This window comes from Lepisma saccharinum, chromosome 6, assembly GCF_977018435.1.
Source record: "Lepisma saccharinum chromosome 6, izLepSacc3.1, whole genome shotgun sequence".
In the NCBI taxonomy this organism is placed as follows: Eukaryota; Metazoa; Arthropoda; class Insecta; order Zygentoma; family Lepismatidae; genus Lepisma; species Lepisma saccharinum.
The window spans coordinates 56,030,236-56,174,414 of record NC_139234.1 but is presented as its reverse complement, the minus strand read 5'-3'; the positions used below and the strand labels follow the sequence as shown (position 1 = coordinate 56,174,414).

The 144,179-nt window shown below is 37.8% G+C and overlaps 1 protein-coding gene across 1 annotated transcript; it reads left to right on the top strand.

Moving 5' to 3' along the window:
- Positions 1-75,957: 75,957 nt before the first annotated feature.
- dsf (nuclear receptor dissatisfaction) lies at positions 75,958-140,152 on the top strand (the record flags this gene model as incomplete). Its single annotated transcript, XM_083124745.1, has 8 exons — positions 75,958-76,045; positions 77,584-77,745; positions 115,380-115,603; positions 128,403-128,510; positions 134,648-134,731; positions 136,245-136,400; positions 137,018-137,099; positions 139,126-140,152. Coding segments are annotated over 8 exons (1,155 nt in total), but the record flags the coding sequence as incomplete, so codon positions are not given.
- Positions 140,153-144,179: the final 4,027 nt, after the last annotated feature.

The following is a 144,179-nucleotide window of genomic DNA, read 5'->3' as shown; positions in this document are numbered from 1 at the left end:
AATGGATGTATGTGTGTGTGTGTAACTTGGTACACGTATCACTTACAATGTAGAAAGAAATACTGTAAGGGTAAGACACCCCTGGCACACATAGAGGTGGGGGTAGGAAGGGGTGACATGTAATAATAATCGAAAACGACCGATATTAAATTCCGCACAAATCAGCCGTGACTCTATGGATCCCGCACAACGATAGTGTTTCTCGGGTTGTCTAACATTCAGGATGATATGAGTTTGTGTTGCGAAAATGACCAATATTAGTGTGGAATCCATAGTTTTCGGGGTTGCTACTTGCTAAGATGAATAGTGACACTCCCAATGCCGTTCAACTAAAAGTTCATCACCTATCGGCATGGGGGCTGAGAGGGGGTGAAAAATGACCTACATTAGTGTCCAATCCATAGTCGCTAAGCTAATTGGTGACATTCAGGATGAAATAAAATTACTTACATTTTACACTATAGTTAGAATTCATAATTTTCCTGTCTAATAGAAAATTGGGATAAATAAATACCCGTGCAACGCCGGGCAATCAGCTAGTTCCTAAATAATAATAATAATAATAATAAAAGTTTATTTTAAGTGTTGAGCACAGTATGAAACCTAATACAGCACTAAGTCAAATACAAAAGTACAAAGTTACACGAATAAAATACATAAGCTGCAGAATAACATAACATAACAAGTTAGCATATTTACACTTCAAGTTACAGTTTTCAATGAGATCTATTATATCTCTGATACTAATAATTGTTTATTGTCATATAATATTGTGCAATTAACTGTGTATTGTTCTAATAATAATAATGATCATATTTATTGAAGTGATGATAACGATTAAACAACCACTATGTTATACAAAATTAAAAAATTGAATACATAATTATAAAATAAAACAGTAGATCCTACAATTTTATACATCAACATAAATTCAAATTGTAGGTTTCAACAAGATCTGCTACTAAACCTCTTGCCTTGTTTAGGCATGTGAGAATTGAGATATACCTATGTGAATATCTGGGAATTTTATAAGCTATATTATTCAAAAAGTATTCACTGTCAACTTGGAATATCTTCTCTACAAAATTTAACCTTTTCATTTTTCTTCTTTCTTCTAAGGAAAACATATTCAACTGTGATAACCATTCAGAGTAATGTTGGTCATAGTAATTTTTTTAAAACTTTGTGCATAATAACCTGATAAAAAGTTTTTGAACTGATTCAACTTTTTGAAGGTGACTGGTTGCAGTCAGAAACCATAATTCATTTGCATATTCAAGAATAGGACGAACTATTGTTTTATACAGGAATATTAAGGTATCTTCCTTTTTAAAAACTTTCCATGAGAAAAATATATAACCAAGCATTCTCTTTGCTCTTTTGCAAATTTCTGAAATGTGCTCATCAAATATGAGAGAGGAGTCTATTACTATTCCTAAGTCTTTATGACTGTCGCACACTTGGATTTTATTTTCATAAATAAAATAGTTGGAGACTATATAATGAACTTTCTTAGTACATCTTAAAACTTTACACTTTTTCAAGTTAATTTCCATTTCATTAATCTTGCACCAATATGTCATTCTATCGAGATCAGCCTGAAGTTGAGCGACATCATTATTTGTTAAAATACTCTTAAAAAGTTTTATATCATCTGCATATAATAAACATGTGCTAGATTTAAAACATAATGTAACATCATTGATAAAAACAGCGAACAGAATTGGGCCGAGTGGCGACCCTTGAGGTACTCCACAAAGTATTTCTTTTTTAGAAGAATTTGTTTCACCAATCTTAACAGAGAAACTTCTATTTACTAAAAAGTTGGAAAACTATTTCAGAAATCGTGGTGATAATCCCATTTGGTCGATATAATAATAATAATAATAGCAATTATTAGGGATGAGCCGATACTGGTGTATGCTGAGCGACACTTTCGCGGAGTCTAACTTTCCTGAACGTTTTGTAAAATTCGAGTTTTCATTGGTTTTCTACCATGTACAAAAACTGTATTTTAATATTCTGATGTAATCTCTGATAAATTGATGCCTTAATTGGAGTGGAATACTCTCCTACTAATATGAATCAATAATTTAAACAACTTTTAATTATTACAATTTTCAAACATCGGCATCGGTATCTCTCGAAATTGGTATCGGCTAAGCCTTAATAATTATATATGTAACTCATCCTCTGGAAATGAAATTTTGGTCCTTTCACTGCAAATTGTGTACAAAATTCCATCATTCGGGCCTTTTTTCTCCCTAAAATTTGGAGCATTCTGGCCACCCTGTCCTCCAGCGTGAGCCGGTGGTTGGGGCAACATCTGTTAGCGTTTGTCGCGTGTTCCGGTGGCGTGACCGTGGAATCGCGAGCGCTTAGTGATCGAACCCTGTCATTAATTTCAGCGGTGCCAAGTGAAATAACTAACGGCTTGTCGATAACCGGATGTAGTCCTTTAATGCGAACCGCGCGTGTCAAATGTTTCTCCACGGGTGTGAAGGGCGCGCAAACCGCACATGCGCGTAACACGACCTCCCCCCGACGAAGATAATGTGTTTCGTGTATCTTTAACAAGAGGATTGTGAGTAGGCGGGGAGGCTAGGTGCAAATTAAGTTTGGTAGCTGTTACGGTGTAAAGGCATGGAGAGGTTTGTCCAGCTGGGAATGTTGCTGGTCCAGTCACTAAGGGGGTCGGACTGCAGGGTGGGAGACTTGGGTTCGAATCCCGCAGTTAGTAGATTTTAATGGCGTGAATCCCCGATGACACAGTGGTAGCGTCGTCGCCTTGTGATCAAGGGGTCCCGGGTTCGTTACCCGGTGGAGGCACATAATGGTTCGGATCCCACTTTAAACTGTAGGCCCAGTCCCGATTAGCCTTTCTGTGCATAAAGTGGACTTAAAACACCAATTAATCAATCAATCATTAACGGCCATAGGCGTAGCTAGAACTTTATATTTGGGTGTGCACAATGAAAAAAAATGAGGTCTTGTACCTTTTTAATAGCATATTTTGCAACACAATCACTTGGCTCTTTAACTGCACTGATGTTTGTAAAGGAATATAAATTCACTAAATGACAGTGTTGAAAATTTCTGAATATATGTAGTAGAAAAAAATCAAATTGCATAGAAATTACACACACACACAAAATGTTCATAAATGTTAGAAAACAAAATCATCAAAATACACGTCATCTATAACAAGAGACGTCTGTCAAAAGGTACAATGTCCTTAAACTCATCAATAACTTCATTTTCATCAATAGACTAAGCTTTTTCCTGTTCCACAAATAGCAAGAGCAGGGCTTCCAATCTATCCTGCTTCTGAGTTGCTCTTAATTTAGTTTTAACTTAAGTAAGCTTGGAGAAAGCTCTCTCTCACACGTGCAGCTTGTGACAAGTATAGAAGAAAGGCGCTGTAGTACAGAGTAGAATGCAGTAAATATCTTCTTTCTCCAATGACATTAAAAAATCGAAAATCTATAGACACCCGTTTCATCAGCGATAATGCACACGTTTGTACCAAGTAATGACATTTTCAACTTCTTACAAACTGCCGCTGATTTTCTCTCTTATTGAAATATCTGTCTTTAATTCTCTTTGATAAAGCAGCCCATTAGTGTGTGCCTAGGCACACCCGGCACACCCCGTAGCTACGCCTATGTTAACGGCGTGAAGAGATCGCAGGTCCACCAAGCTTGTCGTGGTGTAATACAATGTTAAACTGTGTAACCTTCCTTTTGTGTGTGTATGTATATAATCATGATTCAGTTATACGTATGCTTATGTGTCAATTATCATTACATGCACCACACTATAAATGGGCAATTTGCATGTAGTGTTTAAGTTTTTAAATAAAAAAAACCTATGGGGCAAAGGTGGTCCGAGCGTGGTGCTGACCGTCTCATCTTCACGTAAATGCATCAGTTGAATCTAGAAATGAATAAAAGTTTAAGTGCAATATCGAGAAACAGTTGTCATGGGGGTTCTTCAACTCCCTCCGCAACATAGGCACGCCAAAGTTCAGACTTTTTCTTTCTTCATTTCTTCACAGGTTTTTAATCTTTATGGAGAGCACAAGACTTATCACGGTCTTCATGCTGCATTCCAAAATATGCAAGATATGTTTCCTTTACAAAGTAAGTGATGTTTTTCTTCGTTTATGGAGAGAATATTTACAATAAATGTAGCAGAATGCATCAGGATCATTTCGCAGCCTCTTCGTGAAGAACGCATGTTTTATTTCCCGCAAACAATAGAAATAAAACAAATAAGAAAAACTAACATTTAATAAAAATATGGACTAGAGAAATATTTTACATTCTAAAGGCATACCCTTTTCCATGTCAACACTTACAGCTCTTATTGAGATAAACTTAAAATCAAAGGAAATCAAATACGTATCTCAAGAACTTGGCAAAACTGTTGTTCATTTTAGATTCAGCACAACCAAAATACTCTAAATTCGTTAAAAAATCCTTGGCAACTATTTTCTTTGTAGACCTGTGTTATCCATTAGACTTGTCAATCATATCTGATAATTTTATTTTTATTTCCAACTTCCTGACACTGCACTATATTAATTTTCCGGAATGTGCGGAGTAAGAGAACGCGAACGCGTCCTTAGCGCACGTTGCGGCTGTGTGCCTTGTCCAATGAACGCGCGGAGGGGCGACTCGACTGGTCCAGTAGTTCTGTAGTAAACATGACAGCTCGCAAGCCTACTAAGGGAATTCTGCATTCTGCACCCTTCCCCACCTACTCTGGCCCCGCCTACAAGCTTTCGCCTCTGCGCGTAGCTACTCCGGACATTCCGGAAAAGAAATATAGTTTCTAGTGTCGTTAGCGAAAAGGACAGGGGAGGACACGCCCCCTCACAAAATTATAGAAAGATGTATTGTGCATATATAAGATGTTTCTGTATTATACAGCATGTCACCCCTAATAATTAAATGAAAACAATTCATATGATTTCTAGGTAAATTACTCCATAATACTCATGGGTCTTAAGACTGTGCGGCACAAATTATTTTTACAAAATCCAAAACAATGTAATTTTGTGAAAAATCATTACAAATATGTACAAATCGATTGAAATGTGCAAGAATAAAATTAAAATTGATGTGGCCGACCTCCGTGGTGGAGTGGTTAGCACAGCACGCTACGACGCCAGTGGTACTGGGTTCGAATCCCTACCTGGGCATGGGCGATTTTTGTGTGATCACCCATTCTCATCTTCGTGATTTACCAAAAGTGCCAGAAAAGCGAGAGTAAAATAAACCAAATCAATCAGAAATTGATATGACATACATTATATCGTATAATTTGTCGATAATTTTGGTTTAACGACTAACTGATTGATGAAGGGTGTATTTTATTTCGAATTTCTGCGATTTTGGCTAATCGCGAAGATGAAGATGAGTGGTGAGAAGATGAGATGGATGAAGGGACAATCACAAAAACAAGGAAGACACAACACGAACCACACGAAGGATTATACTGGCTGCGAGTCTAGTCTTCAAAATGTAGTGCAGGGTGTACTATACGTAGAAGGCAAGTTGACATTTGGGTGTTTTAGAAAATACATCCTTACAGCCTAAAAAGGCTTGAATAGAATCGGTCTCTGCTGCTAAGATACGAATTTTACAACGCTTTTCCACCTCTTTCGGTTAATCTCGACGATAAGGATGAATAATGTTTAGATAGGATGAGCATTCAAGAACGGGACTCGAACTCAGACCCTTAGGTATAGCTATCGAGCACTCAACAACTACGACCCCCAAGCATCACTTGTATGATGGAAAATAAAGTTTCCAAAACAAAATGACTGCACACGCGTTCGTACGACCCAGAGGACTATTTCATAAAAAGTTTTAAAAGCGCCGAGTTGGCAACAATGACTCACATGCGTATATTTTTAAAATGTCTTTTTCTTTGGTGCCTTTGGGCTAGGTACTCTTGAGAAGCGGATGGGAATCGCCGAGGGAGGGGAAGGGGGTCATGAGAGACGTGCATGTGGGAAGAGAGGGAGCTCAAGTTTTAGATTAAAAATTACAAACATCATTTCAGAAAATAGAACCGAGATACACTATACACAAAAGGACCGAGGAAGACAGACATGTCGAGTGGAGGCTGTTCATTAGCTCGGGGGCAGGAGACCGAGTGTAATGGCGGGAATTAATCAGACCGGAACCCCCTGGCCCCCCTGGTCCCCCCCGCATCGCGACTCTCAACTGTTATGTTTCAAAATAGTCTTCCTCCCAGCTTGTCCCACCTCTCTCTCTCTCTCTCCTGGTCCATTTCTCCGCACGGTACCTTTCACCCCCCCCATCGGGAACATTTTCTTTCCCCCACCTCCCCCCAACCGGCATCGTCAAGAACGACTCGGCGAGGATGACACTACAATCCCGGAGAGAGAATAATGTCCCGCTTCACCGCGAGATGGTGCGCACATCGCTAGAATCCATTAGGCGGAATATATATGGCAGCCCGGCGCCACTTCGTTTTTGCGGCTTCACATTATCAAAAACCTTTTTATCCCAGAAAAGAATGGAAGATCAGGTCGCGGCCTTTGTCAATAAATTTTTGATATTCAATAATGGGCTTTCCGGAGCGCTGTGTAAATAGAATCTGATCTTCCTCTCCCCTTTCCACTCTTTTTTTATGGCCTATGTCTTCTCCTCCCCTGATGTGTTGACAGGTTTTCCGGAGATGAGAATAACGGAAGGTGTTTTATGTGTGTGACAATGCATTCTTACTTCGGAAAACAAACTTTTGCCCCACCACACACGCACCAACCCCCCTGTCTTCCCGCGCCACCGTCATCGTCCCTGGGATGCAAAAGGAAGGAGGCGGGGCCATATCACTTTTCCACCAATCACGAGCCACCGTTTCCAAGATGCGATGGGGAGGGAAACCCCAAGACTGGTCGTTTGACTGAATACTAAAAAGAGCGTCGCAGATTTTTTTGTCATTTCTACGTCGGCGAGATTTCAAGAGACAAGAGACGACATGGAAGCTACAATCTCTGCACTTTAAAATCTTTCCAAAAACTTGTCTAATTTTTATAATAAAAAAATGTTCCAAGGAGCACCAATGCCCGACTATTGCCTGAAAATGAATATTATTTTATGTCAGTGGTGTGTGTACAATAATAATCTTGCTACCTTAATAAACTCATCGTAACGATAACGATAAATTATGATTAGATGACAAACATGAAAGTCAAAACTCGAAGACGAGATCTTAAGCCGAACACTCAATGCACTCGATCACCGAAAAGAAGTATGCACATATATACGAGGTACTACCAAACGTTCCCGAAGTTCACCCGCAGAACGCATTCAAATCAAGTGTTCCAATTGGAACTCCAGTCACCCTCGATGTACTGTTCCTCAGCACAGATACTTCCTCCAGTAACCTTGCCATTGTTACAAGCACTTCTACACGCATCTCTCTGGTATGAAATAGATACCAACTTCGATGCCAGAGGCTCACTTTTGACAGTAACAGCTGAAACACTGCATGTGCAAGATCAGGCTAGTAAGGAGGCTGCGAGCCAGCGGGAATTTTTTCTATCGTAAAATCTTGATCTTTCATCTCTGCTTGAGATGAGGCATTCTCATTCTCGCGGTAGCTCATCGAGTCCCGAGATCGAATCCCGGCCTGGAAATGTGTTCTTTGTGAGTGTTACTTCATCAATTTCATCACTCATCCTCATTTTCGCAAATTAGCGAAAAGTTGCACAAAGCGAAGTAAAATAATCCAAATTAATCAATCATTTCCGCGGTTCGGATATACCACCCCATCCAATTTAGAACGATATAGCGCAAGATTATTCCGAGTATCATCCGGTGAAGCATGAGCGCCATTGTCTCTTCTTGTACTACCGCTACCATTCCGAGAAATTTTTGATAATACGTAAAAACAATGATTGCTCATTAATTGATCACAAGCCTTTTCCTCTTACTATACATGTGATTCGAGTGAGAACAGGAAATTTTGGGCTCAGTAATTTCATTGAGTTTTGAAATAAAACAAAGGAAACACTTTTCCATCAACTCTTGAGCCTAATTCAAGGGCATCCTCTTGTAATCTAGTTGTCTTGCGCAGATACATTTAACTCCGTACAAATTTACCAAGTGATGCGAAGGAAGAATTAAGGGGAGAGCCATCGCTTTTGTGTTTTGCTTTTCGGCTAATGGATGGCGCTGTCGTCAGGAGTTGACAATTCAGAAGCAGCTGAAAGCTTAATATAAGAGATAGCTGTGCAGGTTGGCGGGCATTGACAAATGACCTGTATTGTGGGGAGGTAACGGCTTATCCGGGAATCTGGTTTCCCCAAAATCTATGTCGCGAAATCCATTAAATTGTTTTCATCTTCCTCCTCCACTTTCTTCTTTGAGTAACTTGTCTTGCTCCTTTCTCGTAGCTAAACAATCTGTGAGAGAGTAAGTGTTAAAATGTGAACTAGAAGCGCTTTGCTAATGTGTCCTTGAATATGTTTTAGTCTCTCTGACGCGGTGTCATTAAAACGCTCGACGATTACAGGAAAAAGCATAAAGATTTTGTAGCAGAAATATTCATACTTCAGTACACACAGATGTGTAAACGCATTATTTAACTCAAAAGTGTATCAAATTGTAGCCTCAAATAAAAGTTAAAATGCATCATATATTGAATATTCACTATATTGTTTATGTTATATTATACTACAGTGCGTTCATTTTGATTCTGGGCCGAGATAGCGCGTGCCTGCAGATGGCGCGGCATGTCGCGGATGCCGGCATTTTCGACCCGTGAGGCGTGACATCCCCCTATTTTCACGCACATATCTTTAGCATGCAGGCAATTATATTTATATTGCATGACGAGTTCTAACCTGTGTCATAAGAGTTGTTCAAAGTGATGACCAACTGTATTCACACATTCCCGGCATCTTTTGATGAAATTTCCATTGACACTCAAACGTTCCTCTTCCGTAATTGTTGGAAGTTCTGTTCGTATATTGTCTTTCAGTTCATCTAGAGTGGGGATTGTTTCTATAGACTCTATTTTTTAGGGTTATTAAACACACACAAAGACACACTGGAATCTCACAGAAAAAAAACGAACACAAAAATGCTCGCAAACACAAGCACTGAAATTAGAGAGACATTACACTGGACGCTAAAACGAACAGAACTGTACTGATAAGCAAGAACATTTACGCCTGCGGCGTGAGTTTCAGAACCCTTCCGAGTGTCGAGACCTTGAATCGGCTGTCAGTTTGTGGAGCCGTAGAAACACTGCCTGGGTAAATTTCAGCTAACGCGCGATCATACGTGAAAGTTTGGTATTCCAACATGTTCTTTTTTTCTAATTTTTATCAATTGTGTGTTTCAATTCAAATGTTCAAAATTAAAATTATATTAATCAATTAAATATATCACAAATTACATGTTTTGAAACAATTAACATTCGTACTTAACCCTTAACCAGGGGCACCTCTTTCACCACCTTAAGTAGGCTCGTGGGGGTAAATTTGACCCCCAAATATAAAATATTATTTATAATCAAGTAAGATACATATGCACCAAAAAATACTTTTATACGATTAAGTTGACTATTTTCAAGAACTTAAAGTAGTTTTTGAATATATAAAAGAGGTGCAATTAATTTTAAAAAATAATATGGGCAGACATTGCATTTTTAACAATTCAAAACCCCTTCCTTGCAATAATTAATTCAAATGATAATGATGAGGAAAGTGTGGAATAAGCTATACAAAAAATATTTTCTTGTAGGGTATACACTTCAAATATTTGTGTAAATTTAGCAATACACATTTTTTAAAGAAATACAAATATATATTTCTAGTACGTTTTCCCTTGAAAAAAAATGAAGTTCCAATACATATCAATTTTCAAAATCTCAATTGTTTTACGCAACTAACAAAACGGGACCATTGTATTATTTTTTTTGATCATATATTATGTCGAATAAACTTGTCTCGTTTTTACAACTTCATCTTCATCGGCAAATTTGACATTTCCTTCCCTTACAGAATATCCCCGTATAATTTCTTCGTACGTTTTGGTATTTTCCACATTGATTCTCACAGTAGTGTCATCTATGAAAAGAGAAAATCCTCGATAGCAGATTTGCCATTTTTTGCAGTTGCAAGTGATCCAGGAAGACGTAAAACAATGTTCATACTTCTTTTGTGAACATTCGAACATGAGCAAGGAGCTTCTTTCCATCGAGTCATTTTGTCTTTTCCCAGGAAATAAGTTTCATCTGCATCCGGGATATCATTGTCATCATCATGTTTTGTCTTAGAATTAGTATAATGTTCTCACTCAGTAGCATGATAGTCTACATTATGATCTGATTTGGAGTCAATTATTCATCTTGAAGCACTTCAGACAGGGACGTCGTTAAGGGGGGGGCCCGCGGGGGCACCGGCCCCCCGAAACATTCATGTGGCCCCGGCAAAGTATTCTACATTTGCTGAAAATTTTACTTTGATGACAAATATTGCAAAATAGTATTTTGGTAAATTTTGCTTTCAGTTTGAAACACTATTCTTGAATTTGATTTTCAGGAACCCCCAAGCAATACATTTCTTTCGAAACACGGTTTGATCTTGGGTCCCCTTTTCCAAGTGCCATGCTTTGTGATTGGCCCACTCAAGGTTACCCCCCTCTCCTGTCTTTTTTACCTGCTACTGTGACATAAATAGGGACTGAAAATGTTTTAATATTAATGAAATGAAAGCTCAATTGGTCACGGTAAATAGAGATAAACCTGCGATACGCAATAAATTGCATGAAATTTTGATTGAATGATTGATTGATTCGCTTTATTTTACTTCGCTCTTTGTGCCAGTTTTGGCTAATTTGCGAAACTTGGATGAGTGATGATAGCATGAAATTGATGAATGGACACACACAAACATCCATGCCCAGGCCGGGATTCAAACCCGGGACCCCTGACGTCGCAGCGCGATATGTTAACCACTCCGCCACGGGGCCGGCAAATTGCATTAAATTAAATACCATCTTTCAAAGGTTGGAAGCACGTTGCTCCATAGATCGGCAAAAAAAAAGTTAAGTGCCCCTCTTTTACGAATATAAAAAGATTAATAGAGACCCATACATTTTAACTGTATCTCCATTTTTAGTTATTCGACGTTCCTTTCCTACCACTTTGGCTAATGGCGACGAAGTGGTTGAGTGATGATTAGTTGTAATTGATGAAGAGAGACACAAAGGATACTTGGACCTGTGGCATCGTAGCACGTGCTAACCACTCCGCCACGGAAATATACATTATTCTCGTAATCACCACCATAATGGCACCATTAGTATAAGACCCATATGTGCCACAGAAGAATGTGCAACTTTTAAACCAATTTATGGTATTCTCAGGTGGAATACTAGTTTTATTTATTTACACAACAAGACTTATACCACATGAAATATTTAAATGAAGAGTAAAAATATTAATTTCAATACTACTCGTATTAGCAACACTGCATGTATTTGTACAGCCATTGTTAATTCCATCCAAATAGAATTATTTACAGTAATTATTTTATTTGTTACATTTTTATGTTTCGTTTCAAACTCCGTGGAGGAATGGTTTAGCGCAGAGCACCACAACGCCAGGAATCCCGGGTTCGAATCCGGGCAAGGGCATTAATGTTCTTGGTGAGTGTCCCTACATCAATTTCGTATCATCAATCGTCCTCATCTTCGCGATTAGCCGAAGGTGGCAGAAAAGCGAAGTAAAATAAACCAAATCATTCAACCACTATTATTACTCGATTCGCTCGCACCACATGCAATATATTGTACTAACTATTTTTACGTGAACAATTTTACTTCTACAATGTGATAGGTGGGATTATAACATGACACTCAATTAAGAAGCTGCTTATATTTAAGTGGGAGCGGGGGGGGAGCGGAGTTGGGCGATCACATTTTACTCTTAAGCTAATTGCTACTTTTAGTTTTAGGCATGTTGGAAAGAAGTGTCGAATTTATGCAAATGCAAAGAAGGAGTAAGGGGGTTCCAAGACTTTCATTCTGCATATTTTAATTTTTTCTTGAAAGTTTATTCACACGAAATTACACAAATATTCGAAACTAATGACAAGCCAATCTTCACTACCAATATCACTGGACATTTTATCTAAAAGAAAATAGTGTAACACGGCCACTATTGCCGCTCAACTGAAAGAATTGGCAGACAGAGCGGTTTGTGCTGGGGGAGGGAGATGCCTCAAAGTGTGACCATCTGTTCATTGGATCCCAAAAATGTTTATGAGTGTATCAACCGGTAGCAACACCGCTTTTCCCCCCTTGAACTGGAGATGGAAAGTCTGGGCTTCCTCAACTCCATTCTGGCCGGGCCGACTTTACTTGCTTGTTGAACACAAACATAGTCTATGTATTAGTAGGAAATGCCATTAATGATTTTATGACCCGGCCCTTTCAGAAAAGTCTGAGACCTTTTGAAAACACACTTTCCCTTCCTGCACACCAGGGGCCTTAGCCAGGTTAACCCCTCCCCCTCCCACAAACATCTTTCTGCTTGCGACATCTTCTCTTCATTTGGCTCCGTACTGGCCCCATTCCGCCGTGCCGAAACAGCACAAACAGGGAGATTTAGCTGCAGGTGGCTAGGACTTTCTGGGTTAATTATTTTATGGTGCTAGAAGGACATCCCCATGCTTTTCAAATTGCAAGAGACAAAATTCTACTGATTGTTCCTTTTCTGGTGCAGGGACTAATGACAAAGATGCTGCCAGTCCCCAGGCGGTTCCTCCACACAACCCTTGTGCCGATGACCTGCAGGAAAGACCTTTCTCTGAAAATGTAGAGAATAGGTCGGTCCACCCGCAAGTGCAAACGCTGCCGCAGCTGCTTAGGTGGCAAAGTTGAATAGGCAAACAAATAAAATTAATCCGAAGTTATATAGCGAATAATAGTTACTTACATAATATAATCATGAGATATGGAGACCCAAATTACTTTTCAAGCATTTTCTGTTATTTCCCTATTCTAGTGAGAGTGAAAATTTTCTATCCGTGAGTGATGAACACGGTTCCTGCAAATTCAAGATGGCATTTTCTAATTTTCATTACTATTTGGGCCGACATCTTCATTGTGGAGTGGTTAGCAGGTTGCGCTACAACACCAGGTGTCCCGGGTTCGAATCTTGGCCTTTGTGATGATCCTTTCATCGATGTAATATTATCATATGCCGACCTCCGTGGAGGAGTTGTTAGCACATCGCGCTACAACGCCTGGAGTCCAGGGTTCGAATCCCGACCTGGACATGGATATTTGTCAGTGTCCTTTCATCAATTTCATTATAGCATCATCATACCCATCATCGCGATTAGATAAAAATTGCAGAAAAATTAAGAAAAATAAGTCAAATCAATCAATCAAACAATATTATCATAACTCCTCCTCATCTTCACGATTAGCCAAAAAGTGCCAGAATAGTGAAGTAAAATAAATGAAATCAATCAATCATTTCTATTTGGTTATTTTACGCCTCATTTCTACCTCTTGGGTTAAAAGCGATGATGAGATTGAATGAAGACCCGATGAAATTGCGATGGGACAGACATGATGCAACAATACCTGTCCAAGGTTCGAACCTGGAGCCTCTGGTTTCGTAACCGTTTATGATCACGCCACGGATCCCGGTTAGAATCCCGGCCTGGACATGGGTATTTGTAAGTGTCCTTTCATCAATTTCATCATATCACCACTCATCCCCATCTTCGCAATTAGTCAACACTGCATAAAAGCGAAATAAAATAAACCAACTCAATCAATCAATGCAGGAGAAAATAATGTAACCTTCCAACAATATATATGTATATATAAACACCCCCCCACACACACACACCTAAATGGAACATTATATTAATAACTTGTTAATTGTTAATGGTTTGATAGAAAAGTAATCTTACGTTTTGGTTTTGGGCCCCCCCAAACTGATCAACTTAGCTACGTCCCTGACTTCAGATGAACTAAGTTCGAAATGTGCTCCAACAGCCACAGCCACTGTCTTTCATATTAGGAGCTTTTGAACGATTTCTTAGAAAAATTAGACATTCACTTTAAAACACGGTCACACAACACAGATCAAGTAAAAACTATTAAAATATTTCACTCACGAAGCATAGTAAGCCAAAGTTCTAGAAAAATGAACAAGAAAAAATCACATACGTAACTAGGCGCGTGGGGGTAAATTTAACCCCCATCAACTTTGGAACAGCTTCACCTTGCTGCAATTACACACACAATGAAGGAAATTACCTTGACAGTTGAATCAGACTGTTTTAGGAAGGCACTATATAAGCTAGCACCGAGGGCAACCAACATGTGTTTGGGCGTTAAGAAATACCTACCTGGGGGTCAAATTTACCCCCGCGCGCCAAGTTAAGGGTTAAGTCATTTTTGTTTTTGGCATTTTTCACCCAGCGTGCGTCCTTACGTTATGGCAGAAAACGCTCCTCTCATCGCATTTTCTTTCTAAAGTTTTCTCAACTTTACCTTTGCGTAATGAAATAAAAATGTTCAAACAATAAAATTAGGTTAGCCCAATTCGTTGAAAATATTATTATTTACATGCTTTGAAACAATTAAAATTTGGACTTCAGAAGCAATTTTCTTCTGGGTATTTTTTTTTAGCCAGCGTGCGTCCTGCCGGCAAGAAATCAACTTACAAACAGAACAAATATGTCAATCAAAATTTCATCAAAAGATGCCGGAAATGTGTGAATGCAGTTGGTCACCACTTTGAACAACTCTTATAACACAGGTTAGTACTCGATATGCAATACAAATATAATTGTCTGCATGGCCGCGGTGGCTCAGTCGGTGTCGAATTCCGTGGCGAAGTGGTTAGCAGAGCGCGCTACAACGCTAGGGGTTCCGGGTTCGAGTCCCGGGTAAGGCATGGGTATTTGTGATTATCTGTCCTGAAAAAGTCCTGAAATAGAAATGTGAATGAAATGATATGAGTGAATGTGATGGGGGAAGCTTCCGCTTAGGGGGCTTTCCTTTTAAATAATAATTAAAAAAAAAAAGTCGGTAACGCGTCTGACTACCATGCTAAAGGTCCCGGGTTCGATCCCCGGCCGGTTCAAATCCGGGAACTTTTCTAACGTTGGAAGCGGCCCCGGCGCCCACCCAGCGTCGAATAACATGGGTACCTGGGGGAAACCCTGGGGGGTAAAGGCGGTCAGGGGCGTGATGCTGATCACATCACCCCCACTCACGACCGGATCAAGAAAGTCTGGGACGTTACCCCCACACCCCCTATACGCCTTCATGGCGTGGTGCTATGCACAGGGGAACATTTTACCTTTTTTTTACCTTTGCATTCTAAAGATATGTGCGTAAAAATAAGCGGGACGTTACGGGTCAAAAATGCCGGCATCCGCGCCATGCCGCGCCGTGTGCAAGCATGCGCTATCTCGGCCCATAGCCAAAATGAACGGACGGTATATCAAAATTTACTCGACTATGATAAAATATATAAAAGATTTCATAAATTCAGTTCCTGATAAAACTAAATTATATTCAATTCTTAAACCCTTGTCTGTGCTTAAACCTAATTAGTTTGTCCTGATGTTTAGAATAGTATTTCTTTTTTTAATGTTAGTTGTCTTGAACTTGACGTTTGAGAAGATTATTTTGTAGATTTTTATTAACACTTTAGCATAAAAAATCATGGAAAATAAACCAGTCATCTGAAATAATGTTTCTATGAGAACCATACATTCAAGAAAGTGCATTAAATTCTTGTCCAAGTACAAAGAAGCATTCCAGTGTCTCTCTTAATTTGTCGTAACACTTCATCGTAAACAACATCTATATCATTATAAAAAGCCGCGGTGGTCTAGTCTGTATGGGGTGGGTGATCTAAGGTCCGAATTTTTCCCCAAATAAAGCGGCTCTGGGGCTCACTCAACCTCAAATCAATGAGTATCTGTGGACAACCCTGGAGGTAAAGGCGGCGTTTTGTTGACCACATCGAGATCGAGAATACGTGGGCCCTACTCCCACATCCCCTAAATGCGCCTTCATGGCACGGTGCAATATGCACTTGGAACTTTACCTTACCATACCTTCATATCATTGTATATTTTACTTTCGTAAATTTCCTTTCTGTGCGTAGCAGTGATTGAAAGACGTGAAGATTAAATACGGAAAATGGTAGTTTGTAAAACTTCCAGCCCGAAACACTTTTGATAAAAAAAAAAAAACAAGTTTGTACTACCAATGTTTCCAGCTTATACGATAAGTCTTTAGAATGGTGCTCATTCTTCCATAAAGGACAATATTTAATATTTTTACAGCCATCAAATGTTCCACGAGCCAGGTTGATTGCAAACAACAGACACGGTACAATTCAGCAATTCAATTACACAAAAAATGAGATTTCGGTGCTGTCAGTCATTGGTTTGGAGAAACTAAACGTTCATGTATGGCGTCTCAAATTGAGTTGTTGTTTTAAGTTCACTTTATGCACAGATAGGCTAATTGGGACTGGACCCACAGTTTAACATGGGATCCGAACTACCATGTGCCTCCATCGGGTATCGAACCCGGAAGCCGTTGATTGCAAGGCGACAATGCCATCGGCGAGGCACAGGTTGTTGTTGTCCACTTTATGCACAGTAAGGCTAATCGGGACTGGACCTACAGTTTAAAGTGGATTCCAAACCATTATGTGCCTCCACCGGGTATCGAACCCGGAACCGCGAGGCACAGGTGTATGTTGTCTCAACTATAAATAGGAAATAATATAAATTAATAGGCGAGACTTTAAAATGAAGAAAAGAAAAAACAGTTTGAAAATGCATCGTGGTTTCATATTACTGACGATCATATATAGAGTGATACGACATTTGAATCCATCTGTGTGCTACTTGTGGACGTATGCGTGAGCCACTAGACAAAATATCCTACTAATGGAGATTTACAGTTGTGTACGATAGAAAACGTTTGATTTAGTCAGTTATTTGCATAATTTTAAACCAAATTTTAGAAGAATCAAGTTGAACATTGAGCAAATTTTAATTTTGTGTGTTCAAACTGTGCCTTTTCTCTACTTAATAATAAAAAAAATATGAAAAAAATATTAGTGGCGGAAATAAGCAAAACTATCAACAATAAACTTGAAACTTTTAAGAACATGAAATTTTAAAAAAATAAACTGATACAACAAAATAGTAAAAAGTATTTAAGTCTATAATAATGCATTGTTATAACGATTTTGTATGACAATTCTTCAGTAAGGAAAACATCTTCACTAACGAGACAGTATGCTATGTCCGTCAGTACTAGTAGAGCCAAATATCCTTAAAAAGCCTACACCATCAAAATGTTACATGTTATAATACCCATCTGTCATATTGTAGGTCGAAATATTGATTTAACTTCACGGACAGACTCTGCCACAACTCAAATTTACTCGAAATTTTCTGTTTTGGTAATGGTCGATCTTCCAACTCCGGACATGTGTACACAAGTTAAAGTTTGGAATTACCGAATTATACGTGGGACAATATATATTTACATTACGTTTTGGATAATGACGAAGCATTTGATGTATGTTTCATTCCCATTTGTTCATGTTGGAAATAGGATTGTACTATCACTGACGTTTATGCAAAGATTTAATTTAAAAAGGTCTTGAAAAAAAACATTTTCGTTTATAGATATTCATTTGTACGTTAGACGTATAACATACTATAGCTCACATGACATTTATATGTATTTTTGGATACAATAAAAATCCACCACTTTCTTGTACATCTCTGCTAATAAACAAAAAAATTCCTCAATTGCATTTCTATTCATAATATTTATGTTTTGATCATGTAGATTTTTTCGTAACAATTCCTCCGATTTTACGCCATGATTTAACGTCCTGAATAGAAAAGATATTCAAAATTTGGTTTCAATGAAAACTTGCATTTTAATTATTTTAAAATTTACTTATGTATTTTTTGCATTCTTGAAGCATAAAAAGATACATATACAATGAATTCATGTGATAATAAAATTCAACATCTGAAGACTAATGTATGATCATTTTATGACTTTTGTTAGTATTATTATGAACAATGTATAATTTATTATTGTGGCCATCTGTTATCAAAAAATTCAAATTCTTCTCTTGCCTAGATCTGCTATCACACCAATCTTGCAAACAATATCAAGCAGAGATAAACTCAAGATAACACTATTGTTTGTGAACAATTCCTTTCCAGAAGATTGGACGCTTAGACGAGATTTGAGAGCTTTGCTTTAGTACACAATGTAAAAAGAGGTGGATGAAAATTCTGATGTAGTAATAATTACCTGGACGTGGAAGGGAATTTAATATCACAACACACAGAGCTGTAGGCATTGGCAATTGTGTTAAGAGAAGCATAACGAGTATAGGTAACCTAAGGTGCGTTGGAAGCTTGTTTGCATCTGTTCAAGGATGAAATTGCATATAAAATTCGAATTATGGGACTTGCTAGTCTTGAAAATGTTCATAACAGAACAAAAAAACTGATATTTGTAAGGATATAAATAAAGCAAAAATAATATGAAAAATTTATAATAGTATAATTCTCTCTCAATCCTTCTAATAACTTCTCTGATTACCATAGGGAAGGGATTATAACTTAAAATGACTTAAAAGTTGCTAAAAATGACATATAAAATGCATTTATTACGTTAAAATAGGTGCCTCGCCGATGGCGCAGTTATCGCGTCGTCGCCTTGTGATCAAGGGGTCTCGGGTTCGATACCGGTGGATTCACATAGTGGTTCGGATCCCACTTTAAACTGTAGGTCCAGTCCCGATTAGCCTTAATGTGCATAAAGTGAACGTAAAACACCAAATCAACCAACATGACGTCAAAATAGTAAAAAATGACCTAAGTTTTTATAAAATGCTTAATAATTTTTAAAAACCTTTCGCTATTATTACTTCCTTAACAAATAGTGATCAATTTAATGTATGACAGTGCAAAATGTTTAAATTAATATAACTAGTTCGAGAGGGGGACAATGCATAAGGCATAATCTGCAAACGGATATTTACAGCACTTTCAAATACATGCCATTTAAAATCATTTTACAAAAAATAATTTTATCCTGTATTATTTATGAGAACACATATTGCAGTGGCTTTTCGCAATATATCTGAATTAAAATTAACAACAAACACTTGGCGGAGATTTTCAAATAAAAATGATTGTCTATTGTCTACTGTCTGCTAGTCAAAATTTGTTAATGAATTCTCCGTGGTAAAGTGCACTACAAACAGGTTCAAATACACAGAAAAGTATAGAGAACTTCCTAAAATATTGTCATGCCAATTTGCTATCTTCAATAGTTAATGGTCAAACATTGGTCTCACCAATGTGTAAAGTTCTCTTAATGAGATTTAAAAAACGTTCACGTGGTAAATTTATTTATTTATTTATTAACCAATCGCCTATAACAGAGCGAATGCTCCAATTACAATAGGCATTACAATTTGAGTTGCTATATACAATATCATTTACATAAATACATAATACGTGATACAAACACATAGTAATTATTACACAAAACCTTAGATAAATACGAATACAAAAAGTTTACAAATACTGGGAGGCTCAAAAAGTCACTTAACACCCCCGGCACAAGGCCACTGCAGCGCGCAACGTGGAAATGGCGACTACCAATCGTTGCCAGGACAAGGGGGAACCACATTGACGCCACCTGAGCGGTCGGCGGCCATCTTGATGTCAGCCATCTTGAATTCAACTTCAGAATTTTAAATGGGAAGTAGGTGATATAATATATAAAATCAGGCTAGAATATTACGAGAAGTGTAATGGTGAAGGTTTTTTCGACCTATCTTTAACCAGTAAAAAGTTATGGCTTTAAATTTGTTTAGCGCATTGGTAAAGCATCGAGATGAAAGTGACGTCTTGGAAGAAAAGATCGCTTGCCATTGCACACGATTTTAATCGGATACATCCACTAAGAGCTGCGTATTATGAATGGTTGTGGCGAACAATTACAATGTCACACTTCCATTGAATGAAATGTCATTCACAGTGACAAGGTTAATGTTTATGTTCATAAGAAAGTTCATAAACAAAATATGCGACCCATGTCATCCGATAACTAACTTTGGACAGAAACTGCTTTACAACGTTCCTATAGCCTAGTGTTCTGGTGTTCCTCCCTACTGAAAAAAGAAACTCTGTAAAAAGTACCTTCTTCCGTAAGCAAGGATGAAAAACCTGTTCATTTATCAAATCCAAGTAGCCCTAAGCATTTCAGGTTCCGTCGATGGAAAATGGACTAACCAATCGTGTTCCACACAGCACGCCACAACATTAACCATTCAGCTTTGATCTGTCCAAAATGGGTTATCAGATAAAAAAGCATCGAAAATTCTGTTTATGAACTTCCTTATGAACATAAACATTAGCCTTGTCACTGTGAATGACATTTCACTCAATGGAAGTGTCACATTGCAATTGTTCGCGACAACCATTCATAATACGCAGCTCTTCGTGGATGTATCCGATTAAAATCGTGTGCAATGGCATGCGATCTCTTCTTCCAAGACGTCACTTTCATCTCGATGCGTTACCGATGCGCTAAACAAATTTAAAGACATTTTTCTAACACCTCAAAAAGGAGCAAATTGTACAAAAATTCAGTCATAACTTTTTACTGGTTAAAGATAGGTCGAAAAACCTTCACCATTACACTTCTCGTAAAATTCTAGCCTGATTTTATATATTATATCACCTACTTCCCATTTAAAATTCTGAAGTTGAATTCAAGATGGCGGACATCAAGATGGCCGCCGACCGCGCAGGTGGCGTCAATGTGGTTCCCCCTTGTCCTGGCAACGATTGGTCGTCGCCATTTCCACGTTGCGCGTTGCAGTGGTCTTGTACCGGGGGTGTTAAGTGACTTTTTGAGCCACCCTGTACAAAAGTTACACTAATACAAAAATTACATAGGTATATATATTACAAATTTTGAACAGAGGAGAAAACTAAAGGACAGAAGAAACAAAAAATAAAAAGTAACAAACAATAAAAGCTTGAGAATAATAATGAAATTATACAAATGCCAGTATTTAAATAAGAAACAACAATATAATCAATACAAAGCAAAGTTCAAATTCGCCCGACCCTGTGGCCGAGTGGTTAGCACATCGCGCTGCGACGCCAAGGGTCCCGGGTTCGAATCGCGGTCGGGCTTGGTTGTTTGTGAATGTCCATTCATCAATTTCATCATTTCATCACTCATCCCCATCTTCGCAAATTAGCCAAGAGGCACAAAACGCGAAGTAAAATAAACTAAATCAACCAATCAATCAATCAACAAAGCAAAGTTCAAATTCGAATTCATTTATATGTATACAAAATGTAATTCTAGATATATGAGATAAAACCTATAAATTATATTTGAGAATATAAATACTGTATATCACTCTAGAATTGGATCTGTTTTATTTGTATATTATATCTAATATGTTATTTAAACTATATAGAAACTTCTTAATATTATAAGCAAAATCCAAATCAATTCCATTCGAGACAATATTATTATGTTTACTTAATAATCTAATGATTGGAGAATTTTATGGAATTTTGTGTTTGGTTTATTGCAGTAAAATGGTTGTCTTACTCTTAATACCTTATAATTGACGTTAAAGTTTATCAACTGTAAAATATTTTCACACTCAAGTATACCATTAATAAGTTTGTATAGTAATATATGGTCAGCCGTTTCACGTCTTCGTTGGTGTATCACATGAGAATTCATTTAGTAATTTAACATAGGAGATGCGATCTGAATATGAAGATCTCTTATATTTTTTGTAGTAAATATGTCACAAAACTTTATTCTGAACTTTTTCAATTTTATTGATATGGCATGACATATATGGGTTCCATATCGTACTCCCGTATTCTAATTTGTTCGTACAAGATTATTAAATAAATATAGTAAAGAGTTAAATTAATCTTTGCTGTTTCTTAAAACAAAGCCAAGTATTTTATAAGAGTCGTTAACTACTTTTTCAATATGAGTATCAAAGGTGAGTTTGTTGTTTAACCATATTCCTAAACACTTGGAAATGCTTTTTCTACTTAGAGAATTACTCTTAATTATATATTTGTGACTGTATCTTATATGTCGTCGAGCAAAGGAAAGTACAAAGCATTTATTGGCATTAAAATAAAGCTTATTTGTTTGTGACCAAACGTAACAATTATTTAAATTGGATTGGAGAGCTAGGCAGTCAGTCTCATGATTTACTCTCTTCTATATTTTTACATCATCGGCAAACAATAAGCACTTGGAGTATTTAATTTTTCGTGGTAAGTCATTAATATATAATAGAAAAAATAATTGTTTAAGTTGAAGCTGAAAATGAAATGAGTTGTTTAAAATAAAATTAACGCTGAATATCTTCGATAATATTTTAACAAATTGCTGAATATGTATAATGTGTTATAACAACATTTGTACTTGTTTTGCACCTAAGGATAGGCCACTATAATGCTGATAGTTGCAATTAATTGCTTAAGGCTGTCATTAGATTGAGACTGAGAATAAATATAGTTTTATTAAAACCTGGTATTTCTTTCAGAATGCAAAATTTTAGCTTTGTACGTATCAAGCAGCCAACACCCATATCAAGATCATTTATTACTTGTTTGAGATTTCTTTAAAGTTCACTTTACGCACAGAATGGCTAACTGGGTTTGGAACTACAGTTTAAAGTGGTATCCGATCCACTATGTGCCTTCACCGGGTCTCGAACCCGGGATACTTTGATTACAAATCGACGACGTTACCAGTGCGCCATCGAGGCGGCACTAGAGATCCTTTATATCGTGTTAGGTTGCTTCAGTCCACCAAATGTTGTTTCTGTTTTTAGTAGTTTTGAGTAATTAATATGTATCGATTTGTTGCAATTATTATCTAAAACAAGATCAAGAAATGGCAAATAAGCAATTTATATATCTATTCAAGTCGATAATTTGCAGGTAATTTGCATTTAGCAAATTTCACATTTGTAGCTAAAATGGTTTCAGTGAAATACCAACGTGTTGTCTTTCGATTTGTTTGACTCCATAGACAGACAGATCGTAAAATCGATCTATTTTACATAGCGTTAAACTATTATGTACTAGGTTCAGATCTTAATGATCTTGATGATCAGCGGGCAAAAAGTCAAGGTTTCCAACATCAAAACCTTTTCAGTACAGTGGGAAAGTTAAGAGAATATCCTAAGAATAGGTTAAGCTTTTTTCAAAATTGCCGACACTGTTATACATTTTCAAAACGTGTGGAAAACTGCATCTACCCATCTGAAAAGACAGCTTGTGGTCAAAACATTAACAGAACAAATACAAGAGATATGACAGCTGATACAACATAGCATATTGATTGCCTTGTATTGGCTGCATCGAACGCGCTTTACCCCGAAGGCACTCAAACAGATCTCTCGTTCAGAGTTCATGTATTGAATGCACATGTATATTATGAAATATATATACATACACGCGCACAAACAAAAAAACAATTATAAAGTACGCATATATTCGGAGCACATTTGAAAAAATAAGTCAATCAATGTGATTAACAGGACAAATTAAATAGCCAATATACTTCAAGGTAATTTCAATTAATTTTTTCAATTTATTTTCTCCGAGGAGGGAAAATTTATTTTGCTACCCGTGAACAAAAACCCCAACAGAGCATTTGCATTTCTTTATTTCCCTTTCGAACTAGCAGTGATAATCGAACTATGAAAATAATGTGAGTGGCCAAGCAAATTCTTTACTGGAATTATCTATGAATTCAACTTGTTAGGGATTGAATAATCTCTTATCATTAACGGTTGAAGATTTGCACTGTTTTTACGTAGCTACTACGTAAAGGAAAGGTGATCATTTGATAATGTCATATGGAATATTTTGCCTTTGTTACTGCTTCTTCATTACAACGATTTTCTGTGCCATATAATCAACGTTTTGCTTATTACATGACTTTTAATGAACCTCTTTTTTCATCAATGTTGAAATTGTTAAATATTATTTGAGTGTATTTCTATATCGCGTTTTTCTAAATAGTGTTTAATGTGTTTGAAATGTAATAATAAGTAAATATTTTCCCGTATTTTCCATAAAAATAAGTAAATATTGGATTCATGCTTATATAACATGTATTCTGAGCATTATTTATTTAAATATGAGCCTAAACAGTTGATGTGCGCCATATTGGAAGGAATCTCCTTGTCTGAGGCAATTGCGCTCAAGATAAAAAGTCGCCGCTGGAGAAATCAGAAACATGATCAGAAGCCGAAGTCTGTATATGCGAAGAGTTACGGTGAAAAGATGTGCCTGGGTTTTCTTCAATACTCTTATCCTGGTAGCTCCTACACCCGCAACACTTATGGGTCAAGTTGGTTGTATAAAAACTAGGGGCAAACGTGGCTATTTGTAATGGAGATATTTACTCCAGGCTTTTCCAAAGGAGGTGGTGTGCCCAAAGAAAATTTTGTTCATGGGTTGTCATTTGTTTACATTAAAATGCGAAGCCCAGTCTCATGGAAGAGATCAGACTTTTAAATATAAATAGATGATTGTGATAACATAGCTAGACATAGCACATATTTCGGAAATTTTTCATCCTTGCGAAGTTATGGATCAAGAAATTAAGTCTCGATGGACACATGCAGGATTTTGAAGCAGCGAGCTTGCACCTGCGGCTAGCTGTACACATGCTTTTACGGAAACATGTATACGGGTGGAGAAATCTCACTCACTCCATAAGAGCACATGTAAAGTCAGACGCAAATTCGGATTCGCAGAGAACTCGCCGAGACAAAATCCCACGCGTGTGTATCGGGGCTACAGCGTAACTACAGAATATATGGTGACGGAATCAAATAGCCTGGGTTTTGCACGGAATAAGATGCCACTTTGTTTATCCAAAGCTGTTACAATAAAATAGTCTGACTCTGCCGTAAGTTCTCCCTATGTTTCAACAGAAATACAAAATGAAATTCTTCGCTTGTACTTTTCTTCTCTTCATGTTCTTCAGCAATCTCAAAAGTGCGTCCTTAAAGGATTACAAGACGAAAAATGAAAGCTAAAATACCATGTGTAAATATACTTTTCAGAAATGCATAAATCAAACAAAGCAATATCTTCTTTCTAATGGAAAACAAATACCACAGAACATTTCGTTCAGATTTCTACTAGACAAATATGGAAGTTCAGTATCAACAAGTGAGGCATCTTCAGAAACAACATTTATGGACTACAAGAATTATCAAAATAAAAGCATAGACGTGATGGAATTTTATGCTTTGATATAATGATATGAAGATATGTATAGTGGCATATCTTGTAGGGACAAGGCTCCCTCTACCACCCCAAAATACCTAAAGAAGTTCATACGCACACAATGCTCTTTGTGAAGGAACGTTCCCGTGCTATCCATTAGCCACTTTGCTATTTTGATACCAGGGATGTTGATGTAAAATTAATCAAAAGAGCTACTGAAAAAATACTGCTGTATATTCGTACATATTTATATGTACTTTTTTCGTTAATACAAACTATTATTATTTTTTTAATCTCATCTATGATATGTGTGAAAAAGAAACAACTCTAATACGTAGTTATTATTATTATTATTTGAATTTTTAATCAGTCCATTTCTCTTAGAAAATTTTGGCTTCCCTACTTTAAGCTGCTTTCTCGCTTTAATCTCCCCCCTCTCTCTCTCTCTTACTGTGTGTAGCAATCGAATCATTTCTGCTCTTTCCGTTTATACGATTCGTCCCGTACCGCAGTTATCCTGCACTAATGGAAAAACAACAGCTACTGAAAAAAAACCAACACGATATCTGAATTACACATTGGCACATTTATCACCCTGTTCTTTTGTGTGCGGCGGGGAGGGGTTGCCCAAGAGATAAAGCCACCGTACAGAGAACCTTTTGTGTGCGAGCGTGTGTGTTGACACCTGCTCCCGGCGGCGTTGGCAGCGTGTTATTTCCCCGAAGCTCTTGACCAAGGCCGTGTTTTCGGGGCGCAAATCCCGCTAAGTCTGTTGTACGTGCTGCGGGCCCGTTGGAGCGACGGTCGGCCAGTTTACTCAGCCTTGCCTGGTCACTCCCACCCCTGATCTCGTCTCTGTTTTTGTTACGTGCCGAATAAGACGAAATTTCTCGCCGGGCTGACGTTCCTCCTAGTCCTTTCAATTAGGAAACAAATCCGGAGGCATTCATAAGCCGAGGCAAACAGATAAATACATTGTATTACGAACGGCCGTCTCTCTCTCTGGTGGGGGCGATTCGATGCGGATACTTGTGGAAGAGAGAGGGATGAGTGGAGGGATTGGGGAGGGAGGGGTTGGTCTTTGCCTTCTCATGCACGCAGACGCACGTACATACGCAGGAGAGGAAATCCCGTCCTCCTGCCGTAACGAAAGAGCAAAAACAACCCCTGAAAGGGTGGTTGAAAAGGAAAAGGGTCAATGAAATGACGCTGAAAAAGTCTACAATAGAATAAGCACTAACAGACAGGAGAATATGTAACTGAAACGAAGTAAAATCTATATATATAAAAATGGATGCATGTGTGTGTGGGTGTGTGTGTGTGTGTGTGTGTGTGTGTGGGTGTGTATATTTGTCTGTTCCGGCATAACTCTTGAACGCCTGGAGCAATTTCAACCAAACGTATCCCTTGCAATCTGGAAATAATATTTTGGGGTAAGACACCCCTGGCACCCCTAAGGGTGGGGTGGGAAGGGGTGACATGTAAAAATAATCGAGAACAACCGATATTAAATTCCGCAGAAACAGACATCCGTGACTCTATGCAATTCGCACAACGATAGTGTTTCTCGGGTTGTCTAACATTCAGGCTGTGTTGCGAATGGAATCCATAGTTTTCGTGACACTCTCAATGCCGTTCAAATCAAGGGGTCCCGGGTTCGATACCCGATGGAGGGACATTGGCACAGTGGTTCGGATTCCACTTTAAACTGTAGGTCCAGTCCCGATTAGCCTTTCTGTGCATAAAGTGGACTTAAAACAACAATTCAACAAATATTTCAATACGATTCAACTCCAAATTCATCACCTATCGGCATGGGAGGTGAGAGGGGGTGAAAAATAAAATGCCACAAATGACCTAGATTAGTGTCGAATCCATAGTTTTCGGAGTCGCTAATCTAATTGATGACATTCACGATCATTTTACACTATAGTTAGAATTCATTATTTTCCTGTCTAATCCAAGATTGGGATAAATAAACACGCAGGCAACGCCAGGTAATCAGATAGTATTCAATAAAAGACGAGGCATTAACATGACAGGAGACACACAATTTAACTAGACTAAAACATCGAAAACGAGATGGACAATAGATACGGAAAACACGATCAATGTAGACAAAAAATATTAAACATGCATTAAGAGATTAAAAATGCACTCTAAAAAAATGGTTTGATTGTTCTATTTTACTTCCCTTTTCTTCCGCTTTTGGCTAATCGCGAAGATGTGGATGAGTGATGCTATGATAAAATTGATGAAAGGACACTCACAAAAAACATCCATGCCCAGACCGGGATTCGAACCCGGTTCTAAAAGATGGAAAATTCGTTCTAAAATAACGAAAATTCAGTCTAAAGGATATAGAAAGTTTCGAAAACTTTGTTTTATGTCTAATTTGGACTGAACCTACAATTTAAAGTGTAGTCTTGACACCCACAAGTGTTTAAAATATAGCAAATACTCTCTACGGGATGCAAACTATGTACTAAATATTGAAAATAGGCTCTAAAATATGGACCATTACATAAAGTGAAGAACATATGGAAGATACGGACTAAAAGTTGAAAGATACGCTCTGAAAGCACTCAAATATACTAATACTTAAATTAACTCAAAAATATATTACCGTCTAAAATATGGTTTATAAAATGAAAAAAATGGGGAAAATGGGTTCCAAAGTGGTCACTAATATATGAGCTAAAATATAAAATGATCATTATGAACAGAAAAGTTGTATTTGAAAAATATTGTAAAATTTGCTTAATGGGTGAAAAGTCTTTCTGCTTGGTTGAATCTGTATGCGGTTAGCACAGCCCGCTACGAAGCCAGGGATCCGAGTTTCGAATCACGTCCTAGATATGGGTGTTCTTTGTGAGTGTCCCTTCATCTATTTCATCATATCATTAATCATCCTCATCTTCGCGATTTGAAAGAAGTAGCAGAAAGTGAAGTAAAAATCAATAAACATATTCTGTGAAAAGAATCATATATATTCTACTCTTTGAGTTTAATGAGTTGGATAACATTATGATAAAAATAGTATCTTTAAGTACAGTACTAAAAATTGATATACAGGTATATGTAGTTACATCAGTGCTATTTTGCACAACAATTTTGCAACGAATCATTTTTATTTCATTTGATACCAAAAAAAAAATTCCTAGCCACACCCCGGACTAGATCTGCAGGATAAAGTGAGGTTCTAACCACTGTTCAATGTTCCTCCATAAGGAATCCTACCGGAGACCCTTTAATTACAAGGTGGCAGTATTAGCCACTAACTTATTGTCGAGCCCCTGAAAAATTATTGTTTCGTAAATGGTGATACGTACATGCAAATCGCTATAGGCACAGTCATAGTGAACCGAGTTTGACTAAGTAATTTATACAATTGATTAGTATTCGAGAAGTCGTGAACTATTTTTTTTTTTAAAAATAGAAACGGACACGTGGAGCGTGTTAAAATGACGTTCATTACAACCATTTACCTGAATTAAATTTGCACCACTCAAGTTAAAACATGAGTCATCATGTTTTTGAGTGTACGGATAGACTAATCGGGACTGGGCTTACAATTTAAAGTGGGATCCGAATCACTTTGCAACACGATCCCTACCGGATATCAAACGCGGGACCCTTGGCGACGTTACCACTACGCCATCGCGGGGAGACCATCATCATCGTGTGGACTTCCTGGATACTACTGCCTGTGTCGTTAAGGCGAAGAGGACAGTTTCGCACCAGGTATGAATTTATATCGATATCGTCGAAATGGGCAATGCTACTAAAAGAAAACCCACACAGTATGAGAGAGTATAAATTTCTCCCCATGTTGCAAGTGGAAGCGGTTTTTTTTAAAGATGATTAATTTGATTATTAAGGTAGAAACGATGTGTAAAAAAATATGATGAATATTTTTTATAGACGCTCATGTATTCCTTGTGGACAACAACTTCAACTTCAAGTTACGGATAATCAAATGGACGTTTCGACTTTTCCTAACACAAACAAATTCTTCAACCTGTCCTATTCACGCTGATGTGTTTTTCTACACCATCGGAAGTTTTATATTCCCAAGAGAACAAGTAAAGTAATTCTCCCATAAGAGTAATGCTAAGTTATTTTCCCCTTCTACGCCATCCAGCGTACAGGTCTCTCTTTCTCCAGCTCGCCGCTTGGAGGAAGGAGGAGTTTTGGGTCGTCGCGTCTGGCTGGACGTTGGAACTGTTCATCGTGCCCTTACCATTTTCAGTGTGGGTTCAATTCCGCTCCAGGCCACTCTGACTGATATCTCTAATTGTAAGTAACGACCAGGTGAATGCTGGGGTAGTACCTTTAACCACCGTACTTCCTTCCATGTCTCTCTCTTACCTTCCCGTCACGGCTAACCTAGCGCCACAAACAGGTGACGTTAACGAGATCAACCAACCAACAAGTGCGTTCAGTACCGCAACCCTTTCTTTCGCGTTAGCCATGGAGGACTTTCTCCCGGTAGAACAGTGGGGGAAGAGGGGTGAGGGAGCCGATAGGAAGGCCAGAAGTCTTCGGCGCAGAGGTATTGGCCGACGAAACGCGAACTTTAACCGCCCGCCAATTGCGTGTCTCCATCACTCTCTCCCTCTCTCTCAGCCACTTGCTCCGAGAGGCACCTGCTTCGGTTCCCACACTTGGTACATGGGATGACAAAGTGGCAAGTATATAAGCGGCCGGGGCTGTCGGGCTCGGCTTACTTCGCCACCTCCTAGCTTCCTGGCCATACAGGGCCTCAGCGCATCCTGTACGCTGGCCTCGCCTCGCTCTCATCCGACGACAGGGGACAGCGCGACGGAGAAGGAGGGAAGCACGCAGCTAGCACGGAGGATGGGAACAGGTGAGTGCATCTGTGTCTTGCGGCATTTTGCGAGGGTGAAGAAAAGGGGGAGGGGACGTCACAAACAAACAAACAAAGATCGCGAAGGAGGAGAGAGGAAAATCGAGTTTCGGTGGGGAAAGAAACTAAATTGTACATTTCTCCTGTATTCGTTATCCCTGTAGCGTAGCGACGAAATCAGAGGTTCTAGGCTCGAGCAGTGAGCGAGTTTCATTGTCCATGTTCATTCATCAACATATTCATCCTCATCGTCGCGATAAATCTAGACGCGTAGAAATGCGACGGAAAATAGTGGAAAATTGAAATGAATATTTCTGAGTTACATCTTTACCGTTTTATAGCATCTCTTCCGGCGACGGCCGACCTCCGTGGCGGAGTGGTTAGCACAGCGCGCTACGACGTCAGGGGTCTCGGGATCGAATCCCCGCCTAGACCTCTTTGTGAGTGTCCCTTCATCAATTTCATCACATCATCCTCATCCTTCCCGATTAGCCAAAAGTGGCAGAAAAGCGGAGTAAAATAAACTAAATCAATCTTCTTCAGGCGGCGATGGAGCTAATCTAATGAAATCAATATAAAGAATTAGCCATGCTTTACCAGGGATAAAAACTGCGGCACTGTCATTTTGGAACAGCAGGCTCCTAACCTGACAAAATCAACCCGAAAAAATCGCATCAAAATGTAATTTACCGCCTATATATTTGAAATTTCAAAGTTTCTTTTGATGAAATGTTATTTACTTAAAATCAATTTTACGCAAGGAAATTGGTCCGGTAGAACTCTTCCTCGCACTCAACCTTGCAAGTTGAGAATTATCAGATTAATGAGTGACTGAGCGACAAGGAATACATCTAGAAAGACTATCGTTGCGTGCTGTTTAAGTCATTGTACTAACTTCAGTTACATCTTCTCTAAGCATCTATATTCTTTTCGTGTGCGGAAACTCCGACAAAACCGAAGCTTTCACCGAAAGCGTTTAAAAGTCGAATTACAGTTCACAGATTATAGTAAAATGCCCTCCGTTTTGGACATTTTAGGTTAATTATAAAGAAATTCTAGTGTTTGTAATTTATATATTTTACATATTGTTCCCCACAGCATGCACACAGAAAACTAAATGCATATAAAATCTATTTGATGCACAAGGAACGCGTCGACTAATGTCCTAAAGTGTGCTTTTTGACATTTGCTATAAGAATCAGGTAAACTTTTGATGCATTTTGCATATCATTTGTTAAGAAGTGAGTATTTCTTTCTCTGTCGAGCTGTATTTTAATGCATCAATTGACGCATCTTTCTCGATGTTGCAGTTAAATATTTGGTCTTAGCTACAGAGTTTATGCATTTTTTGTTTCGGCTGATGCATTTCCTTATCTGTGCGTGGGTATTCACTGGACGTGAAACGGGGCTTCGTGGAAGTGACAAAATTTGAAAAATGTAAAATTAAAAATACATAGTTTCTCAGATATACTGTTCGTTATTAATTGCAATTGTTACTAATTCAAGGAATACTATTTTTTAAATACGATAATGCATATTAACTGGTTTCAGAAACAATGTTATTGCATAAAATGTGATCTCTAATGGAATTTCGAATAATCGGAAATGCATGATTTTTCCTATATCTTCATCAGTCTATCTTCCATTCTCATCTTCACGGTTAAAATAATGTAAATTCAGCAATTTACATCGCTATAGGTATTACATTAGATTATCATTCTCTTTCAAATAAGAAATGGCTGCTTCTTTGCAGGTGCATTTTTTCAAAAATTTATATCAGCTTTTATTTTGTTAAGTCCCACTTGAATTCACTCGCGGATTCATGCATGATACTTGGGAGGGACGAATATTAGTCAGGTACCCCTAGGAGCTGAGATTTTATCATAACATTAATATAATTTGTTTTATGTCAACAATATATAATACTAAGCTGGTGATTTAGAAGTTAACGTACCAAACTGCGAATTCGGGAGAAAGTATGAATAATATTATCTTTCTCTCACCTTCGTCAAACTGATTCAGTCGTCGCTATAAAAGTGACGATATAAGAATTCGATGTAAATAAAACAACAAAGGAATAAGAATATTCTCGAGAATATCATCTGTCAACTCGGTGACCTTGCGCGATTAGTGGTCGACTCCAGATTTTTCTACTGAAGTCTCTGGGTTCAAGATCTGGCCTGTTCATGTGTATTCCTTACTTAGCCTAATGAGCCATCATCAATTTCTTTTTTACGAGCAAGCCTCGTTCCAATCTCTACTCAATTTTAGAAAATAACAATGGAAAATATTTAATTTTCACTTTGTAGTTTCATTCACGTTATGATAACTTGTCACAAATATTGTTACAAATTGTTACAAATTAATTCCTTTCCTGGGAATTGTCCATTTTTAGCTTGAATGCCTTATTTGCCAGAGATTCTCTTGGTACATTGAACTATCTAGCTTAACCATGTCTATTTGTGGAAGAGTAGCAAAGGATTATTTGATATATCTTTCTCATTGTCATCCAACGGGTCGCCAGGTGTCTGGGCTTGCCTAGTGTTGATAGATTTTGGGAGAATGAGTCCCGCTCCAAAATTATTAAAGATAAAATAATAACCTTTATGCAACGATTGTGTTCGTTTGTCTGTCGGTCCGTCAATCCGTATCAACTATTAATATGTCATGCACTGCACGAGCTATAAATATAAAATTTTGTGAATTGATAGCTGTATGGAACAAAAATCAACTCTATCAGTGGGTCCGTCTGACATTCTCGCAATTAGCTCTATCTAATTTAGTTATATTATTTTATTCTAATCACAGCATCACATTTACATTTGTAAAGCGTGTGAAATACAAAAGACATAAGGGGCTTCCCCGATGGCGCAGTGGTAGCGTCTTTGCCTTGTAATCAAGGGGTCCCGGGTTCGATACCAGGTGGAGGCACAAGTGGTTCTGATTCCACTTTAAACTGTAGGTCCAGTCCCGATTAGCCTTACTGTGCATAAAATGGACTTAAAACAACAAATCAAATCAACAAAAGACATAAACTGTTCTATGGAGAAAAACTAACGATTTTTCACGGAGCAATAGTGAGTTAGGTGGGAAATACTTTTTGATGGATCAATACCACGGCAATGCTACGGTAATGACATACAGACGATGAGAGTAAAGCCAACCTCCATGACGGAGTCGTTAGAACAGAACGGTACGACAGCAAGGGCCCCGGGTTCCAATTCCGGCCTGGGCATGGCTGTTCATTGTGAGTGTCCTTTCGTCCGTTTCATCACATTATCAGTTATCCTCATCGTCGCGATTAGCCAAAAAGTGGCAGAAAATAGACACTAAATAACAAATATCAAATGAAATGATGATAGTAAAATAAATATCGCGTGCTGGTTGTCACTTTTGAACACTCAATTATGTCAAAAGAGATTAATTTGTATTAATTTTTAATGTATAGAAATACGAAAGTTGGTACATGATACGATGTCCACGTTGTCGATCGATCCATCCATTTATCTGTTCTGGGATGATTAGATTGATTGATTTAGTTTATATTACGTCTCTTTTACACTTTTGGCTAATCGCTACGACGTTACCTTTTGTTTTTCCATAAAGTACTAAGGATAGGAACATTAAATTCGGTAGAACAGAAACATCTATCTGATACTAACCTAACGTGGTATTAAAAAATCTCGATCCGAGTGTCTACGGCAGCATTGGCTGATTTAGCACGTGTCTCCCAGAAGCCACGATTAAGTATCATGACAAGCGATGATATTGTAATGTCCCAATGAACAGAAAAGGTTGCAGCAACTAAAATACGTAGATAGAAAAACTTAAAATAATTTAGGCGCCAGTCGCCTTTTCTCAGGACCCAGGTTTATTTTTTTAAAATAAATACGATCTAAGAAAGCCTTGAATCCAACTAACATAAAGCTTCAAATTTTGAAATAAGATCTTATAACATTTAATTTATTAATTAATAGAATATTGGATTAAATTAATTATTGGGCGGGAGTGACCTTTCTAAAGAAGACCCTCCAGGTAACAGCATGTATAACTATGCAATACATTCTAACATATGTCCGACTCTACCATATCGCCTCAGATTTTAAAATTCAGCTAGTAATTTTGATTTAATGATACACGTGATGCAGAAAACACACAAACATTAAAAAACACATATTGTACTCGTTATTGAGAAAAAGGTAATAGAAATTTCCATGAACGACCTCAAAATATTAAATATGTACATAAGATTCAGAGGTCAGATAAACATTTTCAGGCCCCATGGCGACCGGCGCCCTGTATTTATTATCTGCTTGTAATAAATTAACATTGTGCAATAAGATCCTTGGGCCTCCCCGATGGTGTAATGGTCGTCGACTTGTAATCAAGGGGTCCCGGGTTCGATACCCGATGGAGGCACATAGGGGTTCGGATCCCACTTTAAGCTGTAGGTCCAGTCCCGATTAGCCTTACTGTGCGTTAAGTGGACTTAAAACAACAAATCAATCAATCAATAAGATCCTTTTCAGACTAGCAAAGAATGCAATATATATATATATATATATATATATATATATATATATATATATATATATATATCACATCACAAATGGGCTAATCGTTACTAGGCCTGTTTCAAATGTAAATGCTTAAAGATCCCTTTTTTGGTATTTTTTTTGTTTAAACCTGCTTTTTTTCGTAACTTTAACACTCTTCGCAGTAGAAGCTAATCTCTTGTGTCTTCATCAATTTCATCTAAACACATTCGTCATCATCTTGGCAATTAGCCAAGTAAAAGAAAAACATCGCAAAAATAAGAAAAATGAAATAAAATACAAAACGTCTGGTCAATAAATTTTCAACTCATAAAAGTTATGACAAGTTTATGTTCTTTGCATATATTTTTTTTACAGTAACTTTTTAATAGCTTATTTTCATTCTTCTTGGATCCTATTTGGCTGCTTATTTTACAGTTTTTTATGCCTATAACCAGCACCCTAATTATTATTATTGTATTCATTTCACTTACTATGTCTCCCTCTCTCTCTCTCTCTCACACACACACACACATAGAGATATATATTTAGCGCTGATTTTCTTCCACTTTGGGCTAATCACGACGATGGGAATGATGGATAATTAATTAAATTGATGAAACGACGCTCATAAACAACATGTATGCCCAAACAAGGATCTCAACCTGCGAACTTAGGTGCCGAGATCGAAATTAGATAGCGTAACGTAACGCAGTAAGACACAGAGGCGGGAATATATACTCTCGGGTAGCGTCAGCATGGAATTAAGATCCGCACTGAGGAGCTGCGTAAATGGGAAGAAGGAGATTTTGTGGGCAAGATCCTTTTGACGGCGTAGTCCCCCTCCCTCTTTTTCACGCAATCATCTACCGCCGAACAAAAGACGCTGCTCTTAGTCACAAATCGGATTAGAAAGGGGCCTTTCAAACTTGTGACTTGAAAAGGTCTTCCGCAGAAAGAAACAATGCGCTTTTCAATTGTTGCACATGGAGAACTCTTCCTACAACAGGCACTAAATTTCTGGGACTCATTTTCAATCTTAATACGAGAGTTTGGTAAAACTTCAGGTATAGAGGAATTTGGCATATATTGCACACACACACCCACACAGGTCACAGGTTTGAATTAACACTTAGCGTTTCGTTGAGCATTCTGGTAACTATAAACAAGCTTAACTAAATGTTGTTATTTTAATCATTTTATAATTGCAACTAAATGGGACCGAATTAATGTAAATAATAATCTATTGGGCCATAATAAAGTTTAATTTGGTCTTCAGTCCCATTTTTGTTATTCCAAACAAACATTTAATACTGCGTATGGATTCGTGCATATTCAAATCGAGAATTGAAATCATGAAGAATAAACAAATAAAATAAAACAACATTTGGTGGATCATTAATCTGTTTTGATACCACGAATGAAAATTAATACCAAAGACAAGGTGAAAAATTAAGAACATGAGATGTTATTAGGGATGATGCTGAGACCGAAATCATAATCTCCAATAGTTTGGCATCCTTGAAGACTTCAGCCGGCCTCCGTTGCGGAGTGATTAGCACAGCGCGTTGCGACACCACCGGTCCCGGATTCGAATCGCTGCATGAACATGGATGTCCTTTGGGAGTGTCCCTTCATCAATTTCATCATATTATCACTCATTATCATCGTCGCAATTAGCCAAAACTGTCAGATAGCGACGCTAATAGCAAGAATCAAATCAAATCAAGACTTCGGTAAATTTTAGTGTAAAATACATAAAAATCTCGCCTAAATAATAATTTATTTACTGCAAGACTTATTGAGAGATATAAGGTGTAATGAAAATCGCAGGCTCTACCATGCTCGGAAGCGGGTCTTTGTCATGAAGTGCCACCGCTCTACCAACTTTAAAAAAAAAAAACAGAAATCTTATTAATTTTTAGCAACCCTAGTTATTCCGCTCCTTCATATCTCACAATTTATTCTTCATTTGTCATCACGACAGAAAAGCCCACGCATCCTCAGATATGAAGACATGAATCTGCAGTCTCTCGAGCACTATTTACGTCACGTATGTGTTCGGCTGATTTAACCTAAACTGTAGTTTTCAAGTTGTTAGTCGAGATTTTATCGTATCAACAACACAAATAATTTTTCGAATTCTAAATAGGTTAAATTTTGATCCAAACTTAATTTTTCCCATTTGCTCATTTAAAATTTGAACTTCAAATTTCATTTTCTTAAGACTTCAGTTTTGTTCACGTCTTTGACATAAGAGCGAACCTACATAGGTACTAAGGCAAATGGCAGCTGTATTGACGAAGGTATTTTTTAGCATTTGGACATCAAGTCTTGTTTCATTGGAAATGTTATTTGCACCACCAATTTTTAGAGAAATAAGGAACTTACTAAACTACATAAACGAAATTAACAAAAAGCAAAGAAAACATTTTATGCATTGTCTGCACTTAAGTTTATACTTACTATCTACACCGCTTCACAGAACGCTGAATGAGCTAATTATTTTTTATCCAATACTTACCTCTAAACTCACGGTTTTGAAATCTTGACGCATTTACTTTTTCATTTTCTTTCCAATATCTTCTCGAGTACTTTCAGATGCCTGTCTTGTCTTACTGCTTGGACATATTACACTCGTGTGTAGGAGTGTAAAATGTGAGAATAGGGTGAGTGTTAAAATTCTTAGAAACACTGCTCTGTTTTGTTTCAGCGCACTACAACGACTGCGGTAACAGGTTTGAATCCTACATAAGTCATCGAAATTTATGTTAATGAAATGTTTATAAGAAATTGGAAAAATGGAAAAATAAAATACACGGAAAATTATTTTTAAAGAAAATAAGAATCCAGGGCACAACAGCTCTTTGAGGGCCAGGTTCATTTGTTGACGCGTGGTGAGTAATCGCAGCTATTTTCTTGCTTTCAAGAGCAGACTATTATTTCAAGTAGTTCCCCAATTATGTTCACGATGCTGAGTCAACGACGAAATTTAATGCTTCTAGCAGGAATAGAACCTCGTATCGCTCATACCAGAAACGAGAGTCCTAATCATTTGGAGCCCATTTATTAAAAGATACAAATAACGAAGTTCGTAGAGCTATACACGATATGATAGAGACCTGAGTTCGAGTCTTGGTGCAGCCTAAACTTTTTTAGTGTTTCTACAATATTACATCTCCTGCGTGTGCAACATATAATGTAATACGAAAGGGATGGATGTTTGATGGTTATATGTGTTGTTTAACGTGTAAAAATATATGTTTATATTGTAATAGGTAAAGTTATTAAAGTTATAAAAACACATATAGTTGGATTTGGGGGTAAGGCCCCACACATTTTTTTTGGTCTCGGCCATTTTTGGAGGTGATGTCATCAACACCATGCTCCGACCGCCTTTACATTCCAGGGTGGCCCTCAGGTACACATTTATTTGCGGCTAGGTGAACCCCAGAGACGCTTTGTGTAGGGATAAGACCGGAAAGAATTCCGACCATAGTTAACCCACCCCGGGAATCGAATCTGGGTAAGCAGTAGTTTCCCCCGTCATTTTTTCTTCCTCTTTCTGTATTTCACATCTGTCAGTTTTACTCATTTCTCTATTTTCTCATTGGGACAAACACAAACATCCATGTCTTACCCTGGATTCGAACCCGGAAGCCATAGTGTCGTAGCACGCTGTGCTAATCGCTCCGCCAAGTACACCGCGGTGGTCTTATGTTGTAATGGTTTATATTTTTTGTACTATTTTTATCTATTTTTTCAAGATCAAGATGGAATCGAGACATTTAAAGATTTCACATCCTCAAAAATAGTCACGTTATAGAAAATATTGAAATTCATGAAGCTACGTTGTTTCTATCCTCAGAAAATTGTATACACTAGCGTACGCAGGGGGGATGGGGATACAGACCCTCCTGAAATGTTGAGAAATATCAAACGAAGCTACGTACTATCAATCTTTATAATTGCAGCCACTTCAGAAAAAAATCCTGTGCACCCCAGTGATTGTGTACAATGTTTATAAACGTTTCGCCTGAATTACTGAGACATGCTAAGGAAGTGTTTTGTGAGGGGAATCTAGAAAATACACCGGAACGAATAGAGCATTGCAAGAAAATCCAAAATCAGAATCAAAGGTGGTGCGAGAGAGAATGTTCAAATCAAACGCGTTAGGCTGCACGACGATGTGCTCCATGTTTATGTAAGAAGGAAAACCTTTTTTGAAAGCAGATGGCTTCCAGGAATTTTTACATTATGTTTTCTTTCGTTCAATTTTTCCCCTTTCCTCCCCCCCCCCCCACATTCCACTTTTGCAGCTCTTCTTCAGCGAATTCCTCGGGTAACGGAAGGACGACAATCGTCTCGAAAGCTAAACATGCCTCGAGTACAACAACATGTGAAGGAAATTCCAGTCTTTGTTCTCCGGTAAGAAAAACTGCGTGGAAATGGATAACAGACTGTAATTTTTACCCGTAAGGCCGGCCATAGCTAATTGCAAAAAATGTGGTATATAATAAGATTTTTTTATCAGACTGAAGAGAGGTTAAGCATGAAGTATTGGAAGGTATTGTGGAGCACCATAAGTAGTTTGGCGGCCATGTTGTAGTTTACCAGCAGATGACTCTGTTCTTCGCTATATTCTTAAGGATAGTTATATTGCGATTCTACAGAATCAATTTTAGTATTTATTTTCAGTTTTATGTTCAATGTGTATACACATAAAAAACATTGTAGGCTTCCAACTTATTTCAATTATAATAAAAAAACAATAACGTAAGGCGCTAATGTGCACTGAATCCCAATGTGCATTTCTTTTAGATTTATTAGAATATGTTTGCTCGGAGAAACATTTACGTTTGATATTTCTATGGCTGTTCGGGAAAAAGCACCTAAGTCAAAAATGCAATTCTACAGCAGACAGCTTTTCTATGTCTATTCTTTTAATAACAAACATTACAGACATGATATACATGTTGGATTATCACAGTTTAGAATTTTTACACATGTCCAATATAAAATTATACTTATAATATCCACTTTAATGTGACTTAAATGAAACGGACAGAAAGTCGCATTTTGTGACTTATGTGCCTTTTCCTGAACTCCCTAGATTTTTTCTTAGGGTTCAAACAGTAGAAAATGTCATCTTTTTCTGTTACATGCGATTCGAATGACGTAAATTTAGGTATATTAAGATGTATTTTTTTGTAACAGATATTTTTCAGTACTAATCTAGGCGTACGCTTGAGTGAAACGTATGCATTTCAATATGATATAGTAACCTACTTTACATTGACCATAATCAAACTTTTGACAATACACTTGGTGCGTTTGATACACGCGAAAGGTACCGAACAGATGGCCGAGGGAACCAAGAGGGAGGAGGCAGTCTCCAATATTGTGAGCACACTGAGATTTTCAGCTGAAGCTTTTATATGCAACTAATAAATACTTTAGTGGATTGGTATGTTATTGCATTTGAGCAAAATCGATCAACGATTTTTAAGATTGCGGACAAAAACAGTTTTTCTCTATATTGTGAGCGACCCACGGGGAATCGAACCCGGCCTCGCTTGATTACCAATTTTTTAATGGTATAGTCCTTGGAATAGTGTTAAAGATTAAATTTAAGCGAGATCAGTAGACACCACTCGTTTCAATATTTAAACCAAACTTTGTAAAATACGCTCGACACTTAATGTACGGAAAATATACTTTTAATTTTAAAATTAATGTATAAAATGACACGATAATGATCAACATATACCGTCATTTGGTGTGGTGTGCAAATATTATAGTCGGCTTTACATATAGGCAGACCAGAGCTTTTAATTATTGTTGAGGAGCGTTTGCAATGGCCCTATTAGCACATTCATGTGAGAGAACATAAATGACATGGCACCATAATCACTTTGAATTTATTATGGGACAATAAGTGTCTATAACAATATTAAAGTATTCTTATAATTTGATTTTGACAGAGATTGGGTCCTGCAGGTTATTTCTAGAAGAATTCCTCCTTCAAATTTGGGAAGAATTACTGTATACCGACGGAGAGAACATTTTATCACAGGTTCGCTTTAGTGATTAAGATTGCATGACATATTCAGTACAAATTGATACTTCCAGTGTGTTAACCTTCAGGTACGTATGGCAACTTCATTGCCCACAAAAATTTGCGTTTTGTTTTCATTTTTAAGGGAGTGAGTTGTTGCATGTCCTTCGAGGTCCGTGGTGGAAGTATTGATAGATTCAAGGTCCGCCCATAAAGAAACCGAACTGTCCAAAAAAAGAACAAAACCAAATAAAAAGGTACCGTATCATGGCAACACTGCAAAGAGCTATATCTAAAATTCCCGTCAGTGCATGATTCAACCTCTTACAGGCAGTCGGTATCGGAGCAAGCGTGCGTCAGACGCAGGTAGTGTGTAGAAGATGTATAAAATACGCGCACCAAGATCGAACAACGTTACAGCATAAAGTTTTGTTACAAATTGGCTAACTCGTTTACCGAAACGTTACAGATGATACGGGCAGTGTATGGTGATGCAGCATTATCAAGAACCCAGGTGTATAACTGGTACAATCGTTTCAATGGTGGACGTGAAAGTGTCGAGGATGAACCAAGATCAGGACGCCCTTCAACGTCAAGGAATGAAGACAATGTGGTGAAAGTTCGTATACTGGTGAGAGGTAATAGACGTTTAACCACGCAGGAACTGGCAGACATGCTTCATATCGGCAAAGAAATCAATCAGTGCTATTACAAGCGGTATTGGTCGACTCAGAAACAGGATGAAGCGCGTTAGGAAGGACCTCTGTGATTCTGGTCAATGGTTTCTGTTACACGATAATGCTCGGCCTCATACCGTATAGAACAATGATGGGGCTGCCTCAAAGCGCAAATAGTTTAATCCAGGTGTTAACGTAAATGAGGGTTTAAGGTGGGAAAAAACCATATATTTGCCAAATGCCATTTCACAAACCTCTCTCACACAGTTTCACGAATTTAGCCTTGTGTTGAATTATCAGAACATTATCTGTGTGGACCTCTGTTGCAGATATTCTACATATCGTTAAGATATGTACTTTCTGTGGGTAGAGTATGAATTGATTTACTGAATTGTGGGTATTGTTATAAGAACATACCAGGAAGATCTTGCCAGTTTTTCACAAATTAGTTTGCAACAAAGTGAGCGGCCGACAGAGATGAACAATTTTGACGAGGCCACTCAAAGAGCGACAAATACTCAGTTCTGACTGTCAATCCTACGTGCATAGATTTGGTTATTGAGTTCTTCCTTTACATGTCGTATCGACTCGAATTCAAGAGGGTGCAGCCTCGTGGAGAAGACAAAGTAAAAACGAAAGCCCGAGAAACAGATATCCAGATTTCCAAGAGAAATTCAAATGCTCCATGTGTATCGCCGTTGACAAGCCTAAACATGGTTGTAGTGGTACCTCCAATGATGGCAAGGCAGCATAGCACCCCAATTGTTTCCGGATTCTAAAAAAGTCAGTCGAAACCACAGACATCAACGAGATGTTAATCAAACGACGCAGCTATTTTGTAAACAGCATTGTCAAGCCACGGTACTAACGTCCACAGTTTCAGTGAATATGATTTGGAAACTGCAAAACTTCTTGTAGCAGAATATTTTAGGTTATATAAGCCTGATGGCGTACACAAGATCTTGGTGCACGTTCCATGTGCCATTGCAGCAGCTGTTCTTCCAGTCGCCAGCTCTCTGAGGAGACTCAAGAAGCAAGAACATGAAGAGAGCGACTTTTCCTCGAGAGGTCACAAATTTCTGCCAGCGAGGATCTTACGCATCATCTGATCTAATTCAGTAATATCAAGTCTTCGGCTTTTGCCTGGTAAGAAACCATGAACGCTATCAGAAAAGGTCACTCGCTTGCTCGACAGCACAGATTCCAGATGAGTCCCAACAATCTGCCTGGCCAATGAAAATCTCTGTCTACTGAAAGTGAAAGTGAAGATTATGGTTTATTTCAGTCAGGATGTGAATACAGCGCACGTTAAAATTTATTTCGTAGTGTAACGTAGATGAAATTTACTGTGCACTCTGCACCATGCCATGAAGGAATATAGGGGAGTGTGGAGGCTCCATAAATTCACGATCTTGGCCATTTGTTGAGGTACTATACTTCCCCATCCCCCTCCCCCCGGCTTGCCTCCAGGTACCCATTTATTACATACCGTTTTTATGTAGGAACAAGGACGAAAAATTCCGACCATCGATCACCTACCCCGAGATTCGAACCCAAGTTCCCGCTTGGCAGTCAGACGCTCTACCGACTGGACCACCGAAGCTCCATTTTGGTAGTGTGTTCACGTCAACAAGCACAGGATTTAACTGATTTTATGTGAATCTTCAAACTGCACTTTTTATCAGTATTACATGAGCACAGGGCATTTGCACATTTCGCGTTACTTTATTATTTTGCACTGCCATCATGTGAATAACTACAGAATTTGAATCATTTTATGTTTCTTATGTATTATTTTCTGTTATTAGTAATACGGACAGCGTAAAGTATCTCTATTCACCAATTCATATTTTTGTGGCCATTTACAGAATTATGGCCCACTGTGCCACGGTGTGGCTAGTTTCTGGGCATGTGATTTCACAGAGAACGAGTTCTCCTTGAACAAAATTGAGTAATCTTAATAGATAACAAAGATATACTTACGTGCATGTATATGCTCATTTGTATTATTCGTGTTTGAATAATAGCCCTAATTATGTTCAGCATAATTATTGGAATATATGCCCTGTGAAGAACCAATAAATAATAATAATACTAATACGTTTTGATAATCGAGAGAAAGCACGTGACGTGACCTAAAAATACAAGTCATTATACCTCTTCTAGAGGTATAATGATCTGTTGAACAATAGAATTACAAAATTGGAAGTAAATATTTTTCAAAAGTAAACAGAAAGATAGAAATCTACTCAACAGCAAATTGTGGACATAAAGATTCTGTAATAATTATATAATTTCGCAATTCTAAGAATTATTAACATAGCATATAGTGAAGAATTTTCAGACGTCATAAAATATACATAACACAAATCGTATAACTATAAAGCCTCTATGTATATTTTTCTCGATACTTTAATAATGAATGCATTAAAAATTCATTGCCTATAAGTATTAGTGTTAAGTAAGTGAAATGTGGTTAAGTAAACACGAACTTTAATTTTTTACGTTGGAATTTGGAACCTAACTCTCTAACCACTAAGAGTAATGAGAAGCACTCAATACTAAATATTACTTGATAGTAACAAGAAAATAAAATTAACTTTGTACTTAGCACCATCTATGCTGAAATAGGGAAGAATACAGAAAACAGAGGTTTTGCATAATAAATTACAGACACCAATAACGAACAACCTATGATCGAAATCTGCATAATGCACAAAAATGTATGCAGTAAATTTGGATCTGATTCAAATAAAACAATTTGCAAATCATTTAAGTTATTGAAATTCATAAATTCTTACAGAGACCAGCGGGTTCGGATGTAGCATTAAGAGGATCATGAAGCAACCCAGATAAAACAGTGTTAACAACTAGGGAAAAATCTCACTCTTTCTCTCTCTCTCACACACACATCAGCATTATAAATGACTTTTTTCATAGCGTCTCAAAAATATCTCTCACAACCAATATAATATGTAGTTATGAACAAGTTATAGTCCGTTCACAGAAATACCGAACTGGTGGAATTCATATCGATAAATTTAGTGAAACATATCAACTTTCATAGTCGGTCGAACCACAGGCAAGTCTGTGATCGAACTATAAGAACCATTGCTAAATTAGTCGGATATAATATATTAGCTTGAATGATATGTGATGTTATAATTTATTAAATTTAGTATAGTTATTAAATATAATGTACAAAAATATACATTGAATAGATATAAATCGAAAGTAAAAAAACAAGAATTGGCATGTATGATTCCCAAATAATATAACATAACCCACAGCGCTACAGCCCTTGAAGGGCCTTGGCTTACCTACCGACTGCTGGTCTCCCTCCCACACTGTTCCGCCGTCACCTGTTATAGCGTGGAGGTCTCAGACCAGTGTTGGGGTGACGGGTGATCAGCCCGACGAACCCCAGCCGTTATTGTAGGTCTTCTTGACCAGGTTACGCTCACTCACTCGGAGCTTCCCAATTTCCTCACGATGGTGGGTTGCCACCGGCCCTATACGTAGGCCGAATAAATTGCGACCAGAGCCGGATTCGAACCTACGCCGTCCCGCAGCGAACGATCTAAAGACGAGTGAACGCCTTAACGCTACGGAGGAGGACATGATTCCCAAATAGGATATACAAACTTTCACTTCTTTCTGCTGTAGTTCTGTAGCACATAATTTTTTCTTAACAGTATGGAATTTTTTAGCTAGTTTGTACAGCACGTTTTTACATAGTAGTGCCATCTCGGAATTCGTCCTTTTTTTTCTAACCGAACATAAACTCACCGTTAGTGAAACAGACAAGATGGCGTACATCAATTAGAAGCTGGCTGAGAACTTGAACTATAAAATACATTATTTTCCTTAATAACCTCCAAAACTACAGTATTTGAGTCACGATATTCTGTGGCAGTTAATTGCAACAGGATTGTTATAAAAATGAATGAAATCAAATTAAAACATTAGTAAAATATCTAAACTTTTCTGTAAAATCGAAAGAAAAAATAGAAACCATCTCTTTCGAAGCAATTGCTATTAATACCAAATTAATATACCTCAAATGACGTGATTTATCTTTTATTTATCTATTTTTATTCCCTGTCATAACATAATTTTCTTCCACGTAAGAAGTCAACTGGTTTTTCGGAGGGATGGTGTTGAAGTTTTGCTTTAAAATATTTTTAAAATACATCAGAATATCAAAATATATATTATGTAATCGCAAAATATAGTTTGCTTTTCACATAATATTGGTATAAAATCAATGGAATCTTCGAATTTTGCATAACTTCCAGGATAATAAAACTCCACGAAACTTTCTGCGGACCCAGCGAACGAACAAAAAGCCGGAAAAATATCGGTCGGTATCGGCAAATAAAATTCAACCGATGCTTTCCGATACCAATACCACTGGTATCGACCGATACATCGGCATCGGTATCGGCTCAGCCCTAATATATGTACAGTCTTGGACACAGCTGGCTTGTAACGACCCTATTGAAGAAGCAGTGAAGCAAGCCATCCATGTCTGGCCACCAAGCGCCTTGTGACTAGACAACCCAAACAACATTGCAATTTTGCGGCTTGTATACCAGTCACGGGTATACATCTCTGTAAATTGAGTAGTGATGCCAAAGAGAAATACGAGATGAAGATTGTCGATCGTAATGTCTCGTGTTCTCGACATGGAATAATACTCGGTCCACGTTACGTTCCATTATTTAATGTTGTTTGGGAATGAACCTGACGGACTAGGTTTATATTTTCAATCCTTGCATTACAGGAAATTCCATATTTTACAATTATATTAATGCTTTGAACGAAAATAATGCCCATAAAAACATCGAACACACGTTCACACCATTCTTCTCACGCACATGCACGTGAAAACAAACACACAAAGTTAAGTTTTAACTTCCAAGTGAATGTCCAAATAACAGTAAATGGAGAAGCACGATGTGCGAAACATCGGATTTTTCACAGAAAGAATGCGTCTATTTGTGACATACGTGGTTTCTATTAATAGACAATGAAACAATTATGAGAGAAATTAACATGCATTTTCGTCTTCAGGTGCTGAGGAAGGAAACAGACTGACTGGAAAAAAGAAAGCATGGTGCTATTGATAGGCTGTTGGTTAGCGTACAGAGCTTTCATCAGTGAGGTCTAGGTTCGATTCCCACCAAGGACATTTATTTTTATTCTTTTCTATTAGTGAAGAATTATGTAATATTGTTTTCTAGGCATTTTGACGAAAGGATACGCATCAAATTTGTTCGTTTAATCTGTATTTTCATTCTTCTAATAAGTTCTTTATCGCAATGGGATAAAGAGATTCTCTATCTAGGCGATGGATATCTTCTCAATGGTTACGTAGCTGCGATTCTCCAGTCCCTTACACCCACTTGTCTTATTTATTTACTTCATTTCATATCTAACGAAAACACACAGATATAGTTAGAACAAGAAACACACCTCCGGTCGAAGGTTCCAGACTCGAATTCTGGCTTTTTTTTTGCGAGGGTGATTATTCCTGTGTGTGTGTTTATCATCTTTGTCAAAAAAATATTCCTCATTATTGTCGTGATTAACCTAGGGAGAGACCAAAGCGACTGAAATAACAAAAGTACAGAAAATGCAAGACACATCTGCCTAGGCATGTTATTATACCTTGGGAATTAGAAATCTGAAAATTAACTTGCGTTTCAGTCAACTACTTGCGAAAGAGTTTCGTGTTGTCTCGTTTGGAGTGTTGGTTATCGTGTCGGACTAGCATGCGGGCAACCCGAGTTCGAGCCCAGTGGAAAGCAAGTTTGTTTTTTTTTGTCTAATTTCATCCAACCTTATTTATAAAACTGAGGTTTCTGCAAAACCTTTTGAATTGCATGCCACTTCGTATGTTGGTAATCTGAAAGCATCAAAGATGAAAATTTGATGTTTCGAAGCGACGATGTATTTGTGTATGTGTTGAAAAAACGCAGTTATTTATTAACGAAAAACATGCAGCCACGTGATCATTGAGAACGCTTCCTAGTTGTCAGTGCTAATATGGCAGTAACTACAGTCTGTCAACACACACCAACTTTCACGTTTCCCGTAAAATGATTACCTTTCCACGTTTCAAAATCATGAGTGCTGTCTAAAGCAATACTTTGATACTTGCGTTTGCATGTTCGAATCTAAAGTAAAACGAAACTTTTTTTCCCAACAAATGACATTCAAACCATTAATAACTGTTTGAAATGTGATACTGATATCATATATGGAAAGAATAAAAATGGAGAATTTCGCTTAATACAACTTATAAATAGGGAGCGGAAGTTGATGAAATGTCATCTTTTTTCTGACATCTCGGACACGATGCCCATTAAATATACACAATATTACACTTCATCTAGAACCCAAAAAAGGTAATTTTAAAGTGCATTTTTTTTTAATTTGTTGCCATTTGTCAGGTTTTAGGTCATTTTCACGGATTTTCGGCATTTACCCGTCATTTTTCGCAATATTCGGTATATTGTTTCATCATATTTTGTCACTTCTTTAATTTTGGTAATATTCTTGAATCTTTTCACCAAGGTATATATATCTCGCAGGATTGCAATTTACGAGCAAAATAAATGCTGAACTGGTGACAGCCTTTGTTGTGCCGGGAGAAACCACCAGGTGCCCGTCTGGGGCAAACTCAGATTTAAGATCAGATAAGGAGAGGCTTGAAATACCATAGCTAGACCGCGTTTGCACTGAAAATCCTCGTTGCATATTTTAATTGAATGTGCATGTGCTATCATTTGGTGCCCTTTTTTTTAAAGAAAGATTGCATTTTGTTTAATTTCATTTTCATTTCAATTTTTAAACTGAAACTAACAAATTTGATGGTCATTTCTTGCATTTTACGTCATTGTTTCCCATTTTTTAGGATATTCTATAGGTCATATACCTATATTTTTTAGGTCATCAACTTCCGCTCCCTACTTATAAATATATTAAATTATGTGGATACCTGATGTGAAACGTACGATGCACGATCAGAGAGAATGAATGTTGCATTGAAAACTGCAGAGAACAATGACTGACTTATGAACAGTGAAAGGTTTTTCCATGCTCCAATGGGATTTTTTTTATAACTATAAATAAACAAGGGAGAAGGTCACAGGTGGGTATGATGAACTAAATTGTAATCTAAAAGTTTTAATTGAAGAAACAAAATACGTTCGTGGTTAAAAATAGGGCATTCAATTTCAGGCACATTACACTAACTGAAATACTATTTTCAAAATTAATAATATTTGGATAACCGGAAAATCCAAACTTGATGTTAACCACGTAATGCACTTGATAATCAAAGAAACATAATTTTTCTTGAGCATGCCTTTTATTTTGTGTCTTGATTGTTGAAAAAATACGTTGAAACGAACAGTAGTATGTTTTAGAGTGTGTTTAGAATCTCTTGTGTACTGCATGTAAATACTGAAGTCATTTTAGTATCCTAATCAAATAACAATTATTCAGTGTAATCCTTTAAAAGGAAAGCCTTTGTTTCTTTGCAGCTGTTCATGACAGAAATTCAATTGCAAGACAAGTTACCAAATTAGCAATAGTTCTCTTACATATTTGTGGTATGTGCTTGTCTGCCTTATACCGGATGATGAAGGAAGCAGATATAAAAGGTTCCTTTAGTCCTTGACAGAGCGCATGCTCCGTAATTATGTGTATAAAACCCATGTTTTCTGTGTATAAAATTTACGTATGTTTGGATTGGGTGCTCAAATGTTGCAGTAAACATAACTCCGTGACACACAACAACAATTACAAGCGCTTCAAAAATTAGAAACTTAGCAAGCGTTACTCATAAGACGATTAGATTGTCCGACTGACAGAAGACCAGGTGGTGGGTTGGTAGCGTGTAAGTTTGGCACGCAGGAGATACTGGGTTCGATTCCCCTTTGATTGCCTCCAATTTTTTTTCTTAACTCGAGCGACTATATATTTGAATTTATTTATTGCGAACATTCTTATTTTATTTGCTGTGCGAATTGTTGAATTTTGTTTTCCAAACGATTACGATAATTTCTTGTGAATAGTATTATATGTATTTCTGGATCATTTTCTCGAAATAAATGTATACTTTTCGCCAGGCATAACATTTTTTGAGTATGTTTGTAAAATGATGAGATATGTGGAAAAAACTATCGTAAAAAATAATTTTCACAAATAAAATTTAAAACTGTAAAGATTTCCACCCAAAAATAAAGTAAAAATGTATTTAACTTTTACTCCAATAAATTATTAAATAAAATGCAATAATTAGTTGCTCGAGTTATTTAAAAAAAATAGGGCAATAGAACGGAAAGCGAACTCAAAGCCTTCTTTACGTGAAACTTATCCGCTACCACGGGGCCACTTGACCACTTAAAAATCATGTAATAACTTCGCCTCATCAAGGCACTTGGAACTCATCGAAACCTTCAAGCACTTTACGCACAGTAAGAAAACTGGATCTATAGTTTAAACTGGGATTCCAACCATTTGTGCCTAAACCGCGTATCAAACTTTTCCTCGGGAATTGTTGGCTAGCGTGCGATATTACCAATACTCGGTTCGGGCATGGATGTGGGTGTTTGTCCCAATGAGAATACAAAGAATATAGAGGAAATTGACATGTGTCACAACTGAGAAAAAGGTGAAGAACGAGGATATTATTAATTATGAAATTACTCTTTCAGTTAGTGCAATGTGCCTGAAATTGAATGCCCTATTTTTAACCGCGAACGTGTTTTGTTTCTTCAATTAAAACTTTTAGATTACAATTTAGTTCATCATACCCACCTGTGTCCTTCTCCCTTGTTTATTTATAGTTATAAATAAAATCCCATTGGAGCATGGAAAAACCTTTCACTTTTCATAAGTCAGTCATTGTTCTCTGCAGTTTTCAATGCAACATTCAGGCTCTCTGATCGTGCATCGTACGTTTCACATCAGGTATCCACATAATTTAATATATTTATAAGTAGGGAGCGGAAGTTGATGACCTAAAAAATATAGGTATATGACCTATAGAATATCCTAAAAAATGGGAAACAATGACGTAAAATGCAAGAAATGACCATCAAATTTGTTAGTTTCAGTTTAAAAATTGAAATGACAATGAAATTAAACAAAATGCAATCTTTCTTTAAAAAAAAGGGCACCAAATGATAGCACATGCACATTCAATTAAAATATGCAACGAGGATTTTCAGTGCAAACGCGGTCTAGCTATGGTATTTCAAGCCTCTCCTTATCTGATCTTAAATCTGAGTTTGCCCCAGACGGGCACCTGGTGGTTTCTCCCGGCACAACAAAGGCTGTCACCAGTTCAGCATTTATTTTGCTCGTAAATTGCAATCCTGCGAGATATATATACCTTGGTGAAAAGATTCAAGAATATTACCAAAATTAAAGAAGTGACAAAATATGATGAAACAATATACCGAATATTGCGAAAAATAACGGGTAAATGCCGAAAATCCGTGAAAATGACCTAAAACCTGACAAATGGCAACAAATTAAAAAAAAAATGCACTTTAAAATTACCTTTTTTGGGTTCTAGATGAAGTGTAATATTGTGTATATTTAATGGGCATCGTGTCCGAGATGTCAGAAAAAAGATGACATTTCATCAACTTCCGCTCCCTATTTATAAGTTGTATTAAGCGAAATTCTCCATTTATATTCTTTCCATATATGATATCAGTATCACACTTCAAACAGTTATTAATGGTTTGAATGTCATTTGTTGGGAAAAAAGTTTCGTTTTACTTTAGATTCGAACATGCAAACGCAATTATCAAAGTATTGCTTTAGACAGCACTCATGATTTTGAAACGTGGAAAGGTAATCATTTTACGGGAAACGTGAAAGTTGGTGTGTGTTGACAGACTGTAGTTACTGCCATATTAGTACTGACAACTAGGAAGCGTTCTCAATGATCACGTGGCTGCATGTTTTTCGTTAATAAATAACTGCGTTTTTTCAACACATACACAAATACATCGTCGCTTCGAAACATCAAATTTTCATCTTTGATGCTTTCAGATTACCAACATACGAAGTGGCATGCAATTCAAAAGGTTTTGCAGAAACTTCAGTTTTATAAATAAGGTTGGATGAAATTAGACAAAAAAAAAACTTGCTTTCCACTGGGCTCGAACTCGGGTTGCCCGCATGCTAGTCCGACACGATAACCAACACTCCAAACGAGACAACACGAAACTCTTTCGCATGTAGTTGACTGAAACGCAAGTTAATTTTCAGATTTCTAATTCCCAAGGTATAACATGCCTAGGCAGATGTGTCTTGCATATTCTGTACTTTTGTTATTTCAGTCGCTTTGGTCTCTCCCTAGGTTAATCACGACAATAATGAGGAATATTTTTTTGACAAAGATGATAAACCCACACACAAGAATAATCACCCTCGCAAAAAAAAGCCAGAACTCGAGTCTGGAACCTTCGACGCGAGGTGTTTGATTGATTGATTGATTTAATTTATTTTACTTCGCGTTTTGTGCCTCTAGGCTAATTTGCGAGGATGGGGATGAGTGATGAAATGATGAAATTCATGAATGGACATTCACAAACAACCAAGCCCGACCGGGATTCGAACCCGGAACCCTTCGACGCGAGGTGTGTTTCTTGTTCTAACTATATCTGTGTGTTTTCGTTAGATATGAAATGAAGTAAATAAATATCCCATTGCGATAAAGAACTTACTAGAAGAATGAAAATACAGATTAAACGAACAAATTTGATGCGTATCCTTTCGTCAAAATGCCTAGAAAACAATATTACATACTTCTTCACTAATAGAAAAGAATAAAAATAAATGTCCTTGGTGGGAATCGAACCTAGACCTCACTGATGAAAGCTCTGTACGCTAACCAACAGCCTATCAATAGCACCATGCTTTCTTTTTTCCAGTCAGTCTGTTTTCTTCCTCAGCACCTGAAGACGAAAATGCATGTTAATTTCTCTCATAATTGTTTCATTGTCTATTAATAGAAACCACGTATGTCACAAATAGACGCATTCTTTCTGTGAAAAATCCCATGTTTCGCACATCGTGCTTCTCCATTTACTGTTATTTGGACATTCACTTGGAAATTAAAACTTAGCTTTGTGTGTTTGTTTTCACGTGCATGTGCGTGAGAAGAATGGTGTGAACGTGTGTTCGATGTTTTTATGGGCATTATTTTCGTTCAAAGCATTAATATAATTGTAAAATATGGAATTTCCTGTAATGCAAGGATTGAAAATATAAACCTAGTCCGTCAGGTTCATTCCCAAACAACATTAAATAATGGAACGTAACGTGGACCGAGTATTATTCCATGTCGAGAACACGAGACATTACGATCGACAATCTTCATCTCGTATTTCTCTTTGGCATCACTACTCAATTTACAGAGATGTATACCCGTGACTGGTATACAAGCCGCAAAATTGCAATGTTGTTTGGGTTGTCTAGTCACAAGGCGCTTGGTAGCCAGACGTGTATGGCTTGCTTCACTGCTTCTTCAATAGGGTCGTTACAAGCCAGCTGTGTCCAAGACTGTACACACGTATATACATATAAACTGTGATATATATAGTACTGCAAATCATGAAATTGAATATTAGAACTTTTATTTAACGTTTTGCTAGTAAAAAATTAAGCAAGTTATGTCACTAAAACAAAAAATAAATAAATTCTTAATCAACTGTTGTGGAGGAATTTATAAAACTTTTCTGCTAATTCTGTTCCTTGAGATGAGACATGAAGACGAGAATATCTCCATTGTTAAAACGGTATTTGGAAAGTAGTTTTTTATATAAGCCGATTTTTTCTCCTCAGCTTGAGATTAAAAGAAATCGCATAATCCCCAAGGACAAAGAGAAAAAAAAACACCAAAAGTAAAACGTTGTTCTATTAGACGATGTAAGTCCTTCCATCTGGCACAACCTGAGCAGAATAATCTCATTGTATACGTGGCGAAAAATCTTCAAGAAACTCCTCTGCTGGTTAGTCTCTAAGGTGGCTATAATGTATTTGATTGGTGAGGCTCAGATGTGTACGCGCGCGCGTGTGCTGAATGAAAATGGAAACTTGCCACTTGAAATAAACATTATCAAAATATAAAGGACAATTACAATGAATTCATTAAGTTGAATTTGAATTCAGAGCCACTAGTTTCGCAACAACAACCAATTCGTCATCCTAACACTCCCCGATGGCGTAGTGGTAACGTCGTCACATTTTAGCCAAGGGGTCCCAGGTTCTGTACCCGGTGGAGGCACATAGTTATTCGTATCTCACTTTAAACTGCAGGATTAGTCCCGATTATCATAGTATCTGTGCATAAGTGGACTTACAACAAAAACTCAATCACCAATAAATCTAACTGGCAGGTTTGAGAAGCATTTGCTAAACAAAAGATTTCATCTTCCGAGATATGATTCAGTTTGAAAATAAATGAATATTTTTACATATTTTCAGTTTCCATTATTTTTATTCCTGGTTTTGAAAATCGCACAAATGCATGTTTCCAAACAGTAATCTTGAATCCAGATTTGTTGCTATTGAACAGCATCTGGCGAATTAATTTTGGGCATCTAAATATGCTGACTACAAAATCAAAATAAGAAGAAGAAGAAAAAGAAGTTATAACACGCCCACCTTACAAAATTTTTGGAAACGCCACCGCGCCTGAATATCCCTTTCTAGGGAAAATATTCTCTCTGAGATAGCACCACTGCGACCTGCATTATGGAATTGTTGCCCAAGTGATGTAACTTAACATTGGCTTCATCTGGCGTGAAGAGATCAGGGATTAGCCCATTGTGACGACCAAGTCATTATCCATTATTCGGACGTTATTTTCATTGGCCCTCGCGATACGCGACGGCAACAAAAGCACACGAAACGTCACCAGATGCATTGTTGAGCGTGACATCCTTTGTCCCTGTCCGTTGGACTGTTGACAGTGCGCGAGAAACGCAATGACATGTGCGCCATGTTTGTTGTTGTGTGAAGCAAGCAAACAGCGGCGGGCGTTCGATGTATCGACCCGTGCTTGTGTTGTTTTCGATTGCGTCCGCATAAACAGCGCGCAACAATCAACCGCAACAAGACTCGTTAGGGTCGGTTCGTTTGAGTGCGACTCGTGGATCAGTGTCGCGAGAAAAGAGGATTGTGCGTGAACCGTAGAAAAACTCGGTTACCTAGGGGAATATAGACGACATTAATAGGTTAATTGTGCCTTCCTGCCTTTGAATACATATCTAAACACTTAATTATCCGTTGATTTTATTTTATACACTTGTACAGGGTGTTCTCATTAAAAGTAGCCCAGAGTTCGGAGAATTTTCTACAATCAGACACACGAAAATAAATTCATATAGGGAACTAATAGAATCACGTGGGTTGTAATAATTATTTTCGACCTTCTTCCTAGACCGAAATCCATGCCATTTTTCAACATTCTTCATTTACGAGTTGCATTTGCAGTTGGAAGATTTCCGTCAACCTTCATGTCGGGTACCTACACAACGGGATAAGTTAGAAGACTTCAATTTTCTGTTTAGAATATCTCTGCAACTTTCAATGCAGATTCTTTCTTAATGAAATCAGCTATATCAGGAAAATTACAAGGCAGGTTCGTAAGCAACCATAGCATCTCAGACAACTTTCAGGTTAGGTTGAAACGTAACAATATCAGTTAGAACATCTCAGGCAATTTTCAGGTCAGCTTACTACGTAACACGATCCGTTTGAACATCTCGGGCAACTTTCAAGTCAGATTCCTACGTACCACGATCAGTTTGAACATCTCAGATAAATTTCAAGTAGGGCTCTGATGTAACACGATCAGTTTTGAACATCTAAAACAACTTTCAAGTCGAGTTCCTAACTAACTAACTAACTCTCTAGCCTTCTTCAACCAGAAGGTTCATGGCTGCAGCAACACAGGCCTTCCATCTGTCCCTATCCTGAGCAAGATCTATATACTCTTTTCCATCCCTACCGATTTCCTTTAGGTCCATCCAACGTTGTCCCTCAATCTTCGTCTTGGCCTTAATATAGGTCTCTTTCCATCAGGTTTCCCAACAAGAATCCTGTAAACTCCTCTTTCCTCTCCCATTCGTGCCACATGGCCTGCCCACCTAAGTCTCCTTGATTTAATTATTCTAATAATATCTGGACATGAATACAAATTATGTAATTCTAAATTATGTAACCTTCTCCACTCACCTGTCTCCTCATCCCTTTTAGGTTCAAAGATTTTCCTAAGGATCTTATTTTCAAATACTCTCAATTTGTGTTCCTCTTTCAATGCAAGGGACCAAGTTTCACACCCATATAATACTACAGGCAATATTACTGTTTGGTATATTTTAACTTTTAGTTTCTTAGATATTAAACGAGAAGACAAAAGTTTATGAAGAGAGAAGTAACATGCATTTCCTGAATTAAGCCTACTTTTTATTTCCTCTTTAATATAATTTTCATTTGTTAATATTACTCCTAAGTATTTGAATTTGGAAACTGGTTCAAACGAGTTGTTATCAATAATTAGAATTTGATTATTACCTAACACTTGGTTTCGGCCTGTAAGCATATATTTAGTTTTCTCTTTGCTAACTTCCAAACCTATCTCTTTAGCTGCTTTGAAAAATATTTTACCATTATTCTTAATTGTATTTATATCATCCCTTAATAAGTCTACATCATCTGCATATGATAACAACTGAGTCACACCATTTAATTTTAGTCCTTCGTTACTTTCTTTACCTTCCTAACAGCATATTCTAAGGCAAAATTAAAGAGCAATGGAGATAATGCATCTCCTTGTTCTAACCCATCATGAATTGTAAATTTGTCAGATACATTAATACCACACGAATTTTTCTTTCCGTTTCACTGGTGCATACTTTCATCATATTAACAATCTTCTTAGGTATTCCAAACTCGACTAATATATTATATAATTTATCTCTTTTGACCGAATCATATGCTTTTTTGAAATCAATGAATAGCTGATGGACACTTTGATTATATTCCCACTTTTTCTCAAGTGTCTGTCTGATGAGAAAGATTTGATCTGTAGTTGATCTGTTACGTTTAAATCCACATTTATAATCACCTATAATTTCATTAACATATGGGGTTAGTCTTGTTAAAAAGAATGTTAGATAATATTTTATTTTTGTTGAGAGTAGAGAAATTCCACGGTAATTATTGCAGTTAATTTAATCACCTTTATTAAACACAGGAACAATTATGGATTCTTTCCACTGTTGAGGGATTTCTTCTTTATTCCATATTAAACAAATTAATTTATGAATTTGACATATTAACGAATTCCACCCTATTTAATTAACTCAGCTAGTATTAGATCAATGCCAGGTGCTTTGTTATTCTTTAGCCTTTTCATAGCATCTTTAACTTCAGTCAAGTTAGGTTCTGGAACTAAAGGTTCTGCTGTGTGTACTTCATTTACTTCTGATTTATCTCCTACATGAACATTTAAAAGGTCATTAAAGTAGTTCTTCCATCTATTTAAAATATCGCTTGGATCAGAAAAAAAATTGCCATTTTTATATTTTATCAATTTTACTTTAGGTTGCCACCCCTTTCTGAATTCATTTACACCTTCATATAAATCTCTGATATATTTTTTTTTTCAATTTCGTTAATCTTGCTTTTCAAGTAATCTCGGTTGTATCATCAGAGTTATTTAACCACCTAAGTCTAGCCTGATTTCTTATTTCTATTAGATTATGACATTCGTTATCAAATCATGGCTTACTTTTTCTTGGTTTATGGTATCCTATACTTTCTTTAGCTGCTGATTCTATTGCATTACGTATGTGCTCCCAATTCTTATTTACGTCTGTTTCATTTATATTTTCATCATCATTTAAATCCTGCAAAACATCAAATCTATTTGACAGTTTAATTTGGTAATCTTTCTTAATTCTTTCATCAGCAAATTTTCCTGTATTAAATTTGAGAACTTTTAGATTTTCTTGCTTATGATTTATCACTGTGAGTCTTTCTCTTAATTTAGCAATTACTAAATAATGGTCACTGGCATAGTCAGAACCTCTATGTGAACGAACGTCTATTATACTAATATGCCTTCTCTTATCAGTGAGATATGATCTATCTGATTGAGTTTTACCATCTGGAGAAGACCAGGTATATTTATGGATATCTTTATGTTTAAAAGTGGTACTTTTCACAGTTAAATTCTTTGAAGTTGCAAAAGTAATTAATCTTATACCATTATCATTACTTAATTCATGAAGACTTTCTTTACCAACTGTGGGTTTAAATGTCTCTTCTTTACCAATCTGTGCATTATAGTCACCTAACAGAACTTTCATATCATACTGGGAAAATTGATCAAAGACCTGTTCTAACTCTGCATAAAATTCATCTTTAGTATTATCATCTTTATCTTCCGTTGGTGCATGTATGTTTATTAAAATAATTTTATCCCATCTACCCTGTAAAACTCCATATGATATCCTATCATTAATAAATTCTACTGTTTTAAGAGCAGATATAATTCTATTATTTATGAAGAAGCCTGTTCCAAAATTATGATTTTTAGTACCACCATAGAAAAAGGTATAATTTTTAGTTTTACAATTCCCTTCTCCTGGCCACCTAAATTCCTGGACAGCTACTACATCTAATTTATACTTAACTATCTCATTAACTGTACATTGAAATGCCCCAGGTCGGTAAAGACTCAGAACATTCCAAGTGCCTAATTTAATATCCTTATTCCTAATGTAGATCTTATCCTTAGTCCAGGGACCTCCCAAAGTATTCCCCGTCCGGAGATCCGAATGGGAGAATATTTTACCTTGGGAACATCCATGTCCTCATATTGCTGATTCTTGTCATATCTTTTTACAGTGCAGAGTTGTCAGTTCTACACCTAACCCCCAATATGAATGGAGGACCATACCTGTCGTTGTTCAACGGATCCCTCGGATCTAGCTGGGAGGATCACATAGTAGTCCACCAACCGTACCCCATTTCTGCCGATTGTGGGACGCTCATAGAGCCATGACAGGACAGCTCTGTAAATCCCAACAGAGCAAAATGTTGACCATTTCATTCTGTTGGATGACTAACTGCAGTGAACAAGCCACTGGGCGATGAGGTCGTCACATCCCTACGCCAAGTCGGGTTCCTATGTAACATAATCAGTTTGAACATCTCAGGCAACTTTCAAGTCAGATTCCTACGTACCACGATCAGTTTGAACATCTCAGGTAAATTTCAAGTTGAGCTCGGATGTAACACGATCAGTTTGGACATCTTAGGCAACTTTCAAGTCAAGTTCCTACTTAACAAGATCAGTTACAGCATCCCTCATATTGCTCAAAACAAATTGTTTCATAACGAAATCAGTTCCAAGGTCTCGAGAACGAGGTCAGTGAGAACATCTCAGGCAACTTTCAAGTCAGATTCCTACGTACCACGATCAGTTTGAACATCTCAGGTAAATTTCAAGTTGAGCTCGGATGTAACACGATCAGTTTGGACATCTTAGGCAACTTTCAAGTCAAGTTCCTACTTAACAAGATCAGTTACAGCATCCCTCATATTGCTCAAAACAAATTGTTTCATAACGAAATCAGTTCCAAGGTCTCGAGAACGAGATCAGTGAGAACATCTCAGGCAACTTTCAAGTCAGATTCCTACGTACCACGATCAGTTTGAACATCTCAGGTAAATTTCAAGTTGAGCTCGGATGTAACACGATCAGTTTGGACATCTTAGGCAACTTTCAAGTCAAGTTCCTACTTAACAAGATCAGTTACAGCATCCCTCATATTGCTCAAAACAAATTGTTTCATAACGAAATCAGTTCCAAGGTCTCGAGAACGAGATCAGTGAGAACATCTCAGGCAACTTTCAAGTCAGATTCCTACGTACCACGATCAGTTTGAACATCTCAGGTAAATTTCAAGTTGAGCTCGGATGTAACACGATCAGTTTGGACATCTTAGGCAACTTTCAAGTCAAGTTCCTACTTAACAAGATCAGTTACAGCATCCCTCATATTGCTCAAAACAAATTGTTTCATAACGAAATCAGTTCCAAGGTCTCGAGAACGAGATCAGTGAGAACATCTCAGGCAACTTTCAAGTCAGATTCCTACGTACCACGATCAGTTTGAACATCTCAGGTAAATTTCAAGTTGAGCTCGGATGTAACACGATCAGTTTGGACATCTTAGGCAACTTTCAAGTCAAGTTCCTACTTAACAAGATCAGTTACAGCATCCCTCATATTGCTCAAAACAAATTGTTTCATAACGAAATCAGTTCCAAGGTCTCGAGAACGAGATCAGTGAGAACATCTCAGGCAACTTTCAAGTCAGATTCCTACGTACCACGATCAGTTTGAACATCTCAGGTAAATTTCAAGTTGAGCTCGGATGTAACACGATCAGTTTGGACATCTTAGGCAACTTTCAAGTCAAGTTCCTACTTAACAAGATCAGTTACAGCATCCCTCATATTGCTCAAAACAAATTGTTTCATAACGAAATCAGTTCCAAGGTCTCGAGAACGAGATCAGTGAGAACATCTCAGGCAACTTTCAAGTCAGATTCCTACGTACCACGATCAGTTTGAACATCTCAGGTAAATTTCAAGTTGAGCTCGGATGTAACACGATCAGTTTGGACATCTTAGGCAACTTTCAAGTCAAGTTCCTACTTAACAAGATCAGTTACAGCATCCCTCATATTGCTCAAAACAAATTGTTTCATAACGAAATCAGTTCCAAGGTCTCGAGAACGAGATCAGTGAGAACATCTCAGGCAACTTTCAAGTCAGATTCCTACGTACCACGATCAGTTTGAACATCTCAGGTAAATTTCAAGTTGAGCTCGGATGTAACACGATCAGTTTGGACATCTTAGGCAACTTTCAAGTCAAGTTCCTACTTAACAAGATCAGTTACAGCATCCCTCATATTGCTCAAAACAAATTGTTTCATAACGAAATCAGTTCCAAGGTCTCGAGAACGAGATCAGTGAGAACATCTCAGGCAACTTTCAAGTCAGATTCCTACGTACCACGATCAGTTTGAACATCTCAGGTAAATTTCAAGTTGAGCTCGGATGTAACACGATCAGTTTGGACATCTTAGGCAACTTTCAAGTCAAGTTCCTACTTAACAAGATCAGTTACAGCATCCCTCATATTGCTCAAAACAAATTGTTTCATAACGAAATCAGTTCCAAGGTCTCGAGAACGAGATCAGTGAGAACATCTCAGGCAACTTTCAAGTCAGATTCCTACGTACCACGATCAGTTTGAACATCTCAGGTAAATTTCAAGTTGAGCTCGGATGTAACACGATCAGTTTGGACATCTTAGGCAACTTTCAAGTCAAGTTCCTACTTAACAAGATCAGTTACAGCATCCCTCATATTGCTCAAAACAAATTGTTTCATAACGAAATCAGTTCCAAGGTCTCGAGAACGAGATCAGTGAGAACATCTCAGGCAACTTTCAAGTCAGATTCCTACGTACCACGATCAGTTTGAACATCTCAGGTAAATTTCAAGTTGAGCTCGGATGTAACACGATCAGTTTGGACATCTTAGGCAACTTTCAAGTCAAGTTCCTACTTAACAAGATCAGTTACAGCATCCCTCATATTGCTCAAAACAAATTGTTTCATAACGAAATCAGTTCCAAGGTCTCGAGAACGAGATCAGTGAGAACATCTCAGTCAACATTCACCTTACCTTTTCTGATGAAATCATCTCAATAATAGAATTTTATCTAAATCGATGTGCTAATTAATAGGGTGGTGCGTTTTACATCGCCATTATGGGTTCAGCATTGGGAGCAAAAATCAGATCACATCCAGTCTCTGACGACATTTCTGACGATGCTCTGTCTCTGTATCGTGTTAGTTGCTTGCGTCGTGCACTGAGACAGATTCTCGTGTGACTCCCAGGCAATTTTCCTTCCACGTCTTTGATCGCGAGATCCTTATCGGAAAGCGCATCTTGTTTTCTTCTATTTTTCTTTAGTTATCTGCGGAGGAGTTTGGATGTCGGGAAACGCGGCGCTTGTTCTTCAGAAGTTCGATGAGGTCACGGTTCCCGCTGCCTTGTCGTCTCTCCTTGTGTGTGTGTTCCGTGGGAGGAAAGGGATGCTGGGGAAGATGGGGGATGAGGAGAAGGCAAAGTTCTCGTAACAGGATGTAACTTGAACAACGTCTTCGGAGCGAGTTCGTTACTAAGTAATTGGAAGCGAGGCACCAGGCTGCGTGGCAAGTTGACTGCTTGTCGTCGAGCAGGAGGGGGTGTCGAGAAGGGAGAGGAGGGGGAGAGTAAATCAGCTTGCTGCTTCAGCCTACCCTCACTTTGTCGAGCTCTCCGAACACTCCCCATCCCTTTTGTTTCTAGGAAGGCTGAGACATTCGGGAGCAGGAGGAGGAGGAGGGTTGATGTTTTTTTCTCTTATTAGTTCTCTCGCGCAGTGAGCTGTCAGTACCTGCCCTCTGGCGGCCGGCCTGGGAACTAACAGGTTGCGTGCGGGCTGCGGAGATGGCAGGGGTAGGGATCGTGGAGTGGGGAAGGGTTTTATGGGTTGGAGGAGGTGTTGCAAGATCGGAACAGAAGACTGCGACATCGCCAGGACTTGAGGATCAACAAGCCAGTTTGTGTTAAGGCCAACAAAGCTAGAAATGTGAACAAAGCCGTATTGTTGAGATCCCAAGAACTCCAACTCGCAAGCATAGGTGGTTAATCCTTTCAAAAGAGAGATATTATGTAAAGGGATAGGAACTTGAGATGCGATTGGAATTCCCCGTTTGTAGCATTACGGGAGAACATCACAACAACTTTGATCCAATTTCTCAACATCGATGAATGCTGGTTTGCTTCCATCGTGTGAATTCATGACACAAGTTAAGCCTATCTCTGGTGAACATTGATCTCTGCTACAGTAAAAGGACAACTAGTAGAAATCATCTTGATGGAGGTTCGTAAACACTTATGCGAAGCTGCTCTATTCCTGTATGAGGAAAATATAAGGAATTTGTATGCACGTGACATAAAAACCTAACATCGCATTGTAAAGAATGTACAGGGTGTTCAATAAGCCTATCTGCAATGAGCACTACAGGTTATATGCTACGCGAACTTATAATTGATCTTTCGACTCTTACTGGAGCTATAAGAGAAAATTATAGTTCCTTGGATGTACAGTAAGTGTTGGAACTGTCCTTCCAAAGGCACCTGAGTGAAACTTCTGGGTTATGGGCAGAGGTGGCTCGAGATAAAAGTTTTCAACTGAGTAGGTTCATTTTTGGCGCCTCTTTTTTTCCACCCTTCCACCCCCCCCCCCCCCAAACATTTTACACTGGTTCTTCTGCTATCTTCCTCAGTAAAAAAGAACATGACAGTGTTACATATTTACGGTTTTAATAACGGAAAGTAATACCCTTATTTTTTAAAATACGTTACTGTTAAAGAATATATTTTTGTACGTATGTATTTTTTAAACACCTACATAATGATATCAAAGTGACAATCATCTCTTAGTTTAAAGTGCTACATGATTTTGTAATATACTCTACTTATTACAGTTGTGCAGCAGTAACTCCAAATAATCCTTGTCTACACAAATCTTTTCAAAACAAATATCAACGGTTATATAATCAGAAATAAGGTTTAGGCGCTACTCAAGGATAACGTCCCGAGGACGGCACCCCGGGCACTCGACCCTTGAGCTGCCCCTGGTTAAATATTTATTTATTTACTTAAAGATACAAATACAAAACTGAAAGACCTTTTCATACTGAAACTGTAACAGCAGCAGAAACAACAATAACAAACAAAAGCAGCACAAGATGACAAGGGGAAAATAAAATAAAATTACACATGTAAATAAATACAAATATACTATACATACAATAACCACAGAACCAAATTAATCGGAATTTTATCGATATCGGTATTTCTGTTTACCGGTATTTTGCATTTAATTTTTCTCAACCGATTTACTATAATCATTATGAGCGTACAATTTCCACCACTTTGTTGTTTTTGTGACTTCAGAAGTGCAATTTCTTCTCCTTTCTGTTTTTCCTATTGGAAAACTAAATAGTTAACTGTTTACACTTATTAAGGATGTGAATAGATCAATACGGTTCTTGACGAACACTTGCAGCCGTTTTAAAATTGAATGGATTCACTTTATAAGTTATCGGTATCGCTAAATTTTATATACTGGTCCCTATCGGTTAAAAGTTCACACTGTAGCCTATATAAGTTATCAATTATAAATAGAAATACTGAGCGAAAAAAGTTTAGCATTTGACTTTCTCGCGATCTCTCTCTTTCTAAAAGTCCAGACGTGATGTTGCATTATACAGGGTGGCTCAATAAGTCACTTAACACCCCCAGTACAAGGCCACTGCAGCGCGCAACATGGAAATGGTGATGACCAATCGTTATCAGGCCAAGGGGGAACCACATTGACGCCACCCACACGGTCGGCGGCCATCTTGATGTCCGCCATCTTGAATTCAACTTCAGAATTTTAAATGGGAAGGGGGTCGTGCGACATATTAAAATGGGCTAGAATTTCACGAGAAATGCAATGGTGAAGAATTTTTCGACCTATCTTTAACCAGTAAAAAGTTATGACTGAATTCTTGTACCAATTTGCTCCTTTTCGAGGTGTTAGAAAAATGCCTTAAAATTTGTTTAGCGCTTCGGTAATGCATCGAGATCAAAGTGACATCTAGGGAGAGACGTTCGATGCCATTGCACATTATTTTAATCGGATACATCCATGAAGAGCTGTGCATTATGAATGGTTGTCGCGAACAATTTACAGTGTGACGCTTCCATTGAATTAAAAGTCCTTCACAGTGACAAGGCTAATGTTTATGTTCATAAGGAAGTTCATAAACAGAATATTCGATGATTTTTATCTGATAACTAACTTGTATGTTACGCCCTCCCTTGCCCGGGAAAACAAATGCTACCACTACCTAGATAGAGGCGGCAAAATCTCCCTCGGACAAGCGAAATAGCGTTACGGTCCAGGTTAAGTTCGTGTGTAGGAACCGGTGACCAACAGTGCATAGTAATATGCCATATCGAATAAAAGCAAAGACATATGTACTTTCAAATTACCACCTCTTTACCTGTAGCCGGGAAGCGGCTAGCTGCATACCTGAAAATCACGGGTAGCGACATGCATACGAAAATGATATAGCCCAAAATTAACATGAAAATAAAAAGTATATTCTATTCATAACCAACAAAAATGGAATTATTACAGGTCCCCACACTTGCACTCTCACATTCTCTCTCAGATTCAATCCTCATGGGGTCATCGACACAAGAAATTATACATGACATGTACAGGTTTTATGACGACAAGCCCTAATTATTGCATTCTCAATTAATTTTATCTTACTTTTTGTCTAATCAGGTCATTTGTGATTTTTCTCCAGTGCTACTTAAATCCTAGCCAGCCCTTACTTAAGTTCACCTTTTGTTTTTTAAAAAAGAAACTAGTCGGCGCGGTGACCATACATTACTTGACCAGTATAAACAAAGGCGTCTCAACGGCAATTACATTCACGTGGGCGGACGTTTTCCTTTTACAAGACCTCACGTGGTTCCAAACATAACAAGTAACCTCCGTTGAGTGACGCAAACCTATACTCTCTAGCAGGCGGGACTTAAACACTTCGCCGCGACGAGCAATTCACATTACCAGGCAAATACTTTAACAAATAATCACATATGCGACCTGACATAGCTAACAGCGACACAGCACTGACACATAAAAATGAACAAACCTCAAGTAGTTTATGCAATTAAGCGGGCGGCGCTTTACTCTAATAGTACGCACTTTAAACAAATACAAAGGAGCACAAACAACAATGAATTTAAGATCATAAAAAAATATCACAAGGAATAAGAAAAATTGACCTGAGACGAATAGATTACAAATGACAAGCGCGACGGGAGTTTGGTATGAAGTTCGAGTTGAGTGGGCGTTTTCAAAATGTCGACGAATTTCAAGGGCGTTCTCTAAATCAATCGTGCCGTCACGTGTTAAGGTTCACACAGATGAATACTTTACCATCTCTCAGCTTCCGGGGTGCATCCTGGCGTCTTTATGGGCGATTGAAAACACATAGTATCCACGCGAAAGGTTTCTTTGGTCGCGACGATGAAGATGCGAAAAGGATTCAAACACCTAGTTCCCCGGCTCCTCTTCCTCTCGGGATCGGTGGATCTCCGTGGTATGGCGCGGTTCGGACGTCGCATCTGAGCGGTCGTCGTAAGCATCGTCGGGGCGTCGACATCTCTCTCTACATCTCTCTGTCGCGGCTGGTAGGCGTCGTAGGCATCGTCGGGGCGTCAACATCTCTCTCTACGTCTCTCTGTCGCGGCTGGTAGGCGTCGTCGGCGTCGTCGGGGCGTCAACGTGGCGGATGGTAGGCGTCGTCGGCGTATCAATAGGGCGGCGTTCGACGTTCTCTCTCTCTCCATGGCGGCGGATAGGCATCATCGGCGTAGTTTCTTCTGACATCGGGCGAATCGACGTAACGCCCCCATCTCTTTTCTTCCTCTAGCCCGCCATAGTTTCCGGTGTTCCTCGTTTCTCAAAAATTATAAATGGCGTAAGGTAATCACGGAAACACGGTTTCGCTTCAACTTCCCCCAGCGGTTGAGGTAGGCGCACTCGTGTAGACTTACTGCCTATCACACACACTGGTGTTCGCACAACACAACAAAGTCCACTGTACACGAAAGGTAGCACGAAGGTGCTCTCGTTCCAAGAATCGCGGCAAAACTGTATATGGAGAGGTAGCACGGAGCTGTTCTCGCTACAAGGATCGCGGTAAGACTGTGTATCGAAAAACCATGTCCTTCGTTTTATTTGGATTTTGAAAAAGGACGCTAGGCGCACGTTGGAGTGACGCTTCCGGAGAGGTTATTCCACCACGCTCTATTGTCTCCAAACTAGGACGGACCGTGTCCGAAGTTTACTTGTGCGGATTAAGCTTCCGCCTGGCTGTCGCCCATAGCTCAATTGCAATCGCTGTCCACAAACTGATCAATTAGAACCGATTTGATCTGGCGTCCGTAATTGTCGCTTGATCGTGACGAAACTCCACACATCCGTCCTTGCTCACATGCCGCTGCGCTGGTATAAGTTTCACATGAATCTGACCGTTGGAAACCGAGATATTTAAATGTTTGTCATTACGGTCGAATTTCCTAAGCTTTAGACGCATAGCGTGACCCTTCAGGTGCTCACCCTTAACACACGTGAACGTCTTGTTCCTCCCGTCGGCTTGGCAAAAATCAAATATGTATTCTTACAACTTAAACTCTCAACGCTTTGAATCAACACGTCTCTTTACCGCTACATACATGAATAATAATGATAATAATAATGATGACGGTAAATCTGACTGTCACAAACTTTGGACAAAACTGGTTCATAACGTTCCCATAAGTGTTCTGGTGTTCCTCCCTATTGAAAAAACTCTGTAAAAAGTACCTTCTCCCATAAGCAAGGATGAAAAAACCTGTTTATTTAACAAATCCAAGTAGCCCTAAGCATTTAAGGTTCCGTTGATGGAAAATTGACTAACCAATCGTGTTCCACACAGCACGCCACACCATTAACTTACCAACACTAACCATTCAGCTTTGATCTGTCGAAAATGGGTTATCAGATAAAAATCATCGAATATTCTGTTTATGAACTTCCTTATGAACATAAACATTAGCCTTGTCACTGTGAAGGACTTTTAATTCAATGGAAGCGTCACACTGTAAATTGTTCGCGACAACCATTCATAATGCACAGCTCTTCATGGATGTATCCGATTAAAATAATGTGCAATGGCATGCGAACTTCTCTCCCTAGACGTCACTTTGATCTCGATACATTACCGATGCGCTAAACAAATTTTAAGGCATTTTTCTAACACCTCGAAAAGGAGCAAATTGGTACAAGAATTCAGTCATAACTTTTTACTGGTTAAAGATAGGTCGAAAAAACCTTCACCATTGCATTTCTCGTGAAATTCTAGCCCATTTTGATGTGTCGCACGATCCCCTTCCCATTTAAAATTCTGAAGTTGAATTCAAGATGGCGGACATCAAGATGGCCGCCGACCGTGTGGGTGGCGTCAATGTGGTTCCCCCTTGGCCAGATAACGATTGGTCATCGCCAATTTCAAATTCCATGCCGCAGTGGCCTTGTACTGAGGGGTTAAGTGACTTATTGAGCCACCCTGTATATAAAATCAATTAAAAAAGCGCTAAAAAAGAGCAAAACAACTATGCAAAATTGCTGCAATGCGCAACTTCTGTGCATTAAAAGTTGAAGTTCCATCTGCCTATACGGGTAGGTACAGGAAAAAAATGCAACAATTTCAATTTTGTAGTAAAAAAAATAACTGTGCTGAACAGCGGAAGTTATAACAAACTCGATGCTGTGAAAGTAAACATGGCACATATACGCAGTACACATGGCCCTTAAAATAAATAAATAAATAAATATTGAGATGAAACAGTCGCCAGAAGTGGCTGGTGTCACTGAAAATTATCAATATAACGCTTATAAATAAAAGCAGCCTAAATTTTGGTTTGATTTTGTAATGAAACATGAACAGTAAATGCGTCAAATAAATGGCTGCTGCCAAATCGCAGCTGAGACAACAATACATACATAGGATATACCAACACAAAACCCGCTCACGACCCCACACACACACACACATCGTCGCCTGTAGTTTATTGTTCAGGTCGATTCTCTCGCTACGAAACCCACTTTAATAACTTTTTTAATTCTTAGGTTCCCTGTGAAAATTTACATGGACAAAACCTACGTCTATAAGCAGAAACACTACACCCCTCAACGAAATGGACTGTACTCGTGACCTTGAGATGCGACCGCCAAGTGAGCGTTTGACTCGGTGCAGAGTGATTGCGTGTGACCCAAACATGTAATGCAGGAGGAACAGTTTGTGTCCAGCCAGACGCGAGAACCCTAAACTGCTCTTCCGCCACACACACATTTCCCCGTGGCGAGCTGGAGAAAGAGAGGTCTGTGGGCTGGGTGGTCGTAGGAGGAGGATAAAATTTAGCATTACCTTTATGGGAGTATTATTTTGCTTGTTCTCTTGGGAACATCAAACTTCAGATGGCACAGAAAAACATATGAACGGAAAGAGGACAGGTTAAAGATTTGATTTTCTTTTCTCCATAAGGAATGCATGGGATTCTGCGCATACTTATTCATGATATTTTTCAAACATCGTGTCTAGCTTATTGATCAACATTAAAAAAAACTCTTCCACTTGCAACATGGAGAGAAATTCATACTCTCTTGTTCATTGGGTATTTTTAGAAGTAGTGTCAATTCCAAGGATATTGAAATACGTAAATGCACATCTGGTGCGAAACCGTCACTCTTCACCTTAACAGCGGGTGTTTATTGTTCATGAATACTGGATAACGACTTAGTTTAAACATTCAAAGTAAATTTCGGAACACATGTTGTCTTGTACTGTACGTAGAAGCCCCCCCCCCCAATGATGTGTGTAGCCGGAGGAGCAAGATATTCCAATCTCCATTTTTTGCCGTAGTAGTTTTTTAATTAAAGACAGAATGACACGGAAGCTGGATTTCCAGTATGAATGTCCTAGTTGGCGCTGAACTGGCTACCCAGCTGCTAGTTTTCGCCTCACACAATACTTGTTACCGTACTTGTCGGTATACTTTCGTTCCTATAAGACAATTGTGACAATTGCGCAGAGCAGACAATCTAAAAAGATGAACGAGCGATTTGAAGAACGTTCTGCTGTTATTAACAATTAAAAAAGAAAAGTGTGGACTAGAAATTGGCTCGAAAGAAAAGATGGTAATCAATGCGTACTGAACAAGCTTTTTAATGAACTCGGGTATGCATATTCATACGTGAGATTCGCAGAATTCATTCATAAAAAATAAAAATAAATTGTTCAACTAAATATGTCAAACATTTAATACATTTGTAATAATAAGGATTTTAATTATCTGCTAATCATATTTGTCACGTACAAATTTCATCGCTTTGCATAAATACCTAAATATTAATGAACTGAACACGAATGCACATTATCGAGAAGCGAACAAGAAAAACACTCGGAAACCGCAGACAAAATACTTTCCTTTGGCAAACTCACAGATTAGCTTCACGTGGCCTTACTTCGCTCTGATTGGCTGTTCCACAGAATCCCGTCGAGGAAAGCCAGTTGCAATTAGAAATTGACCTAGTCGTTATAACTAATCAAGCAAGCCAGCCCGGAGGCCAGGGACGTAGCTAGATTGATCAGTTTGATGGGGGGGGCAAATGTCAGAAATTTATCGATAAAATCATTAAGAAATTTAACAACAACCAACATTATGTATGTGAGAGTGAGATAGAGAGAATGAGAGACAGACAGACGTTGTTAAATTAAAATCAACTCTCATATACACACTCACGCCACACATCATCGTACGCACGATGTTTTTCTGGCCGGGGGAGGGTAGAATTGTAAAAGTGGATAATACGCTATATGGGGGTTAAAATTGTACTAAGCAAAAATAATACTCGTGGCTAATTTTAATGGGGGTTTGCTTGATTGAGTTGGCGATTTAAGCCCAATTTATGCACAGGAAGGTTAATCGTGACTGGACCTGCAGTTTAAAGTGAGATCCGAACCACTGTGTGGCTCCGCTAAGATCTGAAACCGGGAACCCTTAATTACAAGCGACGACGCTACCACTGCGCCATCGGCGCTTGATTGATTGATTTGATTGATTTTACTTCGCTTTTCTGCCACTTTTGGCTAATTTCGAAGATCAGGATGAGTGGTGATATGATGAAATTGATGAATGGACACTCAACAAACACCCATGCTCAGACCGGAATTCGAACCCGGGACTCCTGGCGTCGTAGCGCGATGTGCTAACCACTCCGTCACGGGGGCGGTGAATGGGGGTTTGCATTTTCCACTTTTTTTCTTTCTTAGGTTACCAGTCCAAATTCTCTGACAGACCGACACCGAACAGCGGCATATTTATTTTATTTGTGAAACAAAGTTTCTACCGATTTCCCGTCATAAACAATTTCTGGAAAGAGTACATTCGTGATTCTATTGTGTTCAAGTTGACAGAGACAAATTTGAGGGTGTACCGCCCCGCACACTTGTTGTTAGGGTGTGACCAAATTGAGGAAGGATGAAAAGAAACGGACAGACCATCGGCCAAAGAGAATTGGATACATCCCATTCTCTCTACCGTCGGCATTCAGGGCCAGAAGCCAGAAGGTCCACCGCGCTCTTTTCCGCCGTCTTGTGTTTACAACCGCGGGAGGGTTTCTCTGACATCAAGATGAAACTGCTTTCCGAGTATCTCATATTTCAGTACACAAAGCACGTAGTGCTGCTGTTCCTTAGAGTAATGAGCAGGGGTGTAGATATATAGACGCTAAAAACTTTTAAAACGGCAGGTAAATAGGCACCCAACACGATGAAAATACACGTATGCACTTGATGGTACAAGTGTTGACTTGATTATTTTGATATGTTATTGTATTTTTCTTATATTTTGCGTCACTTTATTTACATTCGGTTAATCGCAACGAATATGATAAATAGTAGCTAGATGAAATTTATTATAGGAAAATGCTTTATTCAAGGATAGAATAATAAGAAGTAGAAGATGAAATGTGAATTTAAGCATAGTGTAGGGAAGAACTTGGAAATTGTGGATACATTTACTGCTTTGCTTCATTGTTATCCTCCCCTTTTATTCCTACGATAATATCTAGTTCTCAAAAACTGGCTTTAATCGCGGCGTTGAGGACGAATGATGATAAGATGAAAGAACAATCACGAAGTAACATTGACAAGACAAAACAGAACCCGTCATAGGATTACACTGGCTGTGGGTCCACATGCCGGAGCCTCATTAATCTGCAGCAATGTAGTCCACGGGATACTATGTGGAAGAAAGGTTGATACCTGAGCGCCCTCCGTAAACACCACTCCCCTTTTATAAATAATATTGGTGGTTTACTGGGATACCGCAAGCGCACGTGTGTCTGTGTGTGTGGTGTGTGTGTGTGCGTGCGTGCGTGCGTGTAACAAAAAATAATCATTACGCAATATTATTATAATAACCATGTTGGTTTTGAGAGTAGAGTTTTACTAGAAATGGATGTTTGTTATTTCAGTTTTCATAATGTAACATAGACGCCGACATAAGTCTTGAGCTGTGCGAACTTGCGCCAAGATAATTGAAACATCGAACCTACAGACTTCCCTTCCTCTTTCTTTCACCCTGGCACTTCCATACTAAGGTTTCAAATGCGTCGATGGATCTGTAATATGAGAATTTAACTCCAATCAATCCTCAGCTGGGCATCTCATATATAGTTTATACCAGAATCGAACCTGGCACCTTTTATTTCGAGGCGATCGTATTACCCACTACCCTTCGGGGAGGTCCCTGTCTGTTTTCCAAGCGGTTGTAAACTTCAAGAATGATGACGCTGGATAACAAATTTTACATACGTTTATAGTATAATTTCTTAAAAAATAATCTTGTTTGTGAGTGCAGAACTAAATATTTGATGGCACTGGATATCACCGATTTCGCACAGTTATTGGCTAATTATATGTATTTTTATGCGTGAGCCGAACGTAACTTTTTATGCACCCAGCGATGCTACTTTCTTTCAGCCCACTTTTACAGTTGTTACAAAATTCCGCTTCCGACATGCAAGCGTAATGCGCTATGAAACCAGATGCCCGAGTCTCTGTAACTCTGGTCAGGTTGGGTGTACTATGCTTGTCCCATCACCATTTCTTCAGTTCATTATTCATCCTCACCGCCGCGATTAACGAAAAGCAACGAAAAATAACCAATCTAGAAATGGAATTAGAAAACGTTCTTTCGAAATTACACAAGTTGAGTACACTACCCCATGGGAAGAAGATTTCCGCTTCTATGAGTAATGATTGATTTACTTGCTTTATTTTACTTCGCTTTTTGTGCCACTTTTGGCTAACGCAACGTGCTAACCACTCCGCCATCTTCCTTGAGTAATTAATTATACAAATGATAACAGAAAGTGCTTTAGAATTTTAAGTCCACTTTATGCACAGAAAGGCTAATCGGCACTGGACCTACAGCTTAAATCTTGCAGATCATGAATCAGATCAAGTTTTACTAGTTCTTATTATGGTTTAAGTAATAGGTAAGTATTTATTCATTTTGATAATTAATAGAGAAATTGAGGGGGTTGATTGAGAAACTACACTGCAGTAGGCGTGTACGTATTAGGTCTTTTAGTCAACCGGATTTCATCTTTACGTTTCTAGAAATTTTTAGTGTGTTTAATACGCCATAATACAAGAATGGTGCTCATTATCAATTATAAATAGTTTGACCTTTATAGGCGAGTAGTGGCTAGATCGAGTCAATTGATATATATATATATATATATATATATATATATATATATATATATATATATTTAATGTATATCTAATTAATTCTTTTAACTTCTGGCAGTTACTACGTTAAAAAGAACGATAGGTTGGAGGAAAAGATAGAAGAGAAATATTAAGAAACTAAACGGGAAGACATAGGGAAAAGCAGCTGCCAAATGATAAAGAATTCCAGAAGAAACTGGAAGTGCAGAGTGGGGCAAAATATTTAAGAAACCGAATTAACGCAAGAAGTTAACGTTGTAGCTGCAATGCATTATAAAAGGTTGAATATGCACTAAATTGCATATGATGATTTTAATAAATGTTATTTATATCTTGTTACTTGTCATCGAAACAAAACTACGTTAATATTTTCTAATTTAAAAAAACAACAACTATTAACAGCCCCTTTCCAAAAATGTTCTCCCCTCCAAACATTGGGTGGGCTCGAACACTTGAGTTATAACTAGTTCACCAAAAAATCTCATAAATCCTCTCTGCCAAATATCACGAACATGGTATTAATGAATACAAAATTAATTTTAAAAAAAAGTAATTTACTGATTTCAATAAGCAGTCCATCACGAATCACTACAACAAATATATAATAATAACACAACAAATTATTGGGTGGGCACGGGCCCCACGGTCCATATAAGTTGGCGCCACTTCCCCTCTCTCTCTAGTTTCCGCTCATTTCGTTCTGGCGCCATCGCTGGTCTCCCATAGCCTCATTTTGTCTATATGTCCCTGTTAAGGGCTGTCGCCCGAGTGTGTGTTGGATCTGTCAGGCTATGGGGAGAAAGGAGGGGAGAGCTTGAACAGGAACGGGGGGACAACCAAACGTGAGCATTCCCTCTGTAGTCTAACAACTGTGTTAATGATCGGACACAAACCTCTGCAAAGCAGTCCGGAAAAAGATTTTCCTTGTACACGTGCTGGCGGGCGGAGCTGCAGGGGGCGTGTCGGGTAATGGGGCCTGCCCCCTGTCCCCCACGGGGGAGCGACGTGGAGGAAGTTAATTGGTTGGTGGATATCGATTGGGGAGCGCCCTGGGGGCTGCCTTGTAGGCGAAATGGGAACAGGGTTAAGCTTTTGACGGTTGACGGGGATCGGCCGCAGATCTACAAGCCAGAGGAACTTCTTACCTACGCCACCCTCCCCCTTGCGCGCTCCGAGTATGTGACCACGTCCACCTGAGCTTTGCTCCGGTGCATGTTTTGTCGCGTCGCCCTAGGAGGGAAGGGGGGCTGGCTATTAGCTTTGTTGCCAGGGATGTCAACTCATCGGAAGTTGGAAACACAAAAAAAGCATTCTCTAGTATACATACGCAGCTGAGTACCCCTGGGAAGGAGGGGGGAGGTAATATCACTTTGTTGGTACTGATTACCTAGGTGAAAAAAGTTTAATGCATGGAAACTGGTCAAATATGCACCGACTGCTAAAACCATAGAATCCGTAACCGATTCTTGCGGACGTACGTATAGCCTATCTCCGATACGGGTTACCTGGTCATGCTACTGCACATGAGCAACAGGAATAATTACGGAATGCGAACTTTATCCCTCACGCTAAATTCTTTTAAACTTCAACTTACTGCAGTTCCTTCAAGAGCTATAATTAAATTATATTTAGTGTTTGGTGATCTAGGGCCCGGGACTTAATGTTATGTATTTTTCATTTGGCTTCGGATCTAATATTGGGGTGAGATATTTACATATCTGATGAAAATCAGTCGAAATAGACAAACTTGTCAAAGCATATTTTGACATATTTCACCAATTTAGCGTTTTTACAACATATTTCTTCAATTTTGTTGTAATAAGACATATTTCTGTATAATTTCGTAATTCTCTCTCACATAATCGGTTATTTCATATTTTTTTTCTTCGTAGCGTTAGCACAACGGATATTTCATATTGTCGATGGCAGGATCTGGAAATTAAGTAGGAAGAAAGATGCCGTCTTTTCTTAGTACAGAACAATAATACCCCACTTTTATATCCCGCCGACAATTGATAGCCATGCAAACATTATTGAGGAAAAATGTTCTCTGTCATTGTTGCACGGGAAGTAAAGAAGTTTCGTTCTCATTTGTTTGCCTTTTTCGCTTTTCACAAAAATCAGTCAAAAGTAAAAATAACATTCGGTACATTAAAGCCCCTACTCTACATACTCTATCGGGTATGGGAGAAATTCGAGAGTACTGTTGTGCATATTTTTGGCTTTACTGGGAATATTTCTGCATTTTTCTGACATATTTGTAATTTTTGAACATATTTTCCAATTTATATGACATAATTACATACATATTTTACAGTTTTATAGGACATAAAGTCCCGGGCCCTAGATAACGGATGTTAAGATTCTATATATCTTTTTCTCTTTTATTTTATATTTCTTTCTCTGCCTTTTCTTTCAATTTTTCTGTTTCCTTTCTCCCATTTCCTTCTTTTCTTTTCTCTCTCTCTCTTTCTTTCTTTGTCTCTCTTTTTATTAATTTCCTTCTCTAATTTTTCTCTTTCCTTCCTCCCTTTTTCCATGTCCCCCGCTCTAGCTCTTTATTCCTACCTTCGGTGGTCCTCGACTTCCGATCTGGCTAGACAGAGAGGACGAAGACGTTGAAGTGATTGAGCTATTAATTTAGTACAAATAATAATAGTAAATGTGCATCGGAAATGAAATAAAAAATAGTAATTGTGAACTCGTATAGTTAACGAAGAGGAGAAGAGGGCAAAGAGAAGGAAGGGTTATAGAAAATTTCACTATTTTTCTTGCAAAGTACAGGTGTGAAGGTCCATACTTGAAATAACTTCTATTCTACTCTTGTCATTGCAGGAGATCGTCTCCTGGATATTCCCTGCAAAGTCTGCGGCGACAGAAGTTCTGGAAAACACTACGGCATCTACAGTTGTGACGGTAAGATCTTCAACTGATCTGGTGTGTTCTGAAAGTAAGGTAACACATGCATCTATTCTGAAATTAGAAATCTTTATCAAGTTGTAGCTTGATTTCGGTGGCGGTGACATCGGTTCTCGGGTCACCTGAACTAAAGAAGGGCATGTAATTGTTTCATAATTTTTCTCTGTAATTTACAGTACTTAAAATACGTGTAAATCGGAAGATGTCCAGCAGGCTATAGCGAGCCTACCAACAGCGTGGAGCCTGAACAAGTGGGTTTGCGATAGGAGCTGCGGTTGAGATTACATCAGTGGCTCGCTTGGTCTTTGGAGGATTCGGGAGTCATGACTCGCTCCAAAATTCAGACGTTACGTAAATAATAATAAAAAACCTCTGCCACGTTCCTTGATTTTGCAGAGAAAAAAATCTAATCAAAATTTAACGACCAGAACACCGTTAAGAACTGGTGATTCTATAATTAATAAAATATTTTCGAGTTACCCTTTTGTCACGAGCCGGAAATAAAATGCTGTGTAATCAAAAACGCCAGCAGTCCCCGGGTGACGAGAGGTCGCCGGAGGAGTCTTGATCGAGGGAGCGAAGCGCGAAGTGTGTTGCGAGTGACAGTGTTAAGTCGGTCCATTTAAAAGGTTTGGGCGAACCCACTGAGGACACCTTCAATGGACCGATAGAGCGCCACGTCGTGACTCAGCCGAGGAACCGCGAAGGAAATCAGGTACAGTGGTGACACTTTGGATTTTTATCATTGTCAGTGTTTAGATATCTTGCTGGCTCGTGCATGATCTCTCCCCCCCCCCCCACTTGTGCGATTCTATTAAATATTGGTAAGGAGCAATGAGCGTAATTTATTCCATTCTTCATACATACATCCTCTTGCAGCCAAGCAGTTTAAGCCGGCGAACGGCCTAAACGTAACACTTTTATATTCTATCGGTATTACTGGTTCGGGGAAAGCTATAGGTTTCATATCAGCTTATATATGATTTAGGGCTGAGCCGATACCACTTTCAACCGATACTCATACCGATATCTACACTCTCATCGATTCTCACCAAAACCAATACCGAAATTTGAAAATTTTAACGAAGTTGTTCAAAATATTGATTAATATTAGCTGGTGAGTAGGTTCCTCTCCAATTATAAGCATTAATTTACCACAGTTTTGCTTTAAAATATTAAAAAATTACATCAGAATATAAAAAAAAATACTGTGATGTAATCAGAAAATACAGTTTCACGTGATATTGGTACAAAAAATGGAAACTTCGAATTTTGCATAACTTCAGGATAATCAGACTCCGAGAAAGTGTCACGCGGCAGTTTTGTGTAACCTGCGAACAATCAAATCGTCGGCTGGTATTGGTAAATAAAATTGAACCGATACCGATACATAGTGTTCGGTATCGGCTCAACTTTAATATTATTCTATTCGTATTTGCTGTTTTTAGAATATGTGTGCAATTTAGAAACACTAATAGGCGCTGACCGCCCATCCGCTAAAATCGTCAATATACTCACGGCTTCTCCAATTACAGGCTGCTCTGGTTTCTTCAAGAGAAGCATCCACAGGAACAGGGTGTACACTTGCAAAGCCCAGGGAGACCTAAAGGGCCGCTGCCCCATTGACAAGACACACCGCAACCAGTGTAGGGCCTGCAGACTGAAGAAGTGCTTCGAAGCCTGCATGAATAAAGACGGTGAGTGCCTTGTGATTGTATACCGATTGTAATTTACATCCAGTGATTTGTGAGATACTCATCTATGATTGGCTGATTTCTTTGACGTGGATGAATTTAGCGTTGTTACTGAATCATTGAAACACACGCTGAATCCCTTACTGACAGACAGCGACAATAATGATATGAAACCAAGCGGTGGTGGTAAGATTTCATTTGCCTGTGCGTCCAGTCTTTTATGACATGGTTGTCCGAAGGGATTGGGAAGGGTGTCGAACGGGTCAGTTGACTTTCCCTTGGCAAACCTGATGGCATTGTTAATTTCAAATCAAAAAAAAAGAAAAATACTTACTATTTTCTATGTAATAATTGAGCGGTTCGGGAGTAAAACTTGATTACCCACAAAAGCATGAAACCGAAAAAAAGGCAAGTGAAAGTTCGGCCATTGCATTGTGGCTACTACTACTACTACTACTACTACTACTACTACTACTACTAATAATAATAATAATAATAATAATAATAATAATAATTCCATTATTTGGCGGGCGGGATTCAGCCGTTGGCTGCTCTACCGCTAACCCTTGTCATGAGCTACATAAGAAGATACATAAATGTATAAGAATACATAATATAATAATGCATATACAGATAGAAACAATGATTGAAACTAAATAGAAATAAAAGATTTCACATGTACCTCCATTGTAAACATACTCATTATAGTAAGAGTAGTCAAAAAATAATACAAATGTGAAAGAACAATTTTTAAAAAAAGTTTATAGTGACAGAAATATGGGTAGAGAAAAACTTAGGGGAAAAATAAAATACAAATGTTATAAAGGTAACATAAAGTTGCCTCTAAGTAAAAAAAAAAAAATTTTTCTTTGCCAATTACCGCTACTGAACTGACTTTGTTGCCTTTCGGTCTTCTATCAGAAGAAATACTTGTAAAAAATATCAAATCTTTTACTTATTCTTTATTAATATTTGTTCATGTTTGTATCATTTTGTATTATTTTTATTCTTTGGTTTTTTCATTGCTCATTGTTCACAATTTCAGTGTAAAATGGCCATCTGTGCTGTATCTGAAATATTCTCAATAAATAAATAAATAATGTATGAACAACAGGAGACTATGCAGCAAGTAATGTTATATCAAGTTTGAATAGAATGTATCGAGTTTTACGCCATAGCCGCTCAATTTACTAGGTAAATAAACTATTTTATTACAGAAAAAATCTAGTTAATTAAAAGAATAATCAAAGTAAAAACCGTGTTAGATCTAAATATTGACTGTAAAATGCAGATACCAAACCAGTACCTCATATTTACATATTCCACCACTTAATCCAGAGAATATTCCATTAGTTTTCAAAATTACAAAAAATAGTTCTTCACGCAAGAGTTCACATAATGTAAACTTCATGACTTCCATAACTTTCAGTTTTTCTTCAACGAGTTAACATTCATCTAGATTGAGTACGAGTATAATAATAATAATAATAAATTGGCAAAATATTAGTTTATTATTTTTACTTTATAATAATAAGAATTGTTAATTGATTATTATTAATTACACTATTCAATTTTATGTCAACGGATTGACATTCTCTAGAAAAATTTATGGTGATGCCTAAGTTTTAAGGTGATAATTGCAGTTGTACAACATATGAAATTCAACATGCAAATTGTACTTCATAAAATGACAATTTTAAAATCAAAAAGTGGTAATGAGCATAATTATTCGTTCATTGCCCTTCAAGAATACACTATAACAAAAATAGCCAATGCACTCAGCCACTGTTTCGGCTTTAATTGAAGAAGAAATAACATTTAAATCATTTACCTCTGCCAGATCTTAATTCTCTCTGTCCATCGAATGAATCCAAATCCCACACTGCCATAAAATCGCTTTCCGGGTTCCAATTTTTTCTCTTTCCTCATCCTACAAGGACATCTGGAAAACTTAATGTTCCGTTGTGTTTATATTTCCTTAATTACATTTTTATTCGGCTCTTTTATACGTGTTACCTTAATTACATCCGTGGCTGAATAGCATCTGAGCCCTGAGGGTTACCTGCGGTAATTACCTGTCCTCGCGGTATTGCTGAGGGGGAAGAAAAAATTACCTCAGCCCGCTTTCTCAAAATTAGCAGATATTTTGCATTCATTCCAGCAACATCTGTTGGGAATTTCAACATGGAGTATGTAATAGCCATCCAGAAGTGTGGAAGGTTACGTAATTCCACTACGTCATATTTATTATGCTTCAAATTAAAGTTGAGTGTTTTGTTATTGTAAGATTTCCCCCAAACATGAAGCCGACATTTGGGTCGCACTGTCTGGCCACACTGCATTTATAATCTCAAGTAGAGTCATTTTTTGTGTGCGTGATAGAATGAAGTTAGATAAGGGAAGAAAATTGCCCTTTTTGAATACTCACATCCCCGTTTTTGGTTCTATTATTTCTCCCCGTGGTTGCCGTTTGTGGGGAAATAGGTAAATGTTACCAATCAAATTCTCAATTGGTATTTTCATTCAATTTTCGTATATAGTACGTGTTTTAACGGAATGTAATATTAGCAACGCTACATGGCACAAAGATTGTTGTTGTTGAGTTGGTGTTTTAAGTCCACTTTATGCACAGTAAGGCTAATCGGGACTGGACCTACAGTTTAAAGTAGAATCCGAACCACTTGTGCCTCTACCGGGTATCGAACACAAAGATTGTTAACTCCTTCTTTGTTGTTTTGTTTCAATTCTTGAAGCTGGTATTCCATAAACTACGTAATGTAACCGAATTGGGGAAAAAAGAGAGAGAATTTGCGATATTTCTGTATTTGTATTATTACTGTTTGGCGCTATTTTTCTACCTTGTCAGTTTAATCGCGATGGATGATGAGAGCAATAAATGAAAGGACAAACGCAAAGGTGTAGAGTGGGATCCATAAGTTTTGCTTGACAAATTGTCCATGACTGTTTCCGTTGGTTTTTATCTGCATTTTTCTTATACTGGTTCAGAGGTTGTAAGCGGATTGTTTGGTGTTTTGTGTCAGTTCCTAAAGCTCTCATTGCATGAAACAAAGGGAGTAAAAGTGGTGATGGACAATTTGCTTGGTAATACTTATGGATCCCACTGTACAGACCTCTCTTGTCTCGGTCCGTATAGGCTGACATGGGATTTAAATTATTGGACTGCGCGAGTAGCTTCTGTAATCCCTAAAAAGCTCTTATTTTTTGGCGAACGGGGACGTCATGCTGCAAGGAAGTTGGTTAGGCTGATGAATATTTACGAAGAGGCCGTGTTTGAAGGGAACCCAGAGGAATCGACGAGGAAATTTCGGAGGACTTTGTTGGTCGTCGGGGGAGGAAGACAAGAAGTCTTGGTAAACACGCTGCGGCGGATCCATTAGATGCTCTATTTGACTTGCGTGATTGGAGACTTTGGTCAACACCGCTTTTCGCGTCAACTTCCAACTTTTTCGGGCAGGGAGGGAGAGAAGAGGTCGGGGGAATTCGCCAGCCGAGATCGAAGCTCAACTTCGTGCTGTGGTGACGGCGACGGCGGAAGGAGATTTGGGTGAAGAGGCCAACAGTTTCCAACTCGCTGTTTGCAGAAGCTTCACTCTGTTCGGTGTACCTTAATGAGGCGATCGTGCTGTAGCTATAATATCTGACTATCCAAAGTCACATGGAATCTCTCTCTCTCTCTCCTCTCTCCCAGTGTGTGTGTGTGTGGTGTCAAACTGTGTGTTCCTTGTACGTGTGTGTGATGTGCGTGCAGAAGAGAGGTCAAATTCTAAAATTATTGAAATTCCATGTAAATTCTTGAAAGATCTCATTTCTAAATCCCATGCTGTACTATACTTTCTACAAGGTAGACCAAAAGCCACAATCGAATATTGATTGATTGATTTGGTTTATTTTACTTTTGGCTAATCGCGAAGATGAGGATGAGTGATGGCACGAGGAAATTGATGAAGGGATAGTTACAAAAAACCCATGTCGGGAATCGAACCCGGAACCCCTGGAGTCGTAGCTCGCTGTGTTAACTACTCCGTTACGGAGGTTGACACAGTCGAATATTAATATAATTATATTATTATATTTATATCCCCACATTGGGAATGGTAAAACGGTTTTAACCTACCAAACGAATCATCAATACTCTCAACAGAAATATGTCATTTCATTACTACTATACAGTATGAAAATTGAGGCACAAAAGTAATAAATCTTAACGGATGCCTTAAGTAAACAAGATCACCAGCTCATCAGTTAACAGTGAACAAATACTAAAATAACAAATTCATAGATTTACAATATAGAGAGGTAAGGATATGTCCACTTCATGCATAGAAACCCACACGGACCTCAATAAAAATCTAGAGCGACTAGACAAATATGGAAAAAAAGTAAGAGATCTGAACACCATCACTTCCTTGTCTGACATATAGAGATCTACAATTTCAAAAGTTGTGCGTTACTAAAGATTACTTTTGGGGAAGTAATGTAAACGCGACGGTAACGAGTTATACTTTCAATAACTTTCATATCTCTGGAAAGGAGTTAAAGAAGAGGAAAGCAGTGGTGATGAAAGAAGAAAAATGAATGTGCCCCGTGTATGGAAACGGTAAACCATTCACAGACTCATGTAATGTCGTGTGAAAGAATTGCGGGTTTCCCAGATGGCATAGTGGTAACGTCGTCGCCAATTATTCAAGGGGACCCGGCTTCCCCCTCCTGGTGGAGGAACACAATGGTTCGGTTTAAAATTGACTGAACACATAAAGTTAAAAAAAAGAAGAAAAATAATAAATTCCGGAATCCAATCTACTCATCAACTCGAAACGGACTTTTGATATTTTATGTATTTGATGCACCAAAAGTGTTTATGTCTATTGGAATCAAAAAATTATACAAATTTGTGTCAATTGACACATTTTAGGTTTTTTTGTATACCGGTAGCAAAGAAATTCGGCGTCTTGAGCAGAAGTGCGTTGGAAGCACAAAATGGGAGGTGGGGGTGGGGGGGGCGACGATCAAGAATATCTGATTCCCGCCCACGATACTGTGTCAATGTTCACCGTGCAATGTTACCTGTATGGATACTTTTAGAGTTGAAACATCTTCCCTAGTGGGAGATGAGAGCTGTATACGGACCGAAGCTCCGTTGCATACTAATTGGATGCCGCTGTCCGCGACAAGCAAAAGCTCCCCTTCCCTCCGATATTTGGCAAGAACAGTACCTCGTGAGGACTTTTGTTTCACCATTTCCTCAGAGAGAGGAAAAATTGCTTTAAGGTCCAAACATGGACGTCCGCGGTATTTTTTTCAAGGGGGGGGGGGGGCAAGCGAGGCAATTTTCGCAAATTTTTCTCCCTCTCAAAAATACTCCTTCAGCTTGAAGTTATCACGTTCCTGGAACCCTCTTTTAAAAGTTAACATAAATTACTATGGCTGAAATGAAATTATATGTGTGACATATATAATTTAAGGTTGAAGTTCAATTTCCAGAGAGGGCATGGCCTTCCCTTGCCCCCTACCGGGCGTCCATGGTCCCTCATATTTAAATGTAAGGATCTTAGCGCACTCGTTAACTCTCCCTCCAAAAAAAGGAAACCGTTGATGCATTTTTTGTATTACGCGAACTGAAAAACGAGTACATACATTGTAAAACTCTGAACAAAGCCAGTTATGAGTATGGCATCATCGCAAATTTTGCCGAATGCCTAATCATATTTACTCGCATGTCAAACCTATCCTTTCTCCACACCAGCATGGATTTGTACAAAACCGTTCAACTGTGACTAATCTCGTCGAATTAACAAACTACGTTGCGTCAACTATTGACGATAAAGGACAAGTCGATGTAATATACACGGACTTTTCAAAGGCCTTCGACACGGTACACCACGATACTTTAATTCAGAAACTAGCTTACATCTGCCTCTCCCCGCAACTTATAAAACTACTTGCTTCATATTTACAGAACAGACGACAATATGTCATGCACCAAGGACTAAGATCCTCCTATTACGTAGCCAGCTCCGGTGTCCCCCAAGGTTCGAACCTAGGCCCCCTGCTGTACTTGATTTTCATTAACGATTTACCAGACTCACTAAAAAACTCCGAAAAATTATTCTTTGCTGAAGATGTCAAAATTTTCAAACAAATTAAAAGTGATCACGACTGCACGAAATTACAAGACGAGCTTAACGAAGTACTTGATTGGTGCAAGAACAACAAGGTTAATCTCAATCTCAAGAAATGCAAAGTAGTGTCATTCACACGTAACAAACATCCCATCCAATACTCATATAACATTTCCGACGTAGAAATCCTAAGAGAGAATACTGTAACTGATCTTGGAGTCACATTTGACAAAGTTTTAAATTTCCAGACACACACTGCGCGCATCCTCAGTGAAGCGCACAGGAACCTAGGATTTGTGATGAGAATGGGTAGCCAGTTTAAGAAAAAGAAACCTTTTTGCTACTTTACTATACATTTGTCAGATCAAAACTTGAATATGCCTCAGTCGTTTGGGACCCGTTATTTAAAAGAAATCGAAAAAAATAGAGAAACTCCAAAATAAATTCTTAAGGTATTTAGTATATAAATTAGATGGCATTTATCCAAAATTCACTTCGGGTGACATCTTACGCAACATGCTGAGTGTCCCGTCCCTTGAAAAAAGAAGACAGATGCACCAGTTAACCCTCCTTTCGAAACTTGCAAATGGAAAAATAGACTCCTCCGCACTTCTCGCAAAAATAAACTTTTATGTTCCATACTCAAAATTAAGACCCAGAAATGACCTCTTCCAAATTTCACGCGGTAGAACCAGGATGGCTGAAACTGATCTCATGAGGAGGATGTGCGCGTTGTACAATATAGTCTCCAATAATACCCCTGACATTGATCTATTTAGACCTAAAAGCAAACTTATTATGTGAACCCTGTATATAATAGCATTGTAACCAAATATGTTGTATACTTTATGATATACCACCCTTGTATTATATATTGTTGTTATGTAATGATTATTCTGTTCCGTCTTATACGTAGTTCTTTTCTCCTTGTCTTTGTTGTTTTCTCTTTCCAATTCTTAATTACTTTTTGTCAATATGTATGTAAACTGAACTCAGTTAACCTCAAAACACTGTAACTGGGCATTTGCCTGTAGTGTTTAATAAATAAATAAATAAATAAATTTCGTGTATCCGAGTACAGTGTGTGCTTCAGTGTGTGCCATTGAAATATGCCATTGAACAACGCAGGCGATGGGAATATTGTCTCTAAATTTTTCATATTACAGTGTATCAGAATTCCTTCTGTTGCTATATTGAACGTTCTTGTATTAAATAATCCACTCATGTTCAAAAGTAGCTTTTTCTTTATTCCTTCAGTAGAAGACCTGCACCAGTGACAGATGCAAATTTTCTGTATCGAGGATCGAACGTCTCGCAAAGCTAAAGAAATCTGCTCACAGCGACTCCGGGGCTGTTTTTGTTAGGAGATTTTTTTAACTTCAAAGGAACACGCTGTCAACGCAGGGTACTTACTCAAAGCTATTTCGTTTGATGTTTTAATCAGCTTTTTTCTGGATCTTTCCCGAGCCCGAAATTCAATCCAAAGCTGCCTGGGTCCATTTTTCCTACTCGTAGGCAGATTTTTCTCTCTCTTTCTCTCTGTATCTCGTCTTCTCTTTTCAAGTTGAGGGGGGAAAGGGGGGCAATTTGTAACGTTTCTATCATACGAGCTCAGTCCTCTCTGAAATGTAAAATAAGCCTAACTTCGGGACACGATTGACTGGGCATCTTTTCTTCCACGTTACACGCGTATAGTTGCTTTCCCCCCCCCCCCCTTTTCGCCCTCCCCTTTTCCGAACCGATTTTCCAACTTGATGTTTTCCAGTTAGTCGACTTTACAGGGTGTACAGTGAATCCTTCCTGTGTTAAGCGAGGCGAGCTAAACTGACTCTCAAAAGTGGAGAAACGGGGCAGGGGAAAGGAGGGGAGGGGTCCTCAGTTCAAGAGAGGATAAACATGTTCGGTTCAACTGAATGGATAGGGAAAGAGGCTGCTGAAGGGGGGGAGGTTGAGGGGAGGGAGAAGAAGACTTTGTAGCACTTCGTGCGCCCGTTCCTGGCTCCCAATAGAAACGCCCCGTCGAGCGGAACCGCGGCTGCGCAGAACGGAAGATCTTGAATGAGTGACTTCCTCCCTGTAGCCAATTAGAGATCGATATAGTCACCTCCTGGTTGCAGAGGCGGGAAAATCAATACGCAACGTCGCTCGTCTTCTGTCGGATTGCCCTCCGGACACGACAGAAAGGGGGGCGAGAGAGAGAGGAGGAGGGTTGGGAAGGAATGAAGGGACAAAAAAGAAAAGCGGCAGCCAACGGAGGACAGTATTGCACCAAAGGAGGCCTGCCCTTAAGCCTAATGCGGTTTGTGCTTCGGGTTTCTAGTTCTGTTGAAGATGTCAGCGAGCTTTTGCAAAAAGTATCCTGGCACTCTGGCAACCCTGCATCTCGCATCGGCAAGCAAATATTGCGAATTCGCTTGCCTAAGCTGTACAGTCGGGAGCAAAAGTGGTTGTACACAGACCACCGTGATAATAGTCTTACATCACCCTCCTGGAATTTTACGAATAGTCTGAAGGATAGCAGGATTTACACAGAGAGAGGGAGATAAGAGTGAAATACATAAATTTGTGTTTTTGTTATTACTACGTCGTTTTCAGTCATTTTTGGACTAGTCACGTCGATGAAAATAAATTATGTATAGCTGAAATTAATGAGAGGACATTTACAAAGACCACACACATGCCTCACTGGGATTCGAACCAGGGACTGTCGGTGGCGAGATCGAAAACAGACAACGCACCCGACCAACAAATCGGCTAAATACAGAATTAATGCGGGAAAGTGATTAAAGAAATACAAAACCAGGGGACAAAACGGAGAGGGAGAGAAACGGAAAAAAGAAAAGATAGAAAAAGTCAGAAAAAATAAGAAATAGACAAAGAGAACAGAAATTGAGGAAGAAAGAAAATATATAGAAATAAGAAAGAAAGAGAGAGAATTAAATATAGCAAAAGAGAGAAAGTTAGTAACCATGACCAGAGAATCAGAGTCCTTCGTCCACTATATTAGAAGAAATTGAATGTTAATTAAGACATATTCGTTAAGACAAAATATCAATCCTTGTGAAACTTCATCATCTTTTCGATTATTGCGATGTTGCTTACGGGCCAGGAATCACAAAAAGGCTCTCAGGCAAAATTCAGAAAGTCCAAAATGCATGATAGAGGTATGTCTACAGATTTAAAAATCACGAACACGTTCTCCCTGTGCTTAATCAGCACAAAATTCTCAACATGGCAAGACGGAGAGAACTGCACGTGACCTGCATTACTTGCAATGTTATAAATAAAAACATCCCGGACTATCTGAGTGTAAAGCTTAAAGCCAGGAGTGAAACGCACTCATACTCCACAAGAAACGCCACTAATCTCCATATACCTCGCTGCAGAACCTCTGTTTCGCAATCTTCATTCAGTTACATGGCACCTATAATCTGGAATGCACTCCCGAATAAAATAAAACAACTGAACTACAAACACTTTCGTAGAGCAGTAGTATATGATTCACTGATTGATGATCAGAAGCAAAGTAAGACCACATATGATTAAAAACTGTTTCCTGTGAATTATTGAAAAAAAGATAAAACTGGACCGAAACTAAGTAATAATACATGTATATTATTATCTTTTCATTTATTAGCACACACGCACTGTATATATATTGTCATCTGTTTTCTTTTTGTGATTTTCTTTGTTTAGTAGTAGTTTTTTTTATAGTTTCTTTTATGTTATTTTACTTATGTAGTGTCTTATAATCTTCATGTATAATAATTGTACCTAGGTACTCTGCTACATCTTTCTTTATCGGGTTAGGTGGTAGATCAGCATTTGCTGAACCTCGCCCAAGAATAAAGACCATTGAAATTGAAATTGAAATCATTTCATTTGAAAGTTTAGGTGCAAGTTTTCTCCGGATGTTAAATTTTAATCTAGAACACACTGGTAATACACTTGAGAGAATTGATGCGATTGCATATTAACAGAAAAAAAAATTTATTTCTAAAACTGTAGAAACTGCATCAAATTTTGGAGGCCTGACCTTCCCTTGACATCGTCTGATATGTTCAAATCACACATTTCCCTGCGTCAAACGAAACCAACTAAAAATACATATTTTGATTTGGCGTGTTGCTCTGTATCCCTGAGAGCTTGAAAGTCCACTTTATGCGCAGATAGGTTAATAGCGTCTGGATCTTCAGTTTAAAGTGTCGATCCGAACCTCGACGTGCCTAACCCTGGATTCCGTACGAGGCCCCCGTATCATTTATTCTGACGTGAACTTATAGTTGTGCTACTGGAGCCAAAGCAAATGTGTCGATAAACAGTTTGAGTTCAGAAGATAATGGTTAATCTGTAAATAATCGATTAAAGTTAATTTTTACGTCGGCATTTTATCTGTATCGCTATTTTCCAAAATCACCAGCGGATCCATAAAATACATCATAGCCTATATATATTCTGTGCTTTGGAGAGTTTATTCAAGGATGAAACTACGAAGTCAAATTTTCGTTTTTCACGGGACGAGATGAAACGGTTGTGATGGAAAAAGTCATCCGTGGTATTGATATTGGAAAATTGTTGGGTTACGAGGACTGTTCAGTGAAATTCTATGAAAAGAGCAGCCACTGGAGAATACAATGTGGCCGTCCTCCAACCGCACCCTGCAGTGCCATAGCAAACCTCCTTCCCCCTCATGTTTCTACTCTTCATACAGACCGGTATAGCCCATACACACCACACGGATGATTCTGGAACACACTTCTTGCCGGTAGACGCCCGCCCACCCGTTCACACAAAGAGTGTGACTCCTGTTTCGAGAATTTAGTTCCGACACCCTCCACCCCACATCCCCATCCCCATCGCCAGCAGAGCGAGTTCGTGGAAGGTTGTGGGAAATTCGACACTTGACTCCGGCGGCAAACAATTGTACGACTGGAGCTCTCCTTCGAGGCGCTGTCGGCGAGAAGAAAAAGAGGAAAAGAACGGAGTCATCTCCTTCCTTTGAACCCTCGACGGAGAGTTTTAATTGCATTGCGCAAGGAACGGCTTAATTATACATGTCTGCATGTTCGCTGAGTGTCGATGAACAGATTAAGACATTCGAAGGATGCTGGTTTAATTTGAGAATTTTTGACACCGAAAATACCCCTGAGGTACATTGATGCATGTACAGTCACCGGCAAGGACATGTTTAGGAGGGGAGGTAGGTTTAGTTTCGGCCCTTACCCCCGAAAGACTTACCAAGTTTACAATTCAATAATGAAAATATACCTGTTTAGCATTTGTAATGTACAGTCACCCGGAATAAAATTGGGACAGAACTCGAAGCGACCGGTTGCCGGAAATTTGATAATTTGCCCACCATTATACTCATTTTAGCGTGTGTTGTGCCCTGTCTTATTTGGGAATGTGGGCTTAGAGCTTGTAACTGTTTACATGCATGCGTTTACCGCTGCACAAGTCGTCATCAATCTGGATACAAACTACTTGAGCTGGGTGCATTGTTCTGGAGGCAATGGCGTCGTCACCCATCCTCATGCTGATGACGTGCAAGGGCCACTTCCTGAAAATTCCGAGAAATTACGAAGCGGTTGGTTCCTACGGTGAAATTGCATGGTGTTGTGTGTGTTGCCTAACTCGACGGCGATAGTCGAAGTTACTGTTGAATCGAACTTCGCTCATCGCCTTAGAGTTAGTAAAGCCCATAAGAGGAGGATCTGGCAATTATTATTGCCGGTGGCCAGGCACGTATCTAGAAATATATTTTGGGGAAGGGGGTCCGAACCAAGTGTCTCACCAATGTAATAATATAAATGTGAAAATTTAATAATATTAAAATATAATAAATTAAATTAAAATATGTACATTAATTAATATTGTATTGTTAATATTACATGAATACATAAAAAGACGGTTTAAGAATAGAAATAGAACGCATTCATTATCTAGCTTACGTGAACTTAAGATGGCGAAAAGTTGTATAAATAGAACTACCCTGGCAAGAAAATTAATGTAAAATAGAAAAAGAATTGAATATTTATTGAAAAACAAAAAATGATATTAGATCCAGTTGACGAAAAGCAGAGTTGTTCATTAATATTTTATGTATATTATCATAAGTTGAGTGTGCATAAGAGAATATCGGGTTTAGGCAAGGACGTTTTCCACAGATCAAATCTTCACCCTTAGACAAACTTTGGAGAAAGCATTTGAATTGTAATATAACAGTGCACCAATTGTACATATACTTTAAACAAGCCTTTGATAGTATAAACAGATCCAAAATATATGAGATTATGAATTTTTTTGGAATACCAGACAAATTAGTAAATCTAACTAAAATGACTCTTACAAAGACACTTAATAAAATTAAAATTCAAAATAAACTCTCAGACACGTTTGAAACCTTAACTGGAGTTCGACAAGGAGATGCCCTTTCCACAGCACTCTCCATATTATGTCTAAAAATCCGACCCGCAGGAACATTTTTCAATAGAATGAACCAGTGCCTTGATTATGGAGGTGACATAGCTGTTTTGGGTAGAAGTCAAAGCTCTTTGAGGTGGTTATGCTAGCAATTGAAGAAGCAGCTAACGAAGTCGGATTGGAAGTGAATGTAATGAAAACAAAATACATGAGACTGACAAGTAACCCTACTCGGGTCAGGGAAGTAAAAATTGGTGACCAAAATTATGAAAAGGTGGAAACCTTCAAATATCTGGGATCATTAATGACACAACATCAACATAAATTTACTACATAAAGTTGAAGGGATCAGAATGAGAGAGTGTCGTCACATTTTCATATTAGTGAAAAACACAGATTTAAAAGATGAAACAAATCCACAAATCTACGTTTATATTCGAAATTTCTTCTGTCACTCGTACTTTGCATTGTAGCCCATCAAAAAATTCTGTCTTGAGAATGTCTCTAATTTACTTTCATGTATTTGTTTTGTTTTGTACATTGTATAATGTTTTGCAAAGGCATGGTCAAAATAAATGTGGTTTACCACTATCTCCCCTACACCTTCAATTATTTAACCAGCTTGAAATTCTAATATAAGGCACTGGCGGCAATTAAGAGCCTCGCACACACACACTTTTTGCCCCTGCACTATGGCCTCTTATGCTAAGCATTGTCAACCAAGAGAAAGTAAAATGTCCTTGAACCCCAAGTTTTAAGACTCAATCGCCACTACTGATATAAAGTATTTTCCAGCAGCAATATTTTCATTTTACATTAATCGGGATTAAGGGCTTGTTTTACCAGGGGCTGAAATTAGCTACCGCGAGTCGCAAAACATGATTAATTTTTCGTTCGGCGCTTAATCTATTGAGTCGCAACTTGTGGCGCCTACAGAGTTCTTATGATTATAAACATAACTTAAATCTCCACTTTTTCTCGAACCATTATGATGTAAATACGTGGTATATTTATTGATTTGAGATAATTGGCAGTTTCTTTTACCTTTCTTTGTCCAAGCATTTTTTTCCTCATTTTATTGTATTTTGGTAATATTGTGTCACTTTCAGAGTTACTCTGGATTCCAACTCGGGACTCCTGACTAACTAACACTAACTATATAGGTGAATAGTACAAACAATAATTATAATAAAATTATTATTATTATGAAATAAAACCAATAAACTTATTCTTACTGAAACATTCTTGTAATTTATTATATACTGGGCAGAATCTTCTATTCAACTATCTCTTTATTTTTAAACAAATTTCATACCTTTAATATACTGAAATACAAATATTATATTTTGTTATTTACTTTACACATCTTTTTGAAGAACAATCTTTGGAAGTTGATGGGGAATTTTTAGCCATTCAGGCTGGTAAGAAATTTGAAAAGAGTTTGAATGAAACGCAAAACAGCGATCTTGGAATTTTTGTCTTCTGTAAACTAACTTGCGAAAAACTCATGTCTCTCCGTCTCCAATGAGCTTTTGGTAATGTCGCTTTGCAAACAATGGTCCCGGGTTCGGTTTCCGACGCAAGGAACATTGAACGCTGGCTCAGATCGCACTTTAAATCTCGTCTCGTTTCGAGTTGATGCGTGTCTCGCCTCCAGCTATTAGCATCCGTATCCTTCTGGTCTAGACTTTCGAAATATACACAGAATGTCACCGAACAAATGCTCGCAGTGTACAGGGAACATTAACGGAATCAACATTTTTCATAGTGTTTTTCTGTTTGTCTTCTCCTTCCGACGCTATGAACCTCTTGAAAAAAAAATGATCCTAAATGTATGCGACCACGCTGCGCAGTTTTATTCAGTTACCGCTAACGGATTAGCTTTGTGTATGGTTTGAGTTTGAGTTCTTGTTTTAAGTTCACTTTATGCACAGATAGGCAAATCGGGACGGACCTGCAGTTTAAAATGGAATCCGAACCACTATGCGCCTCGAACCCGGGATCCCTTGATTACAAGGCGACGACGTTACCACTACACCATCGAGGAAGCCCCATTGTGTATGGCCTATCTAGAAATAGACATGTCTGAATAAGTCGCATAGTAATGTAATTTTAGTTCCATAATATACATTAGTTTGCTAAATTCTTGAACGAGACCGAGTGTCTCGGACACACTAAATCTCTTCTCGATTATTAGAGAGGTCTGTCTCGAGACGAGTCTTCCGAAACATTTTAACACGCCTTTGCCACTATCTAATGCAATTTATACGGGAATAGCTGCATCCCTTCTTCAATTTCTTCAAGCGTCCTATTCGCTGCGAAAATCATTGCCTTTTGGGGCTGTTCCATCAATGTTTATCCTCGTTTGAAGAGAACCGGAAGGGCACTTCCCTGATCCTTGTAATTGTGGCCGTCATTCAGGGGAGAAAAGCTCCCCGAAAGATGTGTTTTTGTTTCCTCCATGTCCAACCGAACGTCGTCTTGATCCTGACCGGGGAAGATCTTCTCGGCTCCCATAGAAGGTTCCCAATGACTGTGTATCGATTGGGCGAGAGAAGAAAACCTCTCCGCTAGTTAAGTCGCTCGTTTTTCCGCTCTTCTGACTCTAGCTGCTCTTCTTTTCTCCCTTTCCTCCTCCACCTGCTCTTCTTCTTCTTCCGCTTCTTCTTCTTCCCTTCTCAATCCTCGAGAATCCTCTTCCCGATGCCGTCATTAATGGCGCTGGGAAGAAGAAGCCGTTCGCCTGATTCAATAAGCTTTTTATCGCGGCGAATGACAAATCGGCACACAGTGTTCCCGCGCTTCCTTCTCATCTTCCTTCTTCTCATCCTTGGGCCAGGCCTTGATTCTAGTCTATTTGCAACGCCAATCCCCATTAAGGGACGAATTGCAAATCCTTTGAAAGAGGAGATTAGCTGCACCATTAATCAAACAGGGCTGATGGGAGCCCGCTATTAGCTCCCCCTTTTTTGAAAGAAGTTGCTGATCTTTGCCTGGGCCCGCATCTTCCTTTAAGGTTCTTCTAGAAAGCGCTACGAAAATGTCTTCAAGAGATGGCAGCACCGAACGACCCTAAGTGGTTTTAACAAATGTACAATATACTTCACAGGTACTACTTACGATGGAGTTGTTATAATAAAACAAGTATAAATTATACACAAAGAAGAAGCACGAGAATTTAAAGCAATTTCAAAATTTAAACTGAAATTGAATTGAACTTCCAGTGATATGCATAATATGAATGAATGCACAATGCACACTTAACCTTTGTACTAGTTTAATGTAGTAAATTCGGACACAGAACTGAATGTTCATTTTTTCCTACTATTATGCTGAGAAAACTAAAGTGTATGAGGATCAGAGCACTTCGAGTTCTGTCGGTTGTGGGGCTTCTTGAGTCAGCTGTCAACATGGTGCCAATCAGAGTTTCTTCCTGCGAAGGTCGTTCCTGCCTGTAAGTGTTGCCACCTATGAATCGGAACTTTGTCAGCATCATCAGGCTCTTCAGCCTGAGTGGCAAAAGACATGTTGTGCGGATAAAAGTTGGAGCGGAAAATTAACATCTAAAATACGATGAAACCTGTAAGACATCCACATATATTTATCCGGGGATGATCCCTCTAATGAAACTTCAATATTCTCAAAATTCCTCGAATGGACTGTGTAATATATTGGAATACTCCAAAAACTGAACCTGTTCTGCAACATAAGAAAAATGCCCCATTAAGCAATTAATGTGCCTTTGTTAAGTTCGTATGTTCAGCATGGTGGTATATTTTCAATAATGCTGATGAAATAATAAATAAAGTTTGTTAAATGACAACGACTCCTTACCACAAGAATATAATTATTCTTTAGATGCTTAAATATATGTGCAACATGTTTTGTCTTTCCAGTGATTCGTTGCTAGTGTTGACTATTATGCTTGACTCAATAGAATAAACTTATTGCGCGAGGCAGATTCATATGAACCAAAAATAGCCAAAAATAATAATTTACCTCAAAATGTTTCAATTTTTGATTCTTCGAAAAATTGAGACAGGATTTAAGTCCACTTTATGCACAGTAAGGCTAATCGGGACTGGATCTACAGTTTAAAGTTAGATCCGAACCACTATGTGCCTTCCCCGGGTATCGAACCCGAGATCCCTTGATTACAAGGCAACGACGCTACCACTGCGCCATCGGGGAGGCATCGTTTACTGAGTTTGATTCTCAAAATCGGTCTTCACGAATCGAGAAAAATAATGTGCGACTCAAGAAATCGTATAGTTTGTGAAGATGATTACTTTTAATACGTTGAGTGTTTTAGAATAGTTATTTGCTGCAGATAATACTACTTGAGCTGAGATATGATAATGTACATAGGCATTCCGCCAGCATTAGCGTCTATTGCGCTCTGATTCGGAACTACTTAAAACTATTTGCATATACCTACGTATGCGGTTTACCGCCGCACAAACGTATTTACGCTGCGTATTTACGCAAGTACGTTACGCGACCTCTTCGGCCCATACACAACGTACACTTTTATCCGCACGCTCTTCTCTTCCTTCCAAGCATGAGCGGACACTGGTGGTCGTGCCAGGAACCAAAAGGAGCAGTGGAGTGGGTTCTGTGGATGGAAGATTACCGAATGCGTAACTCTCATCCAGGCTCTCGAAGTGGTGGCCTATGCTTCGCAGAAACGTTATATTCATTTAACCATTACATGTTTATCTAAAATGTATCTGCTTCCAAATGTATACAATTCGACTTATTCAGTAAAATTCCAAATCTGTATGTGGAAATGTTCTATGGGTATTGAAAGCACACACTACCAATCAATCTCCGCGAAACGTTTAAAGTGTGTCACAAATTACTGTGCAATGTGCCTCCAACGGGAATGGAATCCCAGAGCCCTGATTACAAAGCGAAAGCGTTCTCTGCTTTAATGAACTTTCCTTTCAATCATCTTGTATGTTTAAAAAAAATCGTTTATCGGCCGAGCGTTATTTCTTGATCGATTTTGTTTATTTTACTTCTTCGCTTTCCTGCAACTTTTGGGTCATCGTGAAGATAAGGATAAAAATATATACAGAAATTGATGAAGAAACATTCACAAAGAACGCCCATGCACAAGCCGGGATTCGAACCAAAACCCCCCTGCGCTGCACTAAAAAAATATCCCAGTTTTCGATTAAAACAGAAATTTGCTGTGAATTATTTGAAACTCGTATACTACGTACCTTAAACTGAACAAAAAGAAAGTAATAATTAAGGCCCTGTTTTTTATATATCCGTAATTACATATTTTCACTTCATGTAATTTAAGCTTCAAAACACACATTCAAGATAGCTTTGTTCTTCACTGCTGCTGATTCTTGAAATAGTTTGACTGTTGCCATTCGCATTATCAATTTCAAGGGGTTCCGAGTTTGATACCCGGTGGAAGCACATAGTGGTTCGGATCACACACTGAACTGTAGGTCCAGTCCGATTAGCTTTACTGTGCATAAAGTGGACTTAGAACACCAACTCAATGAATCAAACAATGTTCTTCGATTACGAATTTTTCAATGTAGTTTAGTACATTATAATTTCATTATTTCAAGATAACTTCTTAAAATATAATAATATTGTGAAATTAATTTAGTATCATTACATTTTTTTTACTGCCAGGAACTTAAAGAGAAAAAAAATATCTGACAAATGAGGAAGAATATGCATATTAGATATTTTAATATCAGCACATATTTTTACATGCTGCAGTATATTTACATATTTTGTACATATTTCAGCGATTTTTCTATATATTTAACATGTTTTATCTACTTAAAAATCCGAGTTCTAGTAGGTTTCTTCAACCTATCTTTAATCAGGAAAAAGTTATGACTGCATGATTGTAACACATATATAATTTTATATACAAGTTCTTGTTTGTTATATCGTTCATGTAATGTCTCATAATTTTCATGTACCATATAATCATAATCATGTACTCTGCCATGTCTTTATTTCTTTTGTGAGGTTGGCTGAACCTCGCCAATGAAGAAAGACTATGAAATTGATCGCACTGAAGCAAATGTATGTATCCAGACTTACTTGATCGCTCACCCTGCGTTTGGGACAATTATCTCACATTTCTTTGCATAAATCAGGCAGGAATAAAAGTGACATATATAGGTCAATCATGACAACAACCTGAATGGATATATATATATATACGTATATGTACACACACACACACACACACACACACACACACACACACACACACCCACATACACACAACACTGCATTGTAAATTGCCAAATAAATAATAAGTAGTAATCTATTACGTTTTATGGGGGGAAATCCAGTTCTTACATAAGATAGTAAAGGTAAGGTTCCCCGTGCCATGAATGCATATTTAGGGGGTGTGAGTGTAGGGCTCCACATATTCTCGATCTCGGTCATTTTCGAGGTGATGTGATAAGCACCACACTCCGGCCGCCTTTTTCCTCCGGGATTGCACCGGTACCCATTGATATAAGGCTGCCTGGGCCCCAGAGGCGCTTTATGCGGGAACAAGGCCGGAAAAATTCCGACCATAGATCACCCACCCCGGCAATCGAACCAAGGTCTCCCGTGTGGCAGTCAGACGCCATACCGACTAGACCACCGAGGCTCTCAATTCTTACATAGTAAGCCTTAAATTGTCACTTGATTGAGGCTGTTCATTGCCAAATATTTCCGGTGTCGGCGCCAAGCTGGTTGGGTCCAAAAAGAAATTCGTTCGTCATTTGGTTGCCTAAGCTTTACATTGGAGCACGATAGAAATGATATTCAAGAGTTATTTACATCGAATGTAAGAGTTCCTTGAGTAAATCTACAATAAAAATGTGCTTAGTAAACCTTTAAGATTATATAGCAAGTCATAAGTTTCCGAAAATTACATTCTCCTGAATCTAACAATTAATATAATAAAGCGCAATGGCCGGGTAGCTCGAACGGGATAAATAAACTTGAAGTCATCCAGGTCGTCGCTATAGGCTACCTGCCATGGGTCGATAATACATAATTTCTTCTGCGCTTTTAGAGTATGAGAAGGTAGCGTAGGAGAAACTGCTGAAATTATCTACAAGAAATGTATTAAGTGCTGTGTATGCGCAAGATATTTATTATTATACTCTATACCCTATCCGATATTTAATGTTATGTATGTTTTCCTTTGTATGAAGTAGACATTTTGCATTCGAACTTTCGTTCATCTTTTTTGTTTTGTTACCACACTATCAAAATTATAATTCATGTAAATAAGAACTCCCTAGATTTTGCGAGACATGAAACCGAAGATGCTTTTTGTAATACAGAGTGTCCGAAAAGTCACGCAACCCGGTGTTTACGACCGTATAACGGAATAGCGAAACGGAATGAGAAGAAACCGTTTCTGCCAAGAGAATGCCCTGTATATTGGGAAAATTTAGAGAGACAAACATATGTAAGAACATGCATGTTTTAATAACAAATAAGCAAAGTGTTGCCAAAGGCGGAAAACAAATATTTGCAAATCGTGTATATTGATGCACAGAACTCACTGAGGTAAATTATTGCAACATTTCACAATACCAACGAACAATTTGGATGGCCATCTAATGAATTTGACAGAAAAAGAACTTTGACGAAGTTTCAAAAACATTGCAGAAGGGAGTAAATGGGCTGTTCCAAAAATCGATGTTTTCACAATATTACGCAGGACACTGGCAACACTCTTGCTGTCACGTGTCACTAACAGATGTGTTTCACCTCAGGCTATCACACTAGGGCACTTTTAACGACAAAGGAGAAAGTTGGTTATTCTGGAACATAAGCAATAAATTACATACACCTTGCAACCCTGAAATGTGGGTACAGAAGAACGTGTATCAATTGTTACGTTTTCTGTGCCTTAGGTGGTTGCTGTTTGCCGAGAACGGCATTCCAGATTGTGTATACTTATGCTGATGCCGTGTGTGTGTTTTTAAAATGCCATATTCTACACAGGAAAGAGTGTTTATTGTTGAAGAATATAGCCGAACATCGTCATATTCTTGCGTAAGAGAAGCATTTAGGGATACCCACATTTCAGGGTTGCAAGGTGTATGTAATTTATTGCTTATGTTCGAGAATAACCAACTTTCTCCTTTGTCGTTAAAAGTGTCTTAGTCTGATAGCCTGAGGTGAAACACGTCTGTTAGTGACACGTGATACCAACAGTGTTGCCAGTGTCCTGCGTAATATTGTGAAAACATCGATTTTTGGAACAGCCCATTTATTCCCTTCTGCAATGTTTTTGAAACTTCGTCAAAGTTCTTTTTCTGTCAAATTCATTAGATGGCCATCCAAATTGTTCGTTGGTATTGTGAAATGTTGCAATAATTTACCTCAGTGAGTTCTGTGCATCAATATACACGATTTGCAAATATTTGTTTTCCGCCTTTGGCAACACTTTGCTTATTTGTTATTAAAACATGCATGTTCTTACATATGTTTGTCTCTCTAAATTTTCCCAATATACAGGGCATTCTCTTGGCAGAAACGGTTTCTTCTCATTCCGTTTCGCTATTCCGTTATACGGTCGTAAACACCGGGTTGCGTGACTTTTCGGACACTCTGTACTATTCTCGATAAATGCGTATAGTATAGCCTATATATAAAACCTAGGATTATATTTACAGCTATCGAAAAGTGTGATATCATGTAAAAAACAAAGCGTCACTTATTAATAGAGTCGCTCAGAATAATTATGAATTATTATTTAACCCCTTACTGCATCACGTGCCATATATGGAACATACTATTTTTTTCGATGCGGAACAACAGTGAATTATCGAACACGTCAAGTTTGTGTTTTGTCTGCTGGCCGAAGTGATGACGTATAACCAAGCAGTTTTTCTGCCCTCTGGTGTTTGTTTTGCGAGTTGAATTGAGCGGGAAGTAGTTGGCATGTGCTTTTTGTGGACGAGTGAGTTTACGTTGTAAAAAAAAGTTGTTTTGTCCGATGAAGTGAGTGCAATTTCGGTGAACAAGAAATATCATAATCAAGGTAAGTGCATGAAAAATATATGTTGCTTTTATATTCATCATTTTGTTGGTTTGTCTTGAAGTTATGTGAAAAAAACGGTATGTGCCACATGTGTCACGCCATGCATTTACGGGTACTTTTGTCTTCTTGTGAAGTGTAAAAGTGAACAACTACTGCAGTATTTCTTCAATTCTATTACAGCAATGGATGCAAGGCTTTTTTATGGGTCGTCGTCAATAGGTGTTAGGGAACTGCCTAACGGTAATGACAGTGAGGCGTCTGATTTATCTGACGACGAATCAGCACTTCGTTCACAAACTGTTTTGGCTCCACACTCGGATGAAGATTCAGTTTCTCGTCCTACTGAAAGGATCGTGATGCCAGATTCAGATGATGCACTAGATTCAGATGCAGATGATGTTCCTCTCTGCCTCATTCGCAACTCTCATGATAAAAGGTCTACATCATTAGGAGATTTGAAAAAATTGAAGTGGAGGCAAAGAAATATGGAAAAGTCCAAAGAAGAAGTAAAGTTCGAAGGACATCAGGATCTACCTGAAGAAATACAACAATTATCAACACCTATTGATTATTTTAAGTATTTTTTTACATATGAGATACTTCAGTATGTAGTTGAACAATCCAATCTATACGCAACTCAATCTCGACCAACAAAACCATTGTGTCTAACCATAAATGAACTTGAACAGTTTATTGGCATGACTCTCTATATGTCTGTGATTCAACTTCCAGCTACTAGGCATTACTGGAGCGGGAGACTTGGTCATCAATGTGTAAGTTAAGTGATGGACTGTAATCGGTGGGAAGAAATCAAACGATTTATTCACTTTAACGACAATACGACGTTTGTTCCTGCGGGACATCCTGGCCATGACAAACTTCACAAAATCAGACCACTTCTTGAACGGATACGAGAACGTCTAGTTCTCGTACCTCAAGAAGAATTTTTGGCAGTGGATGAGCAAATCATTCCAACGAAGTGCAGGTCATCTATCAAACAATATAATGCCAAGAAGCCTCACAAATGGGGTTATAAAGCATTTGTTCTCAGTGGTATTTCTGGATATAGTTACGATTTTGAAATATTTTCTGGGGCTCAAAGCAATGTTGTCCCTGCTGGTACACCAGATTTAGGTGCTAGTAGTAATGTTGTTGTTAGATTGTGTCAAAGTGTACCTCGTAATGTAAATTACAAAATATTCTTTGATAATTGGTTCACGAGTGTACCACTACAAGTTTATCTCAAGAAGGAAGGCATCCTATCACTAGGAACAGTGCGTGCAACTCGTATTCCAAATTGCGATATTCCTACAGAATCTGAAATGAAGCGAGAAGGACGGGAATCCATGAAGGAAAAAGTGGCTATAGTGGATGATGTCGAACTTTCAATTGTGACGTGGTACGACAACAAAGTCGTAAATACCTTGTCGACATATGCATGGAGCAGACCAACAGGGGAGAAACGGAGATATTTCAGAAAAGAGAAGACCTACAAGATGGTTCCATGTCCATACTCTATCTCAGTTTATAACAGTTATATGGGGGGTGTTGATCTTCTGGACTCAATGCTTGGATACTACAGGATAAATATTAGGTCCAAGAAGTGGTACCATAAAATAATGTTTCACACATTCGATTTAGTTTGCGTCAACAGTTGGCTTCTTTGGAGGAGAAAAACAGGAGACGTGATGCCCCTGGTGGACTTCAAATTGTCAGTAGCAGATGCTTTGTGCAAGAGTAACAAGTCAGTTTCAAGGAAACGTGGGAGACCCAGCAATGAAGTTGAGAAGCAGTTGAATGAGAAGAAGAAAAAAGGCAAAACAGTTGCTGTCCCAATTCTTGACGTTAGGCTGGGTGGCATGGGTCACTTCCAGAATTTGGATGGAAGAGAGACAACGATGCAAATTTCCTCAGTGTGTCAGCAAATCTTTTATTGTGTGCCAAAAATGTAAAGTCAACTTGTTTCTAAACAAAGACAGAAATTGTTTCTTCAGATTTCATACACAGTAGAATGCCCATAAGAAACAAGAACTCATTTCATTTATTTTTCGGCATCTAGAATGATGTAAGTGATTATGCAGGGATTTTTTGAAATTCAAATAAGTAATGGTCATTGTAAGCACTTTAGTCAGTGCAGTAGATATTTAGGAAAATATCAATTGTTATTTTTTTTTTTTAGAAAGTGTCAAACAGAAATAGGTTGCAATATTGCCATAATATTATTCACAATTTCAAATTCAGAGTTGAAATAATTAGCATAAAAACAACAGAGACTAATCAAAATATTATAAAGAATAATATTTACAAAACATGTTATTTTACAGAGTATGTAATCACAATTACAATGTAAAAATATGCAATAAAAATGAGGTTTAACTGAAATCACATTTATAAGAATTTTTTTCTCAAACATTTCAGTTTAGAAATAAGTATTTGTGTATATTTCACATTATTGTTGCATTCCATTATTGCCATTTAATCTAGTACAATACAGCAATAATATAATAATAATGGATAACTGAAAGATAAATGTAGACATTAGTGCATGATGTGACACATATGGCACAATTTATTTTATGTGTACTTGGATGAAAGTTTACCTTACTGCATGTTGTGCCATTTATGGCACGCACTTAATTCTCCATGGCATGAAGTGCAAAATTTAAAATTCAAGTTTTATGTTGTATTTTAAGTTCTTGTGAAACGTTTATCACAACAAATGTTTTTTTTTTGCAATAAAACAAAAAATCATGCAGTAAGGGGTTAACTAACTCAAAACAATAAAGCACTTAAATTGTTAAATTACAATTGACGTGAACAAATGCTGTGTATTTTTTAAGTTCCGTTTTTCTTCTTTTGTTATCGATCATATTTTCTTTAAAATCCTAGTTTTGCTGTACTGATTATTATTAATCGATCATGTTCCGGCATAATTTCGGAGATGAAGATGAAATTAAAGTTACAATTTAATATAACAGCAGCACATTCAGCATCAAATTTCCCATGTATTTAAAACACCTGTGGTAATGATGTCCGTACCACTCACAATGTATTTTTTTCTATGGTATTTTACATCTTTTAAAACATTCATTCCAAATTAAACCTTAATTAATCATATCATTTTCATTAGTTATTATCATTCCAAAATATTTGAATTTAGAAACTTGTGACTGTTTTCAAATTGTAAAATGTATAACCACTTCTTGTGTAAAAGAAAAAGAAAGAAATGTTATAGCATACTGTTTTGTTGCGTAGCAACCAGTTGTTGAAAACAATTGAAGGAGATAACAAGAACGTTTTTGCATATAGTTCGAATCATAGTAATTTGTGAATTATTTAATGTATTTATTCAGTGCAAATTATAAGTATACTCATCAGAGAACAGTGTTGTGATTTTGAACTATATACATTACTGTTATTTCATAATTTGCTGTGTGGTAGAACAGTGATTTACTGAGTATAATGTAAAATGCTCAAACCTCTACGACACTAGCAAAAAGTGGCGACCGTGTGACAGGACTCTGAAGTTAAGTAGTTCTTCGGATAAATGATGTGAAATATAATCTCAGTAGGTCTGGGATTGAAGCGAATTCTAACTACATTTGATTTATATTCAAGTATTTAAGTGTGTAAGTTTTTTTTTTCGTTAATGAAAAATGTCTTCCAGAGATTCATCTAAATCTCGTAGCAGAAAGAAGACTGCTATGCAATACGAGGGCACATATCTAGCAACGTTTACAAACGTTGAAGGTCAAGAAGTTAATTCTGATGATAAGACTGATACCAGTACTCGCAAGGTGGAATGTTGTGGTGATACGAAAGCTGACATCAGATTTGTTCAGTGCTATAAATGTTTTTCATGGTTTCACTTTTCTTGTCTTAAGTTGTCAGTTGTACATTGGTCTATTTATTCTACTACGGTAGAGAATTACTTTTGTAAATCTTGTGAACCTAGCTATAATCCATATGAATTGTCAGCTTACAAAGAGAGTATTAGTCCTAATTTTAACGATCTGCTAGAAACAATCAAGAACATTCAGTTCGTGGTAGTTAATTCTAGTAAGGAATTAAAATCTCAGCTTGAAGATTCTAACAAAGAATTAAAATCTCAGCTTGAAGATTCTAGTAAAGAATTAAAATCTCAGCTTGAAAATTCTAACAAAGAATTAAAATCTCAGCTTGAAGATTCTAACAAAGAATTCAAATCTCAGCTTGAAGATTCTAACAAAGAATTAAAATCTCAGCTTGAAGATTCTAACAAAGAATTAAAATCTCAGCTTGAAGATTCAAACAAAGAATTAAAATATCAGCTTGAAGCTTCCAACGAAGAGTTAAAATCCAAAATTGAAGCTTCCAATGTCGAATTACAGTCTAAAATTGAATCTATGAATTTTGATTTTAAGCAGGTTAATAACCGTATAGACATGTTGGCTTCTGATGTAGCAATAAGAATCGAATCTTTAGCAGAAACATGTGTAAGTTCAAATGAAGAATTAAACCAGAAGTTACAAGAAAGCATGCGAAATTATGACTGTAAAATATCAGACATTCTTAGTACACAAGATCTTCGTGAGAAACAAATAAATGAAATTGAAGGTTCTTTGCAAGGTGCAAAAGACGATATAGGTAAACTCAAATGTGGATTTGATGATTGTTGTTCGCAAGTTGAAACATTCGATTCCAAGGTTTCACAGTGTTTCGAAATTGTTAATCAGTACGATAATAATTTGAAACAGCTTGCATTACGTGTTGATGTCATTGAGAATAATATGCACAAACCAATTAATGTAAATTATGGTGGTGCTGATTGTACTGTTACAGGTACTTCTCATAACAAATATTCTAATACGAACACTCAAGTTCATGGTATTGATAATGTTGCAAATCGCCAATCGAGAAGATTAAATGTAAGGCATCATTCTGGAACTGGTCATAATCATGATTCTGGTTTGAGTGATTCAGATGGAAGTTCTATTAACTCTACGGATACTACTAAAGTAAAGACGTTTTATGTAAGGGAACCGCATCTTAAGCATGTAAGTTGGAAGCAAAATCGCAAACAATCTAGTTTACATAATGCTAGAAAGACGCAAGTAAATTCTAATTGCTCTTGTATTTTAAACGAACACAGAGTGCAAACTGAGAATAACATTGATGTTTCCTCGAATAACGCATTTCCTGAAACAACATCAAATATGTTAAGTAGGCCAGAGGACTTCCGCAGTTATGGAGGATATTGTAATTTGAATTACACAAACTATCCTTGCACTTGGTGTTCCGGTTCTACTAATTATACTCAAATTAATCCAGACAGGTCTGATAACACAGCTTCAAGAATGAATAATACACAGAGAGCATTTAATTATCATAATGATAACGATGAGTCTAGAAGGAAACTGTTTAATCGTTCTTACCCTTGCACATATTTTGCTGGTAATCAACAGTCACCAAACAGTCATGATAGTGAATTTGTGAATGGAATAGAAAATTGTAATGGTACACATAATTTTCAAGAAGATTGTAATGCAAGACCGAACTCTGATTCTTCGCCCTTGTACATGAGGAAAGATAGACATTTGAAGTTAAATGAATTGTCTTTATTACCAAAGTTCTCAGGTCGAGTTGAAAAGCAATCTGCAAGAGAATACTTGGAACAATTAAACTCAACGTTAGATCTGATAGGAGTGCCTGCTGATAAACGATTGCAGAGCATTCAGAATTGTTTTACAAATCGAGCAGCTTATTGGTTTAGAACACACAAAAGATATTTCTGTTCTTATACTGATTTCGAAAGTAAGTTTATTCAGCAGTTTGCTTCGCCTGAAATGTTACAGTCACAGTTAGCTGTTTTAAGGAATCAAAAATACGACCAAAATGCACATGGAAGTTTAGAAACCTTTGCACTAAAAACACATTCCACATATTGTAATTTAGTGAACAATCCGAATGATGTTGATGTTATACAATTGATAATGAGCCAGTTGCCTGATAATGTTGCTAACAATATCGCTTGTCATAGTGTTCAGACGATGGATCAGCTTACGAATATGCTTCGTAAATTAGATGTTATTAGAACTAGTAGGAAAGGACTTATGCATTTACCTGAAGATTTAGATTGCGACAAGTCTAACAAAGGTCTTAAGAAAAATGAACATCAAAGATTAAATGTACGACAAGTAAATATTCGACAAGCAAGAAGTACTAGTTCTTCTTCTACTCAAACTCTGCCTTCTGATAATTTGGATGCCTCTGTTGGAAATAGTTCAGACAATGTAAACCAATCTATGAGTTCAAGATATAATGCAAATAATGCTACTAATTTTGGAAATTTCCGACGAAATAGAAATCAGATGTTTCCTAGGAATTTTTACAATACTGGCAGGTTTTACCGTAATAATAATAGAAATATCCCGAATGAGAATTCCAGACAAGATAATGGTCTTAATTTTAGGCAGCCTAACTACAGATTTTCTAGGAATGGTTACTATAATAGTAACAGATCTTTGTTTCCCTCTGTTTACGAAAACTGTCCACCACAAAATCGAGATGTGCCAGTGGTGAGTGATACAATGAGGAATCAGCCCAGCAATATGCAAAGTAATATAATGACGAGTACATCTAATACTGGTGTAAATCCTAATTTGACTCAAAATCCAACTTCTGGTGTTCAGTCTTTACAATTTAATGATGCTAGGCAACAGCAGTTGGAAAGGCAGTCTACTTTAAATTAAAGTGGCAGTCGGAAGAGCCTCTTTCCCTCTGCACTACTTACAAGAGGCACAAGGAAGAGTCAAATGATTTATGTAATGTTTGTGATTCTATGCAATTTTCGAATGAAAATGCATTAAGTAACTTGCAAATTAATTTTTTGTTAGAATGGTTTGAGGATGAACCTGACTGGGTTATTAACGATGAAGATATTCCTGTACCTTTAACAGAAGTTCCAATTGTACATGGAATTATATGTCAATTGCCTATCATTTGTATAATAGATTGTGGTAGCCAAGCAAATGTTATGAATTATGAGGTCTGGTGTAAGATATCATCATGTATTGGTAATCTTACGTTGGACAAGGTGGATGACATTAGATTATGTGGATTTGCTGGAAATAAAAAGTGCAAAATTGTCGGTTGTAAGACGATAAATATTCAGATTGACAGCGAATACTTTCCAATGGAATTTTTCATTTTAAAAGAACTTAATGCAGACATTATTTTAGGTGTTCCTTTCTTACGAAAGTACAAAGCAATTGTGGATTTTAGGAACCAGAATATAAGTTTAATAACTTCATCAGGAAAGCAAGTGTATATAACATTAGATAATAAGAATTCTAGTACGATAAGTGTTGAATCTGACAAGCTTGTATCTGATGTCAAGCACGATACTGACATAACTGAGAATAAATTCCAGTCATGTAGAATGTTAAAATATGTACATATGTTAGATATTGAAACAAATTATATGCCTTCCCAGAGGGATATTCACGAGAAAGTATTTGCAATTGAAGATATCGGTGACTCACAGAAACGTGATTTATGTTCACTCTTATGGAATTATCACGAACAATTTTCTGACAAACCAAGACATGCCAAGGTAGAACCATATAAGATACAGTTAGACAGTAACGTACCTATTGCTACGGCACCTTATCCTATACCAATTTCTAGGAGAAAGAATTTAGAAGAAGAACTCGCCAAATGGGAAAGTTGGGGTATCATATATCAAGAATCTTCCCCATATTTAAATCCTCTACACATTGAGCCAAAACAAGGTGGTTTATGCAGACCAGTAGTGGATTTTAGAAATTTGAATAAGCATGTCATCAGTCCTCAAGTTAGAGTTGAACCAATTCATGAAATGTTACAACGATTTTTGGGATCAAAATATTTCTCTTCTATTGATTTATCGTGTGGCTATTTCCAGATCCCATTAACTCCAGAATCACATCTTTATACTGCTTTCTCATATCGTGGTAGACAATATTTATTTCGATATCTTCCCTTCGGCATACGATCTGCTGTGTCCATTTTTCAAGACAGGATGAACAAAATTTTCACGAGAGAATTCAACAACTTTGTTGTTTGCTATTTAGACGATCTCTTGATCTTCAGTAAAACTTGGCAGGAGCATTTAACACACCTGGAAGCTGTTCTGCAAAAATTGAAAGATGTTAATATGTCCATCAAGTTTTCAAAGTGCAAATTTGCTTCTAAAGAAATTGCTTTTCTTGGACATATTGTTTCTGGAAATGAAATTAAGGTAGATAGTAACAAGAATTCTGCTATAATAAATTTTCCAACACCAAATAACAAAAGGTCACTTCGAAAATTCTTGGGTTTAGTTAACTGGAGAAGAAAATTCGTGAATAAATTTGCAGAAGTTGCCCATCCACTTTATGAACTTCTAAAGTCGAATATTCTCTGGACGTGGAAGGAACTGCATTTAGAAGCTTTTGAAAGGTTACGTGATTTGGTTATATCTCCAGAAGCTTTAGCACAGCCTAATTTTTCTAAACCTTTTAACATAAATGTAGATGGTTCAAAGAAAGGTATTGGAGGTGTTTTATGGCAAAATGGAGAGACATCAGAAGATAATCCCAGGATTATTCAATATGCAAGTAGAGTTCTTCGTGGTAATGAGTTATCTTACAGTACACATGAAATCGAATGTTTAGCAATTATTTTTGCTTTTGAGAAATTTTATATTTATGTAGCCGGAACTAAAATTAATTTGTTCACAGATCACAAATCTCTTTCTTGGCTGGAGTCAGCAAGAACTTTAAATCCACGTTTAAATAGATGGTGTTTAAAACTGCAAGGTTTTGATTATGATATCCACCATGTTTCTGGAGTAAACAATCAAGCGGCTGACACATTAAGTCGATATCCCGATACTACTGCAGGAAATATTTCTTTATCCGAGTTGTTTATTAATAACTTAAAATTGGATATTATTGAAGAAGATACTTTGGAATTCTGGAAGGAGTCTCAACATCGTGACGCATATTGTAGTGCTTTAATTCAGAAGATAGAGAACGGAAATCTTTCCAAGTCTTGTAAGACTCAGTATGCTTTCCAAGATAGCATTTTATTTTTAAAATGTGTTTCTGAAGATAATTGGAGATTAGTTGTGCCAGTTTCATTAATACCGAAAATCTTACATAAACTGCATGATATGCAAGGACATTTTGGATATAGAAAGGTTTTCAGTAAATGTAAGAAATTATATTATTGGCCAAAGATGAACTGCAGTATTAAACAGTATTTGAATAATTGTTTAACTTGCGCCAGAACTAAACAAGCTGTTTTGAAAAATGAAAAGGATGATTTACACGTTTATTCTACCAGTCCACATTATTTGATTTCAGTTGATTTGATTGGACCACTTCCGAAATCTCAAGGTTACACATTTATATTGACTGTAATAGATGTAATGTCTAAGTTTCTTATGGCATATCCTTTAAGGAAAGCAACATCTAGAGAAGTAATTAATAAATTTAAACTGCAATATTTTTATCATTATCCTGTATGAAATAGTCTACTGTCTGATAATGGTTCGCAATTCAAGTCACGAGAATGGAAAACTTTTGTGGAAGAATTTAAAATAAGGCATATCACAACTTCAGTTTATTCTCCGTTTGCCAATCCTATTGAACGATACAACAAGGAGTTAATTAGAATATTACGACTGTACATAAGCAAAAATCATGAACATTGGTCAAAATATTTAAGTTTTGTTTTAGGACTTTTAAATAATTCCGTATCTGAAGTAACGGGATACACTCCAAATGAATTATTTTTGCATTATGAAATAAGAGATCCTGTTTTAAACCAAATTGATTGGCCTGAGACATTGAAAGCAGTTCCTTGGAAATATAAATGTTTAATTGCCAAATCTCGTTTGAAGGAAAAATATAAAATCAAGCCTAAGGAAACTAGTGATAGATACACAAGGATAGAGACAAATGATATAGTATTAGTCAAAAACCATGGACAAAGCAGTGCTGAGTGTAAACGAATACACAAATTTATGGACTTGTGGCTTGGTCCATATTTAGTTAAAGAAATTAATGGTAACTGTTGTGAATTGTTATCGCTGGATGGAAAGAGAACTGTACAAACACATCATGTATCCAATTTAAAGAAATTCAATTGCAGTCAGGAAAGAAAGGACGAATTATGTAAACTTAAGTAATTTCAAAAGATTTCAACAGCCTTTTATTAAGAAATGTTAATATGTTTTAAATAATTATGATATGTTTTCAATATTTTCTGTGTTAATTAATGACGATATGGATGTCAGGAGAAAGTCTGTTTTCTTTGTATTTTTTCATGTTATCTAAAAATTTTAAAACCGATGTTCTAAAATTTTTCTCCGAAGGAGGGAGAATGTTGTGACTGTTTTCAAATTGTAAAATGTATAACCACTTCTTGTGTAAAAGAAAAAGAAAGAAATGTTATAGCATACTGTTTTGTTGCGTAGCAACCAGTTGTTGAAAACAATTGAAGGAGATAACAAGAACGTTTTTGCATATAGTTCGAATCATAGTAATTTGTGAATTATTTAATGTATTTATTCAGTGCAAATTATAAGTATACTCATCAGAGAACAGTGTTGTGATTTTGAACTATATACATTACTGTTATTTCATAATTTGCTGTGTGGTAGAACAGTGATTTACTGAGTATAATGTAAAATGCTCAAACCTCTACGACACTAGCAAACTGAATAATTAACTTTTGTTAATCTGTATGAATTTTATAGTGTTAGTTCAAATTTCCTGTCAAGATACATGTTGGAGGTACAAACAAAAAGAAGTAATTTTCGATTACTCATTACAAATTTAAAACAATATTCAACCTTTGAATTCGATACTAGGAAAACCCCTCCCCATGACAGCAGATCTCTTCATTTCTACTTTAGCTGTAGAATACTACCGCATAGCTACATACAATTGATTGATTGATTGACTTCCTTTATTTTAATTCACTTCTCGTGCTATGTTTGGCTAATTTGCGAAAATGATGATGAATGATGATAGAATGAAACTGATGAATGGACACTCACAAACATCCATGCCCAGGCTAGGATTCGAACCCAGGACCCCTGGCGTCGTAGCAAGATGTGATAACCACTCCGCAACGGGAGCCGGCGCATAGCTACACACAGACACGTATCCAGGAATTCCTTTCGGGGGGGGCTCAACACCATTTTTAAGGGGTATAGTAAGAACCTCACAATTGTGTGTTTAAGACCAGTGGTGGCAATTGGGTTCCATAACGAGGGGGGGGGGGGTGCGGAGGGCGTTGCAAGGAAAGTTTACTTTCTCTTGGTAGCCAAGGCTTAACATTAAGAGGTCATAATGTTGAGGCAAAAAAATAAAAAATGGGGAGCAACTATCCCTTAAATCGTTGCCACTGTAAGGATATCATTTTAATCAGAACGTGAAATCGGAATATTTTTTACCACTCGACTCCTCTGTTTCCATGCATTAATATTGTGTGCCGGAACCATCTCAGTATGTGGGTTTGTCCGTTTCTTGTCATCAGGCATAAAAACATCTATGGTGTCCTTGAGTGTTTTTACGAAGCTGTTAGATACGCACGGGATGGACAATCCACTCGACAACGCGAGATTCAAATTGTGGGCTGCGAACTGGACGCAGACAGTTCTCGAATATTTATCTCTGATTCGAGCCTGAACACCACTAACGTGTCTTGTCCTCCCATTTTTTCAGCTCTTATGAAAGTCGAAACCCACCAAATTGTTCAGATTCAGGCCTTAGCACTCACAAGTGTTCAAAAATGCCTGTCACAGCTTCCGCTGTCTTGTCATATATGGGCACGAAACAAAGGAAGTCTTCTCGCATACAGGTGGATCACGAAACAATTAATGCACAGTGAAAACCCTTCCGTTCCCAACACATCTAATGTTTCGTCTCTCAGTATGATGAAATGCTTACTCATTTATCTCCAGTGACGTGCCCAAGGGAGGTTTGGTGAGGTAATAACCCCATTTGACCCAGTATTCCTTTTTTTCTTAAAAAAAATAAAAAAATAAAAGAGGAACGTCAAAGACGGAAAAAATGCCAAAATCAGGACTGACCACCAACAATAGTGTGCGTAACCCCTCTCCCTTCCGAAAATCCTGGGCACGCCTCTCTTTATCTCGGACACATTTTTTAAAATCAACTCACCAGAAGTTTTTATCATCGTATTGGAGATTGAAGTAAGATGCGTTCTTCCTGCAGGTTTGGATATAATCCTTTAGGGTGCTGTCGTCTGCCTGCCTTCACACCTAACCTTAACAAGGCCCTAATTTTCCATCCTTGTGACTTGGATTTTCAAGACTTAGGAAGGTTTCAGACCGAAGGGACACGCGATACATGTCGATTGGAATGGGCCAATCAACAGCAACGTTTCACACCGTAGCGACACAAAAGGCCGCACAAACCTATTCTTCAGGCGACACGGTGTGAAATCTCCCTTATTAGGCCACTGTCATTGTCACCTCGAAGTAGTAGCTCTTGTTGACCACAGAAAAAATTCTCCTCAACCGGTGGGAATGCTCCTCAGTTTTCTTCTCTCTCCTATATTTTCTGTGCTTGTTCACTATACAGGCAACACCTTACGATTTGATATACGCAGAACATGTACTATGTAGACATTTTAACGAAAAATCGGTTGAAGTCAAGGATGGCTAGGTGGCTCAGTTGGTAGAGCCCTGATTCTGGTCCTAGTAGAGCCTGCAATTTCCGCCTAAAATATCTACATATGCAACATCTTCTTGCTTTCTCTTCTCGACATTCATAAAATTTTCGGCTGTCTCTTTATGGTAGTTAAGTGTTTGAATGTGTTTCGAACCCAGTAGGCTTAAACAAAAGTATTTTTTTATACCATGAAATTCTCGGACTGCATATACGAAATTTAGTTCTGGCAAAACTAAATCATCACTCAAAACGTTGCTTTTCAGTTGATCTATGCAGTTTATTTCTGTTTTAATATCCAATATCCGGTACTGCTGAAATATTCACTTTAGAAAGAGACCTTTGATCTCTTCGGCCCTCGAACCGAACTAGCACTACACTGAGGCCCCGGAAGTTCTGCTGTCGTCAATATCTTCATTTTCGAATCACTATATCTTATAAAGCAATCAGAGGATGCTGACTGATCTGATCACCAATCGACTGTATGAATTGTCACACTTACCTCTGAAATCTCATTAACCGATTCTTTGTACAGATCAACCGAAAAATTGAATCCGCGTATTCATATCCTCATTATATTCTAGAACGTTCCGCAGATAAAACGATTTGTTAATATTGCCAGTAGTTGACTCCTTCTCTCATTCAAGAACGTACCCCTCTCTCGCCTTCCAGAGATTAGAAATTACAACGAATCGCCCTACGTGCGGCGCTACCTTTGTTGTGCAGCTTCCAAATGCTGACAAGTTTCTACATAGTGCTCAAGTGCGCTGCGACAACACCGAAAGCGCAAGAAAAGTGTACGTGCAATATTAGCAACAACAGGGTTATACATAGAACATTCTCCTTCTTGCCTCGATAATTGTCTTATCTCCTTAAATCATCGTCACATTATTCAAAAAGCCAAAAACCTGATTTTATCTAGTGTAAAATAAAAAAAATCCCTGGGGGGGGGGGGGTTCGAGCCACCTCAACCCCAGCTTAGATACGTGCTATTGACAATAACAGGGTTATAGAACATTCTCCATCTTGTCTCGATAATTAATTCTCCAAAATTATCATCACATTATTCAAGAAGCCAAAATCCTAATTTTATCTAGTGTAAATTGAAAAATTTCCTGAGGGAGGGGGGGCTCGAGCCATTAACAATAACAGGGGTATAAAACATGCTCAGTCTTGCCTCGATAATTATTTCTCTCCTTACATTACTTTCACATTAATTAAGAAGCTAAAAACCTAATTTTATCTAACGTAAACTGAAAAATTTCCTGGGGAGAGGGTCGAGCCCCCTGTGCCCCATCTTGGATAAGTGCTATTATCAATAACAGGGTTACGGAACATTCTCAGTCTTGCCTCGATAATTATTTCTCTCCTTAAATTATTGTCACATTATTTTATTTCACACCACAAGAAATCAAAAACCTCATTTTATCTAGTGTAAACCTAAAACTTTCGGGGGGGCTCGAGCCCCCTAAGCCCCCCCTCTGGATACGTGCCTGGCTACACACAAACATTCAGACAAAAAAACAACTAAATATGTTTGTTTAAGATATGTCAAGGCGGTAATATTATTTCATATTTATTGAGATGAAAAGACTTGTATTTCCTGTATTTGATTACTCTGTAGATTAATCATGACAATGAGTATTAATGGTGATAAGATGAAAGAAAAACAAATTGGGAAAAGGCAAATACATATGTACAGGTCTGGCGAGGTCATTGTTAGATCACTCAACACTAAATTAAGGCAGCGGAAAAGATTTTATAACAGACAGCGAAAGTAGATTTTGCAGAACAATTAATTCGTCTTTTGAATTTAGTGAATATGAAAGAGGAAAATATTCACTCTGCAAAGATTTTTCTCAATCTTTAGGCTTGTGAAGATCCATCAGCAGAAAATTGTGTTTCAAGTTATCTTTTCGGCGAAGTTACAAGAATGAGCATCAGGTAGTGCCCGCTACCGTTTTCTACCTGCTTTCTGTGAAAGGGTCCACAGCTGAACCTATTAGCGGTTGTACCTCGTGGTTCACAATAGCTGAGTCTTGACCGAGGGACCAGCAGGGCAATTATCTCCATTGAAATTCTTCCTTTACGGATGCTTATACGGTGGAAAGTTAAAGCCTCTTAAACTTTTGGGTGCGTACGAAAATTACGGTGCGTATCATCCGCAGCTTCCCGAATACTGTCGGATTTCTACGTTGCGTGCAAAATTTTATGACTTCGACGTAATCTTACGGCTATGTATGGGCCGCTTCAAGCTGGAAACATTGTTGGATGCAACGGCGACACTCAACCCTGCCTGTTGATGACCTGCGAGGGGTGGAAAGGCCGCTCCCCTCAAAATTCCGAGAAACATCGAAGTGCTCGGTTCCTACACTGACATCCACTATAATAGAATCTTGACCCGGCGTTTCACATGAAGGAAAATTCAAGTAACATTTTAGGTGAAGAGAAACACAGAAATTTCATTTTAAAAATATCAAAATTGCAGCGAAATTTTATTAACCTAATAAAAATTTTGATTTGTCCTGAGAACAATGAATACCTTTTCCATTATTTTATTTTTTACAGTATTGTAGCAATACAACTAGTATAACCCTAATGGAAAACTGTTATTTCCACTCAGTCAGTCAATCCTGATATTTGTGTGAGTTGATGCTATGCTTAAGTTAGCTAATAATAACAACAACAACAAACAATCGATGTTGATATTTTGTGACGAGGAACGTACACACACACACACACACACAAATCCCCCCCCCCACACACACACATCAGCCAAGCCACGTCCCTGATGATAGGCATCCATCTTCTGCCATTTGTGACATTTTCAAAACTCTGTGTAAAGTACATTCTTAGCGCTTCGTAAACGAGACTCACAACAGATGTTTTAGGAAATGAATTTAGCTACAATTTGCGAACTAAATCTCTAAATTGTAGTTCGTAGTTTAAGAGGAGAGGACAAGTTGCCACTTTTGTGACCACGTTAACTACAGTAAATTTATGACTTTTGAGCTGAAATGTCTGTGCGTAAACCTTAGAAAAGGAGTCTGCGATTACATTTGTGTAATGTAGTTCAATACAATTCAAGATGGCAGATGAAAAGTTATATCAGATATTGGGCTAACTATTAGATATCTTGGAGTGATTCATCCTGATCTATTATATATTCTATACCTTAACATTCTATTTCCTGTTAGTGTACATAAATTAAAATAATATTTTTCCATTCTATTGCATCATGTTTGTGCCTTACACTTTACATAATATCTGCATTAACCTGTTAGACTGGACTTATAACTTGTGACCCCCTTTCCCCCGCAGCAGTTCAGCACGAGCGCGGGCCCCGAAAGCCCAAGAACAAGGATGGGCTCCCTGGGACCACGTCGCACGAACCCCCGAAGTTGCCCGCGCTACTCTTCCCAGGCCCCCCTCAGCAGCCGCCGAAGCCAGATATGGTGGGCGAGGGGTTCGTGGGGCCCGCTCCCATGTTTGTGGCACAACCCCCCAGCCTCTTCCAGATTCTCATGTCGGCAGAGAAGTGTCAGGTAAGTCGTTTGTTTCTTGTGTTACTTTAAACATCATGTACGGTCACCGGCAATAACAATGGAACACCTTTATCCTGAAATACTCGCTTCCCTGCATGGCGTTATGTGTGTTGCCTAACTCTACGGTGCAGGCAGAACTTGCCATTAGAAAACTTGGTATTATAATCTACTTATCGTCTTAGAATCAGGCAACACACATAACGCCTTGTACGATAGTATTTTAGAATATAGGTGTCCCACTTTTATTGCCAGTGACTGTACATTTGGCGCTAAGTTAACAGTAATGATGTTAATTGTCAAGGCTCGACAGTTTTGGAAAAGTTATCTCTTTTCCTGGACCTTCAAGACGACGATAAACATAGTAGACGTTAATTTACCTTCAGTTAGCAACAGAAAAAGCTTGGTTTTATTTTGCATTTTTTGGTGTTGTTTTGTATCTTTTGACTGTTTGGCAGTCGACTCCCATATTTCGGACTCGCCGCCGAAGTTGTCAGATTCGAATCCCGGCCTGGCCATGGGTATTAATTGTGAGTGTCCCGTCATCAATGTAACCTAATTATAATCACTCATCCTCATCGTTGCGATTAACCAAAGTGGCAGAAAATCGACGCCAAATAACAATGCTACGAATACAGTCATATTGGTCACTGCATTTGTATAATTGAGATTTCGTGACTGCATTTTTATCCATCTCGGTTGTTTGATGCATTTTAGATGTATTTTCATTTCCGAAAATTCTACAACGGAAAATTCCGCAGGGTATCTGGCTGCCTCGCAGGAGGCACGAGTCCAAACTCGAATGGGAACTATTGTCGACAATGTCCATGCATAGAGGCGCTGCAAATCAATGGGTGCCTGGGGCAAAGGCTGCCGAAGCGTGGTGCTGGCTACATCACCTTTGTTATGACCACGATCGAGTGCCTTCATGCACAGTGCGATGTTAAGGGCAGGAATTTATCCAGAATTTGCCATTTTCGAGGGAGTAAATCCAAATTTAGGGAGGTGTAAGGGTAAATTTTAAGCCAAAATTAACATAAATTTGTGATTTGTGAAAAAGTTTAGAGGGTGTTGAGGAAATTTTGGGGAGTGCTAGTGGGGTTGTTGAGGGTGTGTGGGACTGGCACAGGGGACAGTCTTTGCCTCGCCTCGCTTCGACTGCAAAGAGAAAGAGAGGAGTGAAGGAGGGAGGGAAGTACATAAACTCTTCGATATTTATGAAATAATTAGGATTATATTATAGGTCAATTGATAACTTAAAGGACACCTCAGTCAATTTTTGAGATTGTGTAGGTTAGCACAACTGAGTCTTGTCGAACCAAAAAAGAATGAAGTAATATGCATTAATATCAACTAGCAATTTTGAATCTGGTTTTTCGGACAACTGAAAATAGCTCCATTTTGAAAAGGCTCATAAAATCTGTTTTCCCTTTTTAGAATTCGATGATCAATAATACATTTTCGTGAAAAACATAGAAAATATTTTATTTTACGTCATTTTTCTAATATTTATTTTACGTCATTTTTTTAGTATGTAAGTTTCTACTATCTAGCAGTTTCAGTGCCTCAAAGACGTACACCTAACGGCAAAAGAAATGCGAATTGTATATCACCATTTTCATCCAGACTATTTTCCACAATATGATAATTATGAATTGAGATAAAGACGTTAATAGAGACAGAACAACATCTGCTTCGCATCAACAGAATTTCATTCTTTAAAACAACACATTATGTTGAATAGTAAAGAATGAAATAGCGATGAACAATTCGCTACTATTATTATTGCCGTTAGGTGTACAACTAGCAGTTTTTCATGCAACTAAAAGTGAGATGGCTCCGCTGGTAGAGCAATGGCGCTGTCTAGTTTTAGTCTAGATTGGATGCATGTGACTTCTTCAATCATACCACACGGTTATCTCCTTATTATTAATAGATAGATCATATATCTTGTATATTATGATTGCAAAGTTAATTAATTAGTGGCAATTGTGAATCTACACCCAGAACCCGAAACGTTTCAACTGACATAGCCTATATGTTAACTGACTCCAATAACACATAAACGTGCATATACTTCAAATACTTTTTGGTGTCAAAATACACAGAGTAATGCATAAAAGGACACATTTATCAACTGATGTTCCGTGTGATGCACTAAAAATTCATTAATTAGGAAGATTAGGCAAGATCATTTCAAAGATAACAGAATTACGCATTAAAAAGTGTTTTTTTTTTATCTTTGAAATGATCTTGCCTAATCTTCCTAATTGATGAATTTTTAGTGCATCACACGGAACATCAGTTGACAAAAATGCCCCTTTAAGCATTACCTTGTGTATTTTGACACCAAAAAGTGCATCATTTGAAATATATGCATGTTTATGTGTTATTGGAGTCAACATATATGTGTCAATTTAAACGCTTCGGGTTCTGTGTGTGTGTGCATGGCTGCATACATTAAGGATAGCCTTAAGTTTTCGAGGGTTCGTAGCATCGAAACGAGGCGTCAAAAAATTCATGTTGCTTCTTTGTATTCCAAGACCATATGGGCTAGTGGTAAAGCTGTTGTTTTATAATCAAGGGTTCGATCCCTGTAGAAGCACTTTGCACAGTGGTTCAGAATCAGATACCACTTGAAACCGTTAAGCCTATCTGAGCATACAACGTTGCTGGAGTACGAGAGATGTATAACAAACGCGCTCTGCCTTTGTTTTGGCCGACCAAGTGAATCTGCCGACACAAAGGCGACGTGGAAGTGGTCGTGCGGTATCTGGAGCCGAGGTGCGTACGAGTGCGTGCAAAGAGCATGCGGGCAGGAAAAGGTACCAAGAACCGCCATGGCCGAGCAGAACAAACATGGCGAGCTCTTCAACTTAGTTGGAAAACAGGTCGGAGCGCCCTCACACTTTTCACACCTTCTTTTTTGCATGGTGGTCGTTGCGTCTGGCGACAAAAAAAAAGCCCGCACCAAGTAATTCGATAGGTTTACCAAGCTTTGGAGAAATTGGGCATTTTAGCGTGTGATTTCGGAAGAAACGAGCGAGTTCACCTCCGTTATCAGTAAATTTTCAGGCGATGAGCCCCTCATTTTTAATAACTCTATCACGATTGTGCACGGCGTTCTGTGTTCTTTACATTTTCTATTCGTTATGACCACGAGCGTAGTATATTCCAGGCTAGTTAGTCTATCTGCAAAGCCTGAAGCCTAGAAAGTAAAATACTGAAGAAAAATCAATTAGAAACTGTGAATAAATTTACTTATCTCAATAACAAAATAATGGCGATTCTGAAGTTAGCAACTTGAATTCTTAAGCCAGTCTCACACGGTGGTTAAGTAGGTCCCCACTTCCATAGCTACCTCCGACTTGAAACTACCATAAGCAGCAAAAGGGGTCTCACACGATCCTTAAAATTGCATCTTTAAAAATGGCGACTACACAAACACGGTATACCACTTCAGAAGTTTAGATACTGATAACTGCTGAAGATTTGGGAAAATAATGTTTTCTCTTAAAAGAATAAGATAATAACATTGGCACTGTTGAAAAATGTAGCACATGTAACACGTGGCAGTGAATGTGAGTGTTAGTGTGTATAACATATGTTACTTCAAGTTGATATACCACTTTACGGACACCCTAGCATAAAGTTGCATTACCCGTATATTACGATAGAAGTTGTATATTCTAATGAAACCCTTCTCGTACGGTTTTGAAATATAGCTATCATCCAATACCAACTAGTCAATTAAATTACACAAACTTCACAACATTCAAAGTGCGAAAATTGTGGTGTTTACATTAACATTAAGTTACCATATTATATTTATATTTCATTGATACTTCTTTGCTCCAAAAATACTTATTGTGAAATTTACTTTGAAGTCCATGAAGAACTAATTACAATTCATAACTTATATATGATTACAACACTAGCAGATTAATTTACTGCGATGCTACACACAGCACAGTCTATTTGTTACAGCCAGCCAACAAACCAGAGAGTACATACTATATACGTATGTGGCTCTTCAGTGTTTAGTTTACTTCAAGATAAAATAGTATTCGCGTCTGTTGTGAAAGTAAAATAACAGTATCTCAGTAGGAAATTTAGACATGCGAAGTATTTATTTAAAACAATAATAATTAGTAAACTCTTCACTCAACAAATAAAATATTCTCCCCCAAACATTAAGGCCGGCATTAGACGAAAACATTTCCTTTAGCATTTTTGCTAGCATAAATGCTATGTAAAAGCTTCCAAAAATCTTATAGCAGATAGTACTTTACACGCAAGCATTTCATGTAACTTTTTGGCTAGCTTTTGCGATTACAATGTATAACATATACAACATGAAAGGCACGTCGAGTTACACCATCTATAAAAAAATAGATGTTGAGTGCACGGTGTTTACATTTGAAACAACTAAAGTATTCTTTCATACGTGTACAGTAAACGTTGTAAAGTATGTATTTAAGCAGCGCCATTGTTTTGTACCTAATAACGTTTTACACGAAACGTTATTCCTCTCGGTTGAATACTTAACGGCTTTTAAAAATGTGAAGTGATACATTGTTTACATCTCACGCGGCCGCCATTACAACTGTACTCGTGAACTAGAGGTCGCTTCTGATTGGTTATGTATCCTACTTCAGCTGCCAGTGTGCTCATCAATTCTGATTGGTAGTTCTATGGTATTAACGATGGATTTAGAGACAGTTTCTAATTCTGTCTGGAACTGAATAAGAGAAAGCTCTCACACGATCGTTAAGTAACGAAGCTAGAAGTCAATGGCGAAGTGAGGACGTACCTAACTGCCGTGTGAGACTGGCTTTAGGAGTTGGCAACCGAATTCTTGGAAATTTGCAACCTGGCTGCCGTTGGGATGGCAACGTGACTACCTTGAAAGAATCAAGAGCAAGCAAAATGGGTGTGTATAATCCACTTATACCGGGGGGTTTATGGGAGACCGGTCTTCTCTTTTTCTCCATAGCCTAGGACCACGTGTCATAGTTAGCTAGTCCAGGTTTGGACTCATGATACGCCACTGATTATAATCATCCTTTCTGGAAAACATATATTTTTGTATAGGGACCTCCGTAGGGAACCTGCCCCCTTTTGACTTCTTCATAAATCCATTAATCTGAAATAAACTACACGGTACCCTAGTGGCGTATTTAGGAATTTTCTTCAGCAGTGTATTGGTTAAATGTTCTAACAAGCGAGGCCAGATTTGAACTAAGAGGATTTTATTCTGTGACTTGGTGGATATGACTTTGTGATACGTGTTGTCAGGCCCGTAGCCAGGCAGGGGCCAGGGGGGGGGCAGCCCCCTTTGGAACTGCCGTGAGCTAGAGCTGTATACTGTGTTTGCAACTTTACCCCTTATTTTCGACTTGTGATTGCCGTTTTGTCCCGTATTTTCATCTTGACATTCTGGCAACCCTGATAACAGTCAAGGAGTAATTATTTGCGATGAGTTCTCATCTTTAAATTACCAACAGAAATATACTCCAAACCATATTTGGAACATATTCAAATAAATATGACTTATTATTTTAAAAATAAATTCTAAACATAGACTTATTTCTGTTTTATTTCTGAAAACGATTTTTTTTCAATACATACAAAACTCCCATGTGAGATTATTATATTGTTTCCCGGTTGGGTCGTCATAAAATACGCAGCTCCACCTCCACTTAGACTCCGACCTCGGCGCTTACGAAAGCAGACAGGTCGCAGAAGGTCGCGAGCCATGTTTAAGATGTTAAAGCGAACCTCTCTCTTGAGCATTCATGGATGTGTTGGAATATTGATGCAGCTTCCTCACCCCCTCCCCCCTGCTAAGAGCATCCCCCTCTTCCTCCCCCCTTCGGCTCGCTTTCTCCATGATTAGTGTCGCGGCCCGGTTCAGATGTCAAATTCTCAGGGCCTGAGTGAGTCAGAGTCTGAATGCTGCTTCTTGGATGGCCTCTCAGGGAGTGTTGCCAACCTCATGTGTCTAAGCCTAGGGATTTTCAGTCCGCATTTTGTTAGACCATGTAAACGCACAAATCTCTTTCCCATCTATTTTTGGGAGATTATGGATATATTATGACACCAAACTATACTAATGTCCAAAATTAAAGCAACAAACGGAAATTCTTTCCCGTGTGTCCATTTGACTACATAATACGATCAGGTGATAGTAATATTTATGATGTCATAGACAACTGGTTTAAGATAGAAAATAAACTAACCTTTATGTGCCAAGATTCGGGGGTGCCCATCCCCCCCAAAATCATGTCATGCGTTTCCCCCAAATCATATCATTCGCGCCCTTAAACCATATCGTAATCCCCACAAAATATTTAATTACGACAGCGTGTCTGCCGAAAGTAATTTTTTTCCTTAGCTTTACTGAATATTATAATTGACCTGCCCCTCCTCCCTAAACAGGGGTGCCATCACTCAAGACCACCCCTAAAATCGTTCATCATAATCGAAAATATCGCGTGGGCCCCACTTTAAACTGTATGTTCAGTCCCGATTAGCCTTAGAGTGCATAAAGTGGACTTAAAAAACCAAATCAATCAATCGAGAATATCGCTTGTCTTGTAATGCAGCTTTAGTATAAAAACTTCATATTCATCTCATGAAAGCGCGAAACGCACATTGTAGGAACAAATTATTGCGAGCGAAGCGATCAAGAAAATTTTTACATCCATTTCTTTGCAGGCTTTGAAGAATATTAATTTCATGGGGTGTCAATACTTTCTTAAGATCCCGAGATATTTAGTCTTTTCCTTTGGCACATTCGGGGTCGAAAACGTGTGGATGCCTTATCGCTAAATACAGTCTCCAAAATGTAATGTTCGAATTCTCTCTCCACTACAGAAATCCCTTCACAATCTAAGATTTAAAACTTTATCAAGAGAAATCTCCCCCTTTAAATGTATACTCAATCCTATACCACCAAAATATTCATGCCAATTTTAGGCTTACTGTTAATATTGAAGAGTGGATATTGCCTCCTTCAAAAAATTAATTCTCAGTCTCCCCACCGGAATTTCCGCAACAGTCTAAGACAATAGTAATACACAAGAATTGGATATCCCCTTCAATGTAATGCTCAATCCCCCTCTAACTAAAGTACTCGCCATGATCTAAGACCTAGAGTTGGATACTGTCCCCCCCCCCAACGTTTAATTCAGAATCCCCCTCAGAACCCACGTGTCAATTAAGGCCTAATATATAGGAGATCGATACCCCCTTCGATAATGCCCTAAACACTTTCATTTCTTCATCTAATGGATTAAATATGGTGCATTTAAGGTGTAAAATGTTTACATATATTTGGAAAAGATATAAATGTTGATTTGATTTTGATTTGATTTAGTTTATTTTACTTCGCGTTTTGTGCCTCTTGGCTAATTTGCGAAGATGGGGATGAGTGATGAAATGATGAATTGAACAAAAAGTCACGATAGCAACAGGTTAAAATTGGCAAATTTATCAACAAAAAAATCACACTAGGAAAGGATTTCTGTTTGTTGCTTTAATTTTGGACACTAGTGTACATTATTAGAAGTAAAGATTGTTGTTGGTTAGCTATATACTCAGGTCGGCTAATCGGGACTGTACTTACAGTTTAAAGTGGGATCCGAACCACTGTACCTCCACAGTTAACGTGTCGGGACTTACGTTAGCACTCACAGAAAAAGGTTTGTCTGGATATCCAAAAAAAAAATGTTACTGGTAACCAAATCTTGGTTGAAATAGGCGACAAACAAATTTATGTCCACTAAGACCAAATTGTTTTAGTAATTGTGCACATTTGTTTGGAGTCACTAAAAAAATCGTCCAAAATTAAGTCATCAAGACTACCTCTTTCTTTGTTTCTGGTTACCAAAAAGCTGAACCTAAAGAACACCCATTCCCAGGCCGAAATTGAAACCCGAGACTCCTGTCGTCGAAGAGTGCTGTTTTAACCACTCCACCACGGAGGTCGGCTGTTCTAGACTTGTCGATGTAAAGTTGTACTTGGAAAGCATGCCCTACACAGAACAGGTGTGGTAATTACTTCAGCATGCAAATGTCCTTGTTGTATGACAAAATAACGGTGACGGTAACATGTTACTTTTCAAAGCAAAGTTACAGTATCTGAAACGGGTTGCTTTTTTTAGTAACTTTCCTAACTGAAATTACAAGGTGCAGCCACTACTCTATCGGTAGTGTTGTCCACGGGACGAGACGGGACAGGCTTTTAAAAATTCGAGACGAGACGAGATTGATCATGTGTCCCGAGACAAACGAATATTTTCGAGACGAGACAGCATTTCACAGCATTTCCACGAGACGAGACAGGTCAAAGTCTCGTCTCGTGGGCAACACTATCTATCGGAGAGACCCGCATAATCAGGAACATCAATTAATTCACACGCCCTCTAACAACCCTACAACTTCCATAACACCCCTTTAAAATTTCTCACAAACGTTTGATTAATGGTTATTTTGGAACTGAGGTTACCGTTAACTCGCCCCTTCTGAATTGTTCCAGCATCCCTAGATTGAAAATTTCTGAATAAACGCATGATCAAAGATAAATTTTGTGTGGAGATTTCGAACATCTTCCAACAGACTACAATCAAACAAGTTGCATCTATAAAAAATTACTAACGTAATTGTATATATTTTAAAATGTACATTTGTCTGCATGTGACCTTTTGTGCAAAGGATTTATTCAGCTTGAAAAATACTTGTCGCATGGCTATTGTAGAGACATTTAAGGTGTTGCTGGAAATTTCCCTCCTTTCGAAAAAAAAAAATGTGATTTTCCAAATTGTCAAAATTTTCCTTCTAGAAAATTCAAGATTCTCTTGAATCTTAAGTGGTTTGCTTTCGCTGTTGTTCAGATATCTTTAATGTTTCGCGGCACCGTAGGTTCATTCATCGATTGATTTGATTTGTCTTTCCTCGCTTTTCTGCCACTTTTTTTGGTTAATCGTGAAGATGAGAATGAGTGATGATATGATGAAATTGATGAAGGGACACTCACAAAGAACACCCATGCCCAGGCCGGGATTCGAACCTCGGACCCCTGGCGTCGTATCATCTTCTAACAGAGATATGTAGAAAACATCGTCTGTACGTAGATTCATTTTAATACTCTCGGGGAAATTCAAAGTAGATGTAAGTATTCAGAATTTGGAATATAGTATCGGTGCTGACGAGGCACCTTCAAGCGACATTTCCAAACCAATGGTTGGCAACACTGTTCGCAACAATTGGATGCTCTACAATCGCGTGGCTTCCCCATTACGTAGCACAATGATTCCGCGTTTTACTTAATCACCTCTCTCCCTGCTACTGGCCGTCCACAACAAAGGGTGCAACACCTGATGGGGGGAGGGAGGGGCACGATCCCCCTGCTCGCAATCCTCTGCTCGCAAGGGGAGAGCGTGAGAAGCATCCCTTTGTCGGCCGGGGTTGTGTTTTGAAATGCTCCCCTTTTGGAAAGAAGACAGCCCCCTTCTACCCGGAGATTGAGTTTCAGCCCGTTGTTCCTTAATTGATCTCACCGAGATCAAGAGTAGATTAAGTTGCGATCGGGACCAGCCTGTGCATACGGGAAAGTAACTGATCTGGTCTCCATGGTCTAATGGTTAGCGTAGGTTGTATGCTCTATGTTTGAATCCTAAGAAAATACATGTTTGTCACGGGGAGGGGTACGGGCGTAACTTTGGATCTAACATGGGGCAGGGGGGGGGGGGCGGAATCTAAACTGGGCCTTAATTTTAGAGGAGCAGAATAATAAAAATAACAATCCCATAAAATAGCGTTCAGGACTATTTTGCTAAATAACTGTTAAATTTGGGAAATTATAAAAATTGTTCGTTACTTTGCTTCTCAGGTCTGAGGAGGTTAACAAAAGTACAAATAACTCGTAAATTTTAAATTTTATGAGAGTGGGTAAGTTCCCTCCCTCCCTTGTTCCCACCAAGTTCCGACTAGGGGAGAGGGTTATGGCTTTCCTGCCTAACTAGGTTAATCTCGGCGATGAAGATGAATGAAAAATTGATGGGACACGGTTCTATGCACGGCTTGAACCTCAAATCCATGGTTTCCGATCTCCACTTGCAGAGTTTCAGTAGTATTGGAAAGCAAGCTATTTTTTCATTGCTCGCCTTGTAAAAATACATGGAATGTGACATAGGCGCACACAGCTGCTTGATTGATTGATTTGGTGTTTTAAGTCCACTTTATGCACAGTGAGGCTAATAGGGACTGGACCTACAGTTTAAAGTGGGAACCGAACCACTATGTGCCTCCATCGGGTATCGAACCCGAGACCCCTTGATTACAAGGCGACGACCTACCACTGCGCCATCGGGAAGGAATCCACACAGCTGCAAATCACACTATGCGTGATTAATTGATTTATTTATTTTACTTTGCTTTTATGCCGCTCTTGACTAATCGCGAAGATGAGTATCAGTGATGATATGATGAAACTAATGAGGGGATACTCACAAAGAACGTCCAAGCCGGGATTCGAACTCGCAACCCCTGGGGTCGTAGCGCGCTGTGCTAACTCCTCCACCACGGAGGTCGGCAATCACACTATGCAATGCATCAGTTTCAAGATTACTTCTTCTATCAGAAATGGAAAGAAGACGAGATGAAGGTAGGCTACTAATATTATATATATATATATATATATATATATATATATTATAAACTTGGAGTTTAACGGCATTGGGAGTGTCACTATTTATCTTTGCGACTCCGAAAACTATGGATTCCACACTAATATCGGTCTTCCTACTGAATTCATAACTGTAGACAATTTATACTCTAAAGATTCCGACAAGCGGTATATCTATAAAGGTGGGAAATGAGGGATTTCTTTCATATTTGAGGCGATCAGCAAGCATTTCTGAGGGCCCACAGGTTAAGTTGCCAGGGCTCCCCTGATTGAGCTAGTACGCCCCTGCTTTTTACATCGTCTTATGATATTGGGAACCCACTCGACCACATCCCCCCATAAAAAATGAAACAGTCTAAGTATTGACTCGTACAATAAAGTTACTCTGTTGATACGTATTCTAAGTTCACCGACATGAAAAAATACATCGGGTGTTTCTATTTAGTGCTCATATCAGTGAATTTCGAGTTCCAATTTTGTCATTGTTGACGTGCTTTTTGTCTATTTCGTATTTATTTTTTTAAATAACCGACACTTGTGAAATTATATAAAACTTAAGGAGCTTAGAGAGACCAATGCAGGGCTCCTACACCTCGCCTCCCGCCCTCCCCCCGCATCGCGGGGGTTGCGGAGGCGGCTGCTACGCCTCTGTATTAGGTCCATTTTTTTCCTCAAAATAGATACAATTATTTTAAAAATGATATGATATGGTACCTAAATCTGATTTGTAAGTAATTCTCAGTTATACGTATTATTTTCTCTTCACCTTGACATACGTATAACTCAGAGATTCAACTGTAGTTCTATTGTGTCCAAGCTTGTTGACAAATATAAAATTTGGATTAAATTAGTTGACAACTACTGGATCTAATGCAAGCTTCTAGTTTCGTCTGGCCAATATTGTCAAATTATTTATTTATTTACCAGAGAATTCCAAATACAGCTTTGGCTATTTTACATTGGAATGTAATAACAATGGAAATAACAAAAGTAACAATGGAAGTAACAATAAAGAATAATAACATAAACTAAAATAAGTGCTGGTTTTCATTCGCATGTTCCATATCGGACACCGAAAATTTCAAATTAATCAGAACATTATCACTTCAATATATTTGTTAATGAAAATTGTCCGTGGTGTCCGCACATCAAAAGAAGAAATGCAGGAAGTCCTATCTCCCTTGCTCACAGTGATGGCTGAAGCAGCCGGTTGCTGTGGAAAAATAACTCACGTGCTACGGCTGTTGCCAGATATCGGGAGTAGGGGGGTACTACTACCAATAAAGTTTAAGTTTAAATGAGAAAAACTACAATTGCTCTTTTAGAAAAAATATACATTTCCCTGCAATATTTAGGGGGTCACTACCCTCTCAGAAAACATTCCCGTCCCATTTTATCTGGTGCCATCACTGTACACAAAGAAATAAAGGTTGTTTGGAATAACCAAATAATTGTTTTTTATACACAAATATTTCTTTAAATAGCTGACAAACAAATGCTTGTTCACCAGAACCAAATTCTTTCAGTAGCCGTGCACATTTGTTCAGAGTTACCAAAGACTTCAGTCAAAATCATCTTATTTAATAATATCTACCAATTTTTTTGTTGTTGGTTACCAAAGAGATTCACCAAACGTGTTTTGTTATTTCAAGCAAATCAGTTTTTCTGTGTATAGATGTTTTCGAAGTGAGCCTCCTACTTTCTCTCACCACTCGCACTTGCCAACCCTCTCACCAAAGCAAGTCAGTCTATTTGTAACCTGGCGTCTAATATACATTTCAGGCTGTAATTTTACATGTTGTTGTTACTAGCTTTGATAATTTCTTCCTTCTTTGTGTAGACTGTTCTTTTCATTTCTCTCTTGCTTCTTAGATTACAGCTATTTTTTTCTGCTGTCATAGATGTTATATAAATCATGTTCCTGCATAGATAGTATCAAGCCGTCGGCAAAGACTCGCATTTCAGCTGCTAAGGCCAAATTTGACCTGTCAGGTGATGCTGTCGGTGTACCATAGCATAAATGTATTTTGAATGGTGAGAAAACGATGCAATTTATATCATTTTCCAAGTTTTCTGTTTTCGCTGATCCTGAGTTGCTCTCTTCTCTTGCAGGAATTCATCTGGTCGGCTAAACTCTCAGAAGCGGAGCGTCTGACGACAACCATCCACTCGAGCCCTCTCCCGCCGCTGACCCTGACTCCGACATGGGAGGTGCTGCAGGTGGGTAGGCGGGCGAAAGTCGGCGTTCACGATGCTCATTGGCTCCCACGAGCTGACTCCCGCGTTGACTTTCTGACATGCAAGGCGCAGCTTACTGGCGTGGTTAAGTTGTTATTGGGGCGTTTGTTTGACCAATGGCAGACGAAGGACGATCTCGAAGCTCCCTGTGTTACACGCCCATGTCATTGTACAATGTTGCGATGTGGTAATTTGATCCGGTGAGCAGGAAAAAGAGGGGGGGTTCTCTGTTTAAAAAAACGCGCGCGACATTACAAAGGCACATTTTAAGGTATTCGGCACTTAAAAAGTGTTATTTTTTATTTCGTTGGGCCTTTGAAACCGATTACCCGAATGCTTTGATTGATTGATTGATTTGCTTTATTTTACTTGCCTTCTTGTGCCACTTTTGGCTAATTTGCGAAGATGGGGATGAGTTATGATATGATGAAATTAATGAATAGACACTCACAAACATCCATGCCCAGGCCAGGATTCGAACCCGGGATCCCTGGCGTCGTAGCGCAATGTGCTAACCACTCCGCCACCGAGGCCGGCGATTACCAGAATTAGATTTAGAATGCGATTTAGAATCCGGTCGCCGTACGAACCGGTGTGTCCATTCACAGCGCAGAACGGTCATTTTGACAAAATGCTGTTTCCCTGCTGGTTGCTTCGGGGAGGAGAGATTTTACTGTTGTCGCTTCTTGCCCAAGCAGTAGGTATAATTGGTTGTTTGACCGCGAGTTCCTCCTTCGTAGGTAAACGCGGCAACAGAGGGTCACTGCCATATAGGCGGTCTCGGCGCCGGATTCCAGGTCGTCCCGGCTATAGTGCATTTCGAATCACTCGTACATTCGTTTTCCATCCAAAGATGAAAAGATGATGAAATATTAATGGTGTATTCTGAAAATTTGACCTGGTTTAACGCAACAATTCTTATTCGTTGTATATATTAATTATATCTACAATAATATCATATGGAATATAATATAGAAATAATACAACAAGACAGAAGTGTAACAACTTCAAATTTTCTGGCAATTTCTATATTACTGAATATGTAACAATGAAGCTGCACAGTGTAAGCGGAATTCCCAATGACTAAAAAGTGTGAAAAAGGGCCAAGTGAAGTATTTAACGCGTCTACTTCGCGGCAGTGCTTACACAACTCGACGAGTTTTATGCAAACGTCAAAAGTCAACTTTATGCTAAGATAGGCAAATCTGGGACAAGTGCCTCCACTGAGGATCAAATCCGGGATCCCTTTATTACAATGTGATAACGTTACCACTAGGCCATCAGAGAGAGATCGCAAAAGTTTCACTTGAAAGGGACATTGAACTCTACTAGTCACCAAGAGCTAGGAAATAAAAGAAGAATTCAAGTTGAGTCCAGGCCGGGGAGGGGGTTGTTAGTGAGTTATAATTATAGGGCTCGGAAGTTGAGGAAAAATCCTTTTCTTTCCTAGTGTCCGAAGACGAGGCCCAACATAATATATGTTCATTTTGGGTCATTGTAGGCCAGAAAAAGGTGGGTTTTATTTGTCCTTTTTTGCCTTATTGGTCCTTTTTTAGCCTTTTTTAAGGCCTTAACGGCTTTTTTTTTGCAACTTCACCTTCTTTCGACTACGTTTTTACTGCCCAATCTCAATTCGAATCATCATCAGTTCATCACCTCTTAAACATCCTTTCTGTAGTAAAGAAATAAAAAAAAATATATATATATATATTTGGACGACTGAAGCAGGTACGGTACAAGGTCCTTTAACCGTAACTTGTCTGGAAGGTCGCGCTGTAAGTGGCAACTTTCTCTTGTTTTGAAGCTTTCAGTTTTTTCGCACTGTGTGTTCCATACCAGCAGAATTTTTTTATTTTTTTACTCATTAAATATGTAATTAAAACTGAAGTTATTAATTAATTTGGATCACATTTATACGTCCTGTTTCCGTTTTTAGGTCCTTTTTTTTATATTTTTAGGTCTTTTTATAGGTCTTTTTTCGGCAATTTATAGGTCTTCAACTTCCGAGCCCTAGTTATAATAATTACTACTACTGATAAATTTCATATCTATGACCTGATCCCTTACAAAATTCCTACCAGTATAGACTCTCAATATACGGGGTGTTTCATAAATAATTGAGGGATTACAAAAATGTATTGCAAGTAAACTATTTAACTTACGTTAATGAAAGCAGTCCAGAACGATCGAGGAACGCAAAAAGTTTGTGCGTGTATGTTTTGTTTAGCTGAGAGTTCATATCCCTGCCGCTAGACGACACTTAGATCGGCCACATCACTCACAGTCTTTTGTGCAATGTTTTGGTCCCCAAAATCACCGGACCTTACACCGTGTGAATTCTTTTTGTCAGGTTTCATGAAAGACAGGGTATTCGTCTCACCGATGCCGCGTGATATCGAAGCCTCAAGGAAGCGTATCATCGCCGCGATGGATACTATCGACAGGCCTATGTTGATACGAGTGTGGCAAGAAGTAGACTATCGTGTTGATGTGTAACGTGTCACCCGTGAAGAGAGGGGAGAAAGAGGAGAGTCTCTTTCTCTCTCCTCTTCTTCAGAGAGAGAGAGAGAGAGAGAGAGAGAGAGAGAGAGAGAGAGAGAGAAAGAGGGAGGTAGAGAGAGAGAGGGAGGGAAGAGAGAGAGAGAGAATCGTAAAGAAAGAGAGAGAGAGTTTTCTTGCCCCCGGTCCTTCCTCTTTCTTCCTCCCTCTCTCTCTGTCTCTCTCTCTCTCTCTCTCTCTGTCTGTCTCTCTCTCTCTCTCTCTGGGGGTATGATTACCTCTTTCTCTGGGGGTATGATTACCTCTCTCCATCTCTCTCCCTCTCTAAGGAGATTAAGAAGGGAGAGAAGAGAAAGCGAGGGAGGGGAGAGAGAGAGAGAGAAAGAGAGAAAAGAGAGAGAGAGAGAGAGATAGAGAAAGAAAGAAAGTATGTCTCTCTCTCTCTCTCTTATCTCCTCTCTCTCTCTCTCTCTCTCTCTCTCTCTCTCTCTCTTTTCCCTTTTTCTTTCTCTCTTTCCCTCTCTCCTTCTTTTCTCTCCCTCCTTTTTCTCCCTCTCTCTATTTCTCTCTCTCTCATTCCTCTTCCTCTCCTTCCTCCCCCTCTCTCTATCTTCTCTCTCTCTCCTTCTCTCTCTCTCTCTCTCTCTCTCTCTCTCTCTCACACACACACACACACACACACAGTCTCTCTCTCTCTCTTTTTCCTCCCACCCCCACTCTCCTTTCCTCTCCCCTATTGCGAAATTTACCCTGAGACGTATGCAATCTAGCATAGTTGTAATGTAATTTGGGTTGTCTAACTTAACGGGGTAGTCCACAATTTGAGGATTCCCTCTTGATTATTGAGTATGTCTTCTTTCTTTAAATTTTGGATTTTTTGTTTCGTTTGGTTATTTGCGTCGATTTTCTACTCTTCTAGGTTAATCGCGAAGATGAGTATTGACGATTCAAATTAATGAGATGTCCTTATATTTTACCCAGGATTTGAACCTGGGATCCATTCTTAACCAGTTACGCTAATCCGCAACGTAGGTTAGCATAAAATCCTTTCGTTTCTTTGAACTGTATTTTGTATAAGCTAAGCTCATAGAATCAATGATGTGGAAAAATGAAAATCTCTTCACCAATAAGTTTACGATACGGTTATTTAACTCGAAGGCAGATGGTCTATGCATATATCCCGACAATACATGTTTTAAGCATACTTTATGCACAGATAGGCTAATCGGGACTGAAGCTATAGTTTTTAAAGTGAGATCCGATCCATTATGTGCCTTCACCGGGTATCGAACCCGGGACCACAGGATTAAGAGATAACGATATTACTACTACGCCATCGGGGAGGCTATATGTATAGCTATGTGTATATTAGGGCGTGTTTGAAAGCGGTTGATGGGTAATCCCCCATCTGGTTATTATTTTTTTATAACTCGGGAGGGACTAGAGAAGAGAAGTTACTGGAACCCCCTCCCCTTCTTAGCAAATGCGTCAAATACCCTATTTTGAATAAAGGTATATTGTGCATCTTTTCATAAGGCGCCAAAATATCATACGTATGGTGATTTGAAAAACTTTCATAGCCTGTCATAAACGATGAAATTTTACTGAAGCTGCCAGCGTGTCGTCCCACAACATTCTTACAGTTTCAAATACTAAAATAATGCTTTTTATTGCATGTTTACAAAGCGTTTTATATGTTGAGGTTTTACATTTCGTTCGGCATTTCAAAAAAGGTGAGATCTAGGAAATATTTTGCTCTTCATTTGGAGACAACATAGAAGTGTCAGATGGAAGGTGTATCTCCTGTCTCAGGCAAGGGGGCATTTTCTCCCTGGGCCCCACTCCGTGATAATATTTTGAGTTCCCCACGAATTCGATACTATTGAAAACAATACAAAATTGACATATTTAACTGTTGTTGACACATTTAGCATGAACTACAACATTATAACAACTATTCAGTGGCGGCGATTAGGGGGCGAGCGGGACAGTCGTCCCCCATTTTTTTCTCCGTACTATGGTCTCTTAATGCTAAGTCTTGTATACCAAGAGAAGTATACTGTCCTTGCCCCCCTCCCATTTTTTTCCAAAACTATTAATTAGAAATGTGTAATACTTTACTTTATCCTATAGGATCAGCAGTAAATCATATATTATTGGACAGTTTTAAAATAATATTCTTAGGGAACAAAGGCTGACTTAGTGGGAAGTCACATCCTCCCCTTCGAATATGACATTAGCAAAAATAACTTTTTCAGGTAAAATATAGCACTTTTATGGTATTATGCAGACAGACAACTAAGAAAGAGAGAAACTAGGCTGAAGTTACTAACCAAATAACTAATCGCAGCACACTCGGAAGTTAAGAATCATTTCCATACGTGTGCCTCCCCGATGGCGCATTAATAGCGTCGTTGCCTTGTAATCAAAGTGTCCCGGGTTCGATACCCTGAGGAGGCACATAGTGGTTCGGATCCAACTTTAAACTGTAGGTTTAGTCCCGATTAGCCTTTCTGTGCATAAAGCGGACTTAAAACAACAAATCACTCAATCAATCAATTTCCATACGTTACACCAACATCGTCATTTAAGAACAAATCTTGTTACAGCTGCCTAATAAGTACTCTTCGGTAGTTTTTTTTTTTTATCCCTGTAGTAATTATAAAATGAATGAACAACGGGTGTATCATTCGCTCTATAGGTTTTCTTAAACTGCTCACGCACGAATAATCCTGTGTGGCTTTATAAAAAATGAGTGAACACTTCAAAGTTAAAAGGTCTCGTCTCTAGCTGCGATGATTCGTTAGGGGTGCTCCGAAAAAAAAATGAAAATGCAATTGACCATAACTTGAGTCTCTCCCTTGAAACCTTTCTGGATCCGCCACTGGAATGACTTATGTAACAACACGCAGATAAATAATACATTTTCTAAGATAAAAAGGACAACTCACAAAGCAAAACGTTACCCCCTCCCATCCTCACGTTGGCACCTAGTCTGTATATCAAAACTGCTGGTTGTTGAGTGACAGAGTATAAAATCTGCAATTAGATTGGGACTCCACAAATCCACATGCCAGACTGAGGAGTAAGCTTAACTCACTGGTTAATCTGTTCCACCCGTATCCTGTCGATGGCAATGAACTCATCCAAATTTCTCCTTACTCTCTTGCGTACTTTTTTTTTCGACAACTGCAAACTGCACAGTTAGTGATATGACAATAGCATGGGTTTCTGCTAGATGCAGTATTGTAAATGTGTTTTCGTGCATGACTTGATACCAACGCCAATTAGCCAATGTGTTCATGTGACTGTAATCCTTGATATTTTTTAAAGAAGAAGTGATTGTGTAATTAAGTATCAATAATTTGTTTTTAACCGGTATAAATATGCGGCACTCAAACCAGTAAGCCATTGCAAACAGTACGAAAATGAGTCAACGAATATCATGCACGGTGCACCCAAATATCTTACTGAAGTGTTACTAAAAATGACAGTTTTCCCATATTTTGTAGGTTGGGAGTTATTGCTGACCGTTTGTAAGAATATAAAGTTTAATACTTTGGATGTATTTAGTATCAATCTTACTTTTGTTTACCATGTTTTATCTTTTCTTTCGCTAGGAGACTACCGCACGTCTTCTGTTCATGGCAGTTCGGTGGGTGAGGTGTCTTGCTCCATTTCAGACACTTTCAAAAAGAGATCAGGTGAGTTCGCTCTACATTTTTAATTAATATGTAAAATAAACAAACAAACTTAAGTTACACAATTTTCACACATTTCAAGAATGTATCACATGAAAGGAAGCATGGCTATAACATCACACATAACAAATAAAATGAATGAATACATTGGCGTACGCAGGGGGAGCTGATGGGGCTACAGCCCCTCCAGAAATGTTGAGATAATCGAAATTTTGAAATGAAAGTTGTAATGAACTTGGTGAAAAACCTAAGTGATAAATGTAAACTCCCCTTAAAATGACCCCGAAGTACCAGTTTTGCCCTTCAACAACTTTTAAAACGAATGCTAAGAATGGTAAATATGAAATATGTTATAGTGTATCCTCCTCCCCACAGAACGCAGCTATGTATCCACCTTTGCAATTCCAGCCCCTCCTGAAAAAAAGTCCTTGCGTATGCCAGTGAATGAATACACAGGTGCAGGATTACGTAGGTGAGTGTGTTTGTGGAATCGAAAATAAATAAATACAAGCAAATACTCACCATACACAGGAGTTATGTAAACTGCATTTCTTCTGAACCTACTATATGCATATTCGTTTTAGCCGGTTTTCAGAGTCGTGCATTTCTTAATTATTTACACGTGCACTAATTGACACCGTATTTGTATAATATTTGACCATTTTCTAAACATTTACACAAACTGATTACGCTGTTATCCCTAAGGTAACTTATTCTTTCAATCATTAAAAATGGATCCAAATAACAAAAATTATTGGGTGATAAGTTCGTGCTGGCTTTGTCATTTGTAATTATTTAATTATTTTTAGGGGCCATGCGAGAGGCTTGTGGATTTCATGTACCGACATTATCTACAACGCTTGCATCTTCCACCATAGAGAATTTCATAACCAGTATTTCACACACAATTAAAGGGATAGGGGAAGAGATGAAAGGACTCTTTAATTTTGCTACGACGACAGTGTAGCCAGAACAAATGACATTATTTACCATATCAAAAAAGAAAACTCCTTGTTAGCGGCTCTCTTTGAATATACAATTTCACAAACGGATAACAATTGAAGTAAAATTTATTGTATGGTAATGTGTTATTTTATGTTTAAAGTATTTTAAAGTCCACTTTTCCACTTTATGCACAGATGAGATAATCGAGACTGAACCTACAGTTTAAAGTGGGATCCGAACCTGGAACCCCTTGACGATGTTTTAAATGTTCATATTTGGTATAGAAATTGATTTATAAATAATAATGCTATTAAAAATTATTCTTTGCGAGGATTTGACTCGGTACCTTTTCCAACATTTTGTGTTAATATGTGTCTAGAGACATTTGAAAAATTTCAAACATGGTTTTAATAAACTACCAGTAAATAGTAGAATAAACATTTTTGACTAAGTGTTCCTGATAATAAAAATGATCACCTCACAAAATTTCTGGACACACCAGTGCCTAACGAAACAAGGACATCAGCATAAACTTAGTTTAACTTCAGATAAGAATCTTGTTTATTTACAGATCCTCCTCCTCCAGGATTCTTGGAAAGAGCTGTTTCTCCTCCACTTAGCACAATGGTCTATTCCATGGGATCTATCTGCACTATTTGGCTGCAGCAAAGCTCGAGATAGGTTGCCCCAGGACGATCTCACAAACAATGAAATAAAGACAATTCAGGTATGTTTTGTAAATTCATTAAAGAATCCACTGTTACCCTTCTACACCATAAGGACATTAACTTTTATTTAATAATGAATAATGAAACCATCATATGACCTTAATAATTGTAAGAGCTTAGCCTTCTTTCAAGTGTTTACAACTTGAAAAAAATATACCTTTTCAATGTAGCTTGCAGACATAGATATCTGAAACAGGTTTGGGGAAAGGTATGCCCCTTGATGGTCAGAAACATGTATATGTATGACATTTTGCCTCCCCTGGTCCCAAAGCTATGGATGTACATGATTGCAAATATTGAAATTAAGACTTACCAAGGGAGGGGTGTACAGACAGACGCGCACGCACACATACACACAGGAAATTCATTGCATAGAACAGAACTGTTAAAATTACATTCTTTTTCAGAAACTCATGTTCTTACATAATAATTACTGTACTTATTAACTTATCCTCATCGATACTCCATGCAATTTCCTCATTGGAACCTACTGGACATATTTTCTTCATAAAATAATGAAAATTACATTAGAATACAATATATGACCTTGTCGATTTGTGTTGCTTGATTTATTAATTATTGTATTTTCTAATATTATACACATGCTCATTTTCAGGATATAATGGGTCGTTTCAGGCAACTGTCACCAGATGGAAGTGAATGTGGATGCATGAAAGCTATTGTTTTATTCACACCAGGTATGATATGCAAGATTCATAAAACTAAAGAAGTTGTGGTTTGATGAGGCAAGCCATGGGCATCTTTAATCCGAGGGAGGCCAGAGCCTTCAATTTGGCAACCCTGTAAACCGTGACATCAGCCGGCTGATGTTACTTGGAAGAAATATTAGAGAATGAAAGTCCAAAAGTAAAAAGTAATAATTTTCTGTAGTCTATTCATCCCGTCATCAGTTCATTCGCTAGTGTATTCAACGTTATTTTTCATAAGTAAAGCAGTATGTTATTAAGTTGTTAAAAAATGTATTTTGGATTTTCTGAGCCACATACCAGCACATCACAGAGCTTTCCGTACTTTTCACGTGGTGAATCATAAAATTTAATAAACATCCAATATTGATGTCATTAAGATTCTTAATTATAGGTGTGCAAAATAAATCAGCGATGTCAAAGAGCTATAACCATCATATAGAGGCTGACTAATTTAAAACATGTTTACGCAAAAAGCAAATCCCACACTGAGAAAGTTGTGTGCATGAGGCACCACACGCTAAGCTTTAAAGTTACTCTTATTAAGTACAAGTAGAACACAACACTCATTCCGGGTTCAAGTCCTGGTCGAAACTGCACTTTTCGCTGAAAAATCTACGTACTTAAATATTTAGTTTTTAATGTCATTCCGACATTCTAGCAAATAAAATAGTGTCAAACTACTGTACAGTGTATTGGAAAGTTCCATGCTGCATATGATATGTAAAGTTGGCCTTGCGTTTTCTGTTTATTTACAGTTATTTAACGATACATTTCCATTTCTAATGTTAATGCATGTTTTCAACTTACATCGTAATGTCAATCTTCTGTCCAGATTTGGAAAAAAGAAAAACATTTTACAGATTCCTTTGTTTCTTTAAAAGTCAACATCAATTTTGCTATTTGCGCCCATGCTTTTTAGCTTGATCTTTAAGCCAGCAAGACAGCGTTGAAAATTTTCAGGATTTCAGCCTGGAATAAAGCTGACCGTGGGCAAGCCCAATCAAAGATAAACTGATCCACAAAATGTGATACGGGATTATGTGAAACAGTGTTGCACTACGCAAATGTTTTAAAATGTCACACAAGTGAACACAGAAACAAGCACATAGTTGTTACATTTCTAAAATTAAAATCATGATACAGTACATAATTAAAAACATGCTTCATAAGATGAGCATAATATGTGTGAAGCTAGTTAACATCTGTGTTTAGTTTAATGTATTCACGTGCTTAATATCTGCATATTGCAAAATTGTTATTCCACATTTTGTCGATATGTTTAGTTGGCTGGCATTATGCCAATGCATACAATAAAGTAAAATATCAATTCTGCTAATTAGTTTCTGATTAAGAGTTGACAAAAATGCTAATATGCAAAGTAATTTGATGATAGTTGCAAATGCTAAAAAATTATGTTGAGAGAGTTCATGATTACTATGTTAATCTTATAGCATCGCAAAATAAATGAAGCACAGCATCCCAATTTACTAGTTTTGCAGCGACTACTTTTCAAGCTGTTAAAAGAATTGATCTTTTTTGTGGTTCTTTCATCTTTAGAGCTAATCTGTTTAAGTTATTAAAGAATATACTCATTAATTTCCAAAGGTTATTATGCAAAATATAGTATTTTCATAAATTAAGTACTCGTTAAGTTTGGATTTGGATATCGATTGATTTGAATTATTTTCCTTTGCTTTTTTGTCACTTTTAGCTAATTGTAAAGATGAGGATCAATGATATGATGAAACTGTTAGAGGGACACTCACGAAGATCACCCAGAGTGGGATCATACCATGCTGTGTTAGCCACTCTGCCACTAGGTTGGCTTTGATTGGCATATACCATTTTGTCTGTTCGGCGACAATATCTAGAGGTCAAGTTAAATATAACTGAAATGTAGACATGTTACTCCAGTAAAGAATTTAAAAATTGGAGCAAACTTTAATTTTGACATTGTAGTGCAATCGAACATGTAATGGCAATAGAGACCATATGATATTTTAATTTCTTCCAGAAACTCCTGGATTATGTGACGTGCAACCAGTGGAGATGCTGCAAGACCAAGCGCAATGCATCCTGGGAGATTATGTCAGGAACAGATACCCTCGCCAGCCGACAAGGTTTGGTCGCTTCTTGCTGCTTATTCCAAGTTTGCGTTCTGTGAGACCAGGAACGGTGGAACATCTTTTCTTTAAGGACACAATCGGCGATATTCCAATTCACAGGTTGATAGGTGATATTTATCAAATGGAAAAATATACGTAACGGACCATGATGTGCATAAATGAAAAGGAAGAGGATGTGTGTGTCAAATTAAAGGAAAATAATCACAGTACAAAAATGTATGGCTATGGAAAGAATACTAAACATGTAAAGGATTTGTTTATTCTGCACCTTCCTCTATACAGGATATCTCATACAAGTTTATATTTCTCGGAATATTTATAGAGTTCATTATCATAATAAATGTTTGTCTCAGTTATTAGCTTGTGAAAAATGTCACATACAGTCATGTTGTAACTATTGTATATATCTCTGTGTATATGATGTAATTTATAAACTATGTATATTCATTGGTGTCAAAATCTACTGTTAATGACACTGTCTGTAAATAGCAAATCTTGTGGTTAAATTGCATAATGAACTATTAATGTGCTTCTTTTGTGGAATTTTTCAAATTTGAAGCAGTGTTGGCATGCAAGAAGTTTTGCAGGTATTCAGTTGAATTTATGTATTGATATTATTTCTTTACATTGGAGCAAGCATGTATACTGTCTTTTTAGGTATGTGAATTTCAACTTGCAGAATATTTTTCAAATTATGCCAAAAGGAAAGTCAAAGGAATTAGTGCTCAACCATTATGAAATATATGATTTATAAAATTTCACTTAAATAACTGCCTACATCATGTACTAAACACGTTAAATTTTCCCTACCTGTGTAAAACCAGATCTGTCAAAGCAAAGATAGCACGTAAATATTTACAAAGAAAACACGTAATGATCTGCATGAAAATTAATTCAGTACCTTGCATGCATACATATGTAAGCACGCATGCATGCATGCACACACACACACACACACACACACCACACATACACAGAAAGAGGTTGACAGATACACAGGGTGAGTCACCTAAAATTACCACCGGAAATATTTCTGAACAAAAATAAATATTGAAAAACTGCTTTTGCAGATATAAAGGTATGAGAGGGGCTTATGAAATTAGTGCGTAAATTTACATTTTTGAAATGGAAACTCCATATTATTTTTAGTGCAATTGAAAGTAGGGAAAAATTCATTAAGAATGGTATTTGTTACATTGTAATACATCAAGAAGTTCTCAATTAATTGCAACGTGAAGTTGACCCTTGAAACAAATATCTCAGAAGTTAACATGTTTGTTGTAACATACATATTCCCCTTTTGATGCCATTCGTGTGTCGTAACAAACATGTTACTCTTCTGCATAATACGTGTTGTGCTTAGGAAAGTTATGTTCCAACAACTGCAGGTTACAATAAAATGTGTTGTTTATACATAAGCAAGCTTTGACAAATTATCTAAAAGGTTGTGATACATCTTCCTGAGTTAACAAATATTTGTACATTAAAAAGTATAAATTTTAAACATTCCACCATCAGTTACATACATAAAGGTTAGTACATTAACATCTTTCTAATTTTAATCAGTGTTTATTCATTTACGTCATAATTTTTAGTAAATCAGTACAAACTCTTCTCGTTTGGTCATGACAAATCTTTGTGTTTTCAACTTTTAAACTTTGCACATTATATATTTTTATTTCTAATTGATTTATCAAATAAAGCAAAGGTGTAACAAAGTACACTGATTAAACAGGCATTTGTGATAGTGTACGTACGTCAGAACTGTTGCTGGGAAAACCATGCATAGTAGTTCTACTAATGAAAGTTGAATTTTATCACATTCCTTTTTCATTCTTGATATTTTCCTCCCATAGATATATGAATGAACTGCTGAGGTTCATCTCAGCCGTTGTATCTCATGCTCAACTTTGTTATAATTACTTGAGAACTACTTGACGTATTACAATGTAACGAACACCATTCTTAATGAATTTTTCCCTACTTTCAATTGCACTAAAAATAATATGGGGTTTCCATGTAAAAAACGTAAGTTTGTGTTGAAAATCATACTTCCTTATGTAGTTGAATGTATTGTGTCGACTAATTTCATGAGCCCCTCTCATATCTTTATATCTGCGAAAGCAGTTTTTCAATGTGTGTTGTTCACGAAATATTTCTGGTGACTTCACTCTTGAAAATTGTTCAAAATGCTGATTAATATTATTTGGTTGGTATTCCAGTCCAGTTACAATGTATAAATAAATGACATTTATGACTATTAGAGATATCACTGCATCGAGGCCTGTTTCAACAGACAACCACCATGCCTCTGCTTCTTTCATCCTCCTCACCTGATTTTATCTTGTTTTTACCTTCATAATGCCAGAGAAACATCATCATTTAACTATTTGTGTGGTGTGTTTGATTTTATTGGGCTAGTTTTACACAGGAAAATATGATATATTAATTTACTGATACTGATATAATATAGCAAATATTTCAAGAACCTGAAAGGTTAATTTACCTCGACGATTAATTTATACGATCACAGATTACTGATTTAAAAAAGAGAAGTTGCATATTACAAATGTATTCTACAAAGCCAGAGCATAGTATTTTACTTTTTCTATATTCATAAAAACTGTAACAAAATGGCAGGATTGTGATGTATTGTATGTACTGTTCCTACCAGAAGCATAGCCAGGATTTTTTCCCAGTGGGGCTCAATCTTTGATAAATTAAAAAACAGTATGTTGGAAAATTAATATTGAATAATAATATTGAAATAACATACTGCAATGTACTTGTCACCATCTATGTGTAGGAACTGTGATTATTAGGGAGCAGAAGTTCATGACCTAAGATTGATTGATTGATTGATTTAGTTTACTTTACTTCGCATTTTGTGCCTCTTGGCTAATTTGCGAAGATGGGGATGAGTGATGAAATGATGAAATTGATGAATGGACATTCACAAACAACCAAGCCCGACCAGGATTCGAACCCGGGACCCTTGGCATCGCAGCGCGATGTGCTCACCACTCGGCTCATGACCTAAGAAATATAGGTATATGACCTATAGAATGTCCTAAAAAAATGGGAAAAATGATGTAAAAAATGCAAAAAATGACCATTAAATTTGTTAGTTTCGGGTTAAAAATTTACATGAAAAGGAAATTAAACAAAATGCGAATACTCAAGAATATTACCAAAATGAAAGAAGCGACAAAATATGACTAAACAATACACCGAATATTGCAAAAAATGATGGAAATATGCCAAAAATCGGGGAAAATGACCTAAAACCTCAAAATTGGCAAAAATGCACTTTAAAATTACCTTTTTTGGGTTCTAGACAAAGTGTATATTTAATGGGCATCGTGTCCGAGATGTCAGAAAAAAGATGACATTTCATCAACTTCCACTCCCTAGTGATTATTCATAAAATTCTACCTTTGCCAGAATATTGTTAAATATAAACTCGCATACTGAAAGAAAGATTTACAATGTTCTTGATTTTATGTGCAGAGTATGGGTAAAATGTGGTGAAGTTCACAAGAATATTATGTAAGATTTTACATTTGCATTATTTTGCAACTTAGGTTACATGAAATATGCATCAAAGTTGGACAATGATTAAAGTTTTCCGGTGTTTTGAGCATTGTGACAACATTGTCTCTACATATAGGGCATACAAGACAACACTCGTGCGTTTCATTTCCTGGCATTACATGAAGAGAACAGTCAATAAACAAAAGTTAATGTCATTTTCGTTATTCAGAATCCAAAATCTACAGGGTGGTACACAAAATATCATACCCGTTAGAATTACAATTATACTGACAAAACAGGTAGCTTACTGTTGAGATTAAGGTTTTCCATGGAACCAAAACTCGTGATAGACCTACGAAAGTTTCAGGTTCACAGTGGGCTTCCTGGAAACAGACGGTTGATCATAGATTGCTGCAACATTTAAATAAAGCGTTCTGTGTTATGCACTTCTAGTGTCCATAATCTGGAGACACTGAAGGTATGATGGTGGTTTGATTCAAAGTACCATATTTCCATAAATCTGCACCAATTGTGTCAAAAGTATTTGAGTTATACATAAAACAATGGTATGGCATTTTGTGCCTCATCCTATATACTAATCTACTTTTGTAACTGAAAAAAAAAAAAAAGGAGAACTTATTTACAATATCATTACTAAATTTGTTTCTTAAGGAAAATAAAACTGCCTGTTCTTCAACTTAAAAGTTTCCACTAGCCACAACAATAATTTGGTATCTTTCATAAAGGCAAATTCTTCTTCAACCTTATTTATTTCCGTTGATGTGCTTTAGCCAGTACGTACTTCCATAAGCATCCTGCTGACATGGTGCATAAATCTCCCTCGTTTGGCTCCTTATTAAAATGCTACTATACAGGGTTTAATATGAACAATGCTCGCTTTGTAGATTTAGTACATTTCTAACCATTACTTAAAACAAAAAGACTGTTAATAGGCCATACCATATCATAAGAGCTATCATGGCAGCTCAAAATATCATATTTTTACCAGCATGTAATAAATATTACCAAAATTTCTACAATGTTTATGCATCACATCTAACATAAACTGGTATGGTATAATGTTCACATCAGATCTGTGATAATTTTATTTTATATATATATATATATATATATATAATTAATTTGGATGCCAAAAATGTAAATACATAAATTGAAGTAATCTCATTATTATTTTAGTGTTAAGTACAATGTGTGCTCAAGTAGTATGTCTTCCACATAAGCCATGACTCCATGCATGTACCACTTTCTGTTGAATTCTCTATGTGCCAAAGCAAGAAGACTATACATGTGTATAATTTTTGCCACAGTTTTGTAAATATTTTATGTAAATTATAACTATAGCATGTACACATAATTTGATGATTAAAAAACCAAAGTTTATTGAAAT